The sequence below is a fragment of the Crinia signifera genome, chromosome 12 (genome assembly GCF_055691185.1).
Source record: "Crinia signifera chromosome 12, ASM5569118v1, whole genome shotgun sequence".
NCBI lineage: Eukaryota > Metazoa > Chordata > Amphibia > Anura > Myobatrachidae > Crinia > Crinia signifera.
The window spans coordinates 86,674,337-86,818,515 of record NC_139228.1 but is presented as its reverse complement, the minus strand read 5'-3'; the positions used below and the strand labels follow the sequence as shown (position 1 = coordinate 86,818,515).

Sequence of the window (144,179 nt, the reverse complement as noted above, 5' to 3'; positions counted from 1 at the left end):
AATCAGCAGCTGGCCTATCTTTTTGAATGATCAAATTCTGCCGCCATTGTCCGCAGTGTCCGATGCTTACTCACTCAGCGCTTCCCGGACACTGCAGTCTGCAGACTACTACAACCTCCCAGCCGCCGCTGGCTGGACCCTTGCTGCGGCGCTGACCGGATCGGAGTGTCCTCACTGCTGCCCGGACTGCCTGGACCCCACGCTGCAAAGGTACCACCTGCCTGCCCTTATATCCATCCCGGACTTGCGGGGGAAGGGGGGGGGGGGTTACTGAATTTTTTGCCATGGGGCCCAATGAATTTTTTGCCCAGGGGCCCAATATAATGTTAAGACGGCCCTGAGGGAAGGCAACCCTGGGGGGGTATCAGGGGTTAAAGTGAGGTGGAACTGGGGGGAACTGAGTTCCACCTCTACCGCAGTCCTAAACAGTAATTCCAACAGAAAGCCTGTCCCAGCGGTTTCTTCTTCTGACTTGGCATATGTAAAGTAAAGATAAACAATTGTGGACATTATGGGGGAAATTTACCAATATGAAAAACCTAGTTTTTCGTATTGGTATTTCCCCTACGACTGCATACGACTGTTTTAGTCGTATGCAAAGTCGTGTTCCGGAGGGGAAATTACAAAGCAGTCATATACGACTGCTTTGTAACCCTCCGATGGTGTAATGATTCGTATTAGCGGCACATATATACGGCTGCTAATACGAATTATTTCTAGCAGTCTGCACGGATCAGTCAGATCCGTGCAGGCTGCAGAGTGTAAAAAAAAATAGAAAAATTAAATAAATAATTAAAATAAAAACGGCGTGGGGTCCCCCCCCACAGCCGTAACCAGCACCAGGCTGACGGAGCCTGGAGCCGGTAATTAAAAATCAGGGAACCCGACAAATAGGGGTTCCCCGATTTTTAACAACCAGCCCCAGGCTCCTGCTCTGGGGCTGGTTCCCAAAATACGGGGGACAAAATGAGTAGGGGACCCCCGTATTTTAAGAACCAGCCCCAGGCAAAACCAACCAGCAGGGTAATGCCACAGCCGGGGGGAGACTTTTTATACAGGGCCCCTGGCCAGGCTGACCGGTCACAGGGATGAATGCTTTGGCCGGGGGGACTTGTATAAAAAGTCTCCCCCCGGCTGTGGCATTACCCTGCTGGCTGATTTTGCCTGGGGCTGGTTCTTAAAATACGGGGGACCCCTACTCATTTTGTTCCCCGTATTTTGGGAACCAGCCCCAGAGCAGGAGCCTGGGGCTGGTTGTTAAAAATCGGGGAACCCCTATTTGTCGGGTTCCCTGATTTTTAATTACCGGCTCCAGGCTCCGTCAGCCTGGTGCTGGTTACGGCTGTGGGGGGGACCCCACGCCGTTTTTTTTTTATATTTAATTTTTTTTCTATTTTTTTACACCGAAGCCTGCACGGATCTAACTGATCCGTGCAGGCTTAAAGCAAATAGAACAGGAAAATGGTGTTCTATTTTCCTGTCGTATTTGCGTGGGTGTTTCACACCACTAAGCAGCTGTATTATCAGTACGGCTGCTTAGTAAATCAGAAACCACCATTCTTTTGAATGGTGATTTCTGTCGTATCCTATCGATGGTGTAGGACATTCGTATTTGTAAATACAAATACGAATGTTCCATCTTTAGGACTACGAATTGTTGTATTTTTGGGATTGTAAATCCCGAAAATACAAATTCGTAAAAAAAAAGGTGTATTTCTGCCTACGAATACACCTTTTTTCTACGAATCCATTTTGGTAAATGTCCCCCAAAGTGTATAAGAGGCATCACTGTGTGATTTAATATGAATCAAGGGCACTACATGCGGTGTAATGTGTATACAATTGTGCTAATATGTATTGTGGGACCATTATCCCTTTATGGGTGGTAGGGCACAAACTCCCTGGCACTGGTCTAGGCTCTGCCTAATGGGGGGGGGGTGTCGGTGTTAGGGGAACGGAGTTCCACCACCTATCCAGGAGCACTTTAAGCCCTGGGGGGTATACACTGTCATGCAGTACAGCGTGTCAGACACACACACACACACACACAAGGATATGGGGTACAGGAGCTTGTAGGAGGTCAAACACAAAGGGTGAGGGGGATGGGGGGGGGGGTCCACACACATACACCCACATACATACAAATATATGCTCTTGGTTAACTTGTTCTGTGGACTGTTAATATTTTTAATAAACACTTTGAACCTCATGCAATTCAGGTGTGAAGATCACCTTAGGCGGTTTGTAAGGTGAATTCTTGTGTGACGTACAGCATTACATGTGAATGAGAACTGAGCATTAGAAAAAACGGTACTTGTGTATTATCACGGCGCCCACAAAGCAATTTGCTTAGTGGCCTATTCTGCGTATTCTTGAGATGCCATTTACTTTACTATACACTTCTATGCGGTGCAATGGGATTTAGCCCCCCCCCCCCCCCCACTATCCATGCCACCCCGAAGCATGGCGAGCAGACGCGGAATACATGTAACGTAATCCGCTTCCGCTCGCCATGCTTCGGGCTCGGTTGCTCGCTGCACTCACCACACTATATAAAATCACACCGACGTAGATAGGGGAGGTATGAAAAGGTCGGGAGGACGCGTTCCACATCCCACTCACAGGGCTCGCTACGCTCACCACGCTTCGGGGTGGCGTGGATAGTGGGGGGCTAAATCCCATTGTATCGCATAGAAGTGTATAGTAAAGTAAATGGCATCTCAAGCTAAAAAATTGCATGCGATTGCATCGCACCCACGGGGCAGAGAGCAGTGAATTAATTACATAGGAAAATCGCATCGCACGCAAAAAACGCATGCGATGTGATTTTCCTACGGTGCCGTACGTATGCAAATTGGGCACTGTGCTCCTACACATGTACCGAAAAAACATTTGTGGTCAGGGCCGGTGCTAGGGTGTTTGGCGCCCTCCTGCAAACTTTACATTTACAAATGGACGTGCACACCAGCACTGCCTATATGTAACGCCCACACCAGTTGCCGACACTAGTATTGCTGCCTATATGTAACGCCCACACCAGCTGCTGACAGTGGTATTGCTGCCTATATGTAACGCCCACACCAGTTGCCGACGCTAGTATTGCTGCCTATATGTAATGCCCACACCAGTTGCCGACACTAGTATTGCTGCCTATATGTAACGCCCACACCAGTTGCCGACACTAGTATTGCTGCCTATATGTAACGCCCTCACCAGTTGCCGACACTAGTATTGCTGCCTATATGTAATGCCCACACCAGTTGCCGACACTAGTATTGCTGCCTATATGTAACGCCCACACCAGTTGCCGACACTAGTATTGCTGCCTATATGTAATGCCCACACCAGTTGCCGACACTAGTATTGCTGCCTATATGTAACGCCCACACCAGTTGCCGACGCTAGTATTGCTGCCTATATGTAATGCCCACACCAGTTGCCGACAGTAGTATTGCTGCCTATATGTAACGCCCACACCAGTTGCCGACACTAGTATTGCTGCCTATATGTAACGCCCACACCAGTTGCCGACACTAGTATTGCTGCCTATATGTAATGCCCACACCAGTTGCCGACACTAGTATTGCTGCCTATATGTAACGCCCACACCAGTTGCCGACACTAGTATTGCTGCCTATATGTAATGCCCACACCAGTTGCCGACAGTAGTAGTGCTTGTACTTATGTAGTAGTTGGGCGCCCAAGCAATTTTCTTAGTGGGCTATTCTGCCTAAGGAAATCGCATCGCATCGCATGTCCAGTTTTAGTGTTATGCGATGCCATAATACTAAGTAATTTATTCACTGCTATTTTTACGCGGGTTATCACATCGCATCACATTCTACCTCATGAAATGTGATGTGATGCGATCTTACTAAGTAATGTATTTACTGCCTAAAATCGTATGCGATTGTATGCAATTTTGTAAGGTGTGATGGCATTAACTATAGTGCCAATTTTAGCTACACCCCCCCCCCCACTATCCACACCACCCTATAGCGTTGAAAGCACAGCGTTCCCCCACTATCCACGCCACCCCGAAGCGTGGTGAGCGGCGGCGGCGGAACGCGTCCACCCGACCTTTTCATACCCCCACTATCCCCGTCGGCGTGGAGTTGATTTTACATAGAGTGGCAAGCATAGCAAGCCCCGTGAGGGGACGCCAAAAACATATAAAGTAATCCACGTCACCTCGCGGGGCTGGCTGCGCTTGCCGCGCTTCGGGCTCAGTGGCTCGCTGCACTCGCCACACTATATAAAATCACCTCCACGCCAACGTGGATAGTGGGGGTATGAAAAGGTCAGGAAGACGCATTCCGCCGCCGATCGCCACGCTTCGGGGTGGCGTGGATAGTGGGGTGCTTTCAGGAACATATTCACAGCAACCATACAACACATCTGAGACAGTAATGTGGACACATGTTAACATCAAACTGTAAATTTAGTGAGAAATGATTAAGATAATGAATAAATAACAAAGATAATGATTAATTATAACAAGAATCACAAATACATCAATAACAGTAAAGATTCAAAATAATAACAACAATATAAGGAACAAGATATTGAAAAAGATGAAGAAAAAAGACCGGAACTAAGGGCCGTATTCAATGAGAAAAATTCTCCGTGTTTTATGGCGAGTTTGTGCTTTTCTCTTGTTGGACGGAGACTTTTGCTCTCAAAAAGCGAGCAACCCTATTCAACGTGCACTTCTCGCCGTCTTTCTAAGTGATTTTCGCCGTGTCTCTCTGTGTAGCAATTCTCCATCTTTTCATGGAGAAGTGGAATGTGAACTATTAAAATAAAAGGTTTTTTGTTTTAATTTTGTTGTAAAAAAATCAGGAATTTTATTCTGTGAAGGGGCATGTTATGTTTATTCATGTGCTTATAGCACATGAATATATATTTAATAAAAAAAAAAATTTTTTTTTACACAGAGCAGCCAGCAGGGGTCCGGGAGCCGAGTCATTAGATATTCATATTCACTGCACCCGATCATTACATATGCATGATCGGGAGCAGTGACTATACCCGGTCCCCTGCTGGCTCTGGGGGGGGGGCAGCTTGTGCCCACCTCCCCCCCACATACGTTCTGGGGCAGGCAGGGAGACTTCAATCTCCCTGCCTGCCACCGTCCCACGGCTCCCTGCCGCGGACGCTCGTCCGCTGCAGGGGTTAAGATTCGCTGCGAGGGGCAACTCGCCCCTCTGACATTGAATACGGAGAGAGCGAGTGTCAGCCAGCCCTCCGGAACACAGCGAGTGTGCAGCGAATCCTAAACAGGATTCGCTGCACATGGCGAAATTTCACATTGAATACTGCCCTAAGTGGGCACTGCAGTACCCTTTGGCAGGAGGCTCAGGGCATATAAAATGCGTTCAAAAGGGTTGTTTGCAGCCACAGTTCTCCTCCACATGAACTCCTGCAGGTATGACTTTAAGTGCTGCCTTGCAGTGCCTCTGTGCTTCTTATTCCTCCATTTGGCGGCCCCCTACATCCTTTCGATATTCTGGGTGTGTACCCCAGATTCAGGGTCCACAAAATTGTATTTGTGGTTTACCCTGCAGTGTTCATAGCCGGCCTCTGTAATTCCTCTGTCTTATAGGCCCTCCGGCAGTCACTGTAAATAATCGATCTGGGGGCAACATGCGCTGTAATGGCAGCCATAAGGGTGGTGGCGTCTCTCCTGTTGACAACTTTGATGATGCAGGCCCCTGTCCAGCGGCGTAGCTTTGTTTGGGGAGCCCCCCCCGCCGTTAATGGGGGGGGGTGCCCCCCCCTTCCCGTCCGGCCGCCCCCCCGTGCCCCCTCCCCCCCATTGCCGCATGCTTACCTGTCCGCGCGTCCCGGCTCCTCTCCTGGCTTCAATAAATTCTATGCAGACGGACCATGATAAAATGGCCGCCGGCCATTTTATCGTGGTCCGTCTCCATAGCATTGATTGAAGCCAGGAGGGGAGCCGGGACACGCGGACAGGTAAGCATGCGGGGGATGGGGGGCGGGGGGATTACTATAGCACCGCAGCCCCCCCCGGCGCCCCCATATGCACAGCGCCCCCCCTGCGACCGCGGGGGCTGCGGTGCTATAGTTACGCCACTGCCCCTGTCTCCCTGCAGATGCCACTGAACACCCACTGCTGGGGCAACATCCTCCCCACGGCATATTTCCTTTTGGAGAACAGGGTCTCATAGACCTCCACCACCAGTCCCGGTCCTCCAATTTTGGTCTGGGGCTGATAAAGAAGATCGACGGTGCAGGCTTCCCTCGTAAGTGCATTATACTGCACCGTCGTCACTGTTTTGTCTGTTAGTTGCAATGGTCTATCCACCTAGGAGAAGCAAGACTGCAGGCAAAGACGAATCTAAGGGGTGGTCTGGGGGTGCACCGGATTACCCTTTAGACCACCAGCCGCAAAACGTCTGTTTAGTCTAAGAGAATTGCTTGTTGCCAAGGGAGATATATCACACTGCTGGACGCACCTAATTGAAAGAAATGACAGCCGGGCAGAGAGCGGCTGTAGTCTAAGCAGCAGCAGCGATATTTTCAGTTCTCCCTCTGGACTACTGGCAGCCAATCAGGAGCGACATCGGTGGTATTGGTAGCCGCTCCTGATTGGCTGCCGGACCCCAGCGGGAGAACTGAAAATATCAATGCTCCTGCTTAGACTGCAGCAATCAGCTCTCTCTGCACGGCATTACGGCGTGTGGCTTTATGTGTAATGGGCATTACGGTGTGTGGCTTTATGTGTAATGGTTATTACGGTGTGTGGCATTATATGTAATGGTTATTACGGTGTGTGGCTTTATGTGTAATGGTTATTACGGTGTGTCGCTTTATATGTAATGGGTGTTACGGTGTGTGGCTTTATATGTAATGGGTATAACGGTGTGTGGCATTATATGTAATGGTTATTACGGTGTGTGGCTTTATGTGTAATGGGTATTACGGTGTGTGGCTTTATGTGTAATGGGTATTACGGTGTGTGGCTTTATGTGTAATGGGTATTACGGTGTGTGGCTTTATGTGTAATGGTTATAACGGTGTGTGGCATTATATGTAATGGTTATTACGGTGTGTGGCTTTATGTGTAATGGTTATTACGGTGTGTGGCTTTATATGTAATGGGTATTACGGTGTGTGGCTTTATATGTAATGGGTATTACGGTGTGTGGCTTTATATGTAATGGGTATTACGGTGTGTGGCTTTATATGTAATGGGTATTACGGTGTGTGGCTTTATATGTAATGGGTATTACGGTGTGTGGCTTTATGTGTAATGGGTATTACGGTGTGTGGCTTTATGTGTAATGGGTATTACGGTGTGTGGCTTTATATGTAATGGGTATTACGGTGTGTGGCTTTATATGTAATGGGTATTACGGTGTGTGGCTTTATATGTAACCTGTTTGAACCCCTTCCGTCAGGCAGACGTTTTAGGTCCATCCCAGCAAAGACGACAAGAACTACAAAAGGCTTCTTCCCAATAGCTGTCCACCAACTAAACCGTATTGAACATACCAAATACTAACTCGAACTTTTCTAGATACATGTGAAATGTATGTGATGTATGTTTATGCCTCTCTTCCCACCCCCTTTGTGTTCCCTGATTGATGCTGCACTGTTACCACAAAAAATTCCAAGCATACGCAAGTATACCTGGCCAATAAAGATGATTCTGATTCTGATTCTGATGTAATGGGTATTACGGTGTGTGGCTTTATATGTAATTGGTATTACGGTGTGTGGCTTTATATGTAATGAGTATTACGGAGTTTGCTAAAATGTGTAATGGGTATTACGGTGTGTGGTCTAAAGTGTAATACCAAGCCTGCTGCAGTGCTGCCGCAGCACAGCCTCTCTGCCCAGCTCAGCACATACTGCTCAGTGCCGTGTGCTGAGCTGGCGAGAGAGACAGCTGCAGCGGTAGGCTGTCATCTCCCTCCCTCTGCAGGTCCTGCCCCCATCCAGTGGCCACGTCCCCATTTCACCAGTGCCCGGCGGACCTTTCGGCGCCCCTGGGTACCAGGGAGGAGCACTGTTAAGACGGACAGTGTGGAAGCGCTGTCACACACTCAATAATTCATTATAAACACACCATGTTGTGAAGGAGAAAGCGACAGACTTAGGATTTCAGATGACAATGTTCTGAATCGGAATGTCTGCGTTAAATAATAAGCGGAGACTTGAAGCCGTACAGTATGTAATAAGCCAAAACACAGGTCGTAAAACCATCTGTGTTCTACACATAATCTGAATACTGTAGTAAAGCGATGCTGGGAGCGTAAGTGACAATGACACGGTAAGGGACACGAGGAGAGCAGATGGCGGCAGAATACAGGTAATGTGGATTTTCTGCTATTAGAGGTTATGCAGCCTGCACCCCATTATTCCTAAAGTAGAGTGAATATAATACAGGTGATATTGTCTCGTGTGTTCCTCTGGTAGGGTGTGAACGCCTTAGGCGAGTATCACGCTCGCTGAGGTGTCGCACAGCCAGGGGAGGGAGGGGGCAGACAGGGGTCTTGTGCAGTGGAACGCCCAGCGCTTTATGAAAACGCTGGGAGCTCCCTTGGAAACATGGTGGGTCGATGTCTGCTTGGGAGGGAAGGGGGGGGGGGGGCTGATGTCACATGACCTCAGCGCCCGCCCCCTTTTCGGTCATCTCCATCGTTAATAGAAGTCAGTTCAGACTGACTTATTTCTGGAGGGGAGAAAAATAATTCAATGGTCGTGACCATTAAATGATTTCTCTCCCCTTTGGCCACATGAAAGGGGACTGCCACTCACACGCCTTTCACACTGAGATCCCGGGTCCAGCCCTGGTTGTTGGACAATGATATCAGTGCTTGTTATGTGCGCTGATACCGCTTCTCCCCCATATACGACAGCGCTGGTGTGTGGAGTGTGCGTGATTTACCTCCCTAGTCCTATTACATTGCCTTCACAAGGCAGACTAACCCGGGTCAGTCCTGGGTTCGAACCTGGTCGCAACTCAGTGGCAGATCTGGTACGCACCACGTAGACCATTTCACACCAACCCAAGAACCGTTTTGCCCCAGCACTAACCCGGATCAGAAGCTTAGTGTTATTGTAGCAGCAGAGAGAATGACTAACATACTGTACACTCACTTGTATAGGTAGAACCAGTGTTTGTACCAAGCTGACTCTTTTCAGGAGAAGGCAGGAAACTGTGTATACCACTGAGCTTAATATCTAGGTCAGACTTAAGGCCCCCCATGCATTGAGGCGATTTGGTCCGATTTCGGCCGATTGCAACCAATCAGCCCGTTAAATCGGACCAAATCGCCTCTCCCGGACATGCCGTCGGGTCCGATGCGCGGTCCCGTGCGCATCGGACCCGAACAGGTAGTTGGACCAGCAGGCTGTCTGACCACCCGTTTCTCCAGGCGGCGAGGCGGGCGGTAAGCAGGGACGCATGCGATCCATCACAATGGATCCCGGCTGCTGCGAGACATCGCAGGCAGTGTATGAGCACCTTTAGAACATTTGGGGGTACTTGTTTAGTTGCACCTGTTCATACCCCCACTATCCACTATGCATGGAGTTGATTTTATATAGTGTAGCGCCACACTATATTAAATCAACTCCATGCGTAGTGGATACTGGGGTTATGAACAGGTACAAAATCGCAGCAAATCACATCCGATCGCATTGCATGCGATTTATCTTCCACCATGAAACTAAACAAGTACCCATTTGGGTTAGAACTAAATTCCCTATACTTCATATACTCTATCATTTATCAGTTGTATTGTGCAAGTTACTTATTATAAAGTGTTGTGAAGGTAACACAACAGTTGGATTAACATCGCTGGCAGTCGGCAACTTGAGTGACAGGTGGCTGCATTTGTAGGCGGTACACCAGGCCATTGAGAGGGAGGGTCAGAGGGCTCAATGTCCCCCATGGCCTTCGTTATACCAAGTAAGTCTAGATTTTCTAAGATGGCCAGTGATTGTGAATGGACACTGGGGATGCAGTGTTTACATGATCAGGCCTGAATTGGGCCCACTGAACCATATCGGCCACCGATATCATTCAGTGACGGTACTGGGGCTCGCAGAGCATGCGAGTCATCGGCTGTATACAGTAGCCAAACTGAACTACAAGTTCAGTAGTCATCAATCATTGTTAACGATGCGCGGGAGCGTGCATCGTTAACAATGGTCCTTATTCAGATCTGATCACAGTACCAATTTGTTATCAAAATGGGCAAACCATGTGCACTGCAGGTGGGGCAGATGTAACATGCGCAGAGAGAGTTAGATTTGGGGGAGTTATTTTGTTTCTGTGCAGGGTAAATACTGGCTGCTCTATTTTTACACTGCAATTTAGATTTCAGTTTCAACACACCCCACCCAAATGTAACTCTCTCTGCACATGTTACATCTGCCCCACCTGCAGTGCACATGGTTTTGTCTATTTTAATAACAAATTTGTACTGCAATCATATCTGAATAAGGGCCAATGATTGATGGCATTTGGTAGGCCAACGTTTTAGCGCTTGGTAAGCAGAGATCTTTGCTGCTTACGGAGCCGAGCTGAATAAGGCCCTATATCCTCTTGTGTGTATGGGGCTCTAGTGCTAAATGTATTTTGTGTAACTGAAGATGAATTTGTTTAAACAGAACCCTACAACCATTTAGTTGTCACATCTGGAATATGGGAAGAAGTTGCCTGTTTGTTGCCCATTAGTGTCTTAGGATAAAACTGAAACCACTAACAAACAATTGGATTTATTACCGTGATTGATCTGTAACTAAGCTGCTCTGAGGAACAAAGGTCTGGTCGGGGAACTTGCCTCTCTGGAAGGGGCGGCTGAGTTGGCCAGATATTTGAAGAAAACCTTTTGCAGATCCAGCACAACCCATTTAAAGAACCTGTCTAGTCAATGGAACCGTAGGAACTAATTCAGGCCTGATCACACAGTTTAGTGCCATGCAAGATACAGTAGATAGGAATGGTACTGCCTTTGGTGTAGAGTTGTATCTGCATAGCTCATCCACTGGAAAGCCATCATTCCCCCTGTGGGGTAACTGTATGGAGCTCGGAGAAGTGGTATCTATCCCCATAAAGAGTGTGCAAGGTGATAATGCACCAGCCAATCAGCAGCAGTGTGCACAAGTGCAGGTTCACAGAGCATCACCTAGCACGGACTGCTAGGCAAGATCTCCTAGGCATACAGTACATCGCCCGTTAACCGCTCCGGCCGTTTCGCCAGCTCAGGTCTAGCGTTGTCCTATCCCCACAGCCCACAGACGCCGGTGACAGCCCCGGGCTTCAGCCCTGGAGGGGTGAAGCCTGGGGGGGGGACCCCTTTATTGGAGGGGTCCCACTCCCCCAGGTACCCCGTCCAAGGATGACCAGCCACTGTGCTCATGTTTCGGCCGGGGGACCTTATATAAAAATTGTCCCCCGGCTGTGGCATGATGCCGCGGGCTGTTGGAGAACGGTGCTGGTTTCAAAATACGGGGGACCCCCAGATTTCTTGTCCCCCGTATTTTTGGAACTAGGACTGGTCCAAGAGTCCAGAGCCGGTTTCAGAAAGACGGGGGACCCCTACGGTTTTTGTCCCCCGTATTTTTGGAACCAGGTCAGGCTCAATGAGCCCGGGGCTGGTTATGCTCAAGAGGGGGGACCTCACGCCAAAAAAAAAAAAATTACTTCTACACATTTGTTTAGACAAATTCGCCTGTCAGAACCTGGTCTGCATGTGTGGCGATTTTAAGTAACATTTTCCCGTTTTTGCATCTCATTAAAAATGCGATTTGTATAAATTATAATGGGAAAACGTCTTGATGCAAATTCCGGCGTTGCTACAAATCGCACCTTCAGAATGTGCGATTTCACTGCAAAATCTGCTGTTTTTGCAGCTTTTCGCATCTCATTAGAAATGCGAATTCAGAAAAACGTGTGATTTGCCGGAAAAAAAAATCGCACAAATCAAATTTTCGCATCTCATTAAATGTCACCCTCTAACTTAAGACGAATGGAGTAATGGCTTTATTCACAAGAGCTTACAATCAAATAGGAAACAAAAGAGAGAGAGACTGAGGCGCAAGTGCATGTTCTGAGAAGTGGCAGATTCATAGGGATGTAAAGATGAATAGATTAGTAAATGCTCGGGAGGATGAACTGATCTCTGCTGGTCTAACCCCCGGCACAGAAGTAAAGTCCTCCTGGAAAACATTAGTTATCATCAGAGAGTTTTCTACTGTCGCTTCCAACAAGAAATTGGTTTTCTATTAATAAAATGTAATCTTGATGTATTTGTTTTCCATGTTGACAGTCACAGATGCTGTGCAGTTCCTACACTTATACCCCTTTCACACCGCACATGTTAAACGGTATATTGCCGTTGTTTTCCCACTTCAAAACGTTTAAGACTGCAGTGGGAAAGCGCCAGAGTTGATTTACCGGACAAAGATAACCGGTATTTCAAAACGTTCAGAAAGCAGAGTCCGACACGTTTCAGAGCCGTTTTTTTATGCAATGAGAATGATTTTGAAACGGTATTTAGTAAAAACGACAGATTACAGACCTGTGATAGGCTGTCCCCTGCATTCTGCCTTGAAACGTGTTCCGGGGATTAAACGGGTTGACTGATGTGAATGGTACTTAAACGGTATTTACAACGGTAATCTACTGCAATGTGAAGGCTCAGACCCGTTTTAAATACCGTTTAAAAATACTGGTTTTTGAAATGTTTTGGCAGTGTAAAAGCGGTATAAGACAGTTCAATGTCAGCCTAAGGTTTACCATAACAAAGTCCAATAGCAAGCAAGTAGCAACACGTTCAATGTTCAGTACACAGTAACAGGTATAAAGCAACAAGCATTAAAGTAAATGTGGTTACATAGTTACATAGTAGGTAAGGCTGAAAAAAGACTTGCGTCCATCTAGTTCAACCTGGTATAGATAACAAGTCAGTACACAGTAGTTCAGCAAGGACCAGATAGAGGAGCAGTCAAGAAGTAAACCACAATGTGAATGACTTATTCAAAGATCACTCGGTGATCACTCGGTGTGCACAAGTGCAGGGACACAGAGCATCATCTAGCACTGACTGCTAGGCAAGATCTTATAATTAATATGGACTTAAGGTGCCCACACACTGCTGCGACGTCTCGCAATAGTGTTCAGACACCCGATACCCTGCAAGCCGCCGGGACGCATGCGGTCCGTTGTGATGGATCGCATGCGTCCCTGCTTCCCGCCCATCTCACTGACAGGAGCGAGGTCCCAGATCGGGTCCGATGCGCACGGGACCGCGCATCAGACCCGACTGCATGTCAGGGAGAGACAATTTGGGACGATTTAACAGGCCGATTGGTCACAATCGGCCAAAATCGGACCAAATCGCCTCAGTGTATGGGCACATTAAGAGTTTGAGATCTAATTTCAGTTAAGGCCCATACACAGCGATTTTCAGCTGAAAGCCTCCCAGTTTGAACGGCCCGGTGATGAGCGGTGAGTGGTGATGCGCGCTTCCGCATAATCGCCGGGAAAGATGCTCATCTGCTGGTTATACCAGCAGATGAGCGGCTTTGAGGACGGCTTTGCATAGCGCTGCGCTATGCAAAGCTGTCCACCACCCGCTGACATGGCCAGGCAGGGGGAAGCAGCTCAGTGTGTATGCACTGAGCCCCCCCCCCTCCCCCAGGGATGACAGCGGCCATCGCTGTCCATACACGCTGGGCACAGTCGCCCAGTGTGTATGGATCTTTAGTCTAGTTGCTTGCATGATGGTTTCAGTCACTCTCAAACACCCACAGTAACTGGAATCCCATCTCAGCTTAAGGGTAATGGGCCTAATTCATGTTTGTACGCAAATGCATATACAGCTGCGTTTTTTCTAGGACACGACTGGTGTCATGTTTCTCTACGTTCATGACCACAGCCCATAGAATGCACATGCGTGTTGCCGCTGTCAGGGTTTGTTCCCTTCAACCCAAAACTGTGGCTTGTGCGCATGCAGGTAGGCAGAGGGGGAGGAGCTTATGGGTAGGGTAGGAGCCACCACTGCACGTATAAGCCCATATAAGTAGATGCAGGTAGGCAGAGGGGTAGGAGCTTATGGGTAGGGTAGGAGCCACCACTGCACGTATAAGCCCATATAAGTAGATGCAGGTAGGCAGAGGGGGAGGAGCTTATGGGGAGGGTAGGAGCCAGCACTGCACGTATAAGCCCATATAAGTAGATGCAGGTAGGCAGAGGGGGAGGAGCTTATGGGGAGGGTAGGAGCCAGCACTGCACGTATAAGCCACGTAAGAACATGCAGGTAGGCAGAGGGGGAGGAGCTTATGGGTAGGGTAGGAGCCACCACTGCACGTATAAGCCCATATAAGTAGATGCAGGTAGGCAGAGGGGGAGGAGCTTATGGGGAGGGTAGGCGCCACCACTGCACATATAAGCCCATATAAGTGCATGCAGGTAGGCAGAGGGGGAGGAGCTTATGGGGAGGGTAGGAGCCACCACTGCACGTATAAGCCACGTAAGTGCATACCTCCCAACTATTTTTGTCACTGCCCCACTGTCCCACCTGTTAGCAGCAGAGTCCCCACATGTACTTAGCAGAGCAGCGGTAAATAGACACTTTGCAACATCTAATCACTGGGAGACAGGGGGCATGCCAGCAGCTCAAAGAGCATTGGCCATACCCCCACAGCGGCAAAAACAGGTTTATGACCTAGCGGGAAGTGCTGTGATTGTAGCCATCAAATGACTTTCTTCTCCATTCATGGATAAAAGTAAATTATACTTGGGCCTTATTCAGATCTGATCGCAGTACAAATTTGTTCTCAAAATGGGCAAAACTATGTGCACTGCAGGTGGGGCAGATGTAACATGTAGAGAGAGACTTCGATTTGGCTGAGTTATTTTGTTTCTAATTGGATAGCACCGGGGAATCTACTATCCAGGAGAAATATTCCACTGCTAATTGAATGCCCACATTGATGTGACACCGTAGAGAGTGATAAACTATCATCCAATCATTTAAAAAATGACAGGAGCTGATTGGTTGGTAGTTCATCTCCACTTTATCTCTCTCCAAGGCTTAGAACATCTGCCCCATAGTATATCTACATACCTCCCAACTTCTGTGATGATGAAATAGGGACACTCGCGCGGCGAAGCCGTGCGAGCGCCCAAAAAGGGGCGGGGCGTATGCAAATGAGTGTGCGGCTTATGCTAATTAGCCGCAACCTCATTTTCATACGAGAATAGGCGCTGTGCGCGTGCGCACAGCGTCTATTCTATTAGATTGGGGGTCTCTCAACTGCCAACCCCCGCAGCGGGACAATGCCTGCCGCGGGTGGGACAGCGGGACAGGACCCGAAAATCGGGACTGTCCCGCTGTAATCGTGACAGTTGGGAGGTATGTATCTAGATCAGTGGTGTCAAACTCATGACCCTCCAGCTGTTGTGAAACTACACGTCCCAGCATGCCCTGCCACAATTTTGGCAATACATTATATAAAATCTATGGCAGGGCATGCTGGGATGTGTAGTTCCACAACAGCTGGAGGGTCATGAGTTTGACACCTCTCATCTAGATTATAAGCTGCTAGCAGAGAAATAAGGTGTAAATCCCCATATAAAAGGTGCAATTTTAGCAAAAACGGGTCGCTGGGAGCGCGCTCCCATGACCAGCCATGGGGTGGTTGCTGGTCGGAGGAGCATGCTCCTTTGACCATCGACTTCCCCCGGCGATCAGCTGTTTCCCCCTGCGGCTCCCCCCCCCCATCTCTGGTCACTGATGAAAACGGGACACTGAGTAATATATTGCTCCGTGTGTACGGAGCTTAAGAGGCCCGTATTCCTCTTTGTAAACGTTTTACTTAAACTGTTGCTAAGACTGGGGCTCGTGCGGACCTGCGAGAAGAGAACATGTCTTCTTAGATAACATGACTGTTTCCCTCATCATCCACCCAAACCTGACTTCTGACGTACACAGCTGCTCTCTCCAGTCTATGCTTCCCTGAGAATCCATCAGTCCCATCCCTGCTTTATATACCGATAAGGCACTGGCAGGAACTGAAGCTGTGTATTTATAATATACCCAATGCATTTCTCCAATGTGGGCATGTAACTTTGATTAAATGTAACAAACTTTTTTAAGGCCGTTCCTGTATGACCGACACATTGACTGCATGACCACCTATCTCTGCGCCCAGGCTGACAGCTGACGGTTCTAGCCAATGGGACTATTGTCTGTACAATGCAAAAGCAGCGGACAGTTTGATCCTCTGTAATCCCCTGAGACTTGGCAGAAAGTAGGGAGATTTGGTTTCTCTATACTCAGGGGAAGAAGACTAATGCGTCTCAGGGTGAGTGTGGGACAGCTCTAATTGGTATTATTATTATCCTTTATATGGCGCCACAAGGGATCCGCAGCGCCCAGTTACGTCGTAAATAAACTACCACTCTACAATCCAAGGGGCCCATTCAGACCTGTTCGCACAGGTCCGAATTCGTCCCAGTCCCCGATGGATGGGGACTGCGTATGTGGAAAGGCGCTAATGGAGCGAGCACCTTCAGCAAAATGTTCATTCACTGGGAAGCTTGCTCCCTGATTGACAGGCAGGGGGCGTTCGGGGGTGGACACCCGGCGTTTCATGGGCGTGCCCACCAGAATGGTGGGCGCACATGTAGAAACACTAGGCAGACTCCTGCAAATGCAGATGTTCCCCAGGCCAGCTCAGCGGAGGCAGTCGGGCATGACTGCAGGAGGGTGCTGTGGGCAGAATGAGTGGCCAGGGGCCCTTCCCTCTCTGCAGGGGACAGCTGTGCCCACAGTTCCCCCTTGATGGCGGTCCTGGTGCCTCACCGATTATGTCTATGATTTATGGCTTTGTCTTCTTCTTACTCTGAAGCTTTCTATATAAATCTGTGTGTGTGATGTCATACTGTTACCGGCCCATCAAAACGTCAGAGCAACGTAACAGTAATATCAGCGCTGGCGGCTGTGTGCGCCCGCTCAGTGTGCGGCCATCTGGTGGAAATCCGCGCATAGAGGTGAAGAGTGGGGTTAAGACTTTCTATTATCACAGTATATTGGAGTGTCTGTTTCCCCTCTGAACTCTGCAGTGGAATTTTATATTACCTTATGAATAAATGGTAATAATAATTATGTATCTTACAAATATATGGGATTTTAGAGTCAGCAGTGGCCAGGGGCGGATCCAGGATAAAATGACAGGGGGGGCACCATGATAAAAGGGTCTGGGTGGGGGAGGGGCAGTGTTAGTGGTGCCAGTGTACATGCTAAGAGAGCGGCAGGAGAGGGTGGGAATGGAATTAAAAATAGGCCCTTGCATTTAAAGTACGCAGGCCCACCATGGCGACAAAAGTGAAGGATGTAGTTGTGCGCGCGCCAAAGGTGCGTTTTGGAAAAGGGTGTGTGGCCACTCAACAGGGGGCGTGTCAACACCATATACAACTTCTACACATTATGCAACAAAATACTAGACCCCATTATACTTGCCCCTTACACATGATGCCAAATGGAATGAGCCAAAATTGACATAATGCCACATGGATTGAGCCAAAATTCACATAATGCCACACGGATTGGGAAAAAATTCACATAATGCCACATGGATTGAGCCAAAATTTACATAATAACACACACAGATTGAGCCAAAATTCACATAATGCCACACAGATTGGGAAAAAATTCACTTAATGCCACACGGATTGAGCCAAATGCATAAAATGCCATACGGATTGAGCCAAAATTCACATAATGCCACATGGATTGAGCCAAAATTCACATAATGCCACACGGATTGGGAAAAAATTCACATAATGCCACACGGATTGAGACAAAATTCACATAATGCCACATGGATTGAGCCAGAATTCACATAATGCCACACAGATTAAGCCAAAATTCACATAATGCCACACAGATTAAGCCAAAATTCACAATACACTTCATAAACAGGGTTATTGTCCACCAAAGGCGCGCATTAAACATTTACACCATAATGTCCATTACACGTTAAGTTACACGCCATTATGACCATTATGTGTTATGCCAAACACCATAATGCCTATTAAAAATTATGCTACATAAGTGCTGCTTCTCTACATGCTCATTGCCAAGGGTTTCATGCTCATTGCCAGAGGTTCCATGTGGGATTACATGCTCATTGCCAAGGGGGAATAAATGCTTGTGGTAAATGGGGGACAGCCACTGCCAGGCAGAAGTGATAGCCATTGACAGTGGCAGAGCCTGGCTGTGTCAGAGCACTGCAGGTCCCGCTTATTTGAAATAATACCCATTTTACACCAGAAAATGCATTCCCAGGTTGGCCCCTTTTACACCAGCCTAGTCCCTGCATTTTCTGGTGTGAGGGGGAGAGAAAACCACCCCTCCCCCCTTTAACCAGTTATCTCATTTAACCGGCTATATCTTCGGAACCAACTGACCCATTTACATGAGACAAGTATGATATTGTAGAACTTTTGAGTGGGCTTTGAATGATTTGGGTCCAGTAAAACTGGAACGTTTGGTTCCAGAGTAATCTGCCCTCAAAGAACATGAACAGCTATGAAATTACATTTCAAAAATAAAAAAATCGGTTTATACGCAATATCTCTGGAACCGATTGACCGATTTGGACCAGCCTGGTAACATATTGAAGGCCCAGCGATTTGGAATTGAATAAAATAAACCAAAAGCTTCTGTGATGCCAGGGGGGGAACTGGCAGCCGTCGGAACCGGGTGGGGGTCGGAATTGACGGGTCCCATATTATCCTATGGGGAAAAAACATTACAGGTTTGCCAGGCGATATCTCCGGTTCCCGGGGGGCTAGAGACACGGGGCTGGGCTAGTTGGAAAGCCCTGGTCCTCAGCTACAAAATAAATGACAGGGGGGCACGTGCCCGGGTGCCCCCCCCCCCCTGAAACCGCATACCAGACAAGCTGCTCTGTGCAGGACACTACTGTAGCACTGATGTGTCACAGAGGCTGTGGAGGGAATGGAAAGAGCCTAAAATGACTCGTGTGTATTCCAGTTGGATTGATCACAACGTTAGCCAATGGGAGCGGGAATTTGGTGCATGCTCGGAGATCACGATGATAGATGGTGCTGCAGCCAGGAACAGCAGGGAGAGAAGGTGAGGACGCACAGTGTTATCTGTATGTTACTGTATAGCATTTGCCGTGTTCTTTATAGTTAAGGAAACAGGAAGTGGGAATAGTCTCCATGTGTTTCTCTGTCTATGTCATTTTTTCCAAACTGCTTTGCTGGCAGTCAGAGAACACAGTTACAAGGTTAGAACTATAGGGGTGGAAGTATAAGTGCCACACTCTGGGGTAGTAGCTGTGACGGGGCGTGTGTAATCAGTGTGCCACACTCTGGGGTAGTAGCTGTGACAGGGCGTGTGTAATCAGTGTGCCACACTCTGGGGTAGTAGCTGTGACAGTGCGTGTGTAATCAGTGTGCCACACTCTGGGGTAGTAGCTGTGACAGGGCGTGTGTAATCAGTGTGCCACACTCTGGGGTAGTAGCTGTCACAGGGCGTGTGTAATCAGTGTGCCACACTCTGGGGTAGTAGCTGTCACAGGACGTGTGTAATCAGTGTGCCACACTCTGGGGTAGTAGCTGTCACAGGGCGTGTGTAATCAGTGTGCCACACTCTGGGGTAGTAGCTGTGACAGGGCGTGTGTAATCAGTGTGCCACACTCTGGGGTAGTAGCTGTGACAGGGCGTGTGTAATCAGTGTGCCACACTCTGGGGTAGTAGCTGTGACAGGGCGTGTGTAATCCGTGTGCCACACTCTGGGGTAGTAGCTGTGACAGGGCGTGTGTAATCAGTGTGCCACACTCTGGGGTAGTAGCTGTGACAGTGCGTGTGTAATCAGTGTGCCACACTCTGGGGTAGTAGCTGTGACAGGGCGTGTGTAATCAGTGTGCTACACTCTGGGGCAGTAGCTGTCACAGGACGTGTGTAATCAGTGTGCCACACTCTGGGGTAGTAGCTGTCACAGGACGTGTGTAATCAGTGTGCCACACTCTGGGGTAGTAGCTGTGACAGGACGTGTGTAATCAGTGTGCCACACTCTGGGGTAGTAGCTGTCACAGGGCGTGTGTAATCAGTGTGCCACACTCTGGGGTAGTAGCTGTCACAGGACGTGTGTAATCAGTGTGCCACACTCTGGGGTAGTAGCTGTCACAGGACGTGTGTAATCAGTGTGCCACACTCTGGGGTAGTAGCTGTCACAGGGCGTGTGTAATCAGTGTGCCACACTCTGGGGTAGTAGCTGTGACAGGGCGTGTGTAATCAGTGTGCCACACTCTGGGGTAGTAGCTGTGACAGGGCGTGTGTAATCAGTGTGCCACACTCTGGGGTAGTAGCTGTGACAGGGCGTGTGTAATCCGTGTGCCACACTCTGGGGTAGTAGCTGTGACAGGGCGTGTGTAATCCGTGTGCCACACTCTGGGGTAGTAGCTGTGACAGGGCGTGTGTAATCAGTGTGCCACACTCTGGGGTAGTAGCTGTGACAGGGCGTGTGTAATCAGTGTGCCACACTCTGGGGTAGTAGCTGTGACAGTGCGTGTGTAATCAGTGTGCCACACTCTGGGGTAGTAGCTGTGACAGGGTGTGTGTAATCAGTGTGCCACACTCTGGGGTAGTAGCTGTGACAGGGCGTGTGTAATCAGTGTGCCACACTCTGGGGTAGTAGCTGTGACAGGGCGTGTGTAATCAGTGTGCCACACTCTGGGGTAGTAGCTGTCACAGGGCGTGTGTAATCAGTGTGAAACACTCTGGGGTAGTAGCTGTCACAGGACGTGTGTAATCAGTGTGCCACACTCTGGGGTAGTAGCTGTCACAGGACGTGTGTAATCAGTGTGCCACACTCTGGGGTAGTAGCTGTCACAGGACGTGTGTAATCAGTGTGCCACACTCTGGGGTAGTAGCTGTGACAGGGCGTGTGTAATCAGTGTGCCACACTCTGGGGTAGTAGCTGTGACAGGGCGTGTGTAATCAGTGTCCCACACTCTGGGGTAGTAGCTGTGACAGGGCGTGTGTAATCAGTGTGCCACACTCTGGGGTAGTAGCTGTGACAGGGCGTGTGTAATCAGTGTGCCACACTCTGGGGTAGTAGCTGTGACAGGGCGTGTGTAATCAGTGTGCCACACTCTGGGGTAGTAGCTGTGACAGTGCGTGTGTAATCAGTGTGCCACACTCTGGGGTAGTAGCTGTGACAGGACGTGTGTAATCAGTGTGCCACACTCTGGGGTAGTAGCTGTGACAGGGCGTGTGTAATCAGTGTGCCACACTCTGGGGTAGTAGCTGTCACAGGACGTGTGTAATCAGTGTGCCACACTCTGGGGTAGTAGCTGTGACAGGGTGTGTGTAATCAGTGTGCCACACTCTGGGGTAGTAGCTGTCACAGGACGTGTGTGTAATCAGTGTGCCACACTCTGGGGTAGTAGCTGTGACAGGGCGTGTGTAATCAGTGTGCCACACTCTGGGGTAGTAACTGTGACAGTGCGTGTGTAATCAGTGTGCCACACTCTGGGGTAGTAGCTGTCACAGGACGTGTGTAATCAGTGTGCCACACTCTGGGGTAGTAGCTGTCACAGGACGTGTGTAATCAGTGTGCCACACTCTGGGGTAGTAGCTGTCACAGGACGTGTGTAATCAGTGTGCCACACTCTGGGGTAGTAGCTGTCACATGACGTGTGTAATCAGTGTGCCACACTCTGGGGTAGTAGCTGTCACAGGGCGTGTGTAATCAGTGTGCCACACTCTGGGGTAGTAGCTGTCACAGGACGTGTGTGTAATCAGTGTGCCACACTCTGGGGTAGTAGCTGTGACAGGGCGTGTGTAATCAGTGTGCCACACTCTGGGGTAGTAGCTGTGACAGGGCGTGTGTAATCAGTGTGCCACACTCTGGGGTAGTAGCTGTCACAGGACGTGTGTAATCAGTGTGCCACACTCTGGGGTAGTAGCTGTCACAGGACGTGTGTAATCAGTGTGCCACACTCTGGGGTAGTAGCTGTCACAGGACGTGTGTAATCAGTGTGCCACACTCTGGGGTAGTAGCTGTGACAGGGCGTGTGTAATCAGTGTGCCACACTCTGGGGTAGTAGCTGTGACAGGGCGTGTGTAATCAGTGTGCCACACTCTGGGGTAGTAGCTGTGACAGGACGTGTGTAATCAGTGTGCCACACTCTGGGGTAGTAGCTGTGACAGGGCGTGTGTAATCAGTTTGCCACACTCTGGGGTAGTAGCTGTGACAGGGCGTGTGTAATCAGTGTGCCACACTCTGGGGTAGTAGCTGTGACAGGGCGTGTGTAATCAGTGTGCCACACTCTGGGGTAGTAGCAGTGACAGGGCGTGTGTAATCAGTGTGCCACACTCTGGGGTAGTAGCTGTGACAGGGCGTGTGTAATCAGTGTGCCACACTCTGGGGAGTAGCTGTGACAGGGCGTGTGTAATCAGTGTGCCACACTCTGGGGAGTAGCTGTGACAGGGCGTGTGTAATCAGTGTGCCACACTCTGAGGTAGTAGTTGTGACAGGGTGTGTGTAACCAGTGTGCCATACACATGGGGTAGTAGCTGTGTCTTAATCGGCGAGAGCGATAGATTAGATTGGGGCTGGAGCTGACATCACATGACTTCCCCTCAAATACCTGGGCACGTGTAACATCACATGACTTCCCCTCAAATACCTGGGCACGTGAAAAAAGGGGCGTGTAAAACATTGGTGATCAGAAATCACGTTGAAGGTAAAAGTTTGCACTTACAGCTTGCTGTCCTGCTGTTTTGCTACATTATTTGCTATTGGGTAAAGATGAAATTCAGAGTTGCAGGCAGGGCTTAACTCCCCTTAGACTGAGGGTAACACACATTTCTCCCTCACATTTTAATGTTTGGACGAGCACGGAATGTGGTAATGTCAGAGTGATGACCTCACAGCGACAACAAGATGGACATTTCTATCTGATCAAAAATATCAAAGGTATTTTTCCCTCCACAGCTCTGACCCATAAACAGGGCGCGTGCACTGAAGGGCGGAACCCCAGGAGCACCCAGGGTAAAGCTTTGTACACACGGTGCAATATCGCTGGCAATATGGTCCCTGAGCGACCATATTGCCAGTGATTTGTTTGCCCTGCAGCGATAAATCCCCCGGCCATCTCTGGTCGCTGATGAAGAGAAGACACTGAGCAATATATTGCACCTGTGTACACAGCGGAAGTCCGGTGTAGAAATGATTTGTCCACAGGATTACATAGTTCACAAGAATGAAGTGCAAGTGAATTTTGCTGTTGGTACAGCGGGACAAGCTTAAGGTCAACAATGGTCGACAGTCAATAAGTCGACATGGGTTTTTCAAATTTTTTCGAGCTGACTTGTTTGGACAGGTGGTATTTCATACCCTACCACCTACCATTTACTAGGGCCGGAGACTATAATAGTGTGCCGAGCGCAGTGGTACACTGATACGGTGTCCATGTCGACTTAAGGGGACATGTTGACATTGTCATGTTGGCATAATGAATGTCAACATTGTAAATATAGAACTGCATTAAAATTTGGAGACTACAGAGATCAATGAGAGGAGAGTTTCAAATGGGGAAGTGTTTAATATAGTATGCTACAGAATTAAGAATAAACATTGGGGGTTAGTCTGGTTCACTCGCAAAGGTACAATCACTCTCTAAAGGACAAAACCATGTGCACTGCAGGTGGGGCAGATGTAACATGTGCAGAGAGAGTTAGATTTGGGGGGGGGGGGGGTTGTACTTCCAACTGATATCTATATTGCAGGGTAAAAATAAAGAAGCCAGTATTTACCCTGCACAGAAACAATAAAACACCCAAACCTAACTCTCTCTGTTACATCAGCCCCACCTGCAGTGCAGCATGGTTTTGTCCATTAGAGAGTGATTGTGCCTTTGCAAGGGAACCAGGATAACCCCCATAATGTGTTGGACATTTTGTACATTACGGATCCTTAGGAAGAAACCACAATGTTCTCCCACAAAGTACGGCTATAATATATAATCACGAACAAAACATTACTCAGGCCCTATGTAACAATGAGCGGCTAGCGTTATATCACTGTGTTCCTGCCTGTACACACAGTATGAACTTTGTGTTTAACAATGGGCCTGATTCAGCTTCAGGTGTAGTTTTGCAAATTTTCGCACAACTATAGCTGCTATCGGCAACATGCGAAGGGGGGGGGGGGGGGGGGGGGCAGTACGGGACAAGGCTGCCCCACATGTCTTATTCCACCTTGCAAAGTGATTGCAGGTTGTTAAAGCCCCCCCCCCCACTCATCTGTGCATGCAACCCAATTTGACATTGACGATTTTCATTTTCATTTACAGCGTGTGATAACAAGAATAGGGCCTGATTCAGACCTGACCACTAGGCCGCAACTTTTGCAGTTAGCCGCCATGCTGCCACAGTGTAATCCCACCCATGTGCACGGCTGTGAAAGCGGTTGCAGCCGCACAAAGAGGGGGAAACCCATTTGTAATTACTCACCATCGAATCAATTTTCTCAGTTTTTCTGCGGCATTCCAGAGTCGCCCACAAACACCTGCCGCCTGTCAATCATTTTGCGAACGGCTTAGCAATGGGAAGCCATTGCTAGCTTTGTTCGCTGGATACCTCACGCACGCGCACAGCGCACTGTGTGCATGCCCAGTCTTTCAATAATTAGCAGTACTGTAAATCCGCAAATCCAGCGTACAGGTGTGAATCAGCCCCATTGTCAGTAATTGCAGATCTCAGAGCACTGAGCTGTTTGTGACGTACAGATAAAGGAAGAAGAAAGAGAAACTATGATGACTAAGAGGGAAAACTACAGTCAGCTTGGAAAATCCTCCGCCTGTTGTGTTGTATGTGTTTGTATTCAATAAGTATATGTTTGCTTACCAAATGTCACATATTAATAATAAAATATTTATATATACATACTGGGTGTGGATCATTGGTTGGACAGTGTCTATATTTACCTCAAAATATTGACATGCTCTGAAGTAGGCACTGGAAAAAGGTCGACATATCCAAAAGGTTGCAAGTTTTTCAAGTTATTTGTGCACTGTCGACGCCTCAGCAAGTGTAGCCCAAATTATTGTACCACATCCCCGCTACCGCTGTGATCGGCACACTTTACTGCTCCCAATCGCAGTCCGCCGTTTTTTTTCTGACTGTCGAAAAATCATTCAAGGTCGAAAAACACGTGGATCAGCAAATTGCTTCCCTATCCTCATGTTTTGGCCAAAATTGTGGCCATTTTTTTTAGGCTTTTTTTCACCGAGGCCAATTGGGAAAAAAAATGAATTCACATTGGTGGAAAAAAAAAAAACAACAGCCCAAAAAAATGTCCACAATTGAATACCAAAGTTTGATTTTTTTTCAAGTACCCCAAAAATATACTTATTTGAATACCCCCAGTATGGGTAAAGTATGGCAAAAATTTTCAAAAAAATTTCAAAAATTAAAAAGGCATGTCGACTTTTTCACGTGTCGACCATAGCCCTGTAGTCAGAGTGTGTGTGTGTGTCAACATTTTGTGTATGTTGACCTTATGCATGTCGACTAATGACTGTCGACCTATAGTTATACTATAGGCCAGGCATAGCCAAACTGTGCCCAACCAGGTGAAACTACACATCCCAGCATGCCTTGCCATATTTTAGCCTTCCCTAATAGGAAAACTGTGGCAAGGCATGATGGGACATTGATTTTCACAACAGCTGGAGGGCCATAGTAATAAATTATGACCATGCTCACTTCGACCCCTGCTGTGTCACCCCAGTCTGTCTGCCCCTTCCCTTTAGACCAGTGGTAGCCAACCCTAGCCCTCGAGAGCTACCAACAGTTCACATTTCCAGACAACCTAGCTGCTGCACAGCTGCACTCATTAATCACTGACACATTTTAAAAGATACACAGATGGAGCTAATTAGCTCACTTGTGATTCTGTGAGGAGACCTGCAAAACATGCACTGTTGGTAGCTCTCGAGGAGTAGGGTTGGCTACCCCAGCTTTAGACTGTAAGCTCTCACGAGCAGGGCCCTCTCTCCTCATGTACTTCTCTAATAATACTGTATATCTTTGCGACTGTTAAAGTAGCATCAGTGTCCGCTGCTGCAACTGGTTTTTATTTACCATGTACTTGTCCTAATTTGCATTTATACCGTCAATCACTGTTTTCTTGATTTTTTGCTCATCTATGTATTGTCAGGCGCTGCAGAACCCTTTGACGCCATATAAATAAATTATAATAATAATGATGAAAAAAACAACACATTTTTAAATGGGGCAGAACTGTTGGTGTCTCTGCTAGTATAATACTGCATCACGGTTCAAATCCTTACCAATGTACCATCTGTGTGGAGTTTATACATTCTCACCATGTTTGCATGGCTTCCTCTGGGTGCTTCACACTCCAAAAACATACTGATTGGTTATTTGATTCCTGGCAAAAATGAACCCATAACTGTACGGGGTATGTTTCAAACCTTAGGAGTGGACCTCTCATCTCATTCCCCCTTTATCCTGGATCCTCTAATGATGCCTGGGAAACATGCATGACAGTAAGACCAGACAGAGCCGGAATTTTGACACATCATTACTCCCAACACCTGTAAGAGCTACAGGGCAGAGACCGGTGCCACTGACTGAAATATTCTCTGTACAGCGCTATGGAATAGGTGTGCATTATAAATAATGGCTTATAAATAGATAAATGTAAATAAACATAAAAAAAATGCTGCAAAAAGAGAGACTGGGTCTGGCATGAGTCAGGTTGTGTGACAGCTTCCCCAGAGAGACCAGCAGATGGCGTGTGCACTCTCCATTACACAGGGAAAAATGTCACCTATCCTGGATTTCCATGCTAGAGGGGGAGGAGGGAGGTTTGGCTGGTGGTGATGTCATGAACCTGTCGTGCAAGTGCAGGCGGAGGAGGGTGCTTCAGCAGGAGGGGAGAGGGTGTGTAGCTCCTGTGTATTCATTACCTGCTTTTATTCACCTTTAGATCTACAGCTCAGACAGGAAAAAAAGGTGAAGCCTTCCCTACTGGATCCAGGGGCTGCTGCTGCTGCTGCGGGAATCCAGGCTGAGCCGGTGCCGGAGCCCATAGCCAGGTAGGTGGGAACACAGTGCATGGTATTACCTTGGGAACAGGAAACAGCTGATCATCCATATTTTGGCCTGCAGCCGCAATACCTGGCTGTAATGCAGGAATGTGGGATAATCACATCACTGCTTTGGATGGATACAGTGTATTCGCTGCATATTCCTTTATTATTCTCCTGCAGTGTTATTATGTTGGGATTGCAGATTTATTCTGACCCCCGGGTAGCAGGTGGGGGGATGTGTGACATTAACGCTTTCCTTACTGGAATTGCTGCTGTGTCGGTAGTCAGCATCCCCCTCCCCCCTGTTCAGCAGCAGCAGCAGATATAGATTAATGAGTACAGTCTGAAGGATGGATCCTGATGGGGGAGTGGCTTTCTTTTTTAAAGGGATAAAAAATATTGCAGCTGCTGTGCACAGCTGGAGTATTCAGCTTATATATACAGTAGATCAGTGGTATATAGATTCAATACCAGGGTCCTGTCTTCCGCTACATTGTGTCTGTCGCAGTGAATAATAGATAAGGAAGCTGGGTTTGGTCACTGCGGGGCTCTGGGGCTTTTTAATTCGCACCAGTGGGACGAGCTGCTTTGATTTGTCTGTGTGGCAGCTGCTTCTGCCCAAGCTGCGTCTTGCTTCTTCCACCCACACTGGGGAAAAAACGCTGGTTGCTTGCCGGTGCCAAAGCCTGTGTTTGTGTTTAGTCACACGCTGCGCTGTCACTTTATTTCCTGAGGAATTGCGACCACAAATTGGAGATAGAGAACAGGCCCCTTAGCCCTGATTGCTTTTGGGTTCTGGTGTGCACGTGACACACTGCTGTCCTACACCCCATATCCCTCCTGAATTTAGTGAGGCGTTACGCGCTGACCTTGCGGTTGCTGTCTTGGTATATAATGATGCACCCGTAGGTTTCCAGCCTGGCAGCAGAAGGGTTATTGCCGGTTCCTGTTTGCTAATCGCCATCTCTGTCGTATTATTATGGTGTATTGCAGAAGGGCCTGTGTCTGGCGCCTGCTGTCAGGAATTTCTGCACACTCTTTGTGTATTTCGGTTGTTAGGAAGATTACGGTCTGTTTATTCCTTAAGGTCTTAGTAAAATGGTCACAGTATATATAAATGCAGTGTGAAGGCTCATACACACTGGGGGATTCTGAGCTGACAGCAGGTCACTTTGACCGTTTCAGCTGAAAAGCCGCCCAGTGTGTACGGCCTGACGGTGAGCGCCGAAGCACGCTCCTGCATCATCGCTGGCCGCCGCCATGTTGTGACCAGCAGATGAGCGACGGGTTGGATGGATTCCCATAGGGTCCTGCATGAGAATCGCTTAGACGGGTGACAATCGCTCAGTGTGTATGCACCAAACGATTTTCAGCCCAGCGATTATCCCCATAATCTCTGTCATGCTGGGCAAAAATGCACAGTGTGTATGACCCTTAAGGAATATACTGAGTTCTATGAAGGTGGTATAGCTGTGAGCTCTGTGACCTACAGTGCTGACATTCACCCCTCTGGCTGCTAAAGGAACCATAGATTCCAGTAGCCTGTGGAACTACACATCTCAGCATGCCATCCCAGTCTCTAGTTGTGTTTGTCTGTGTCGTTGTTTTAAAACTACAAGTATCAACTGACAGTTCTACAACATCTGGAGAACATCTGCTTCCTGGACTTTTAAACTCACCAGGAATGTCCACAAAACGTACAGATGTGCGTGTTGTGTCTTTAGTTATTTACATGGGTAATACAGTATGCCCGGTATGTAAATATGGTTATTTTGCATTATAAAACCAGGGTTGGCTACCCTCCTGGAATGGCCGGGAGGCTCCCGAAAATCGGGTCCCCTTCTCGGCCCCCCCAGAAAGATGGCAAACCAACCCGGATATCCCCTTAAAAATAATGTAGATGTGCAGGGCCTGATTAATGGTTCCAGGTGCCCTGGGCTAACACACATGTAGCTCCCCATGTAATACTGCCAAACACACGTGTATGGGCACTCAGGGACTCGCCAGTCATACTGCCCATGTGCATGTAATGCTGCTATACACATGTGTATGGGCGCTCAGGGACTCGCCAGTCATACTGCCCATGTGCATGTAATGCTGTTATACACACGTGTATGGGCGCTCAGGGACCCGCCAGTCATACTGCCCATGTGCATGTAATGCTGCTATACACACATGTATGGGTGCTCAGGGACTCGCCAGTCATACTGCCCATGTGCATGTAATGCTGCTATACACACGTGTATGGGCACTCAGGAACTCGCCAGTCATACTGCCCATGTGCATGTAATGCTGCTATACACAGGTGTATGGGTGCTCAGGGACTCACCAGTCATACTGCCCATGTGCATGTAACGCTGTTATACACAGGTGTATGGGCGCTCCGGGACCCGCCAGTCATACTGCCCATGTGCATGTAATGCTGCTATACACACGTGTATGGGAGCTCAGGGACTCACCAGTCATACTGCCCGTGTGCATGTAATGCTGTTACACACACGTGTATGGGCGCTCAGGGACTCACCAGTCCTACTGCCCATGTGCATGTAATGCTGCTATACACACGTGTATGGGCGCTCAGGGACTCACCAGTCATACTGCCCATGTGCATGTAATGCTGCTATACACACGTGTATGGGCACTCAGGGACTCGCCAGTCATACTGCCCATGTGCATGTAATGCTGTTATACACACGTGTATGGGCGCTCAGGGACTCGCCAGTCATACTGCCCATGTGCATGTAATGCTGTTATACACACGTGTATGGGCGCTCAGGGACTCACCAGTCATACTGCCCATGTGCATGTAATGCTGCTATACACACGTGTATGGGCGCTCAGGGACTCACCAGTCATACTGCACGTGTGCATGTAATGCTGCTATACACACGTGTATGGGCGCTCAGGGACTCACCAGTCATACTGCCCATGTGCATGTAATGCTGTTATACACACGTGTATGGGCGCTCAGGGACTCACCAGTCATACTGCCCATGTGCATGTAATGCTGTTATACACACGTGTATGGGCGCTCAGGGACTCACCAGTCATACTGCCCATGTGCATGTAATGCTGCTATACACACGTGTATGGGCGCTCAGGGACTCACCAGTCATACTGCACGTGTGCATGTAATGCTGCTATACACACGTGTATGGGCGCTCAGGGACTCACCAGTCATACTGCCCATGTGCATGTAATGCTGTTATACACATGTGTATGGGTGCTCAGGGACTCACCAGTCATACTGCCCATGTGCATGTAATGCTGCTATACACACGTGTATGGGCGCTCAGGGACTCACCAGTCATACTGCCCATGTGCATGTAATGCTGCTATACACACGTGTATGGGCGCTCAGGGACTCACCAGTCATACAGCCCACGTGCATGTAATGCTGCTATACACACGTGTATGGGCGCTCAGGGACTCACCAGTCATACTGCCCATGTGCATGTAATGCTGCTATACACACGTGTATGGGCACTCAGGGACTCGCCAGTCATACTGCCCATGTGCATGTAATACTGCTATACACACGTGTATGGGCGCTCAGGGACTCGCCAGTCATACTGCCCATGTGCATGTAATGCTGCTATACACACGTGTATGGGCGCTCAGGGACTCACCAGTCATACTGCCCATGTGCATGTAACTGAGGTTATACAGCTGGCATGTAGGAACTAATGCTTGTGGCGAGACTTTGGCGTTAGGCTGGCGCTGTAGCACAATGTACATAAAGCAATTGTTCCATTGGCACAGACATTTGGTTAATTAGGCACTGTGGGGGAAATTTACTAAGATGTGTATTCTACTTCACATGTGCTGTTGCTATGGGCAACCAATCAGATCCGGTCTACTATCTTCTAGAGCAGGCTTTCCCAACCACGGTCCTCAAGGCACACCAACAGTGCAGGTTGTAGTGATATCCAGGCTTGAAACACAGGTGACTTAATTAGTACCTGAGGGATTCTGATTAAACCATCTGTGCTGAAGCCTGAATATCACTAAAACCTGCACTGTTGGTGTGCCTTGAGGACCGTGGTTGGGAAAGCCTGCTCTAAAAGATAGTAGACCGGATCTGATTGGTTGCCCATAGCAACATCACATGTGAAGTAGAATACACATCTTAGTAAATTTCCCCGTGTGTGTGTGTTATTAGTATGGTCTTTCACTAAATATTACAACTGCTGACACGATTGCACACACGGGTCAGTAGAACATTATGTAGAACATTATGTAGAATTCAGTTAGATTAAATCATTTCTATGACTGAAGGTGGCAACTGCTGATCCGGAAACCAGAGCTCGCTGTGTAACTATAGAAGTACAAGTTCTGGCATATGAGGAATTTTTGGATAAACTTGTATTTTTGCTTCAGTGACTAATCGGCAAAGTGCAAAGTTTTTTGGGTTAATAATTAAATGTTGGGAGGGTTTTCTCCTCATTCCCAAGCACAGATTATTATCCCTGCGGCTGCACACGTGGGGAAATCCATTCGTTGGTGAGTGATTTGAATGGATCCCCCCCCACACGGCTGCGAACTTAACCCGGACTGCCGTCACGAATTGTGAGGTCGGGAGACTGACTGAATAGGCAGGGCCCCCCTTACGCTTCTTGAACCCTCGGCGTGCCTGGTAAGACCTCCGTTGTCCATGCACTGATCACACTATACTACCTTTACGTTTCTTCAAGGGTAATGTTACATTTGTTCATGACAAATTATACAAGATAGACTCCAGTCCTGGGCTCATTTCTTGCCTGGGTCTTGGGTCCTGTTAGTCCCCCCCTTGATGGTGACCCTGGCTGTCACTGCTGGTTGAGTGTAAGGATGTTAGTGCCACCAGCACTGCCCGCGTAGCTACCTCCGTGGATGATGCAACCACCTCTGCCCCACCCGGGCCCCGTTTGGCTATCATGTGCTCAGCCCGTTTAGTAGTGACAGTTGGGGATGAGTAGAATTAGGAACAGGTGGTGAGATCCTGATTTCTGATTAGTACCTGGCAGATGACACTAAACTCCCAATGACAGGTTTACACTAACCCAGAAACCCTAGGACCGGCTCACTCATCCTGTGCTATCCCTAGTAGTAGAATATGGTGGCCCTCATTTCTTTGCTTCTCACGCACCTGCAGGAGTTACTGTGTGGAGCCACAGACCAAATTACTGAGCAGCAAAAGCAGAATAGGTGCAAAGAGACATACAAAGTAGGAAGGAGACTACTGTACAGATGACATGGTCACGGAGGGTAGAAAAGCCCACAGACCTGACTCAGGAGTGGGAAAAATGGGGATTACAGCTGGCACATGGGAGAAAGGAAGGCAAAGATAGGGCACAATAGTTGTAAATTAGGAGTGCAGACCACTTGGTAGAGAGGCAGCCATGGGCGAGACACGAGTGGGGGACAATCACAGGTGAGACACCAGGAGGGGGAGACAAGCAACCACTCATGAGGGGGGCGGGAGTCAGGGAAAGACCACCACAGGTGAGACAATAGGAAGAGGGGCGGCAACCTCAGGGGAGATACAGGAGATAGAACCTATGATGAGATATAGAGGACCACAGATGACACCGAAGGGAAGGGGAAGATGGGTGTCCCAAGTGACAGAAGAAATGGGGCCACAGATGAGGCATAGGAACTTGGGAAAAAAATATGCTCAAGTGTGGTACTAAGGGGACCACAGGAGAGGGACATAGAGGGAGTTGGAGCCACAGGTGAGACACATGGGGGTTTATTTATGAAGATGGGAGTTTTATTGAAGATTGAATGTTGCTATGGGAACCAAACAGATTCTCTCTTCTAGAAGGTGTTAAATAAGTACATTATAATTGGTTGCTATGGGCCACATTCCCTCTTCCATAGAACTCACATCCTAGTAATGAATAAACCGTGGAATAAATAATAGACAAGTGAAGCAGAAAGGACATTGACACATGTTTTATATTTTGTGTCTTCATATTCTAATATTAGATTAAATGGATTTGATCAATGTAAGACTGAGATTCCCCTATCGCTGATGTTGTCAATCAAATAGCTGTAGATAGAAAGTCCTCCATTTACCCCCATTGTAATGCCAGTGGGCCCCAGACATCAGGACCCCGCCGCTCTGGTAACGCCAGCTAGTCCATGTTACTGATTAGTTATACTGATCAATATTGATTTAACCAAATTGGCATCAAATCTACAGCTATTTGTCTGGCTGCTGGCTGTGTACTGTCTCCGGTAGCGGAGGAGTAGTGTGCGGTCAGGAATCGGGCCCCTCTGTGTCTGGCTGCTGGCTGTGTACTGTCTCCGGTAGCGGAGGAGTAGTGTGCGGTCAGGAATCGGGCCCCTCTGTGTCTGGCTGCTGGCTGTGTACTGTCTCCGGTAGCGGAGGAGTAGTGTGCGGTCAGGAATCGGTCCCTCTGTGTCTGGCCGCTGGATGTGTACTGTCTCCGGTAGCGGAGGAGTAGTGTGCGGTCAGGAATCGGTCCCTCTGTGTCTGGCCGCTGGCTGTGTGCTGTCTCCGGTAGCGGAGGAGTAGTGTGCGGTCAGAAATCGGGTCCCTCTGTGTCTGGCCGCTGGCTGTGTGCTGTCTCCGGTAGCGGAGGAGTAGTGTGCGGTCAGGAATCGGGTCCCTCTGTGTCTGGCCGCTGGCTGTGTGCTGTCTCCGGTAGCGGAGGAGTAGTGTGCGGTCAGGAATCGGGTCCCTCTGTGTCTGGCCGCTGGCTGTGTGCTGTCTCTCTGGTAGCGGAGGAGTAGTGTGCGGTCAGGAATCAGGACCCTCTGTGTCTGGCCGCTGGCTGTGTACTGTCTCTGGTAGCGGAGGAGTAGTGTGCGGTCAGGAATCGGGTCCCTCTGTGTCTGGCCGCTGGCTGTGTACTGTCTCCGGTAGCGGAGGAGTAGTGTGCGGTCAGGAATCGGTCCCTCTGTGTCTGGCCGCTGGCTGTGTGCTGTCTCCGGTAGCGGAGGAGTAGTGTGCGGTCAGAAATCAGGCCCATCTGTGTCTGGCCGCTGGCTGTGTGCTGTCTCCGGTAGCGGAGGAGTAGTGTGCGGTCAGGAATCGGGTCCCTCTGTGTCTGGCCGCTGGCTGTGTGCTGTCTCCGGTAGCGGAGGAGTAGTGTGCGGTCAGGAATCGGGTCCCTCTGTGTCTGGCCGCTGGCTGTGTGCTGTCTCCGGTAGCGGAGGAGTAGTGTGCGGTCAGGAATCGGGTCCCTCTATGTCTGGCTGTGTGCTGTCTCCGGTAGCGGAGGAGTAGTGTGCGGTCAGGAATCGGGTCCCTCTGTGTCTGGACGCTGGCTGTGTGCTGTCTCTCTGGTAGCGGAGGAGTAGTGTGCGGTCAGGAATCGGATCCCTCTGTGTCTGGCCGCTGGCTGTGTGCTGTCTCCGGTAGCGGAGGAGTAGTGTGCGGTCAGGAATCGGGTCCCTCTGTGTCTGGCCGCTGGCTGTGTGCTGTCTCCTGTAGCGGAGGAGTAGTGTGCGGTCAGGAATCGGGTCCCGCTGTGTACTGTCCCCCGGATTTCCGCTCTAGGATTAATGCCGCTACTTCCTCCACCTGTGTCAGCGCGGGGCAGAAGATCGCTAATGTCTGAAGGCAGCGTGAGTGGCTCCTAGTGGATTGCTGGTCAGGCAAAAAGTGTAAGGAGTCACTGATGACGCTGCTGACAGAACCGGAAGTGATGTAACGTGGTTCGTCTCCATGGCAATGGGAGACTTTTTTTCGCCATCAGGAGACTTCTTCCGCTATTATTAATATTTTAAAGTACCCCCAACTAGTCTTCGGAGTATCCCAGGTTTGGAACCACTGCCATAGAGTATTCAGATTGCAGGCTTCAATACGAGTAAATGATTATATGTACTCTGTACAGCTCTGTGTAATATGATTGGTGCTATACAAATAAACGATAATAATAATTATAGTCCTAAATCTTGCCAACTTTTTCTCTCCTTGTGGGATATATACTGAAGTCTTTCTTTTCAAACGTTTCACCATTCTCCACCCTTGTTTGCTGGATAACAATGAAGCCTTACACACCGCTTGACACAAATTACAGGGCTTGTATTACCTTGTGTTGCTGGCTAAGTAAAGACCCATCCCACGCCATAAACTGTGCAAAGACGCTTTCCGTATAGGATGTAAATGGTGAATGTGCGACACTTTTGTACAGTACAGTATATTGGGCAGTGTTTTTGATTATTTTTTTCATTGCGTTTTCTAAAAAATGTTCTTCCGGAGTTCCAACCCTATTTCAGTTTATGTTGTTGGGTAAAGAGTCAACAACCAAAAGTAAAAAAGTAATTGGTCCTCTTGACTACCGATGTGCTCCTCTTTCACTGGATGCTTTAAAGCAGAGTTGGCTAAACCTGTCCTCCAGATTTACCAGCAGTCCATGTTTTCCAGACCACCTGTGGATCCGTAGAATATGTTGGTTAGGAATGAACACATGTTTAAAAATTTGACCATTAAGGCACCCATACACTAGTCCAACTTGTGCCTCAGACAAGTCGGACCCGATTTCCCTTTAATCTCCCCAGCTGCTTCCTGGGAGGGTTTGTCTCCAACTTGGCACTTGATGATGTGCTATTTTTGGCATGCGCTAAAAAATTAAGGGAATTCAGATGTGATACATCGCAGGTGCTAAAAAGCACCACGATGTGCTGCTGATGGGTCAGATTAGGGCTTATCTCATGTTTTGCATGGGAACGCACCTCAGATCCGATCAGATGTCAAACACCTGCGATTTGGCCACATTTCATCCAATTTCTCGGACTGAGCCATCTGAATCGGATTAAAACAGGCCAAGTGTATGGAGGCCTTTAGTAATGACACCATTTGTGCACCAGCTAGGTGGCCTGGAAAAGGTGGACGGTTGATAGATCTTAAGGGTCGATTTGTCCAATAGGACATCTCTATGCGGAGAATCCCGACAGGGGCTCCATAGGTGAGTTAACCATTTCCCCTTAACCCTCCCTGCTTGCAGCCTAACCCTAACCCTCCTGTTAGTGCCTAACCTCCCCCCAACCCCCTGCAGTCTAACCCTATATACCACCCTAGTGCCTAAACCCACACCCCTTCCTCAGCTAGACCCTAATCTTATCCGGAATACTTACATTTGGGAAGCCAATTGTCGTGACTCTGGTGTTGGCATCCTGATTCATTTTGAAAGTTCCAGCGCCTGTGTTCTGACGGCAGTTGGTATTCCGGTGTTGGTATTCCGGCAACTGCCACCCCAACCCCCGGGATTATAACTGCATCCCGAGTTGCCACGTGCACCTATCTTACAAGTTGGATCACATTTTAGATATCCACAGGTGACTTGGAAAACATGAACTGTGTGGGGTACTGAGGACCGAGTTTGAGAACCAGTGGTTTATTGGAATATCAGTAGTCACTGTTGGTGGGAAGAGTGTAATGTCAAAAGCAGGCGATGGTGACTGATATCCCTGTGCTGGTAACATTGGTGTGGTATGGTTGGAATGATGGGAGAGTGGAAGGTGAAAAACAGGAAAGATTTACTAGTTATTGTAGAAAACAAGACCGGCAGCTTATTTAATGGGCCTCCTACAGTATATGTTTTGGAGAACACCTTGTCTTCAAAGACCAGCTTCAGGCCATAGGTGTTCTCTGGCTGTGCTTGGCTTCTTGATACATCTGCCTTCACCTTTTTGTTTATCCACCAGTTTGTCTAAAGGTCATCTATTCTCTTGATGTCATATGGTTTTAAATAAGCAAATCCTTAAAATAGCGCCATCTTTCTTGTAGTGTCTCCTCATCCTCATCGCCATCAACTGCCTTCACAATTGTCAGAAGAAGGTCTTTGGGTAAGGGAGACAGAACAAATCTAATCTGCCTCTCAGATGCTTGCTGTATCTCGTGGGTTTGATTTATCGTTTCAAACTACTGTTTCCAGGGATGGGAGGTTTGTCAGCCTCCACCCAGACTCCATTTTCCAGGTTGCTTAGCTGTCTTCTGCAGATAGAATGGTAGTGGTGGGAGTCTTGTTGTAGGTCTTGAGGTGCTCAGCACTGCAAACCATGGGTTAGGCTGATTCTACTAAGGTCAGCAGCACCTTTTGGGGCAGATTTAATAAGCTTGGAGAAGAGATAAACTGGAGCTAAAGCGGAGAAAAGGTAAAAGGAGATAAAGCACCAGCCAATCAGCTGTGTTTGAAAAAGACAGTTGGGAGTTGATTGGCTGGTGCTTTATCTCCTTTTACCTTTTCTCCGCTTTAGCTCCAGTTTATCTTTTCTCCAAGCTTAATAAATCTGCCCCTCAATCGAGGTGGGTCTCGTGTTTGTTATTGGAAAGAAAGTGGGATAGCTTGAGTGATTTAGTGGTGATCTAGTACAGTGGTTCCCAACCCTGGTCCTCCAGTACCCCCAACAGTGCACATTTTCCAGGCCCACCCACAGGTGCACTCATTATTCATACACAATGTAAAAGTTCCACAGGTGGAGCTAATTATTTCACTTGTGATTCTGTGAGGTTACCTGGAAAATGTGCACTGTTGGGGGGTACTGGAGGACCAGGGTTTGGAACCACTGTTCTAGTAGCTTAGTAATGGGCTCGCAGTTAGCTCCCATCTAAGATTTGAGTTTAGTGAAGGCCTGGCAGTTGGTCCCCACCTAGGCTTTGTGTATTAGATGCAATTATCGAAGACACCACCTATATTAAATGTCGGTTTCGAATAGTAGGAGGGGATTATAAACTCAATGAAAATGTCAATTAAACAAATATTAACCCCCCCCCCAAGCAACTTCTAATAGGGATTTAGGAATGAAGACTCAACTTTTATTATGATCAATATAAAGAGTGTAGTAAATTGGTTCCAAATCTCGATTCTTGGGGTAATACCAGCAGATGGACGGCTTTGCATAGCAAAATCGCTCGGCCGTTTAGATTATAGGAGGGGTATAAGGTCATTAGGGTGACCCATATTACGTCGACATGCATTGGATTGAACACTGAAGGTCGACATGGCTCATGTCAACAGGGTTGGAAGGTCGACGGTCAAAATGTCGACATACTTTTTTTTACATTTTGTTTTTAGCCAACATGTGCCGGCAGGTGGTATTTCATACCCTACCATCCACTAGGGCGTTGAAGGGAGAATAGTGTGCCCCTTTGTCTGTCGACTTTGCCTTGTCGACCTAATGGGTATGTCGACCTTCCAACCCTGTCGACCTCAGCCATGTTGAGCTATTTCACGTGTCCACCTAATATGGGTCAAAATAATTACCATATCCCGATAGGAAAGGAGGTTAGGGTAGAGGGTTCGGATTAGTACCCGCTCCTCCTCTTCCTCTCTCAGTGCCAGTGACCGGAGCCGTTGTACCAGATAAGTCACAACTAGACCACCAAAGACCCTTTGTTAACGTATTCATATTACCATCCTCCGTGTCTCCATGAGGAATGTTGACATGGTCAATATCGACTTGTCGACGTTTTGACATATGCCATACCCCCTATTAAAGCGTTCTCTTTTATACAGTGGCCTTTATTCTGGTCGCTTGGGTCGGACCTGTGCACCGGCCGAAGCGAATGTACCAAACCCCACCTAGCGAATGTATCGCCGGCGCTGCCTATACGCACGCCGAATCCGTCCGGTCGGCTTTCGAATGGATGTTTTAGGTGAACATCCATTCGAATGCCTGTAGGAACCTCCCCCATCGTTCGATGGTCAGCCAGCATCGAATGATCTTGAAAGCGCTCGCCCACCTGGAGACCACTCCAGATGGGCCACTCTAGACCACTCGTACATATGAGCGAAGAAAAGCAGGGATATGGGCGGACAAGTGACATCCGGTTAAGTCGGCTCTCCGCCCCCCCCCCCCCCCCTCCGAGCGCACATCATGACCACATTTCCATGCGCACGCCCTGCGTTTTCATGAGAACGCCCTCGAAACGCAGGGCACGCGCATATGGTAATGACCCTGATGAGGCCGCAACGCCCCTCTCCATCCCCTGCTTGGAAGGCCTCGAGCGAGCGCTTGGTGACCGGACTTCTCGCCGAGTTCACTCGCTCCCTGCGTACAGACATGCGCAGAAACGGTTCTGCGCATGTGTATATGCACAACATCGGTACATCAGAATAAGGGCCAGTGTGTATGGCTTGTCATTTAAGTCATGTGACTCGCTCGGTATAACCTGTTGGAATGTTACTTTCTATGTACATAAACGTGCTAGGTGTGGAGCTGACGACAGTATTTCATGTCTATACGTTGGATCATGTATTGTTACCATACCGTAAGGGTGACAGTGTCCTAATTTTGGATGCGGACTTCCCATAATAGTTTTGTGTGTAGAAACACCTGGCACTCGGCTCACCTGTCTGGTTACTCCCAGTGTCTGACGACCTGTATCATTTGCATAGAATAATCTGTATAGAATGTTTGGCCTCCCAGAAAAGAAAATGTCCTCAAGTTCCCTTTTTTTTTTAAAGGCTTTGCTGTCAGTGTGCATCAACGATCAGCCCAATGGCCCCAGACAGCTGATTGTGTATACAGAATACTGCGAGATACATGTGGCGCAGCGGCTGGACTGGTTCTTGATTGATCCTGAACACAAGGTATCTTTTTTGATTACTTGTTTCTATGGTAATAAAACAAAATTGGTATTTTTATACATAGAATTGTTATATTATACAGGTCGGGTCTGCCTTGTCCTTGTATTCTAAAAACCATGGTTTTTCAGAATATTTCTGGGTTTTTGTTTATTTTTTTTCCCCCAGCCCCTTTGTTTTCATACATGCCTCATCCCCCAATGTCTACAGCGGCAGGGATCCTCTTCAGCAGCATCTCCGGTCCCAGAGATGCTGCTGAAGAGGATCCTGAAGGCCAACGGGGGCACCGTGGATGCTGGGGGATCATCGAGGCACCACCAGTATGAAAAAAAAAAAAATAGGATGAAAAAAAAAAGTTTGCTTGGCAATTTTCACACCTATTTTGATAAATTCCCTTGGCACTCCAAGGGGTAACATTGGGGCAGGCAGAGATCCATTAACACAGCGCAGGAATAACAGCTGTCATTAAGAGAATTAGCGGTTATGGAACCTCTCACTAACTCCTACGTAAGCCCCGATAGGTGTGCATTGCCGTCCTGTGTGGAAAGCCAGCCAAGAAAATGTCATTTTACTGAAGCGTTAATACTGATAAAGTTCAGTGATAAACGGTGGTTTAGACTATTGCAGTTTATATCCATAAATCTGCTGTGAACGGAACATACTAAAACCCTTTCGTGGTGATATTATAGAAGGGAAGTAGGATTCTCCTGTCCCATCTGCACATGCTACAGCTTAATTCCCATGGATCTAGAATAGAAACTACATTCTTTATTCACTTCTAGGAGAATCAAAAGTCCACTTTCTTCTGTCTGGAAACCTGCTCCGTTCTAAACTGCTCATGAGACACTAGCTCAGCCCCAGACGGTGCCAAGCATTCGATTTTTACATTAATTGTGCCTATAAGGAACCACATTAAAAAGGCAAAGACTGCCATAGCATAGTCTATATCCTTACCTGCATATTTTGCATTACATTGACAATGGGAAGAACTTGCGAATGATGGTAGAAACGTTTGAAGGAAACTAATTTGTGTTTGAAGAGATCTCAAAGGATGATGGTTAAATGACCTCCGCCATAGTTTATTGTCCAAAGTGTTGATTCATGAAACAGTGAAAGGAGTGGAGGGGATGCGGTTAATTTGCCGGCGGTCGGGATCCCGGCGGTCGGAATCCCGTCACTGGAATCCCGACCGCCGAAATCCCAAAACTTTCTCCCTCCGTGGGTGTCCACGACACCCATAGAGGGAGAATAAAATAGCGTGCCGAGCGTAGCGAGGCACCGGGCCCGCTGCGTGGCGAGCGCAGCGAGCCCGCAAGGGGGGGCGATCCATGTCCCCCCCCTTGTCGGGATTTCGGCGGTCGGGATTCCAGTGTCGGGATTCCGACCGCCGGGATCCCGACCGCCGGGAAATCGTATCGGATCCGAGTGGAGAAGTGAGCCAGTAAAGAAGTTGCCCATGGCAACTAACCAGCTACTATATATCATTTTATAGAATGCACTTGATAAATGTTAACTCAATGCTGATTGGTTGTCATGACCAACTTCTTCACCGGCTAACTTCTTCATTCCTTTTTTTTTTTTCACTGCTTCTTGAATAAACCCCCAAACCTACAATTACTACACTGGTGAGGTAGGAATAAAATACAGTAGGAGGTGGATACGGTATCCCAGCTCATCCCTAAACTGCGTACGGTATAATCGGGAAACTCTTATAAAGCTGATTAATATGTGTCGGATGCCAACCTCGGTGCCATATTGTCTTGTTCCTGCATGTGGTGGCGCTCATTTCCATCCTGCTCTCCATAGAGAGTGAAGAGTGATAGGTGTAATGGAAAGAGTTGTATGGAGGTAAGGACAGCTGACAGCTATAGGTTCCAGACGGTCAGGCTCCTGATGGGGACACACTGACAGATCTATGTTCTGTGTGAAAGAGTTTAAAGGTCCTCTAACCGATTATGGTATAGCCGGTCAGGTCGACCACCTTTAGTCGAATCCGTCTAGTTAGACGCCTAAAGATAAGTCTACCATGTCTAGTGTGTCATGTGTTAGAATGAAGGGGGCGTGGTCAACAGTCACATGGTCGACATGTTTTTTTTTCATCCCAAGTTCACGGCAGTAGGTGACAGGGGGCCCTTAGTCCTCAGGGGCTCCGGTGCACTGCCCTGCTGCACCAATGGTAGTTCCGCCTCTGCCTGCAGCCCTACATTGTGGCATTGTGTGAACTAGGGCATTCATATAGTTCAGAACAAGAACTTGGGGGGTTATTCTGGTTCACTCCTTCTGACAAATTCCTTCTTAAATGGACAAAACCATGTGCACTGCAGCGGGGCAGATGTAACATGTGCAGAGAGAATTATATTGGGGTGCATTATTTTGTTTCTGTGCAGGGTAATTACTGACTGCTTTATTTCTACACTGCAATATAGTTATCAGTTTGAAGTAAAACCCCACCCAAATCTAACTCTCTCTGCACAAGTAACTTTTTCCTAATGAAGCCATTACCTAATATTAGTTGAGACCTTTTTGTCCCTCATCTCATTGAGGTGCGACTTCACACATGTCTGGGGTCTGTCACCCTGACCTCACGCTGCCGGTGGTAATGGTGTCGCATTGGCGCTGCGCTGTACTGACTCTGCTTGTTCTCCCTGCAGGATGTCTGATTGGTAGGTGCTGAGCTGACAGACAAGATGAGCGTCACCTCGTGGTTCCTGGTGAGCAGCTCTGGCACGCGCCATAGGTTGCCCCGGGAGATGATCTTTGTTGGCCGAGATGACTGTGAGCTCATGCTTCAGGTAAGTTCACCTTTATGTTTATAGGTTTTACCTTTTGGTTGTTGCTAACATCCTGGGCTTGTCGCTGTGTACAGAGAGGAAGGAGGATGACAGTAACTTGTACACATTGTAATCCTCTGTGATTATGTAGAACGTTTTCTGATTGAAGGGTCCGTGCACTGCGGACAGACCGAAACGTTTTATCCAGGTGCACAATGAATTAGATTGACACCATACACATGTGTAGATCATATTGATGCTAACCAATGATATTATGTAGGGATTAAAAATCATGCTGGACATTACAAGCACACAAGCTTATCTGCCATTGGTTCCAACACAGTGGGCCTGATTCTGAGTCCGACGCAGCGGTGAGGCTTTTACCTATAACTTTGTTAATATGGCTACGGGCCTTTCCCTGGTGTATAGCCGTAGTTCTGACTGTGCAGGAACTGAGATGCCAACATCGAGCCTCTCAAGATGAAGCAATCACGAAGCCATCGGTTGCACCATCGGAAGTTTCACCAGCCCTGTGATAGGTGCATATTTTCAGTCGGAGTACGGCCTCCAGTGTCAGTGCTTAACATCTGTGTACGCAACCACTTCATCAACACGCCCAGGATACTCCCATAATGCACCCATAAAATGGAACATGGTGCGTCTTATAGGCCACCTCCCAGGCTTCCATTAATGGACACCTGATATATATAAAATACCATTCTGGGTCATTGGGTCGACTGCATGAAGGTCGAAGGGGTCAGAAGTTCGACAATGGGAAAGTCGAACGTCAAAAAGGTTGACATCAGTTTATGTTTTTTGTTGCGATATGGACACCGTCTAAGTATACCGCGTCCCCTCTCATGGCTCGCTGTGCTCACCATGCTTCGGGCTGCCGCCACACATTCGCAAGCGCGACTCGCTTGAAGGGCATGCGAATGGATGTTACACAGTAAGTCCGCGACCACCGAATGATGTGGAACGTGCGCGCATATGTACGGTTGCTCTGAAGGAAGTGGGCGGGCAGCTGACATGCGGTGATATCAGATTCCCACCCCCCGCTCCTGCGTCACTGCCTCATTAGCATAACACCCAGAATTCTCAGGTGCACAGCCATGAGTGTGTCGGCATTTACAGTGCTGCTAAGTGTAGTTGGATGTGTGATGTCGCCGATTCCAAGCCTACTGCTTTATAAATCATTCACTGCGCTGATAAAGTGACAATACACCAGAGGGACACATAGTACTGAGGTTGCCGGAGGGATTATCTGTGTTTGCATTCTCAGTAGCGATAGAGGACGTTTACGTCTCATCCTCGACATTCACTTGAGACCTGCCCTCGATGGCGACAGCAATGTTGTGAGCAGACGCGGTATCCTGGCTCTCATCACACTTGGAAATGAACCTCGCGCCTCAGTGATGTCCCTAATTCAGAGATTTCTTAGTGTGGTTCAGAACAGAAAACATCTGTCTCCGCTGTGAGTAGGCGGTGGGTAGGCTTTAAGGGGGAGATTCTCTAAGAATCTCCGCCCCCCTTCGCCGCCCATCGCATACTTAATTATCGCATATGTTGTAACATATGCGATAATTAAGGCAAAGGACAGCTCTTGCGTTAAGAGCTGTCCTTTGCGGTGGGAGTCGCCGGGTCCCAGCAGGTCCCGGCGGCTCTCCCCTCCCTCCCACACCCGGCGCTGCTGCTGCTGCGCCGGGCTCTCCTCCTCCCTGCACCCGGAAGAGGATCAGTACAGGGAGGAGGTCACAGGTCCGGGCAGCACAGCTCTGTGCTACCCGGACACAGGTGAGAGGGGAGGGGGCGATGCGGGGTGGCGGGGGGTCGGCGCGGGGCGGAGGAGGGATGCGGTAGAAGCCCATTGGCTTCTATGGGGCATCGCCAGATTTTTCTGGCGATGCCCCCCGCCGCGTTAACCCGGCGGGGATGCTTACAGCATCCCAAAATGCGGTAAAAACCCCGATAACGGGGTTTTTACCGCATTCCTTGTTTAGAGAATCTCCCCCTAAGTCTTTGTTATTAGGTGACTTAGGGCCTAATTCAGAGTAGTATGTGATGCAGATGTTTGCAAATAATTTCGTACTGCGCTTGCGTCACAATCACACTGTGCATGTGTGTAGGTGACTTTGCGATCACACTTGTAGTGAAGATTTAATAGCAGAGTGATTGACAGGAAGTGACCGCTTGTGAGTGGCAGCAAAAAGGCAGGCGGGTCATGGATGTTTTTGGGGCATGTATCTGATGTCAGCAGCGATCTTGTACTAGAGAAACAGGGCACCTGTGTCACTACTGCAGCTTCCAGACTGCGTCGCAAAATACTCGAGCAGCTGATGTTCCCCGTTGTTGCGTATAGGCCGTGTACGTAGTTGTGAATGAGTTGTGATTGGCCCAGTGGGTGTCTTTCTTTCGTTCCTGGGTGGCAGCCAGCAGCAGAAATTCTCTAGCCATGATCATTTTGTGCTAGGCTTTGACATCAGTAGATCTGTTTCGCAGACCTCTATGGTGTCTCTGATCTGCGAGCACCCTGTGCAGGAAGCAGGCGGGCAACTGACATAGGCTGACGTCAGCTGCCCGCCCCCGAGTCACTAGGTTATTTGCATGGGAACGCCCATGAAACGCAGTGTCGCCCCACATCCACTGCCCACTAGCTCCCTGCGTCTGCACATGCACAGAAATGCGGATGCGCAGATGCAAAACATCGGTCCCCTGTGAGAATTAGATACGATTAGAATAAGGTCCTAAGGGTAGTACAGCTGTCCTCTACTGTGCTTCCTATACACAAGGACAAGATGGCACCGCACATGCACAGTTATAGTATCAGCGGCCATCTTGGCAAGGGAATTGTAGCATCCATTGAGAAGCCATTTTGTTGGAGACTATACCCTGTGCAGTAGCAAACTCCACTATGAACCTATTTGATGGTTTTTTATTTAAAATTTGTGTCTCTTCTGTTGATGCCGCTGCTCCACCAGTGAGTTATACTGCCTGTAGGATGACCGGCTCATTGTTGTTGTGTAGTAATTGGCTAATAATGCAGCAGTTTGATGCTTAGGGCCAGATGTATCAAGCTTCAAAAAGTGATAAAATGGAGAGTGATAAACAACCAGCCAATCAGCTACTTACTTTCATGTCCCAGGCTGGGTTTGAAAATGACAGGTAGGAGCTGATTGGCTGGTTGTTTATCACTCTCCATTTTATCACTTTTTGAAGTTTGATACATCTGACCCTGAACATTGTTTCACTATTAACTTTGCAATAATAACATTTGTGTGGCCATCCCCACAATGGCCCAAAGTGGCTGATTCTATTGTGCCACCTATGCTCCAGTAACCGTCTCGAATTAATCAATATACTATGATCTTTCCCTATAGATACCCTTCCTTTTAAATAATCAATTGTACCACATTGGCCACCCAGTAGACCGTCCGTGGCTGTTTTATATGGGACAAACACTTTTATTTTACTTCATGATGGAAGAAGCGCTTGTCCGTGTTTGTTTATATATGCGAGCTTACATACTGTATACTCCAGGCTGAAGCACGCGCAGCCATTGTTTGTCCCTGCGTGTACATGTAAATGTTTATCCGATGCGGCTTAGGCGGAATGACTCCTCTTATAACTCATCACCAATGTCGTACCTGCCCGAAATGGCAAAATGCCGTCGCTTCTGCTGGCATTGGGTTCCCTTATCTGCGCAGCGAGTTCTGTTCCAGTGCAGGAGTGTCTGTGGAGACGTTAGGATTTGTCTGAATAATTGTATGTTTAAAGCAAGAGGGAGTTTTACATGACATGTCCAAACTGGAAGAGCCATACTATGTACAAACTCCCATATACTCAGGGTTCTGCCTGTATAATCTATACGCAGTGATGCTCAACGCCAGTCCTCAAGTACTCCCAACAAGTTATGTTTTCTGGATGTCTTAAGAGGCCTAAATATGGGGGCTCAGCTGCGCTCCCGCAAATTTCCGGGCATACCATTAAAATGAAGGTGTGCACCATTGGTGCATCACCTATCCGGGCACCCCCCCCCCCCCAGTGGCCGCTCTGCTGTCCCCTCCCCTCCCCTCAATCTCCCTCACCTCTCTGCTCCGGCGATTGTATGCCGGAGCTCTCCTGCCCCCGCCGCCATTAGTACTAATAATTGGCAGGCGGCAGGCCCGGGAAAAACGACCGCTTTTCAAGATTTTTTTTCTTCCACTCTTTGGACATAGAATAGGTCAATATAAAATGGTTTTATATCATTCTAATTCAATAATAGAAAAAAAATATTTCTGAGCTTTTTTTTTTTTTTTGTGAACAAAATAAATATTGCCAGTTGGGGAAATCCAGAAAACATGACCTGTTGAACGTACTTGACTGCTGTAGTTGAGATACACTTTTTTTTAATGGCACAGGAATGTCAGTCCCAAAACTACATTAATGTTAAAGTAGGAGATCCATTGTAGTTTATGTAATTGATCATCTATTATTTTATTCATTAGTTAGTGTATATATCCATACATTCTTATTGCTATGTGGTGTGTCAATCATTTACTCGGTTGCTGTGGACATTTCAGGAATATTTGTTTAACCTCCAAGGGCCTTATTCTAGTTCATTCTTAGAGGCAAATTCCTTCTCAGATGGCCAAAACCATGTGCACTGCAGGGGGGCAGATGTAACATGTGCAGAGAGAATTAGATTTGGGTGAGTTATTTTGTTTCTGTGCAGGGTAAATACTGACTGCTTTATTTTTACACTGCAATATAGATCTCACTTTGAAGAAAAACCCCACCCAAATCTAATTTTCTATGCACATGTTACATCTGCCCCCCTGCAGTGCACATGGTTTTGTCCATTTGAGAAGGATTTTGCATCTAAGAGTGAACTAGAATAAGGCCCCAAGTTACAGTCAAATTCATGAATAAATACATGTACTGTTATTGTACAAACTATAGAACTGTTTTCTTGTACAATCTGCTACTGGTTTCAGATTTATTGCTGCCCAAAATGAAATGCAGAATTCCATATAGATGTCGTTTGCCTTTAATAAGTAAGCATCAAGTAGTCCTAGCCGCATGTCAGCCCGAAATCCAGCAGCTTAATCTATGTATAGCCTGACTGTGGTGATGTCACACAGGCCTTGTGAGTGCAGCGATGCAAATGAGGGTAATTGCAGTGGCTCTATCCGCGTGTACTTAGGGTAGGGCAGAGTAGCTGGTGGTGATGTCACCTAGTATTCCCAGGATTAAAGCAATAAGTGCGGTGCCTGCGGGGGGAAGGGAAGCCGGCACTAGAGGTAGAGGTGAGAGCTCAGAAACTTCTGAACACAATGGACTAGAGACTCGAGCAATGCCGTACGCTGCAATCTAATGTTCTATTGATTTTAGCATTTTATAACTAAAACTGTACAGTGCAAAAATGGTCGACAATGCAGTGGCGTAAGTTCGACCCAGTTGCCCGGAGGCAAGATAAATATTGGGGCCCCCCAAATAGCTCAATCAGTAACACTTGTAAAAACCATGTTCGAAGTGGGAGTCAGCCACAGAAATGATATTGATGGCTTTCAATTGACTGATTCAAACTTGCAGGGGAGGAGAGGTGCCCCCTTGGGAGAAGGAGCCCGGCGGCAGATGACTCCATTGCCTCCCAGAGTTACGCCTCTGTGACGGTGACTATGTCGACACCTGAAAATGGTCAACCATAGGTTGACATTGCCAGAAGGTCGACACAAGTTTTTCACGGTTTTTGGTGTCAATGTCGACATATATGTGTCGCTGTGCGCGCCATTATATTCTCACTCTGTGTCCACTTGGATAGTAAAGTATGAACCAAGTCGGTCTACACCGAAAACAAACATGAAAAACTTGTGTCAACCTTTTTAGGTGCCGACCTAGTCACCTTCGACCCAGGGACCGCATACTCTCGCACGGTATCCGGATGGCTCACAGACAATATCTTGGTCTACATCAGTAGGTCAACACCAAATGGCCGAAATACATGTGGTTGACATGGTCTAACAGTCGACACAATCAATAGGTTGACATGGCTGTGGTTGACATATGAAAAGGATGACCGTTTTTCCCCAAAAAAAAAATCTTCCACTTTTTGGGCTTTTTGATAGGGTACCATCCACTTGGTGTCCGATTGGGAGTGGTAAAGTATGCCAAGCACACCGCTAGCAGATCGGGGCACCTAGTCCGAAGCATCGGGGAGCGAAACAATACACTAATTAGGGGTTCCTGTACCTAGATGTCGACACCAAAAAAAAAAGTGAAAAACTTATGACCTTTTCATATATCAACCTTTTTCCATAACAACCCCTTTCCATTGGTAACCTCGTTGTGCATGTTGACCTTTTGGAGTTGCCCCATTGACTGTTGACCATTATCTGTGAGCTATACCGCGCTCGTATAGCACTATGGTAAGAGGTCTCAAAGAAAGACAAATGGAGGTTGCCCATAGCAACCAATCAACTTCTGACATTTATAATAGAAGGTTGCTATGGGTAATTTAGGAGTTTTGATAACCCCTCCTCCCCCAATTTGCACCAATTGACAGCAGTGCTATTAGCCAATGCTTGGACACTTGTACATATGCAGCTGGTATTTACCATACATTACCTGTCCAGCGCCGTCTTCCTTCGGGTGTGGATCAGTTGGTCACCAGCAAGTTGTTTGACCGTCATTAGGTCGACACCATTAGGTTTACATGCAGGAAGGTCGACATGGGTTAGGTCGACAGTCAAAAGGTCAACATGGGGTTTTTCACAGGTTTTTTGACCCGAATGTCAGCATTGTCCTAATGCAGTCGGCCCCGATCTACTGACTAATGCACATGAGGATGGTCAGCTGCACATGCATGTTGTGTGTTCCAACCCATCTGCAGGGACAAAGCCAGGAAGGTGTCGCTGCAGCTGGGAAGGCTTTGTTGAGTCCTACCGCTGGCAGCGAAGAATTTACCGCTTTATGACATCTGTTAGATATGTAGCTGTCCTGCAGCGGTTTGTATGGGAGATAATAACCAATCAGAGCTTTACAATATTGCCCTGGATGGTGTAAAGCTTAGCACTACTGCATCATGGCACTGGGGTCAGTGGTTTGATTCCCACCTAACTGTGTGGAGTTTGTATATTCTCCCCGTGCTTGAATGACTTTCCTGTTTCCTCGTACAATACCAAACATATTCTCATGGTTAATTGGCTCCCTACAATGTGCACATATATGAATGGAGACTAGATGGGCCCAGTGCTTCTTATCTCTTATTCTATATTGACAGACCATCAGCCAGTGTGTAGCATCGATATATCTATGAACTGCGTCGTTCACAGATATATATCGCATCCACTGTGCAGCACAGCCGATGGCCGATCTAGCTAAAGATATACCGGCGCATCGTTCTGTGTGTACAGGGATTCACTGACCGCCCATCCTGCTGCGCTGTGATTGACAGCTCAGTGTGTGCCCACCCAGATTTGATGTCAATTACAACAGATCGGGCAATGTGTATTGAGAACACACTGCTCAATCCCTCATGTCAGCATATAATACAGGTAGACATTAGAACAGCCAACAAGTCATGCCGCACCGGTGCATGGGGGGAGGTAACAGGAGATATCGGCTATACCTGCAATATGAATGGCTGTTATACGTCCTTTCTAAAGTTGGTGAAAAAGAATCATTTCACCTACTAATGATGAATAGGGCCCATTGTGTAAGGGCCTGTGTTAATACATAATCCACCGCGTGATTTTCACAGTTCGGTGCATTAATGGGACAGCTCTCTATTGTGACAATTACTCACTAGAAGCCATCAGTTCCCACCGAATGAGCGCCAGCTCCTCCAGCTGATGCCCGTGTATGATCCTGCAATTACTAACATAATATTGTTTAAGTACAGAAGCATTTGCTGTACACAGATGCAAACAACTGTTATTGTGAATCCAGATTGTAGAACTCATGTGACCACTAATATAAGCTGGCTGCTATTAGTCTTCCAGCCCAGGGCCACAGATAGTAATGTTCCCAGTTATGCCGCCCTGAGCACCAGGCTGAGGAGCGGAGCAGTCGCTGGTCTGTGGCACCTGTTTAGAAATTCTGTAGTGTTCTAATAAAGGTCTATGGCGGCTTGTAGAGAGCATATTCAGCTTGCATCTGGTACCCAGCAATGTGCTCCCGGCCACCTCTTTCATGACGGTGTATTGTGAGCTGCCCACAGCGCAAAACTGCCCTGAAATAGTTCCGGAGTGCAATAACAGTGCTTGTGCTACATAGATACACTTGGTGGTTGTGCAGACTTGAAGAGAAGTCTTGCTGCAGTGTTAAATCGGGGATGGAGAGCTTTCGGCCCTCCAGCTGTTGTTGAACTACACATCCCAGCATGCTCTACTACAGTATTAGCATGGCCAAATAGCAAAAGTGTTGCAGGGCATGCTGGGATATGTCATTCAACAACAGCTGGATTGGCCTAAGGTTCCCTATCCCGGTGTTAAATGAACCCGGAAGTAATTTGCTTTGCAGTTATGACGATTGTACAACAAATATAATTATACAATTGTGTCAGGTATTATGCAGCATTTATGTAGCCTTTATTATTTTTAGTACAGTTTGTAAATATGAGAGTACCTCTTATGGATTTTTATTTGAACCACTTTAATAAATGCCCCGCAAGTTGTTTTATAGGCAAATAGGGTGTGGATTATTCTATAGTGTCTAGATCATACTTGCCTACCCTCCTAGAATGGCCACGGGGCTCCCGAAAATCGGGTCCCCGCTCGGCCCCCCGGGAATGTGGGCAAGTTTCCTGCATCGCCCCGCGCCCACCTTCCCGCTGCAACAAATGCCGTTTTTCGAGGGTGAAATGCTGCAAATTGCGTAATTTTGCATAATTTTATCTTCTCCCCAATCGCAGTCCCGCAAATTGCCGCATTTCACTGGCATGGGAGTGTGGCTTGGTGTCGCCTGCCACTTCCCACCCTCTTGACATGTAGCATTTGGTCTGCTCTCTGGGTTTCTCCAAAAAAAACTAGGCAAGTATGGTCAATAGGTCGATATGTCCATGTCGAGCTTTTGGTGTCGCTCTAGACCAGGGCTGGGCAATTGCGGCCCTCCAGATGTTGATGAACTACACATCCCAGCATGCCTTGCATCAGTTTCAGCATGGCCACATAGCAAAACTAATGCAAAGCATCCTGGGATGTGTAGTTCATCAACATCTGGAGGGCCGCAATTGCCCAGCCCTGCTCTAGACACTATAGATATATCAACCGGACCCAGGCAAATGTTTTCTGTTTTTTCCACAGTTTAGTCTGCTAAAAATTGGTATGGATCATTGGATAGGTCGACATGACTGAAGGTCGACATGGGGTTAGGCCGACATCATTGGATAGACAGTCAAAACATGGGGTTTCTCACTTTTTGACCCAGTCGACATGGACACTGAAACTTTTTTTATTTTCTCACCACGCTCTAGTAGATTGTAGGGCATGAAATACCGCCTGTCAGGACATGGTGGCTCAAACAGGGAAAAACCCCATGTCGACATTTTGACGGTCGACCTAATGACCCTGTCCACCTAACCCCATGTCGACCTTCATGCATGTCGACCTTGAGGCATGTTGACCTTGTGGTGTCGACCTAATGCTTGTAGACCTAGTGACCGTATACCGTAAAAATATCCCGAAATACACATTAGTAAATAAATATAGTACAGCATTGCTGTTGATTTTTTTTTTTTATTTGTACTGCAGCTGCTCGCAAACAAGTGCGAGCAGATAAAACACATGTACGTGTGTTTATTTTGTTTAATAAAGTTGTAAATTTGTGCACAATTTAGATCTTACACTTTTTTTTCCCTAAATACAAAGTTGTTGTAACTCCCATCCTGTGTGGCTTAAGCTGGGTACACACTAGACAATGTGCAAACAACGTGATAATTGTTCCAATTTCCCTTGAACTCAAGAACAAACAATTACAGTAAGTGTATACTGTCTGTCAAACAAGTCAACAAAATATATTGTGCGTCATGTGGTCGTTAACGATCTATATAGTACTGTGCAAAACTTTTAGGCAGGAGTCAGTGGCGTAGCTGGCGCCCCCCCCGCCGTTAATGGGGGGCGCCCCCCCCCCAGCTGCTCGTGCCCCCTCCCCCCATCGCCGCATGTTTACCTGTCCGCGCGTCCCGGCTCCCCTCCTGCCTAAGTTCAATTAATTCTATGCAGACGGACCACGATAAAATGGCCGCCCCCATACCGCAGACAGTTTCAGAGAACAGTCTGCTTTATGGGGCGGCCATTTTATCGTGGTCCGTCTCCATAGCATTGTTTGAAGCCAGGAGGGGAGCCGGGATGGGGGGCGGGGGGATTACTATAGCACCGCAGCCCCCTCTGGCGCCCCCCCCGCGACCGCGGGGGCTGCGGTGCTATAGCTACGCCACTGGCAGGAGTGGATAAAATGCTGCAAAGTAAGAATACTTATAAAAATAGAAGTGATAATGGTTTATTTTTGTCAATTAACAAATGCAAAGAGAAATCGAAATCAAATTAATATTTGGGTACTTATGTAATATTTGGTGTGACCGCTCTTTGCCTTCAAAACAGCATCAATTCTTATAGGTACCCGTGCACAGTCACAGAGTTTTTAGAATTCTAGTCAGGTGTATGATTAACCAATCATACCCAACAGGTGACGGTCATAAACCTTTTCATATGTAGGTTAAAACACCAGTCATTAACTGAAACAGAAACAGCTATGTAGGAAGCTTAAAACTGGGTGAGGAACAGCAAACTTTTCTACAAGGTTTATTGAGAAATTTAGAAAAATATTATTAAAAAAAAGTTTATGTGTCATCCTTAAGTTAAATTATGTGTTGAGGGAAATATTAGTTTCTGTTTGTCCACATATTATATTTGAATCCATAAGCACTGGTTTACTCTATTAGTATTTGAAATGTACTGGACCATCAATCCAAGGCACCCCTGCAAGTTCCCCTGGGTACCCCAGGGTGCCACGGCATACAGTACAGAAACTACTGGGCTAGGTTCTCCAGACTGATCAGTGTCAGATGCCATTTGTTTTACCTGTTGTCAGCACCAGTTTCTAGAATGCCATTAAATGCCTTGTTGTCTGTGTTTGTTCATTTGGAATAATGGGATTAAAGTATTCACTTCTTGTTTGAAATATTTCCCAGACACAGCGCTGGAAGGCCTGCTGCAGGTTCCCTAGATGTGGTGTTACACAAAATCTAGGCTTGCTGGTTCTCTGTACATTTTCATTGTCTTCCCAGCTGTAACAGCACCCGATGAATTATAGATCTGTGTGTTTTTCTCAGTCCCGCAGTGTGGATAAACAGCACGCCGTAATTAACTATGACAGTGAAAGGGATGAGCATCGCGTGAAGGACCTCGGAAGCTTAAACGGAGTAAGTGTGGGCGCCATATGGAATGTGACGTAACTAGTAACTATATAGCAACAAAATATGGCAGATCTAGCTAATGCATAATCTTAATGAACACCCCAAAATTATGCAAATTATTGTAGCTGTCCTTTTACTAAAGGTAAATTTGAGCACTGTTGAGTGCCTAGAGATGGAGTTGAATTATTGCACTGGGTGCCGGATGACTTCCCGACAGTCGGGATTCTCACAGTCCGTAGACTGATGTCAAAATCCAGACTGTTTAAAGCCCAACAGTTGGGATATTGACTGACAGGGGCTATTCTCCCTTATAGGGGTCCACGTCCCCCCCCCAGAGAACCTTTGACGAGTGCAGTGAGCCATCGAGCCCGCAAGGTGCTTTGATGTGCTTGCCTCCCTGTCGGAGTACCGGCAGTTGGGATTCCGATGTCTGCCTACTGACTGTCGGAATCCTGACTGTCGAGAGCACATACCGGACCCATTGCAACAAGTGGTGTTTTGTACTTTGTTCTTTCAAAGTGACTTTAATAACAAACCAATTCAAATGGGGTCAATCATATTAGTTCTGAAGCCAAAGCGAATAAGCAATGGCACCTGAATTAAGCCAATCCTGCACCCTTTGCTTAAGATTGCTTGCAACCCTATGGAGGTATGAGTGCCCGGTGCAGGGAATCATCTGCATCTAATAGGATCGACCCCCCCCCCCCCCTCCCCCCAATGTTGTGGTTTTCTTTTTTTGGTTGGAGGGGGGTGGGTTACAGAGTTGGGGGCAAATAAGGACAAAGAAGAAGCAATTTTTACCCTTGGCAAAACCATGTTGCACTCATAACTTTGAAATGCATTAGGCCCAGAATGTCTGGTGATGTCTAATAACCATATCATGTACAGTAGCAGATCAATCTTGTGTATTAATTCTCTCTTTCTCTCTTTTTCTCTCTCTCTCTCTGTAGACATTCGTGAATGATGTGAGGATCCCTGACCAGAAATATATCACTCTGAAACTAAATGACAGCATCCGGTTTGGCTATGATATCCTTTATCATAATTACGGTAGCACCAGGCTTGTACAATGGAATCGCTAGGTCAGAGGCATGCATGCTAGAGGCTGTTCATTCATGTGATTCAGGGTAAAGGTCTAAGAGATCTTTGTGATTTAAAGCAAGATCAGTGGGTGTGGTTTGATTCTCCCTATTCTCTAATTAGGGAAAATAGCCCCTGTAAGCCGGCATTCAACAGTTGGGATTCGTCGGAATTCATTGGACGTCGATTTACTGACTGTTGGGAGGCCATCCGGCACCATACCAGTAATCCAACCCTGTAATGTTTAATAAGTGTCCTTTAGTTCTCCAGGATTCAAATTAATAGCTGGTATTTCATAAAAGCCAATATCTTTTTTCAGTAGTAATGTAGGTTACCAAGCGCGGTCTTGGTGAGAAAGCCGCATACAATATACAATCAGTAGGGTAGTACTCAAGAACCGTCCATCCATTACATGAAACTCCGGTAATCCTACACGCTTTCAATGTTCTAAGACATTATCCTGAGCTGATCGGTGATCCCTCTTACTTGATGAGGTGCGATCATCCTGCAAAAGAACACACATAAACTCACCACAGAACCAACATAAAAGGTTAGTTATATATCTTAGGAGAAAGTCTATTCTTAAATCAAATGCTAATATTCAGTCATCATCATTCTGGCCAATCACAGTCTATTTAGGATGTTTTGGATTTTAATTGCAATCATTGCACAACTGGACTCTGTGCATATTTATTAACCAATCAAAATGATTGGTTGTTTTGAGGCTTACAGTGTATAATGTCGCTCTTCAATCGGATCATAAATCTAGTCCGTCTCCACCTTGAGCCTCTTACGGAGAGAAGTCTCAGCTTGCTGTGTTTTAGTCTGTACATATAATCAGTATCACTGCCAGGAATAATAAATATTGGGTGAATTATTAGACGGTGAAATAATTTGCACATTATGCAAAGACATTGATGATCGTTTGATTGCTTACCATTATGAGTATAGCAAACATCTGTTTTTTCCATAGGTTTGATGCTTGTATTTCGTTTTTTCCTTATCTATTTGTATACATGTTAATATGTACGTGTTGGAACATATCCAGCATAAGGTCCCAGAAGAGGCGTTAAAGGTTGGTTATTACACTACTAATATAAGTATGCAAGATCTGATAACTATAATGTGATAATAAGCAGCCAATCGTATTGCTATAATCGGAGCATAGAGATATACAACCTCTAGCCCGGCGGTTCCCTGCCTTTCTCTTTCCCGTACTCCTGGATTAGGCTTTTCATTTATGAGTACCCCCTCCTCTCATTTTTAAATATCTACAATACTTACGAGTGGAGTGGAAGAGAGTGGTATGTGTGTCCTTATATTAAGGAGTAGTGTGCGGTCCGGAATCTGGTCCCTCTGTCGCTGGCTGTGTTCTCTCCGGGGTTCCCGCTAATGCCAGTAGGATTAATACCGCTGCTTCCTCCACCCTTGTCAGTGCGGGGCAGATGAACACTGCTGTCTGAGGGCAACATAAGAGGCTCCCAGTGGATTGCTGGTCGGGCAAAAGCAGACGAAACCAAGTGATGCAAAGTGGTTCCTCTCCATGACAATGGGAGACTTCATCCGCCATCAGGAGACTTCTTCTCCTTCCATTACTAATATTAGTTTCAAGTACCCCCAACAGGTCTGCAGCGTACCCCAGGGGTGCACATACACCACATTGTTGGGAACCACTGATCTAGCCATTGGACAGATGCAATACTGACTCCAATGTCCTGTTGAATAATTGCCGTCCATTGAGGCCGGTTATGTTCCTCGATAACCCATTATAGGCAATTGTTATATAATCTGATGGACTACAATTTTTTTCTCGATGACTGGTTGCTTTTACGCCTTTGTAATTGTATTTGACCTGTGGTTTTAGCCTTTGTTAATGGACTACCTTGGAAACCTTGTGTTCTATTTATTCTGTAGCACAGGATTCAGGCATCTTCTTGATTTCTTGATGTGCGCTCAATAAACTGTCCCAAATGACATCCTAATTAAATGGACAGTAAAAGCCAAATATGATCCGACATACAGTCAAATGCATTACTGAATTAAAGGCACTCTGCAATCCTTTTGTCTGTGACACTTCTTTAGGAAACAATGAATGTTATTTATAAATAATAATAATAATATAGTATCGTTTTTTACCTATTCTCTTTTTTCTCTTTTTTTTTTTTTTATTGCAAAAAGTCAAAGTAAAAAATGACAGCATGTGGCGCCCCCTGGGGTTCAACAATGGGGAAGCGCAATACATAAAACCTCTTTGGGAGATGGTAGTGTAGCTTTCCTCGTCAATTAACATTTGGTCACTGCAAGTACTTTTATTTCCAGCATGAAAAATATACCAGCCAACTTCAGATGAATTTAAAGACACCAGTCCCCACAAGGGCAGAGCAGATGAGGGAACCGCCTTCTCACGCAGACACCTCGCCTGGGAAACCCGACAAGACGGACAAGAAAGGGCCTAGTGGGCCTAGTGGTAAGTGCCTTGGTTCTACATCTGTCTTGGTTCTACATCTGTCTTGGTTCTAGCCCTTTTTTTTCTGCTACAACTGGAGACAATTATTTTAGACAACTTGTGCAATTGGGAGACTTTTGCAGTATTTTGGGGTGTTTGCACTTAAATTTTGCTCTCCTAAAAAATAATGCGGTGGCGGTGTTCTCATGTGTAAGAGAGTCTTGCTCCGGGTGTGTATGAAGGTGTACTTAGGGGGTGTTAGTTCATTTTGACTGGTGTCAGAGCACTTGTTTTGTTCATGACTTGATACTGGGGTCACGCGGACAAACAGGATGTGATTTGCTTGCCGACAATCAAATTATCGATACGGTTTTGAATCCACCGACTGTGCATCTATAGAAATGATGAATGATCACGTCTACTGTTGTAAGTCCGGCACAGGAACAATGGTTCATGTAGCATTTTACATCTGCAAACACCCCAACTCCTGCCTTCTGGGGTTCCATACTTGATTGTCCACAAACGGTATGTCTTCTGCAATAACAACCTGTAGCAAAACAGAACATTTAATTGTTAATTGCAGCAGAGAATAGTAACATAGCTATATCATTAAACTATATAAGGGGTAACATCAGCACAGCGTGGGGATGTGGGGCTTCCGCAGGAACTCCTATAAAATTGTTTGAGCGTATTTTACGTTATGCAAAACCTGCCTCCCTCTTGTATAACCTGAAACGGTATTTGGTTGATAAATCTACAGTAAAAAGATAATCAGCCAGTTATCACCAAATGTTTGACATTCAAAAGGTCGTCAGGGTCAAAAAAGTCAATGTGACCATGATCAACACAAGTCCATTGACCCGTCCCCAAATTTTTTCAACTTCTTCATTTACCCTCCATGTAAACAGCAATTCGGAGTAGTAAATTTCTCTGAAACATGGCGAGTGAATCAAACTTGCAAGGGTACAGGTTTCCCCTAATTTAGCTCTGATCATTTTAATGAAACCTACAAAAAGACCCAAAAAAAAAATCGTCCACCATTTTTATGATGACGTTTTGACCCTGTCGACCCATTGGGGCTGTCTCTATTTATTCTGTAGATGTATTGAACCACACCCCCTGAAACAATGGTGTTCTATCATAGAGAATTATTGTTACTGGAATTCCGCCAGCTGGTATAGGATGATGCTATGACCTCATAGGTGATCTCACCACATCATAGTGAGTGTGTGGGCAGGTGACATGAATGCGGAACAATCTATCTCTTTGTCACATAAGCTGATGATCTGTCGGATGTTATTCTTGTAGAGCCTTCCATTTATCGCACACCCCTGTACGGCCAGCCGTCCTGGTGGGGAGAGGATGATGCAAATAATAAGCATGAGCAACACGAGGGCAGAAGGCCGGAAGATCCCTACTCAGGTGAGCAGGCCTACTGCATTGTCCGAATTTAAGCCCTACTTGGTAAAAAAAATACAATTGTAATTCTGGTTCCCGGCTCTGCCGATTCAATTAGCCGTAAGGTTCCATGGGACACATAATTTATTCAGGATGGTGCTGTCCATATTCAATATGCCGACAGGGTTATATCAACAGGATATTGCTGACGCTTTTGTAATGTAAGCAGTCTTTGAATATGATGGTATAAAGTTATATTTAAGGTTATATTGCCAACACCATTACAGTGGCTCAAAAAACTATCTAGTCAATTCTCGGGTTCCACAAAAGCCTTGATCGCAACTATGTTTCTGCAAATTGCAAAATGACTGTAATGGAATCGCCCCACACTTCACATCCCCCATGACGTGCATGCAAAACTGAGTGAAGATTACCTACATGACCTCTGTCCACATGAAGCAATTACAGTACGTGTTTACTAGGTGACGTCAGGAATAGTTGGTATTAATTGTAAACATATCGGCATCTACTTCTTATTAATTTAGCACCATCTTCAAGTCAATAAATAGAAATTGATTGATTTCTAATAGCAGCCAGGGACGAAGAACCAGGAACTTTGACCCAGCTTGAACCTTTTACACGGAAAAAAAAATACCCATGTTGATCAGCTAATTATCAGGTAGAAATGCTTGACCTGATCATTTAGTTTTCTGTGTGGAAGGGAGGACAGACTGGGACTACCAAACTCTGTTGGAAAAGGGTATTATTCAGTAGGTGGGCGTACCACGTCTTACATATGTGATTCTGCTATTTTCAGCCTATGCACACCCCTCCCCTTCTATGCCTTAAGCCAGGGGTGGTGAACCTTTTTTCTTCCAAGGGCCGATTGGAAATGGATAATATGCTTCGGGGCTATAGTAAAATTAGCAACTTAAAAATGACCCTGCTTCCCCCATCCCCCGCTCCGGCTGCCGCTGAATAACTGCTGCCGGATGCTGCTGCTTGACGCCTCTCACAAGAACTCGCTCCCGCCTGCGTCACCAACTCACAACCTGACAGGAGAACTCCCCCTTCCTTGTCTCCCGGGGTGGAGGGTGGGCATTCAAAGAGGCTACATGGACCGTTTATGGCCTGCGGGCCAGAGGTTCACCACCCCTGCCTTAAGCCAATAGCTGGGTTTATAATGGCTTGTTGTAGCCTGGTAATTGAGTATTTTTTTTTTTATAGCACAAATAATATTTTTAGCACATTTGCCCTTCACCTATAGGTAGTTCTGCTTAAGCCATACTATACTGTAATTTGCTAACATAGAGGCAGATGTATTAATCCTTAAAAAGAGATAAATGCAAGGGTGAGCGAGAGATAAACGTCCAGCCAATCACCTGCTAGCTGCCATGTTACAGGCTGTCTTTGAAAAAAGTCAGTAAGGAGCTGATTGGCTGGACGTTTATCTCTCTTTATCACCCTTGAATTTATCTCTTGTTAAGGCTTAATACATCTGCCCCACTGTCACTTATAATTGCTCCTTGCTGTGATGAGAGCTTAGTGGAAGCTGTATGAGATGACGCGGTGAATAAGGCTGCACTTGGACCACGGTTACACAGTTACAGTGGGAGTTAACTACCCAAAGGAAGCCCATTAAGTTAGCTAATTGACATTTAGCTTTATTAGAACCTAAATATAACAGTGTGTTGCTTTTTGTCTTCCATACAAACCTGACAAATAGTATAATTATTTTGTCCTGTCAATTCTACTTTACAAATATTTATCTTACACTTGTTTTATCATGAGTGACGAGGAAATAAATCCCTTATACAAAAGCTTTGTAGCCTAAAATCATGGACCCATTCATTCTTTTATTTGTTGAGGAGGATTATAGTTGTCTGTTCCTGCTGTCTACAAAAGATAATTGAGGTGCCGATAGCTTGTAATAGATCTTTATTATAGTGTAGCAAGGCATTGACGACTTCACTCTTCCAACCTACAGTATACCTGGCCACTCCATCCACATAAAAAGATCTAATATGTCCGCAAAAGGAATCACAAGATAAAAGGATGTTTGTAAAAGCAAACACAGACCTCAACCAGTGCCACAATGGAGTAAGCTGTTTACCATTGTCATTGTTCATGGAGTAAAACCCAACAAGGACAAAGTGTGATGGAAAAACACATACACTGGATGAGAACAAGTTGTTTATTTTATTCGTAGCAGGTAGACCGCATACAGGCTTAACCGTTTGGCAACTCACAAGTCACAGCATTGCAGGTTTAAAGCAGGCAATATACAGGCTTCACAATGTGGGTACAACACTCCAGGGTCCACCGTGTAATTTCCCACACTGCAAGCCTATTGCAGCCACTAACTGGCATTGGGAACCCTGACCCTCTGATCTGAACAGACTTTTAACAGGAAACCACAGGTGATGTTAATTAGCCATGATTCCAGCAGACTCTTTAGGAAAACCTGGACCATAGGCAAACGAAGGGGGAGGGGTTTGTGGTTACCCGGAAACCCCCCTCCTCTTTACAAGTTCCTTAAATTAGGACAACAATAGCACTGGTATATAATATGATCAACAGAGCTGCCACCACATCATGCAGTGTAAGGGACAGAGCAGACTTGCTGCACATGCCCAGTGTACCAGCTTCTTCTACCACATTTACTGTGTGTGTGGATCTGAGCCCTCAAGCATTGCAATGGACCAGAGAGCAGCTGCCAGGAGGAAGAGACAGGAGCCTTACCATGAAGTGGGAGTTTGTGAGCTTAGAAAGTCCAGTACTGGTTTTATTTAACGTTTTCTTGACCACTTATCTTATTTAATTATATTATTTCATTACATAAAAATACCAATTGTCAGGACTGTTTCCTCTCCCCCAGACTCCCGTACTTACTCCAATGCGCTGCAGAGTGGGAGAGTGTGGATTACATTTGAAGCCCCCCCCCTAAACATCCTGTGTTTGCCACTGTGGACAGGGCCTAATTAGTCATGCTGCTCTAGATCCTGGGTCATCCTGTTGTTCCACATTCACTTCATGTGGAACTATGCTGTCCCTGCCACAAAAGGTTTTCTCTGTGTTTTTTTTTATTTAAGGCAAAAGCAATGCTGGAAGTGACAATTGCGTTAATTAAAGTATTTTATTTTTGTATTCTATTGTAGAGCTACCAAAAGAGATGTCTCAGCATGAGGAGGAAATGAACGGCAACATTGGGTACAGGGATGCCCTTGACCAGTCACTTTACTCATTCAGGAGAGAGCCCAGCTATTTTGAAATCCCCACAAAAGACTTTCAGCAACCGGCCAAAATCGCAGAGGCTCAGGTCCATGAAATCCCTACTAAAGACACCGATTCCGCCACACCGCCTGTTGTGCAGAGCCATGCTTCCTTCACCATCGAGTTTGATGACTGCCGGCCTGGGAAAATCAAAATTAAAGACCATGTCACAAAGTTCTCAATGAGACAGAGGAGGTCAGGAGGAAAGGACTCTGGTCCAGCAGAAATGCTGAGCGTAGAAAATAAAGTGGCGGACTGGCTGGTCCAGAATGACCCAAGTTTAATAAGAAGGCCTTCTCCTGGAGAAGATGCTTACAGTACTAAAAGTGACCTCCCCATTCACAGCAGAACGCTCAAAGGTACCGTAAGCCCATATTGTCGGGAGATTCCCACATCCTGGTGCTTCTATTGATCCTTTCCTTGTCATAGGTGCCGAAACCGTGGGTGCTCCGGGGCCCGAGCACCCACAGCATGGGCCACAGCAGCGGGGTCCCAACAGCGGATATGCTGTCATCAGCGGGGGTCCCTGCGGCTGATGGGAACTAGTAGCGGTATTAATACTGCTGCTAGTTCCCATCTTCCGCAGGGACCCTGCTGCTGACGGCATATCCGCTGCGGGTACCCTGCTGGATCCAGGATCCCCGACGGGTGAGTCCCCAGGGGGGAGCGGGGGGTTGGGTTTGGTTGGGTTGGGGTGGGGTGGGGTGGGGGTGGCAGCACCCACCGTAAAAAATATACATCGGCGCCCCTGTTCCTGGTGCTTCTATTAGGGGATGGATTCAGGTTGGCTCATAAAGCACATTTGGTTTGCTACTCGACAAAACCATGTGCAATGCAGGTGGGGCAGATGAAACATGTGCAGAGAGAATTACATTTGGGTGGGGGTGTACTTTAAACTAATATCTATATTGCAGTGTAAAAATAAAGCAGCCAGTATTTACGCTGCACAGAAACAAAATAACTCCCAAATCTAACTCTCTCTGCACATCTGCCCCACCTGCAGTGCAGCATGGTTTTGTCCATTAAGAAACCAAATGTGCTTTGTGAATTAACCTGAATCAGGCCCTTGGAATCCTTCCCGACAGGAAGTGGTCATGCACGAAATGGTTGGGGCCTAAATATTTAGTCTGTGTGTTTGTGTCCTTTTTGCCCCAAATGGCATGATATGCATGGCTTAATTTGACGCTCCACCACAGGACTAAATGTGCCGCTTGGTAACGTAAGTGCACGCCTAGTGCCTGGTGGCATCAAGGTGACCGAACCTCCTGAAATCCTGCCCTGATTGGGGGTCCCTGTGCTACAGTCTGCAGGGGTAGACATGGGTCCCCAGGCTGCTAGCTGCAGGGCAGGTTGAGGAATCCCTAGACTGCTGCATTGAGGTATGTGTACCGTGACCTGCCCTCAGGGGTGTGTATTTTGTGCCCGTCTGTGTCCAGTGACTGGAAGTCGGCTGAGTGCAATAATGCCACACTGTGCAGTGGTGGGCAGGCCGTGTGCATCCTGCCTCATAACCACAGGGAAAATATATATATATATATTTCATCCTGATGACACTTTGTGTAATTAAACTGAAGCGTTGATCGATATCCGGTATCCTGCGCCATTATTTACTGCATTTCTTATGGCCCATGAGCGCTGCTTTTTGTGCTTTGGATTATGGAATTTCCCATTCCCATGCAAGTTGACGAGGGCCATCAAAAGAGGGATTGAGAGACCGTATTTGGTTATACAGGTTGAGTCTCCCTTATACGTATATCCAAAAATCGAAATATTCTGAATTCAGAATATTTCAGGGTTTTTGTTTGTTTTTAATCTCCCGCAACTTTTTTTTTTATACTTACCTCCTCCCCTTGTCTCCAATCTCGCTTAGTGTAGTGGGTGCTTATGATCACAATACTTGTCACAATCCAGTTGGTATAAAGTCAATTAAGCAAAACATGTAGTAGCTGCAGAGTTTAAGTCGCACGCTGCTGCTGCTGCACATACATAGCCAGAAATGTCCTAGGTTACTCGTGCATTGTACTTTTTTGAAATCGTGGAGTGAAGAAGATGCACAGTTGGTAACTGTGTGGCGGGATGCATGGTACGTCTTAGACTCATGGGGGGTATTCAATCACCGACAACCATCTTCTGATGGGGGAGAAGGCCGCCGGGCCCTATTCAATGCTGTCTTACTCGACAGCATTGAGCAGGGGGATCTCGCAGAGAATGACTGACTTCACAAGCAGTCGGGCTCCTTCTGCTGGGAACGGCCAGGAATTGCCGATTCCCGGCCACTTCTCGCGGCCACACCCCTTTCTCGCCCCACGGCAGGTGGTACATTGAATCCAGTTGCGATTTCTTGGTCGAGTTGACCGAGAGCAGTACAGGGTCACGGCTGTCGAGCCAGCTTGACAGCCGTGACCCCACATTAAATACCCCCCCATATCTGTGGCATGCCAAATGGGGGCTCTTTGACTTAATTTGAGAATAGATCAATGAGGACTAATCTGTACATGGTATTTTTAGCACTATAGTCTCCTTGGGTAATTATCCATAAAAATATTCAGTTATACAACTATAATAAATGAAGCCTTGAAGACCAGCTAAGCAATCCATTCAACTTACCGAACACATTTTTCCGAAGTGTTCAGTGGTTTTAACTATAGATATGGAGAGCCATAGCGGAACTATGTTTGTGCGCTACTGGCAATTTGAAATTAAGGCGGTTTCAGCCAATGTCTTTTTTTTTTATTAAGACGGATTTAATTATTTATCCTTTTCTATTAAGGTAACCGTCATGAAGATGGCACACAGAGCGATACAGAAGATCCACCGGAACCTGTTGTAGAAAAAGAGGTACCGCCTCCCGACAATGGAAAGCTTCAGCGGCAGATAAAGCGGGAGGCGGAAGAATTACTGCACAATCAACAAGCATTTGTCATCGAGTTCTTTGACGATGACACACCTCGAAAGAAGAGGTCTCAGTCCTTCACGCACAATGTAAATGCTTCTCAAAACGATTCGGAACCCAACAATAAAATCAAGCCTGAAAAACGAAAAGGACCTTTACCTGTTGAGAAGCCAAGTACTAATGGGACATCTCCGCCTGTGCCAGCTGCCAAATCATTGACCAACTCATCTACATTTCCTCAGAGGTCTAATTCTTTCAGAAGAGAAAAGACTGATGACCGAATAAACACGAACGCTCCTCCAGCCGCCAAGCCCCCAGTAAAAAACTTTGGAAGCATTGGGAAGAAGTCCAAGCTGGCTCAAGAGTTTGTTGCTGAGTATTTGCGCAAACAGGCTGAGGAAGTGAAGGAGGCGGCTGAAAAACCTATGACGTTGCCTCTGTTAACAGCGGTAACGCAACCCTCCGCCAACTATGTGCAGCCGTCCACAATAGTTCCGGCACCATCAGCACCTATGACTCAACCCTCCGATATTCGAACTGCAAGAGTGAAGAAGAATGAAGAGGAGGACAGTTTGAGCGATGCCGGAACATATACAATTGAAACAGAGAATCAAGATAAAGAAGTTGAAGAAGCCAGGAAAATGATAGACCAGGTAATCAACGTTCGATCTTTGAGGAGAACTAAACAATCATTTTGCATTTTTTTTCTCTTAAGTAAAAGGACTGTTTTGATACTAAAATAGCGGTTTGTCATTTTATCTGTATTTCCCACTAAACAGAGCAGAATTTTTTTTAGTTATTTTTGTTGGAAATAGTATTAGAGTATTAATCTCACATTAATCTCTTTTCATCTCAGTACAAGTTAAAAGCATGTAAAAAATGATGGCTTCTGCAATGTACTTTCACTTTGAGCTGTGACCATTTTTATTTCACTTTGAGCTGTGACCGTTTTTAGCCCACACACTCTCCAGCCCATCCCCAGCGCCTATCTGTTCCTACCTTTTAATCTCTGCCTTCACAGCTCCCTCTCCCCACATCCAGAAAGTTTGAATCAGATTAGTGACCCTGAACAATTGCTTTCACTTTCTGTTATGACATCTTTTGGTACACAGAGGAGTAAATTGGTCCGTTGAGTGGCCTCTAGTGGTAACTGGCAGTACTTCACCTCATTCATAGAGGTAAGGAGTAGATAGATAGATAGATAGATAGATATCTCCAAAACATTATGCCCAAAACATTCCAGGTTTGGGCACTCAAACAATAGTTTGAGCGACGTTACTGGGACTAACATCACTCAAACTCTCTAATGGGCATGCATACGGGTCATGCACGCCGGCATGGGGGACAATTGAATAGTTACGTTAAACAATTGCATTGGCCCCTATGAATCCTTTGCTGCTTTCTACAGTTTGAGAGGCTATGCCCCCAGGAGATTGAGACACTATTCTAGGGGACCCCCACGCCAACCCCTATTGCGGCATCTTCCCCCTTACCTCTGCATTTAAATGCCGCAATCCGCGGGTCTCAGAGGAGGGGGCGGAGCTAAAATATCCACAATCGCAACATTTTAGCCCCGCCCCCTCCACTGAGATGCGAGAATTAGGGTATTTTACATTATGGGGCAGGGCTTAATGACGTCACGCTCATGCCCCCCCCCCCCTTCCCCCGAACTGCAGCTGAAAGTCTCCTCTCCGGGCTTCTCCCGGAGAGGAGGCTGATAAAGTCGGCAACCCTGCTCTATACCTGGCCTGTCTGAATTCTCTGTGCCCAGTGAATTATAGAGTAGAGGGGAGACATTACTTGTGCACATTGGTTCTAGCAGGATGCTGTCAAGCGAGGAGGCAGCACTGCTGCAAATGTAGTGATACCAGTTGGTAGCTGTAACTTGAGAAGTCCATTCATGTGGTTAGTGGGGATACGATTTTAAACGGTTAGTAAATTAGTGATGCGACTAGAACAAAGACATGTTTAAACTGAATAATAGCTATCAATTATTTTACTACTATCTATTATTATTTATACTTTCATTACTACTATTATTATTATTATTATTATTGCTATATTATTATTACTATTATTATTAAGTTACTAAGATAACCTTCTCGGTAAACCGTAAAGCTTGTATTGTTCCACGCACAAAGGGATTGGGATATTTTGCATATTTTTGGCTGTTTATTTCCTGTTATTCAGCATTCTTATCTAGATGGAACTAATGGCATTATTTATGACGTCCTCATTTGATGACGTATGACACACTGGGGCAGATGTATTAAGCCTTAACAAGAGATAAATGCAAGGGTGATAAGGAGAGATAAACGTCCAGCCAATCAGCTCCTTACTAACTTTTTTCAAACACAGGCTGTAACATGGCAGTTAGCAGGTGATTGGCTGGACGTTTATCTCTCTTTATCACCCTTGCATTTATCTATTGTTAAGGCTTAATATACATCTGCCCCATTATTCCTTACAGACAGCTACGTAAGCAATTGCTTAGTTTAGGAAGGAAAATCCGAGTGTACTGAATGTAATCTCCTTTGTATGTAGGTATTTGGAGTGTTTGAACCGGAGGAGTATTCAAAGATTTCCTCTGCAGTATACAGGCCTGTTATTAAACTGGAAAAGGAGGAATCTTGCCTGACTGAGAATAGTCTCCATCACCAGGCCCTAATACTAACCACAACCCACACTGTAAAAATAAACAGCGGTCCTCAGACCGATGTACAGGTAGGTTCAGGAGCCACCCATCGCGGTTAATGTACTGAGACAGAACCTATATATTTTTTTTACTTTGCAACGGTCATTAGCACCTTACTATAGTCTTTGGGGCAGATGGGGGGGACAAATGTGGTGGAGCGATACCTCTCAACTTTATCTCTCGCCTAAACATTATCCACTAGTATTTTATTATTTTTTTTACCATCAGAATAGTGGGTTCCTAATGTATTGTGATGTCCAAATGCATATCTGTAAATTAAATATATACAACCAACTTGTTTTTTTTTTGTTTTTGTTTTTTTTGTTTCTGCGACTAATGTTTACAGGCTTCAAAATCATCCGGCTCCAATGCCAAAGGTGGCCAGAAATGGGTTTCTCGATGGGCAAGCCTTGCTGACAGCTACCCTGATGCCTCTCCGACTTCTCCGTTAGAAGGCCAGAAGTTGGGATTAAGTGGTGATGATGGTAAATAGTGTAAAAACTCTGTAGAGTAAAATCTTTTATGTTTATGGATGGGCTCAACTATTTTGAGGTTGTAGTTCCTGGAGCACAGTGGACGTGTTTTTTTTTAGAAATAATTCTATTTTTTGCTGATCTGCCACATGTTTAACTTATACTTAGACTGCTCTTGAGTCACCTGAAGTCTTTTGAATTCTTTCGAAATTAAAGTTTGAGCAGTCTAATGTTTTTTTTTATATAAATTGAGGTTTGATGATTAGGAATCAGCATAGAAATGCAGTCATTTGGTTGTAGCAGGGGTTCTCAAATCCAGTCCTCCGGTGCCACCAACAGGTCATGTTTTATGGATTTCTTTAATCATGCACAAATGGTTCAGGATTAACTCCCCTGATTCCACAGGAAGGTGGGGGTACTTAAGGGTTGATTTTGTTGGGGGTACTTGAGGGTTTTGCGAACCTCTGAGATGACGTAGAGTTTTTATGATGCTTACAAAGCATCTTTTAATCTAATTATCCTTATTTATTTTTTAAAACATCTTTTTGGAAATAACCATCCATCCATTGGCTAATTTCCTCCTGTTTAGGAGATTTTATTGAACACATGGAAATCCCTAGTGAAGGTGATCCTGGTTTCCCCTCAAGGACAAGGCGACTTCTTCCTCAGCTCCCACCCAATGACAAGTCTGAAAGCTCTACACCAACTATTTTGGTCTGTCCCGAGTCCTACGCAAATGTTCCTCAAAAAAAGGTGCCCGAAGAGAATGGGAAAACTGTGCCTACAGACCCAAACAGTTTACTGTTTATACAGGAAGATCTAGACCCAGACAGTCTTAGTGATGCCAGCAAGTCAGATGATGGTATTTTGTCTAATAGAAATTCTAAGCAACTATCTAATGTGTCTAGAAATGAGTGGAGGAGAGCGAACATTGGAAACCAGGAAGCAAGTGTTCAGAGAATAAATAAGATTGCTAATGAACCAAAACCCACTTGCTTTAATGTAGGAAATAATAGCGAGATGGGAAGTTTATCCCATGTAAACTCAATGCTGCCCAGTTTAGAGACACACAAAGAATATAAAGGTCATGATGTGCAAATGAAACCAAAAAGTAGCCCGTACTGCATACAGGAGCCACCAAGCAATGGAAAGATGGCCAACCAACTGTTGAAAAAAGAAAATGAATTAGCAAGAGATGCGGTATCATTTGTAAGGCAGGAAAGTTTTACCAAAGACAAATCCAGCAGCAACATCTCTCCCAATAAACTTCCACATATCTCAACTCATCCCCTTCTTAAAGATTTGCATGTGACGAAGTCAAACACGGACTACAGTCAGGAGACACAGCAGATCCTAAAAGAGACTGAAAATGCTTTAGCTGCTCTAGAAGCCAAGCTTTTTGCTCAAAACAATCTTGAGGAAATAGAAAGCGTTCCTTTCCCGCAAGACGACTCCTTATCGGCAGATTCTGATGTGGATACAGCAAGCACGGTCAGTTTGGTAAGTGATAAGAATGTGCCGAGTCATCCACAAAAGGGCAGGGTGGTGGGCCTACACAAGGAAAAATCTTCCTCTTCATCCTCCGTTCAGGATCAAAACAGCCAATCCAGTGCTCGTGAGAGGCTCTCTGAAAAACGCAGAACTGGCCCTGCCGATGGAGGGAGCAGGAGAGATGTGAACAAAAGGTTTGACATGAAGCGCAGCACTGGAACTCGTGGTTCACTAGATTTCACAGATGAGGAAAGAAGTTCCAGTCTTCCTTACATACCGGTTGGTGACACCGTGTCCTCCGATTATGAACATTCCTCAAGGAATCTCTCCCGAAGAAGACCTCATGCCCAGTCCACCAAAGAGGATGTGAGCAAAACGACAGCAAATTCTCAGAAAGTTCAACAAGCTCTTACCCGTTCAAATAGCCTATCAACACCCAGACCGACAAGGGCATCAAAGTTACGTCGTGCCCGCCTTGGTGAAGCATCTGACAATGAAAGCGTGGATACAGAGAGGTCAAATATTAGTCCAGAAGCTTCTTCTGCTAACTCCTCATCTGCTAAAAGTTCTAATGAATCTAAAAAGCTTTCCCGACTTGATATTCTGGCTATGCCAAGAAAACGCACTGGCTCGTTCACGGTTCCAAGTGATTCTGAAACTTCTTCACCAAGAACAGGATTTTCAGGCCGTAGCATGGACAACAGTTATGCAGGTCGCAAAGCAGTCATGGCTGAAGTTAAACAACCAATCGTGAAACCACTGGTGCCTTCAACGAAGCAACCATTAAGTAGAGCGCGTCCTGGTAGCGTCAAGTACCCCTCCACTTCTAGTGAGTTTTGTTTTTTATTCTACGGTTATTTTATATCGCTAATCTATTGAATTTTGATTTTCTTAAGGTTGAAGTGTATTCCTGGTACAGTTTATAAGTATTTATTTTGTATAGATAATATTTTTATAGTTTTTTAGTGTTGCAGTTTTGGAATCAAGCATTCCGTTCCGTTCGAGATCGTCTCAAGGCCATTGCTGATTATCTTTCCTGGTGCCCTTTTGTAAACTTGTGATTTGTTTTGCTTTTGAAATTAATCTAAAGAAACATGCCATTGTTTGTAGCTGGCCGAGTAGAAAATGTTGGCTTTTGCTGAATGCAAAAAAAACAACACAGAAATGTAAGTTCCGAGGATGCAGACATAATAGATCTTGTATCTAAATGAATTGGTTTTCACCCCCTCTTGGTAGCACACTAACCTTTTTAATTCAGTCTGTAACTCCATCACTGGGTTTTATATCTCTCCTTTCTGAGCCTGTTTTACTTTTTCATAGTTTAGATAATTCATCAATATTTTGTAGATATTCCAGGGGAGCTTATGTATTAATGTGTGTGAAGCCGCAAATCGTAACAAAACCTGTATTGTGCTAGAAAGTTCTCACTTTTAGAAATTTGTGAAATGGGGATAGATGTATCAAACAGTCATTAGAAAGAGTGAATCAGTGGAAAAATTGCCCACAGCAAACCAATCAGCATCTATCTCGCATAGGGTGGCCAATCCCGGGATCCGGATCGGCGGGGTCCTGGGATTTGGCCACAAAATTGGTGGGATTTCAATTTTGGGATTGAAGTATCCAAACCCGGGGGTTTTGGGATTAGACTGTGCATGTGCAGTCTAATGCCGGGCAGCGTCTGAGCACTCGTTCATATGCTGCACAGCTGTTCCCGATCCCTGCATGGCTGTTCCCGATCCCTGCATGCATCTCTGTGCACTGTGACGGTTAGAGGTCACGCAGCTCAGGCCTCACCGCTGCATCCCTGCTCCAGACCGCACCTCCAAGACCTGGCAGCATAGCCCCCTCTACTGCTGCTGCCCACCCACTTGCTCACTCTCGCAGGCACTGCTGCTATCTGCCTTGCTCCCAGCCATTATGTAAGTAAATGCATGGTTGACCGGTTTAGGGGAATGGGGTGTTTTTTTTGTTTTTTTTTTTTTTATTATTGAAGTCAAACCCAGAATCCTAGGGATCTGGAAATTGAGCATTTTTCAATCCCGTATCCCATAATTGAACCCCCCCCCCATATCCCCCTGGTTTTGCATCCCTAATATCGCATTTATATAGCGCACTTGATAAATGGTTCCTCAAAGCTGATTGGTTGCTATCGGAAACTTTCCATTGGTCCACTTCTCCACTTTTTTCAATGATTGATAAATCAACTCCATGGTTTAATTTAGTTTAGATGCTGCTTAGCAGTTAGTTCATTACAGGTCTCTCAAAGTTCCTGGCTAACTTAATTTGTGTTAACTTTATACTTATGTATATTATTGGGTTTTTATCTGTTTTATAATTTTTTTGGTACTTGTGTAATAGCACGGCATCCGGCTACGCAACGTTTTCAGCGTAGGCTAAGCAACGCTGTCAGCGTAGCCCAACGGATGCCTAACGTAGTTAGCGTAGTGACTCCGCGGCAGCCCGGCTCCTGTCCCAGGCGCCCACAGCTCTGTCCCCGGCGTCCATGGCAAGCCTAGTAAGCACCTCTCACACAGCGCTGCTAACTGCCAGATCCCCTGCGGTGCCGGACGCCGGCGGAGAGGGGATCATGCAGGCGCCGGCAGAGAGGCACTCCAGCTGTCTGAGACGCAGGTGATTCTCAGACGCAACCCTGCCCATGTCCGCTTCAGGGAGAGCTATCTACGTCAGCCATAAGCGTGGCGAGCACAGCGCATTACGCATCCCCCCCCCCCAACCTGTTCATACACCCACTATCCACGTTGGCGTGGAGTTGATTTTATAAATTGTGTTGAGCGCAGCGAGCTTCCGAGCCCGAAGCATGGCGAGCGGATTACTTTACATGTATTCCGCGTCCCCTCGTGGGGCGCGCTGCGCTCGCCACGCTTCGGGCTCGGTGGCTTGCCACACTTTATAAAAACTACTCCACACTGACGTGGATAGTGGGGGTATGAACAGGTCGGGGGGGGGCACGCTTCGCTCGCCACGCTTTGGGCTGGCGTGGATAGTGGGGGTGTTTCAGAAACACATATCTGACAGGGACGCTGACTACGCTTTCTATGCTAAGCAGCCGTGGAAACACTATGCTACTTCTGACTGACTACACTAGCCGCGCGAACACTACGCTGATTCTGACAGAAACACTATGCTAACTATGTAACGGGCGCCGTGCTATTACACAAGTACCCTTTTTTTAATTTGCGGTTCCATCACATTACTGCATACGCCACTCTGTTCATTTACAGTCATATTTATGTTTCTTTTGTTATAAAAACATTGATTTATAGAAACTCGGGCCATGCAGGGAACATTACAGCTGCTTTTGGGCTCGCCAAGCTACAGATTGTTATCCACGTAATAGAGCGACAATGTATTGGTCAACAAGTCGATAGATCGACACCATGTGGTCACATGCATTAAGTACACAAGGATGACAGGTTTAGAAGATTGACATCACAATGGTCTACAAATGTTTTTCACATATTCCCCCGATATTTGCTTGATTTACTATCCAAGTGGAAATCTATTAAGTATAGTAATCTATTGCAAGTGAAGTGAGCCTGCGAGGGTACACATTTGTAGTGATTGTGGTCACAAAACATGGAATATACAAGATTTGTCCCATAAATGTGTGTCTACCATTGCCATGTCAGTCTTTCATCGGTCAACCTGTTGTACCTGCCTACCTATTGTGTGTCAACCACATCTAGTCAATCTACAGACTGCTGACCTGATCATTGTCGATCTATTTTAACACTGTCCATGCTGACCTATGCCTATCTTGTATTTTACTCTACCAGACCGTTGGTGAATTGAGGCTGCACCGCTGTAAATTATTTAATGTTGAAAGACCTAAATGGCTCAATGTGATCTGTGCTTCTACAACAACAGAAACGTACATGGCTGTAAATCCTCGCAATTGAATACGTAATTAGTTTTTCTTCTAAGGGCTAGACTTACTAATGCATTCGTTGCTGTAACTGGTGCCAGTTTAACTCTGATTTCATGGTCAGAAATTTATAACCAAATTTTAAAAAACAATTCTGACCGTGTGCCTGTTACTGTTAATTGTGCATTATTATTTATCTTGCCCTGCGTTACATAATCGAGATTCTTTTCTGTTAATTGTTAAGAAAAAAAGACCTGATCTAATCTTTTCACAGACTTCTTGAGCCAAAATACAAGTTTCTGTTCCAGGAGACCATTTTTTTGTTTTGTTTTTTCTCTCCAAAGGGGAAATGTATCAAACTTTAGGAAGTGGAAATGGAGAAGCTGCTCGGATTGACCAATCAGCTTCTTCAGTTAAAAGCTAATTGGTTGCTAAGGTCAATTTCAACACAATATCTCTCTAAGAACCGCTACTGTTCATCTCTGCCCGAAACATATGTACTAGGTTTTATAGGTCAAAGGCTACAGTAGCAATTTGCCATCTGATTGTTGCTTGGTACAACTGTGACTGACTTCGTGATGATTATGTTTCATAAGAAGAGCTTTTAGAGAAGAGGACTCTAAAGACTCCGTAGGGCCCTAGGGGACGGATTCAGGTTGACTCAGTGAGCAGCTTACTGAGTGCCACCACAAACGCTCACCACCCCACCCGCTGCCTTTTCCCTTCGGTACCATGCGAGCATATGTGTAACAAAAATACTTTGCAAATAGAAGTCATTGAAACATGACTTTTATTTGTGTGCGCCTGGATGAAGATGTGACGTGTGGCTGAACTCCTGTGATGTCAGCCGCCTGCCCCGGCAGGCATTGGCCCACCCGCATACCCATGGGAATGCCTAGCCGTTTCATGGGGACACCCATAAAACACTGGGCGTCCCATGGGCGAGCCCCATTCCAACCACCATCCGCCCCAGCCTGCCCCGATGCTTGCTTATGGTTTGGCGACTATGCAAGTCGCCGAATCCATTCGCAAAGGGGGGCTGCGCATAATAGACCATGAGCATGCACAGTCCCCAAAATATAAGGACAGGTCCGAACTCACTAAATTGCAAGTCAATCAAAATCACCCCCTAGGTTCAGTAGGGCACCCTAGCATTTTCTGTCTTCTGCGCGTGGGCAGATCTTAGGGAAAATTGTGCAGTGGCCATTTTCCCAGTGATTTCCTTACTGTGCCGACCTCGGACTCCAGAGGGTCAGTATTGAAAAAAATGGATACAGGATGTGCTGTGTGGGCCCTGGAATCCTGGGGCCTGAGTGCACCTTACACACTGCACCCATTATAAATATGCCAGTGAGTTTCATACAGGATAGCAGTCATATTTGTTTGGCAAAGTTAGCCGCAGATTGGAACCAAATGTCCAAATCTTCTGTTGCGTAGCTGGCTAAGTGGAAACTCCATTTATCAAAGATAATAAATGGTGATGGTGGCATTATCTATTTATTAGTATTTTCTTATATAGATCCAGCATATTCGTTCTGATTTACAATTGGTCAAAACCATTACAGAACACTAATAAAACAAAACTCTGTAACTAACTACAGACAGACTAAAAGCTAAGAGGGTCCTTCGTGCAAGCTTACACTCTATAAGAAAATAAGCATGGTAGACAGGGATACTGTATGTGTTGCATATCAGTACAGCCGGATTGCAAAAGTTCTTGGTGGAGTGTATGTTGGCCTTAGGCCAGTCGAAGCATGAGAGTAGAAAGAGAAAATATGTAAAGTTATGAGAGGACTGTGTTGAGGGGAGGTATTTAATAGAATAGCTTAATGAGTTAACGTGGGTGGTCCTGGAATTTGCTAAGCTGTCTCAAGCGGCAAGTTCTCAGAAAAAGTTTGAAGGTTGGAGGTTAAAAGAAAATCTTTCGTTAATAGCCTTATATAAGGATTTAATTTTGAATTTGTTAAAAAAAAAATGGACTGAGAAAACAAAGCAGCAGAAGATGATATTTTGCAGGGAATATCAGGGAATTGCATTAAATAGATTGTAGGGGTGAAACTGTGTTTTGGAGAAGACCAATAAGGAGACTTTTTTTTGTTTGTTTTTGCAGGGTCTTGAGTGACATACACTAGTATTCTGGGTATGTTTATTAGGTGCATGATACAGGATTTGGAAACCCATTCAAGGGTAGATGTCCTAACCCGTGAAAATGTGGAGAGTGATAAAGCCTCTCATATACCTTGGAGGGGCATGATGGATCGATTAGATCTACAATGTCTAGATAAACAGTCAGTAGGTCTATATGGTCAAAATGTCAAGAATGAAAAGGTTGACATTCAAAAGGTCGAAGTGAGTTTTCATATATTTTAGGGTCAATGTCAACACGTCGACATGGGCCCTCAATTACCTTAACATCTATCCTTGCATGGCTTGCTTCTCTCGCCATGCTTCGGGTACGGTGCCTCGATATGCTTGGCACATTATTATATTCTCTCTCGATGCTAACATGGTGAAGTACTGTATGAAAAAAGTCCATAAAAAGGAAAAATTAGTAAAAAATAAAAATAAAAAATCATGTTGACCTTTTGACTCTGTCAAACTTTTGACCCTTTCGACCTATTGTTGTCAACTTATTGACTGTGGGAACAAAGGAAAAGGTGCCAAAGAGAGCAGGGAAGGAGTTGAGCAGGCCACTGGCTAAGGAAGAGCATACCCTTTAGTTTGGATTGATCAAACTTGTTCTTGAAATAGGAAGCAAGTTCTTGGGCACTGATAGTAGCTACTGGGTTGGGTGTAGGAGGACAAGGAATCAATTTCATTGTACAGTATTAAAAAGTTGAATGGGGTTAGAATGTTGAGCAGAGATGATAGTTTGGAAATTTGTTTAGCAGTTTCTAGAAACTTTCATTAGGACAATTGATAGGGGAGAAAGTAATTTGGTGTATAAGATTTCAGCCACTACTGATCTTCTTTGTTTAAGTTCTTGTCTTGTTACTCTAGAGTGCCATGGTTGACCTCTAAGTCTGCATGGCATGTGATGGGCAGCAGGAACCACTTCATTGAGGGCTTTTTCTAGAGTTTGGTTAAGGTGTGGTACAACGGAAGTGAATGTAGAAATTAGTGAGAGAAGGTTTTACAGAGAGGTGGAAAGTTGTTGAAAGCTAAAAATATTAATATTTCCACTCGTTTGAGGAGGCTTAGAAGAGTTCACAATCACAGTGATAGGAACGAGTATATGCCTCCTGTTTTTAAGGTGACTTACTCATTGGACAAAGTCCAGACAGGTCTAATGCTGCCCCCCTCCCCATGACATCTTCTGTTGTGTTGCCAACAGCCTTTCACTGCCACGCTACCGACTTATGTTCCTGCACAATAAATATTTGCCCTTTGTGCAGTTACCTGGTGGGGACTTGGCAAAACATTGCTGAAGTAGGGAAAATCTTCTGCTGATTCTTTAGTGCCCGCAATGGTGACCCTTCTGCCAACCCATCTACAGTATAGATGGCATAAGCAATAAAGTCATCAGTAGAGAAAAGGTAGACTTACCGCCGTTTGCTAAATACTGAATAGAGATGTCCTAACCCTTTTACTAAGTGGTACATGAGTTATGATGTGTTCTGAAATGGAGACCTAATTCTAAAATTGAGTGTTTGACAACATAACTTTTTCATTCAAAATTCCAAAAAGCAACTTGTATATTGGCTCTTAGTAATACACATTCATATCTGTCTGTCTTTCTATCTCTCCCTGGTGGTTAGGAAAGTATTGATCTTTTAACATTCTCTTTCTTTAAAACCAATTCATTTTCATAAGCTTCGAGACGGAGACAGCAGGGTTCAGATTACATTTCTACATCTGAGGAGGAGTATGGCTCTAATCACAGCACTCCTAAACACAAACGATCCCATGCTTCAACAGCCACACAGACTCCTAGGACACATAATGTGTCTCATCGCCAGCGGCACAACAGACTCCAGGATGATGAAGACGATGACGATGACCAGAAGGTGTACAATAACTTCATTGCCCAGTCTGCAGAAATTGCTGAAATAGCCAGGTGAGTGCTGACATTGTGAATATGCATATATATTAAAATCGAATGCTGATAACATTGATGTCATCACATTGGAAAGTAATAGCTGCTGGCACGAACCCCTCCCACCAGTTTTAGTGAAAATAGAAAGCGAGTGGTCAGTGATATAAATAAAATGGGATGAAGTGTAGAAGTGGAAAAGGGTGGAGAGTGATGCGGTGTAAGTGCCGGGGGTGGGAGTTGAGAGAAGGAGAACGATGGAGAAAGTGGGGTGGTAGAGGCAGAAAAAATAAATAAAAAAAACAAAAGCTGGAAAGCATCGGCCATTACAGATCGTTCCAGATACACATTTATTTTCCTCTGATTTGCTGAATCCTGTGGTTTTTATGCAATTTTAGTACAGTTACCAATTTTCAATTTCTCCTCTGCAGGAGGAGCCCAGAAATGAGCCGTAGCTGGCAAGTTAGAGTGGGTGGGACCGAGTTTTAGGCCCAACCTTATGGCGGCAAAAATGCTGTGGATCGCAGGTCCGTGTGAATACTGGGGGGGATAAATGGTTTGATTCATGTCATTTAGCCCTGCCCCACGCTAATTACAGCCAGTGTTTCCCAATCCCGAGGCATCACTGTGTGTGGTGATACCTGGTGCTGCCTCTATTTAAACACATTCACTTGCCACCATGCCGTAAGCCTGCCCACCTGAAAAGGGTCTGGGGCCTAATTTTAAGTGGGTGTGGTCTCAAAGAGAACCCCATTTTTGTTACTCCGGGGGCTTATCCTGTATACCTGGAGATGCTGGTTGCCCCATGAGACTGGGCTGTCTTTAGTGGCAGCATTTTGGTGTCGCCCCTTCTTGGGCCACCCAAAGTAATTAAAATAATGTTTAAACTTCTGTGTACATAAATGTTATTTTAATTGTTACCATAACAATTAATGATAGAAGCACCAATAAGGTTAAGTCCAGTTAAGCACCAGTTAAGTCTTTATGCACTACAAGTGTTAGCCAAGATGCACTGGTATAATTAATTAACATAAGCTTCATAATTAAAAATATTCTCTTTCATTAACATTAGTTACCCAATATATTATTTTGAGGGGCCTTCTGTATTAACTAGCAGCAAAGTAACACAGAGGTTTAATGTTGCTCAGTTACATCTGGATGTGTGTGCAGTTTGAGCAACGTGACAATTTTTACACACGTGTAAGCGCCACAAGCTGTCTTATCTGATGACTTGTATGTTTCACCTAATACAAACTGGAATGTACGTTTAGCCAGTAGAGTGGTTTTGGTAGGTTTCTGGTGCGTTTACATGAAGGGTATTACATGCGGTGATTTCACCACTAGAAAAATCAACACTTTTTTTCAAAATTGGAATTTTTTGCATCTCTCCTTAGTCCCATATCCCTGAAACCTTTTTTATTTTAACTTCAACCCTTCCCAATCATTCATTTCATATTCTTGTTAGGAGAAGATATGAAGAAGTGGAAGAAAGAAAAGGGTACGGACATTTCATTTTTCCATGACAGGCAGTAAAATTGTTAAAAACAAAAATAAAAAAAGTTGTAATAAAAAAAAAAAAGTTGAAATTTTTTTTTTCACTTGAATCCTGATATCTGCCGCAGATTGAGTCAAACCCTGGTAAAAGATGTAGCCAGTTTAGCAAAGGAAATACACGATGTAGCCGGTGATGGAGATTCCCAGAGCTCATCCGGAACCGGACACAGCAGCACTGTTAGCTCTCTACCAAACACACCGGCTTCCATCATCTCTGCAAGGGAAGAGGTGAGACTTTTTTTTTTTTAAAGTTACTTTTTATTGTTGGTTTGCCAGTTATGCATATATATTATGTAAAGTAGTTAAATCTGGTTTGGTGGATGAGGGATTTATACTCTAATTTTCATTGAATTTAATAAATGACATTCAAAAAAATGGTTCTGGTCTAACCCGTTGCAGCCATTATCCCTGTTACTGCATTGTTTAGCAGTGCTCCTTATAGTGAATGCAGGAGAACCTGGAACTGAGATGTATTTCCTTTCATGTTTGTGTCTGGTGTTTTGACTTTTTTTGGTAGTTATAAGCATTTATGGACAACATACTGTATTTTGTATCTGTTGGTAAATGTAATAGGGTTGGTGTTGCTGGACGTGAAAGAGTTTTTAAAGCGGCAACTAACCGGGTTTTGCCTTGTAAATGATTGCCGCTTTTAAAACTTGGATACTGTTATTTACCCCTTAACTGCAAAGCACAGTTAAGTTAACAATCGAATTTTGAAGTTCACAGCAGTTTTCAAGTTCGACAGAGGAAAATGTTAATCATTTGATAATTAAGGCTTTTACTAAAACTTTTCCCACCTGTATGAATCCTATGTTGTCTTCTTAATATATGGCTTTTTGCAGCAAAGGGGATCATTAATATCCCTTTCACTTCACAAATTCCAGGTCACAACCAGTATTTGGACACTGGTCCAAATACTCCCGCATCCATTATTATTGGCAGATCACTGTCGTCATTAGGAGGCAGGGTGGAATGGTGGCGTGTCATTGGGGGAGGAGGCAACACATGAAGCTGCCGCTGCCTCCTTTCTGTTGTGTGAACGGGCCCAGAGTTGCTCAATCCGGGCTACCCCTTCAAACTGCCCAGCAACCCGGGTGAACTTTAAACGGGTACCCGTTTACATGAAAGGAACTGCCTGTGATTGGAGATTATCTCATCTCCATGCGGCTGCTTGGGACCCACCGACGATGATATCCATAACCCGGCAATAAGCCGAGTCTAAAAGAAATCTCAAGCTGGATTGTTCCCGGGTTGGAGCCAGGTACAAAATCTCAAGTGTGACCCTACAATGCAGAGTAAAGGGGGTATCCGTGTACTTTATCCCCCTTTAACACTACAACCAACTGAAATATACAACATCCTGTTGGTGTATTTCATGCTGGACAACCCATTTAACTGTTTGCAATATCTTTCATGGCGTTGGATGTATTTTCTTGAGAAGACCCCTTTTACTAAATATTTTTAGTAGCGTACAGTGTTAGAACAAGAGACATCATTAACAGTAGAATAGGCACTCATTACTGACTAATAAGCACTGAATTGTTGTAAGATCAGGCAGAGAACTTTTGATTGCCCAGAAAAAATATCGGTACTCTTTACTTAGAAGGGCGCCCACGATTTTGATCGTGGGCATCGTTAGTAAAAAATCTCGGGCATCTCGGGCATTGAATGCACTAAAAAATCGGGTGCGATCAACCGACGAGATGCCCGAGATTTCCCATAGGGAACAATGTTAAATGTCTCAATTGACCCAATTTTCCTGTTCAATGCCTCAATTGACCCGATTTTTCCATAGGAAACAATGTTAAATGGGCCACAGAGGCCAAATAGGCACCCTGAAGTGTATAATGGCCACCCGAATTGTTAACGCCACCCCACGATCAACGTCAACCCGATGCGTGGCGAGCGCAGCGAGCCCGCGAGGGGCGGCGGTACGCGTCCTACGACCTTTTCATACCCCCACTATCCACGTCGGCGTGGAGTTGAGAATAGAAAGTGTGGCGAGCGCAGCGAGCCACCGAGCCCGAAGCGTGGCGAGCGCAGCGAGCCCCGCGAGGGTACGCGGACAGCTGTGAAGCCCGCGAGGGGACGCGGATACCTGTGAAGGTATCCGCGTCCCCTCGCGGGGCTCGCTGCGCTCGCCACGCTTTGGGCTCGGTGGCTCGCTGCGCTCGCCACACTTTCTATTCTCAACTCCACGCCGACGTGGATAGTGGGGGTATGAAAAGGTCGTAGGACGCGTACCGCCGCCCCTCGCGGGCTCGCTGCGCTCGCCACGCTTCGGGTTGACGTTGATCGTGGGGTGGCGTTAACAATTCGGGTGGCCATTATTCACTTCAGGGTGCCTATTTGGCCTCTGTGGCCCATTTAACATTGTTTCCTATGGAAAAATTGGGTCAATTGAGGCATTGAACAGGAAAATCGGGTCAATTGAGACATTTAACATTGTTCCCTATGGGAAATCTCGGGCATCTCGTCTGTCGCATCGCACCTGATTTTTTAGTGCATTCAATGCCCGAGATGGCCGAGATGGGCGCCCTTCTAAGTAAAGAGTACCAAAATATCTAATTACTGCATCCTGCCAACTTCTGGGCGTCCGTTAAATTAAAAAGAAAAAATGACAATCTTTTTAAAGTTTTAACTCTTACCTTTGTTTTTTGTGAGTAGATTACAAAGTTAATCTTTTTTTATTCTTTCCCACAGTGATATTGTAAGCTTGCCAGGAGGGTGGATCATGGGCACAGACAGTGCCATGCTTATTTATACATGAATTATAGCTTTCGCCACAACGGTGTCGGCAACACCCTGACTGTAAAGATTGTTTTATTTTATTGTCTTTTTTTTTTTTTTTTATCTAGTGATGTCTTCAGTGTTACACGTGGCTAATTGTAACGTGGTACGGCAATTTTCAGAACAGGAAATAAATGATGAAACTCTTTCTATTGCCCCGTACACACGGTTCAATGTGGTCTGTTTTTCTATTGGATTTTGCTTTATATAAGCAAAATCAAATCGAAATCGAACGCTTTCGATTCGGATGCACGACATCGAAACCAAATAGAAAAATAGACTTCGTAGGCAAGATTGCATAACATAGTACAGATCTGTACTATATAGTCCACATCAAATGCGTTTGCCTTGCCATGCAATTCGATCCCGATCGAGGTGGGATCGCACCGTATGGACACTTCCTTTTAAAAGGCCTTGTAAAACCAAACAAAGGAAAAACTAATTACAAAAATAATTGTAAAATAAATCCAAACAAATGTGTGTTCCATTACATAATGTTATGGGACATACACACAGGGAGATTTCAGCCCCTGACTAGATCATTTAAAGTACTGATGGCTCTGTGTGTATAGCCCCAGGCGATGGCGATGCGCTGTCCTGCGCATCACTTTCGCCTGCAGCAAAAGACAGTGCTTGCTTTGGCTTTACTGCTAGATGGTAGGGCTTTGCCTATTAACAATAAACTCAGCACATCGCAGGTATATCGCAAAGTGTGCTGAGCCAATCGCTCAGCAAGGGAGCCGGGTCGCCCGGTGTATACATCCCACTCCTGTAAACTGTATATATTTTTAAACAAAATCAAGTCACATGACAAAATAAAAAAGAGCCTATTTATCAGAGGACCAACTTTTTTACAATGAAAAGGACACAAATAAATTAAAGGAAAAAAATATCGTAAGTAAAAGAAACCAGAATCAAACCTAAATGGTTTGGACAGTGGCGAAACTAGCGACTCGTGCGCCCAGAGGCAAGCATATGCTTTGGGCCCCCAACAACCCATACCTCCCAGCTTCTAATCCACGGTAGGAGGGACATAAACAAAATTCGGAGGTGTCGCCTGGCGGCAAGGGGCCGTGGCCTACAAACCCAGTCAGTGAAAAAATAAAAGCCAACCCCATTTTTTACATCCTCATTTTATTTATTTTTTTAGACATATCAGCACTGACATATCTCCCCCCCATCTTCCCCATTCTCTGCTGCCCCATATCCAATATATTCACTGTGCCCAGAGCTGTCTCTTACCTCTTCCTCTGAGACAAGGCCTGGGCTTGCTGCACAGCTTGCTGGAGTCTGGAGGGTGGTGCTGTGGCTGCGGGCTGGTGGGTGTGCACAGCAGCATCTGCGTGGCTATTATCTTATGGCCGCATACAGTGCTGCTCTGCATGTGCAGAAGCTACTGTCTGAGCCGAGAAAGGAACAGCACTGCGCAATCAGAGAGGTCTGATCGCAGAAGCCGCTGCCGCCGCCGCAGCAATGTTGTTATGAAGGGCAATAAAGGGGGACACTTTTCGAGGGAGGACAGAACTTACAAAAGGACTGCTGATCACCTTACTATTTACTGATTGGCACTGGCATAGTGGATGATCATAATGTACAAAATAGAGGAATGATGACCTCGTGTATATACCAAATGAGCAGAGACTACAGTCATTTGGTTTTGACATGAGCAGAGCTTTCTAAAACCCTCTTCCTGGATAACCGTACCAATACAAGTATGTCGTAGTGTTATGCAATGTGTTCTGTTCTGTCCTATTCCTATTGTGCAAATTCCATGGCGCCACCTACTGGCTTTCAGACAGTACAGCACACTGGTAAATTAGTTGAAGAGTGTTAGTATGCTGCAAAACATATGTCTGTTGCCTAAAAAACATTCTCACTGGCCTTTATTATTTATTTATTTATTTATTTAATTATTATTACTATTATCATTTTACATTCATTATTTTCTTTTCTTTCTTAACACAGATACTTAAAAGGGCCCCTCAGAGAGCATTCCCATCGCAGGTGCATGTTTTCATTTTTTTATTTGATTTTATTATTTGATTTCAAAATGTTTTTTTTTTATTTTTTTTTATTCAGTGTCATTTAAAAAGGTCATTTTTGATATAGACACCAAGTCACCAGTGCTGAGTTGGATGCTATTGCGCAAATTAGCTATAGATCCAGACTGCACCTGTTGATACTGTCACAATCATAGGCACGCAGGATCCATATGGAACAGGCGGAATTACAGATTCGGTATGATTTGTTGACATTCATAAAGTCGATAATCGTTATCTAAACATCATTGTCAACAAGCGGTGCTGTCTTTACAGCATTGTGATTCCTGGTGCTCCCTACACCAGTGGTGTCATAAGCCGGATGTGGGGAATGCGGAGGGGGTTACACCAAATTGCTGGCTCTTCCGCAGTGACAGGAGTCGTGTGCTGCAGTGTAAAATTCTCCTGCAGCACACGGCTTCTGTCACAGGTGAAGAGCCAGCACTACAGAAAGCCACATCTCTGGGGACAGCCAGGATCACTAGGAATGCTGGACATGTCCTTCGGTTTGTCAAAACGGAGATCCCTGCAGGGTTACGCCCTTATAAATTAGACCAAACCCCCTTTCAGGACTGCCATACATGTGGCTGAGTTGGAGAGCGTGTGTGGTAAAGAGGTGTACAACGGGTGTCACCACACCTGCTAGCACACCTGCCCTACACTCCCATAGGCAATTACATAAAAATCCTTGCATGCCCCTCTTGTGGTCTTGTGACATCTCTCCACTTGATTCCATGAATGAATGGCTGTCAGTATGCTGATTGATAGCTATCTACCAGTCAGCGTGCTGACAACCATTTAATATCTAGCTGCAGGCAGAAAGCCGTTAAAGAATTCTGCCTCGCCGCTCTGATTGTGTGACCGCCAGCCGCAACTGCTTGAAGCCTCCTTTGTCAACAAACCATTTTCAGCCCAACCCTAATATTTATATTGTTGACATTTTCAGTCAGAGTTGGGCTTGTCAACGTAATGACTACATACCGTAACTACCCTTCATTACAACTCTTCCATCAACGCCTCCTCAGTGCATATTGCCAACTTGAGAACTGCATCATTGCCAACTTGAAAACTGCAAGTGAAAGCTTGTTTCTGTAACAGAGTTTGTTCAACTCTGTATATAGTATATACACCCTGCTTCATCATCTACCTAAATAATCAGTCACATGATGTAATGAGCAGAGAGACTTGGAAATGCCCCTCTGAGTTTTGTTTTTGCTGGGATTATCCTCCCTTCATTTTTCCTCCAATATCTTCACATAACATGCACGAGCATTTATCTATGTAACAAACGGTGTCTTTGTCAGTAGCCAGACAATGGGCATGGTGTTTTTTTTACGTTTGTTTTTAACAGTGTTCAAATGACTACGGGTGGTATTTAATTGGTGCTGATCTTTCGACACTTTTTAGGGCAAATTTCACCGGCAGAAAACACATGGATCGGCGAATCCACTTGTTTTAGAGCAAAATTTACGGAATTTTCGGCCAGTCTTTTTTTTTAAAGTAATTTTTTGCCCAAAAAACTAACAAAAAATAAATAAATTGGGAAATATGTTCGCAATTGAATTCAACAGCTGCAAAATAGTACTGTATTTTCACCTAGGCGAAAAACTTACTAATTGAATACCTCCCTTAAAGAGCTATATTATAAATATTCTGTTTGCAGTGGTGTCCCTTACCCTTTCAACAGCCGGTGCAATGGCTGGATTAAAAGGGCGTGGCTTTTCAGGCAAGGGCATGGCTTTCACTGGAGGGTGTGGCTAAGCCTCCTGACCCCAGTTGCTGTCACTCCAGAAGTTGGAAGATGCCCTTGACGAGTAACACCGGGGATAACCCCCCCCTACCCCCTTAACACCACTGCCTGTATGATAATATGGGCAATCTGAATCAACCATTATTTTGCATGATTAAATCCATTCATCGTAATCCATGCCATGTGTTCGTATCACTATATAGATAGTTAGAGTACAGGAAATGCCACATTACAGTTTATCGTTTAATAAATAATGGTGTGAAGCCAGAGCAAGGCAGAATAGTGTATTTCACCGAAATGTTTTCCTTCCTTTTTAAAGCTTGTTCACCATATCCCAGAGGCAAGCCTGAATTACCAGAAAGTCCCACCAGGCATAACGGCATTTAAAGATTTTGATCAAAACATGAATGATAACCGTGATGACGATCCCTCCAAGAGAAGAGCAAGAAATCGAGAGGAGGTGATGTACTGTGTATATATTGTGTTGTATATGGCACATAGAGGTTTATGTAATCGGGGGAAAATTGGGAGAAGCAGGGAAAATTTGCTATTTTAAAGCGGCAATAACTTAAAAGGCCAACACCAGGTTTTGCCCTTGTTAAATGATTGCCATTTTAAATCTGTAACTGAGCTTGCTCCCTATTACATGAAACCTATAGGAATATGCTAGAATATAGGCTAAACATTGTAAATATTGCATTCAACATGCAACTACAGACCTATGTCTCGGTGTAACATATTGTATAAATAAATCATTTCTGAAATTCCTGACGTAAGATAAACTCTTATGTACCTCTGCCTGTGAATGGCGGGATGCATCTAGTGGAGAGTGGCATGTCCAGTGGAATACTTCTATAGCAGTGGTGCCCAATCTCAGCCCCCAAAGCACTTTAACTGTACTGTTAAGGTTTTACGGATATCTGTGCATGAGCATAGATGGTTAAATCAAATTGACGGAGTTTGGTTACTTCTGTTCTACAGTATGTCTGTGGATGAAATGTAAACCTCAATTTGTGAATGTGGTGGTTGTTGTTGTTTTTGTGTATTTAGCATTTTATTGTACTTACATTTTGTGATAGCTTTGCTTAGGCAGAATTGGGCTTGTGATCACAGTTTTAACCCTCACTGCAAATATTAACTTGAGTGCCAACATCTTAGAGACATGTGCAAAATATCAGCTTAAAAATGCCTGCGTCGCCCACATGTGTTATATAAATTCAAATGAAAAATTTTAATAGGATTATATTTCCTCTATATACAGTAAGGTAAACATTACAGGTCATTAGGATGAATACAATTGTTTTCTTGGCAATTTTCACACCTATTTTGGCAAGTTCGCTTGGCGCTCAAAGGGTTAACCTTACAGTATGTTCTTTTACTTACTATGGTGGTTTGGTAAATGTTTGTGTAAATTCACTTAGTCACATCAACTGTGGTGGTTCTAAAACAAACAACCTCCAGATGGAGCACCTCTTGTTCAGTGCCAGCTCTGGCCAGATCCCCTCCGCTGGCGGAGAGGCACGCCATCTGTCAGGGACGCACACGCGAGTCCCCTTCTCTCGGCGGTGGATTGCGTAAACTCTGCCCATCTCCGCTTCAGGGTGACCAGGAGGGTTGGGGGGGGGGTGCAGGCACCGACGGTGGAGTGGCGGGAGGTGGTGGTGGGCTCAGACGGAAGGGGGCAAGCGAGCATCTCATGTGCGCGCCCCCTTCCATCTGATGGCGGGTCTTGGCGATAGAATCGCCAGGACCTGCCTGAATGAGAGGCGCTCCATCTGTAGTACTGAAACACTGCACTATGCAGTACCGTGATTATATGCCATGCCCACTTCCTGATAGGCCATGCCCCCGAAAAATTGCCGCGCACCCTGTCCCGGCCCGGCATGTCCAGAAGTTGGGAGGTATGCAGTGTGTATGGGCCTTTAGTAACTGTTTGAAAAGCCCCAGTTCTATAAATATTTAACGTGTATCAGGTTAAATGTTATCAAACTAAAATGCACATTTCTATATTGTTTTCTAAAACTGAATATTTGTAGTAAATAAAAGTATACCTATTCTCTTCATACTGTAGAAGTGCAAGTGCCTACTGTGCCACAAAACACAGGTTTACATATCTCTCATAACCCTTCTCTGTTTTATTCTACAGGTGATATTTGACAATCTCATGCTAAACCCTGTATCCCAATTATCCCATGCAATATGTGCAAACACGGAAGTTCTCACTGAAAAAATGAAGTAGGTTACAGTTTATATATTTTTTTACATTCATCGCTGTTGTGTAAATAAAGTTGTTGTTGTTGTTGTTGGTAATGGTTTCCAGATTGAGTTTGAAATATTCTTTCTTCTAGAATTTTATTTCTGAATAAAGAAAAAAGTTGGGAGGAAATTGAGACAAAAGTTAACTCTGAAAATGAAGTGCCAATTCTTAAAACATCTAACAAGGTATTTATACAGTTTATAATATCTAGTTTATGTATATATATGTATATGTGTGGTAGTGTGTGTGTGTGTGTGTGTGTGTGTGTGTGTGTGTGCGCGCGCAGTATAATACAATATTCTGCTTGCTTTTTAACTACATTCAAGAATACTGGGTTATCGTGTGATCATCATCCTTCCGAGCCCTAAAAGTCCATTCAATTATCTCTCCTCCAGTCCTCCAGGAGTAAGTGCTGCTCTGTGGAAATCTTACAGTAGTGTGGGCGGGATTGGGCTGCAAGGGGGGGGGGGGGGTTAGATGAGGTGCTGTGCCTTTACTATGGAAACTTGCTTATTGAATTGACCCCTTGGAGTCAGAGAGGAGTGAAAGCTTGTCATGAAGTTAAATCTGCTGTCAAGTGTTTTTGTGAATAAAACTTTCTTTCTTTGACTCTTCTTAAGGAAATCAGTTCTATATTGAAAGAGTTACGAAGAGTTCAGAAACAGCTGGAAGGTAGGTATTCCGATTCTCTCTATGGTTAGCAATATTTATTTACATGGATCAGTCCTCACATTTAATTCCATTAATATTGACTATACACTAGACCAGGGACGGCCAAACCTTTCAGCTGCATAGATTGAATTTTTTATAGAAGCAGCCTTTACCGTACAGTGTTAGTAAAAACATGTTTGATGTTTTATAATAGATGTTCTTAACATAATTCAATCATACAAAAACATTTTAATTTAATATTTTGTAAAAATATATTAGCCACGTGCTTAACAGTAAATGCTTTTTATTGGGCAATATTGGTAGATAGTAAATGCTTTTTGTCAGTGGCAAAATGCAGCTAAAACTTATTTCAGCAAGGCTAGACTGGCCCACGAGGGTACAGGGGAAGCCCTTAATGGGCCTCCCCTGCTGGGGGCCCACCTCCTTTTCTAGGTATCTGATTCCAGACTGCGCTCTTAAATTATACAAGTTACCTAATAATGTATAATAGAACTATGGTGTATTATATAGAGTGCATTGATGTTATTAATCTGGTACATTGACATACATGCACTAGTAGTATTTACTATATATAATTATACCATGCACTCTCTAATTGGCAAAGAAATGTGGTGGCTGACTACAACCTTTGTGGGAGCTGGCCACACCCCTAAACTTGGACCTCTACCACTGCGTTGCCCTGCTGGTCTCTTCATGTCCCCGTCCAAAAATCTTTGCTTTTATGATTTAAAATACAGAGTTTGCTGCAGCTGGCAAAACTTTATTTGCCATAGAGGTACAACTTAACAGAAGGAAAGACATTTTGTTGCATGTTTTGTACCAGTTTGAGTATTTTAGACTTCGTGTTTGCACTTTTTTTTTTTTTTTAAGTCACTATGGGTTAATTGCATTCTTGCTTGTTTGTTTACTTTTATTAGGATCAAAATCTCAATTTTATTTTTACCTCCTTTCCTACAGTTATAAATGCAATAATCGACCCAGCTGGACACCTAGAGGTCATTAGTAGCAACAAGAAAACCACACCATCCATTCAATCATCGACTTCTCAAGTTAGGACTAACAGCTCTATTACGAGAACGGAGTCCCATCAACCAAGCCGTGTGAGAAACTACATCCAAAAGTCTAGCTCGGGTTCTTCGAGATCACCAGAATCCAGCTTTGGTAGAGACGAGGAAGATGCTTATATCGTTTAATGTTTTTTATTTTTCCCCACCTTGAATAACTTATGTTAGTGTGGCTATTGGCAGCTTATTTCAAATGCTTGTGGTTTTCTGCTGGACGTCCTGTTTTCACCGATACACAAAGTCTGTGCCGTGCAATGAATGTTGAGTTCTCTTTTTAACTCTAGCATCATCGATGAGCTCTTGTCCGACATAGAAGCAAATTTACTTGAATGTTCTCAAACTTCTTTCCAACGTACTTACTCGTTACAATGTGCCATACCGTTAAGACCTAAATGCTGTAAATGTTTATGCCAACATGTCTGACACAGATCGTTTTCTTGTAACTAGATTGCACTTAGTGATCACTTTTCTGTAATGTAAAAATAATATATATATATGTATAAGGGATACTTAGAGATAGTACAAAGAAAATGTGATCTGTCTCTTGCCAAAAAACAGTGTTTTACCGTCTATTAACCTCAATTGGGGTTTACTGAACACCATTAGTAGAATGTTGCTTATGTCAATGCCAAAATAGCCTGTATCTATATAAAAAAAAAAACAAGTAAAGGATGGTTCTTGACATAAAATACTGTTGCTTGAGCATTTTGCCACATTTTGAAATATCATGTATAAATATTTTTCAAATTATGTATAAAAAATACATGACTCCACAAAGTCGTCTAAATTAAATGATCTAGCAGAACTCCTCGTAGTGACTGATTATAATAATAATTCAATTTATTTTTGTTATATAATTAGAATATTTTTTATGCCTAAAAGATCCCATATCTATCAATGTAGGGGTTCTGTAAACACTGGCACCGAGATGAGGTACAAATTACCCAGGCTTGTTGGAGGTAGTTTCGCCACCCCCGCAGTATACTTAACTTGAATGAGGAAGCGAGTCTTTCCTTCGCAGTGCCATCTTCCCAGTGATATGGTGGAAGATGGCGCCGCACAGTAAAATCACAGTCTTTGCTATCTAGTGCACACGAGTCATCCCCCCCCCCCCCCCCCCGATGCCACCAGCCAAGGTGGAGTGAACAGGTTCTGGAGCAACCAATTCCTGTTGCTTGAAAAAAAAACACCCCCCCCCCCCTATATCGCCTTTGGCAAGAGTGCCCCACAGTTACTTTTCGCATGTATATTTTTGGAAGCAATCACCTGCTGAGGGTGCGCTATGCTACTGGGGGTCTATGTGGTGGTGACACAGTAGATGTAATTAATCTGTCCAAACCAAACATGGGTGACGGAGTTTGGTCCCGTATTACAATGCTAATCCTATAATGAACACGGGTCATCTCTATAGGGTTCTCATAAAAAAAAAATTGCCCAGCAGTGGGTTCTTTGTGTGCCATGTTGCAATGGCAACATCTAGTAGGTTTGTACAAATAATAAAAGAAAAAACATTCTAAATAATTGTGGGACTATTTTTGGAACATATCCATGGAAACCGAGTTTCCCACATTATTTACTCCTAGAGTAAAATTTATTTTATTCTAGCAGAATAATGGCTGTTTCCTCATTCAAATGTTATTACACAAATGTATTTTTATCTAGATTGTGCCAGGGATCTCATTACATTTGAATAGGATGATTTTAGGCTTAAACCTGAAGCCATTTATACATACTAAATGCTTGCCTTATGCTTGAAGTGGCCACTGTTGCAAAGGCATATGTATAAATGTATTCTAACAGACCATTTTGTAAACTAGAACACTTTCTGTGGCGTACTGGAAAGTCTGTAACATATATCGGCATGTTTAGTGCCAGAATGTCCATTTTATCTGTCAGTTAGGCTGTGCTAGATCTAATGCCCCTTTCACACCGCATCCTCAACTTGGGTTATTGCCAATTTCATGATGTATCAACCAGTTGCGGTGTAAAAGCTCCAAAAGTTATAACTCAGGTTGAGCAACCTGGCATTTTGACCTGGGTTATAAGCAGGGTTAAAACCCAGGTTGTCCTCTGTATAATAGGCGTCTTGGGTTTAGTGCGAAAGCGCTGGACCCAGGTTGGTGCTAAAAGGGGTATAATTGGTTGCAAATCTAGAAGCATATTAGCCAATCACCTTTTACTGTCACATTGGAATCTACAGTGTTGAACCTATTTCAATCTGAAAGTGGACAGTAACCACATCTGACGGTGTATGAGCTCATCATGCATTTAAAGGTGCACTTACAGAGATAGTCTAAGCCAGGGGTAGCCCACTCCAGTCCTCGAGAGCTACCAACAGTTAACATTTTCCAGGTCTCCTCACAGAATCACAAGTGAAGTAATTATCTCTTCCTGTGGATCTTTTGTAATTTGTCAGTGAGTAAAGAGTGCACCTGCTAGGTGGTCTGGAAAACATGAACCTGTTGGTAGCTCTCGAGGACTGGAGTTGGCTACCACTGGTCTAAGCCTTGGAGAGTGATAAAAAACAACAACCTAATAGCTTCTAAATAAAATAGTACATACTGTGTTTGAAAAATGTCAGGAGTTGATTGATTGGTAGTTTGTGTCCCCATCTTATCACTCTACAAGGCTCAGTACCTCTGCCCCACTCAATCCTATCTGGAGACACTGAGTTCATCCATTGGGCAGATTTATAGCAAAACCTTCTCATCGTTTTCATATTTGTGAATGCTACAAGTTACATTTTAGGCAGGAGTACTGAAAAATCTGACCGTAGTATGAGGCAGGTTCATTATAGCTTATTACCACCAAACTCAAGTAATGTAGACCATGCTATCGGATTTTATTCAATGTATTCTATTTTTAGTTTAGTGTTTGATTTTACTGCTGCTGTTTTTAGGGGATGAGGGAGTCTCCTTCTGGTTTTAGTACAAATGTAAAGGGTATGTGTCTTCAGGTATATTTTAATTTTTTCATTTTTTTTCTGTTTCTGTTGGGCAGACCATTTAATACTGTTGATTGTTGTCCGAGAGCACATTTTCATTTGTTGTTTTGTCAAATTTTTATTGTATATGAATGTTATTTATTTGCACATAAATTAAAACCACAGTTCTGAATTCCAATACTTTTTGTTGTAGATTAAAAATCACTGTCAAGTATATCCCCCCTCTCTTATAAAGATAAACTGTTTGACCTTATGAAATGGTTTGGGTACCACAAATGACTTTGCAACACGTCAGGCATTTGGCTTCATTTGACTCCTTGATTGGTTCAGCAATATCCTCTAAAGCATGGCACCCAATCTTGTGTTAAAATCATTACGCCTAAGGGTACATTTACCAAAGGTACCCATACACTGGGGCGATTCCATGGTGATTTTGGTCACTTTCCTTCCAATTCCGGTGAGAAATCGAATGAAACTTTAAAAAATGGCATGTGTTTGACTTCAGATCCAATGCGATGCCCGGTCCCATGAGCTGTTGCAATAACAGTCTGAAGATCGCATGTGCTGCACTATAGATAAATTGCATCACCGAGCCTCTGCCATGCTTTGCTGGGTTCGCATACGATACATACTATACAAAAGGACTGCATATGGTGTATCGTATGCAGTCCTGCCGCCCGGGAGGTTCCCAGGCGGTTCAAGGGGATTGCAGCCAACTTCTCCCTTTTGGAGATGTCGCTCCCTAGTTTATGGGCACCTTCATTATTTTGATGTTTTCATCATCCTTGTGCCATGCATTGCACTCGTCCGGCCCAAATTTGTTTTGTAAGCAGGGTTAATAATATCCCCATTCATCTTCAGGTATCATGGTGACCAGTATTTACTTTTAAGTTCAAACAAGTCAGAATGAATGTTCCATCTGTGATCATGAAAACTCCACAAGGAAAGATAGAATGGTAATTTATAAACTGACTATAAAGCACAATTTTTTGTTGAACTGGTAGATTGTTTCCTAGTGTAAATTGATGGTTCTCAATCCGGAGTCTGCCCAATGTGTCCATTGTGTGAGATGTTCCATCTGTATATTAAACCATGGTTGAGTTAAGTAAATCAGATCGAACACAGTAATGTAATTGCAGTGCATTATGTTTACATAGTTAAACCGAGCCAAAGAGAATGTCCAGAAATTCTATTTTTAAGCCTCACTGATTTCAAGTTATGAACAAAGTTCTGACTTCAGAAGCCTTCGAAATAAGATTCCAAGTAACACAAGGCAGTGCACTCTTTGCCTACAGAAAATGGAGGGCTTTTCATTGTGGGCTCAACAACTTCTAATGAACTGACTATGATATGAGAAGGCACTCTCTCGACTCTTGGACCTACTGTAGTCACCTCACTGAGGTATGAGAAGGAAACCTATCAAATTACCAATGCCTAGTCACACTGCGATATGGGCCGGCTGCCTCTCAACTCACTTTGATCTTGTGATCTCATTTAAATATGAGAACGCAGCCTGATCAGATTTATTTTGGAGAGAGATACTGTGGCTACCTTAAGTTTCTCATAGGGAAAGATTTATCAAAGTTTGGGGAGAGATAATGTGGCAAGGGATAACGTACCAACAAGTCAGCTCCTGTTATTTTTCATGTGTAAAATGGGAGGATCTGATAGGACATTTATCTCTCTCCTACAGACCTAACTGGGTTATGAGACGGTGGCTTCTCAACTTATTGTGACCTTTCTGAGATATTTCTGAGATATTAAAAAAGCAGGCTATAAACTCACCAGGACCTAGGGACCTCACGAGGTATGAGAAGGTTGATTACTAACGCAACAGGACCTAAGCACCTCACTGAGGTATGAGAAGCCAGCCTAGGGACCTCACTGACTAATTGGAAGCCAGCCTACTAACCCACTAGGACCTCGCTGAGGAATCAGAAGCTAGTCTAACTCATCCGGTTGCAAGAACATCACTGAGGTGTATGAAAGGTAGCCTAGGGACTTCACTGAGGACTTGGAAGCCAACTTTCTAACCCGCTAGGACCTATGGACCTCAGTGAGGTATAAGAAGGCTGCCTACTAACTCATCAGGACCCATGGACCTCACTGAGGAATGTAAATCCTGCCTTCTACTCACGAATATATGCTCAACAAAGAAAATGTCTGCTTAGATGTGTGTAGGTCATTGATGCACTTTAATAGTACATTACATGCTAACCAACAATAAATGTATTCAGTTAAGAGAATCTCTTTTCTCCTATTGCTGCAATTTCCTGAATGTGTACTATTACCCCAGTCTCTCTTATTTATGCATATATGATGCCTTAAATAAGACAGTCTGAAAGACAGTAGGTTTTTTTTGTAATAGTTTAACTATTTATGTTTTTCCATTGTTTCTGTTATTCACACTTCCTATTGCACTAATTTTGTAAGATGTTAGTCCTTTTTCACTATATTACTAACGTTAATTTCTTCTCATCATTTTTGACACAATGGGCCAGATGTATCAAGCTTCAAAAAGTGATAACACGGAGAGTGATAAGCAGCCAGCCAATCAGCTCTTGTCTGCCATGTTATTGGCTTGGTTAGAAAATCGGCAGGTAGGAGCTGATTGTTTATCACTCTCCATGTTACCACTTTTTGAAGCTTGATACATCTGTCCAATTGGGAGGTACATTTACTAAAGCTTCTAAAATTGTTGTGTTGCCCATATCATCCAATCAGAAGCAAGCTATAATTTGTCAACTGGACCTGATTTGGTTCTTATGGGCGAAAAGCTTCAGAAAATATTTGCCTCTTACTCATTCTCATCCTGGGTACTTGAAATTGGGGTAAAGGTTTAAAAAAAATGGACTGATGTATTTAAATTCTATAAGAATGTGTTCTTTTTGTTATTGCACAACTGTGGTGTGTACAGTGTGTGTGTATATGAGAATGCAATCTGCTTATGCTTTCTGAAACTCCTGTATATTGCCTTTTGGAAAATATGGAATCTCTTGATCAACGTTTTAATTTGTTTTCTATGTGCCCTGTCCTGAGAATATTGTGCCTCCATACTGTACATAGTTAAGTGTATGAGGGCTTGCAATCCTATGTATTGCAGACTCATATGGTCTTGCTGCTTATTTAAGTTTCTGTCATTCCGAATTGCATGCCACACAGATGCCAAATGACAGTAAATGGAATTAATTATTTTAAAACTTGAATTTTCTTCCCCCGGCTAAAATATCAGATGGATAAAAGTGTTCTGACCATTCTACCATTTGTTTATTTTGAATGGTAATTTATTTTCATTTCATCTGTACAATAGGTTCAAAAGTGGTAATGTTTGTTTTTGAGACAAAATAGAATACTATTTTATCGAATTTTCCATAAAATATTGTAATAAATCATTCTTTTTTTCCATGCAACATTGTAAGGAGTGGTTTGTTCTTGCACATTGTTATCTGGACTACACTGATGGGGCCCACGCAAGGGGAGATGTGCTGATGAGCGTTCTCAGCACACAGTGATGCACAGCGATGTGACGCGGAGCGATCTGTCAGGGTCAGTGTCCTCCGGTGAGAACACTAGCCCTGACACCGGGGCTTACTAGATTTATCCAGCGTGCTTGATATTCATTACCTGGCGATAGCAAAGCACTGGGCTGCTATCGCTATGACCCCTACACATAGGGGATATTCTGGTTATTCTGGCAAATTTGCAGCCTTGCGAGTCCACCAAACCCCGCCCGGCGAATGAACGCCCACCCGCACAGGCTGCGAATGAATGTGCCCGCCCCACACACCAGGTTCACCGCCTCATTACCATAAGAACGCCCAGCATTCTCATGGGAACGCCCATGGGCATTCCCATATGGTAATAGGGCAGCCCACCGCCCTTCTCTGCACGCCGTCATGGGTGCGTGCACCCGGCGAACCGAAAGTTCACGCACCCTACATGTGCACGTGCACAGAAACGTGCCTGCGCAACACCAGTCCTCCGTGCGAATGCACAGAGGACCGAATGAATGTGAGTAACCCCCACAGAGCGATGTAGAGTCATTTTCTCAGCGATCTAGTGAGATCGCTGAGAAAATGCCCCTAAATTGCTACGAGTGTTGGACCCATTATTGTACTTATTCTTAAACATTGTTATCTGGGATACACGAGGTACAAAAACTTATTACATGAACAGGTTATCACTTCTACAGGAATCCCTTTGCATTGTTAGTTTGGGGTGGTAGAAGGTTATTAGGGATTTGAAAAACTTTCCCAAAAAGGTTTATGTGCCTGCTACTCACAAGCACACTCTAAAGCTGGCCAAACACTTGTCCAATCTGGACAGTTTTCCCCCAATTCTGATGAATTGGGTCAAGAATTCGGGCTAAAAGTGTCCAGTTGGATGCCTTTGACATCTGTACCAATCTGATACGAGGTCTTGTGCACATCGAATCGGAGTCAGAGATCAGATCTTCCTGTACATCCAACCTCCGACTCGTACAGCCTCATGGCAGCGGGGAATGTGATTGCATGTGATAAGTCGACATTGGCACCACATAAGTGTACCACGCCCCCTTGTATGGCTTGCAAGCTTTGGGCACTGTGCCAGGCTGTGCTCTGCACACTATTATATTCTCACTCTATGCCCACTTGTATTGTAAAGTTTTAAAAAAACACGTGAAAAATGTTGACCTTTTTAATGTTGTACTAATGCTTGTGTCTACCTGTTTCATGTGTCAAACTAGTGACTGTTGACCTAAATGATTGTTGACCTAAAGCTTGTAGATCTAGTGACCGCATCCCGTGTATGCGCATGCCATCTATTCACCAATTCCTATGCTAAGCAGAGCTGCGGGTGAACGGGAGCATCCCAGTTTCTCCACCATAGAACAATGCCACGTATGGAGGGATTGTGGGACAGCACCCGAAAAGCAGGACATCGTGCCAAAATGTGGATGTTGGGAGGTATGCATTTGATGTAAATCAGTCCCATTATTTCTGCATTTTGTCAATAAAGTTCTTCTAATAAGTTTGGGGAAGTACCATCTGTTCCGATGTATATTTCTCTTGTATACACTTCAGTAAATCTTACAATTTCTGCTCACACATTATGTTCACATGTCTTTTCCGCTTTGTATGTGCCGACCATGTATAAAGACCATCTAGAAAAACATATCTGAACCTCCAGTATCCGTATCTGGTTACTGCTTCTACTGCAAACTTATTATGTAAAAGATATATGCAGCCCATGCACAAGTCAAGTTGAAGTAAAATATTGTTCGTGGACAACCTCGCTCCCCCATAGTCTGATAAACACCGTAGGTCAAAGCGCTACACTTCATGGAAAATAGTGTGTATAGTATCTAGCAAATGATCCAAAGACCATTGCAAGATTAATCCAATTATATAAAACACACTTATTATTTAGTAACCACTGAACACCATGTAGGATGTAAGCTTGGTCCTCCTCTCAAAGTAATTGCTTGTGTTACCACAAACAAAAAGAATCCATCTTTGGCTCATTTTACTCACCATATTTAATGATCTATAGAGCCTTAATCCCAGGTGTAATAAATGACTGCTCCATAGATCATTACAGAGCACAATGGGGGGGGGGGGGGTATTCAATCTGGGATCCTGACTGTCGGAATGTCCCAACAGGCAGAATCCCGGATCATTTTCATCCGATCCGACAGTTATGGAATTCAATGTTACGTGTGTTGTAATGTCTGTGGATCAGGGAAAACTGCTGCGGATTGTAAAAAAACGGGCGTGAATTCAGCAATCCGTTGAGGTTTCCGTCAAAACGTATCAGACTTTCAAAAAAGACGGATACGGCTGCCTTCAATGGGGTCGGTAACGGCAGCATTCAATAGGCGAGTGCCACTATTTCTGCCGGTGGAAATAGCGACAAATTGAATTTCCAACAATTAAAATCAGATTTTTACATCTGTCTTAATACATTTGTCTGGTATACTGCAATATGTGAATCACTTTTTTGTTTAGTTTGAAGCCATCTCATATGGGAGGAACCATCAGATCCTTAAAGGGCTCTTGTATGTGATAGTGATACAAGCAATTACAGGTGGAGCCTTCATCAACTAGCCTTCTCTTGAGAGTCATGGCGAGTCATGGCTCACCAAGGCTTATCATCAATTGTTCTCAGCTGCAATACAATACAGTAGGGGATTAGCCGAGGATTAAATCCGACAGCTCTGGCTCACTTAATCCTATTAAAGGGCTAGATGAGGATGGCTCTATCTGTACTTTGTAAGACCAAGTAAACTTCCTACATGTTCAGTGATTACTACAGGAAAAGTGTGTGTGTATGTATGTGTGCTCATTTTTGTTGTTTCATCTTGACATGGTCATGATAAGCCTTTGGAATAATTTTAGAATAATATGCATCCTTTGTATCCAAGCTTAGCGCTTTCATCTACTGTATTTAATAAGATATTAGTTTTTGAGTGGAAAGATGACCGTAAATGGGTTTAGAGCCGCAACTCAGAATTACAACCTTACGTTTTTTATAAAAGAAAAACACACACCGCAAATAATATAAAAACATATTTTCTTTATTATATTTTGAGATAACATTTCATATTATTGAAATCAATTTTCAGTAAATAATACATATTGATACAAGAAAGTTGACACCTTCCCCAATGCTTATATATACAGAATAGTTTGTTTGTTGAGCTCGAATATGTTCAAAAGCAGAGTCAATAAACTTAAATTCCATTTTCCAGAAATATAATATTCTTGGTTATATTAAAGATCACTATTTAAACACCTACAGAGGATATTCATTATTTACATTTTATGGTATGAAAGAAGTAACGTACAGTAGTTGATAATATGGTTAGTAAATGTACTATATAGGCTGATATTGGTAATCATACATTTGTATTGTTTGGGCTCCCAGAGAAGCCCCTTTATTGCCTTAAACCACATACCCTGGAAATCCAAATTCCTATTCACAAATTTCCCACATTCAATATATTTACAGATAATATCACAAAAACAAACCCTTGAGTAAATGATGGATAAAGAATATTCAAAGTAAGCGGTTGTGGAACCCGGAGTTGCAGATGTTTATGCCTGAATTTTAAAAAGGCAACAATTTTACTAACCAAACATGGTGTGTAATAAAAGAATTGGTACTTCTGTAGTTTCACGGCGCCACCGCGCGCACAGTCTGTAACAGAAACTTGGCAGCCTGCCAGAGGCTCTGTTTGCGAAAAGGTCGTAGGACGCGTACCGCCGCCGCTCGCCACGCTTCGGGTGGGCGTGGATAGCGGCGCGAGCACACTCTGTCTGACCTAGAGCGGCACGCGCACGGTTAATCAGAGCCTCTGGCAGGCTGCCAAGTTTCATAGCTAGAGCGGCACGCGAGCCTCTGCACTTCCGGCGCCGTGAAACTACAGAAGTACCAAAGAATTTCCTTTTTAAATTTTGGAAATATAGAAATGATCTGAAACATCAGGATTTTCAACCGTATACTTTCTTTTCTACAGGGGCACATTTTACAAACACCATCAATTTGGGAGAAGGAAAGACCGAATCAACTCTTAATGTATGTTCATTGGTTTGACGTACACTGTAAAACCATGATCTACTGTGAAACAGTTTTCAGCAAATTTCCTTCTAGGGTAAAAGCAGGTATTCTGTCATTAACTTCATAGGGAGGGTCACACCCATGGCCTAAATTCCATTCAAGGTAAATCATTTCCGGGTTACTTAATTTTGGTAGGTACCTTATTATAATACAAGGAAATTCACATAAAGGTAACAGTAGGTCACACAATTCCAGGAGCAATTTGACCAGTTGCAGTGTAATTTTTTTAATTAATGGTATGTTGTTTACTATATGCAAATGTGTCAGACTTTCCTCTTGACAACTTACATTGTCTCATCGTCTTTCAACACTGTGGTATATATGCCTATTTGTTAACTTGAAAATATAACATTTCTGCCATAACCTGATAAGTATTGCTTTAGTTACAGTTAGGGTGGCCAATCCCGGGATCGGGATCCGCGGGATCCCGGGATTTGGCCCCCAAAACACCGGGATTTCAATCCCGGGATTGGAGTTTCCAATCCCGGGATTTCGGGATTAGACTGCGCATGCGCAGTCTAATGCCGGGCAGCGTCTGAGCGGGTGCTCAGCAGCTGCCCGGCTTCTCCCGTCCCGGGCAGTGCGGCTCTGCGCAGCGTGACGACGTCAGAGGTCACGCTGCTCAGGCCGCACAGGCTGTCTGCCTCCCTGCCTCCATCCTGTCTGTCCCCGGATCAGAAGCAGCGGACCTGCCGGGGCACCAGCGGACCAGCCCGGGCTGTCCCCGGATCAGCCTGCCCAGCCATCCTGGACCAGCCCGCCCGCCCAGCAATGGACCTGCCGGGCCACCTGCAGACCAGCCCGGGGCTCCATCACCCCATCTCGCCCACCCACCCGGCCGCACCACGCATCTGTAAGTAAATATGCGGGGCGGCCGAGGTGGGTTTTTAATAGTAGGGAAGCCAATCCCGGGATCCCGGGGATCCCGGGATTGGGCATTTTTCAATCCCGAATTCCGGGATTGAAAAAATGCCCCGGGATTGGCTTCCCTAGTTACAGTGGAAGAAAACGAGACATTTTCATTTCAAATCATGTTGTTATTCTAATTTGGTACTTTATTTAGCCCCTGCCACTTTCAATGTTATCCATTATGTCTTTGGAATCCTTATAGGGGTATTTAATTCTGTGCCGTGTTTTTTAACTGTCAAAACCTTTCACATTTCAATGGCTTATTGGTTGAATTTACATTCAACCTATTCCGTTAAAGTGATGATTTGTCAACTGTTGATTAATAGAAGGATCAGAAAAATGACTCGCCGATCCATGTATTTTCATCAAAATCGCATGTTTTCCACCGTATTTTAGTAATTTTTTGCTAATGCAGGTTTGACTTACAAAAAAAGAAACTGCATCAGCAAAACATGAGTATCTGAAAACGGGTATAATTTAATACTAAAGTAAGCTAGTAAAAAAATGGACTTAACCCCAAGACTTAGAAAGAAAATAATTTACTATAGTGGTCTCTTTATCAACATATATAATAGGGAATATGATTAAAAGGAAATTGAATATATTCTTGCCTATTAAATTGAAGTGTTGATTTAGGTAACACAATATTAGTATTTTCTTAATACACTTGCAAAATAATTGGGTTTTAATCTGCAAGAAACTTTCTGCATGATTCGTGTATTTGGTAATGTGTATATATACATGAAATTACCAATGAGAAGCCAGCTAGAATAATAACAATTATTATTTTCTATTGTGATTGTATCAATGTGATATGAATTAAGCCAATGAAAACTATGAGAATGAAAATAAGAGAAATTGATTGATAAAAGGTCTATACAACGATAACTTTATGATGAGTATAATTAAACATTTGATAGGTGATTATTAATTTAAAAGCAATGGAATCTTATTAATATTTATACATATTGAAGTTATAGTCCAGAAAACATGCTACTATAGGTAGGAAACCAGTAGTTGCAAGCACATAAAAAAAGTACATTTTTCTTTATTTAGTATGATATTAACTAACCTTGATTTTAGTTTATAGAAGACATTTTTCTATGTAATCTGTTTCCCAGATAAAACTACATTGTGGGTACACAGCAGGTTGTTAAATAAACAATATATCAAGGCACATAAAAATAGTCTGATTTAAAGTTAACCGTTTCAGGTACAAAGTCTATTCAGGCCCAACAGCCCTAGCGTTAGTGGCAGATCCAATGGTGAGCCACTTTAAAATAAGAACATTAACATCGTTCAACATTCAATGTAGACCATTTTTTAATACAAAAAATTACAATTAATTTAAACATTTAAACCAGACTGTTTGAATTGCACACAAAAAAAATTGGACTGCAAAAGGTAAAACATAACAAAGAAACTTGCAAAATGTGTCTACATACTTGTGTGTCTGAGGCTGTATTGTACAAGGCACATCTTTGATCAAAAATAAAATTAGAATTTTGTATAGTGACACCAAGCCATTTAATAGATGTGTCTTAACCTTAGATATATGCCCAGCTGCTTAAGGAATTTGCTATTATTAAAAGTGTAACAAACCACTTGTTGCATTTTTGCACTTATCACAATGTACAGTAGTAGATGTGTCTGGCTAGAGAGGTTATCTCAGAGTAGAATGTGAACCAAACAAGATGCTTCAAACCTATCCTGCTACCCTGTTAAACCTGGCCACACGGTGAAACATTTTGGTGTTGAATTTCTCAACTTGTTACAGCATAGTTATCGTAAAGATTACATTTTTATCTGCCGGTATTAAAAAAAAAAAAAAAGCATTAAATAGGCATAGTTAGTTATGTTGTGTATAGCAAATATAACTGATTTGTTTTTTCGGTACTTATGTAGTATCTGGGCTGCCGATTTCTAAATCGGGTCGAATCGGGCACATCGCATCGCATCGCATGCGACCATCGATGCGATGCGATGCGATGACCCGATTTTTCCATAGGAATCAATGTTAAAATGGACTGAGTCCATTTTAACATGGAATTCAATGGGAAAAAGGGGTCCTTTTCATACCCCTACTATCCAAGTGGGCATGGAGTTGGATATAAACCTGTGGCGAGCGTAGCGAGCCACCGAGCCCGAAGCGTGGCGAGCGTAGCGAGCCCCGCGAGGGGACACAAAATACCGGCCCCTCGCGGGGCTCGCTTCGCTCGCCACGCTTCGGGCTCGGTGGCTCGCTACGCTCGCCACAGGTTTATATCCAACTCCATGCCCACTTGGATAGTAGGGGTATGAAAAGGACCCCTTTTTCCCATTGAATTCCATGTTAAAATGGACTCAGTCCATTTTAACATTGATTCCTATGGAAAAATCGGGTCATCGCATCCGATGGTCGCATGCGATGCGATGCGATGCGATGCGATATCGCATCGCATCGCATCTGATTGTATGCCTTAACTTAAGGCATACAATCAAAAAATCGGCAGCCCAGATACTACATAAGTACCGTTTTTTCAACTGTTTTCTGGAAATCATTTTTAAGTTGAATTAGATCCATGATATCTTCATTTAATGGAGTGTAGTACTCTTTTTAGCCTGCATTGTCTTTGTGTTCTCTGTATTTTGATGACTGTTGAATTTGTACAGCAGAGTAGGTCACAGTACAAAATCTACAGAACTGGTAATAGATTCTAAATATTACAAAGGCAGTATTATTTTTTGTAACTAATTTCCATAGCTTTTTTAAAAATGGTTGTTATTATTAATAATAATAATAATAATACATATTGCACCATACATGGTACTGCGATGCAGAGATAAAGGATTATATTTAGAATAATAAAGATGATAAACTGAAATCAATGTGCGCAATCTTGGCAAAAAGTTTTAGAGGGAGAATAGAAGTGGTGGCAAGCGCTTGTCCCTCTGTCAGGCTCCCGACAGTCGGGATTCCGATGTCAGGGAAAAGACCATCGGAATCCGGAATATTAGAAACTCATACCATACCCAGATACCACACACCTAAAAAATTACAACTAGTTGAAAGTCACCAGCAACATTAACACATCCAGTAGTATTGTAATGATGATATATAGGCCCACACTCAGTACTGCAACAGAAATCCCACTCTGATATTACCTCAACTGGCACTGACTAATGTTTTCCATTTGTGAATAAACTTGCCAGCAGGCAACTTCTGGAAACATACCAAGTGGAAACACGTCATTGAATATATGGTCATATAGTCATGGAACACATGTGGTATGTGACTTTTCCCCAAGAGTGATTTCTGTTTAGGTCAACTTTTTTTCTCTGTTATATTACATTATACAGTAGACTGCCATCTTTATAAAAAAAATCTTTGTGGTATTCAAATCGTTAATATTTAATTCTGTGTTTTTCAATTAAGACTTATTAGATCCTTATTTGCTGGCTTATAAATAATTTGTATTGAACATTACAGAACAGGTTTACATTTATGTATACTTTCTAGTTTATTTGCTTGACAGTGGAGCAGTTTGCTGAAATATAATTTTTATATGATCTGTGTACACACGCCATGATTTTGTCTATGCGATTTCACTTGAGTACCATATAATCTTGACCTCACTTGACATTTTAACTACAGTATGTGCATTTTTTTTATGTTTCTCATATTTTTGCAAGATACATTTGTATTTACCACAAATTCTTAACAATAATTTATAGCATTAACGTATTGATAAAAATACGTTTTCTATTTCTTTTAAGAATTTTGAAAATTTGAGGCTCCAATATTTTTCAGTTCAACTATCCAATACAATGTAATTAAAAAAAAAAACCTGCATTACATTTATTTGCACTCAGAATAAATGTTATTGTAGTTTAAATATCATGTTTCTTAATTGACTAATATGATTTTATTATTATGAATGTTGTCAATTAAAAAGTATGTGCTTACTTTTGAATAAGTAGCTTTGTGATGTGTTTTTATCCATATAATAATAATATTTGTCTTTGGCATTTGGATTCAAAATTTTGTTTTCTTTTTAGTTATTTGGATATCTTGGAAGAACTTTCTTCGGGGTCTTCTACATCTATTGTAAAGATTTCAGATACTGCTAAAGATATACCTGCACTTCTAATTACTGAGGTTTCTGGTTTCTCTTTATTTTCTGGTTTAGGCATGGTAGGAGCTACTTCTGGTTTCTCCATATTAGCTTGGTCGACTGATTTTGGCTTATCTGTAGAAGAAAATCCTAGTTTGGGAAATTTATACCAAGGCACTTTCCCTTTAGTTGTTGTTGATCCTTTTTCAGTTTTCATATCTTCCTGTTTTTGCTCTTCTAGATCACCTTTGCCACTTTCGGTCTCATCAACTGAAGAAGAAAACCCAATGGTAGGTAACCAGAACTTAAACTTGCTTGGTGATTTTTGAGTTGCTTCTTTTTCTTTTATTTCTTCTTGCTTATGAATGATATCTTCAGTAGTCGGAAATTCTTTTGAAAGTAGAGGAAAACTAGAAACCACTGCTTGGCTGGATGACTGCACCTCAATTGTAAATGTCTTCATCTTTGGCACATGGAATTTAGATGACACAGTTTGTTCATGTTTGATAAGCTCATCTGTGGAGCTGTCCAAGCCACTTTGAATGGACTTGGAACTCTCCGTACTCCTTTCTGCACTGATCTCTGTGTGATCTTGATTTGTTTCTTGGACATTTGAACTCTGTATTTCTAAATCTTGGGTATTAACTGGAGTGCTAACTTCAGGTAACTTGACCTTCAAAAGTGAAAAACCATATGTTGGAGTTTGCAATTCAGATGAGGAAATCTCATATTCTTTCACAATTCCAGAAAATAATTTTGTTTTTTCCACTGTTGTCCTGCTTGCATCTGGGGACACATTTTCATATTCACTTTGAATTTCTGCTGAACTGCTGTCTGAGTATATATCTGTATCACTTTTTACTAATGTCTCCATAACCTCATCTGGTGAGGGGAAACTGCATCTAATGTAGTTTATATAGGAGAGTTTGACTGTCTCTACTACTTCACTACCTTCACTACCAGGAATTCTAGGTTCTTCAGGTGTTATTTCAGACTCCATTGTATCTGCTATTAAATTGCTCTGCTTTTCAGTCACGGAACTGTCTACCTGCAGATTAACATCCTCACTCATTCTATCACCAAGTTTATCAATAATGTCAGTGTGTTTGGAATCCTGGTTAGCAGCATCTATAACATTTAGTGATGTATGTTCCTCTAGTGCTTCTGCAATATCCAAGACAGACTTATTTGCAACACAACTAATATCCACAGTTTGAAGTTGTTCCTCACTGTTTAGATCATATTCTGGGAGAATTAAACTAGATTCATTGTAACTAGTAGCAATATCAAAAGACTCTTTTTCATCTTGTGGAGCAGAAAATGTTAAAACAGGCAACTTTATTTTTGGGATGGACAACCTAAATGCTTTTTTTGTTGGTTTAATTTTAGATTCACTGCTCTTGTGCCCTAGAGGAACAGAGATGTCTTTTTGTACCTCTAATAGAATTGAATCATCTTCAGTAACCGGTAAGTCACCACTCAAATTTATTGCTTTAGTTTTAACAAGAGGTGTTTTGGAAGTTTTAACGATGACCTCTTTATTTTTCTCTCCTTGTTCCTGTACATTTAAGTCAGCACCTGTGGTATTAGTATTGGGACTGTCATCTTGGGGAAGCATAGCTGAAATCACCGGTGTTTTGAAATAGGGAAACTCAATCTTGATTTCTTCAGCAGGCAAAGCATCAGGTATTTGATCACTCTTTTTCAGTCTCTGAACAGGATCCAGCAGGAGCATATCAGTATCACTCTGTACATTAATTTTGTCAGACTTGCTTCTATCATCTCGAGAGTCTTTAAGGTGAAATGATTCTGCATTAAGGTCAATTTTATTGGCTGTATTAATTAGTGATTGTTTAGAAAGTTTCTGAACATCTGAATGTTTTTGAATTTTGGTAGACAAGTCATCTTCATAGAATACTTTGCTAATATCAGAACTAATATTCTCATTGACTGTATCTTTTTTTCCTCTTAAAGTAAGGGAAGGCAGTTTAAAAGATGGCAGTTTAAATGGACTTCTAGTTTTTTCATCTACTGGTAATTGTGTTTCACTGTCTTTCTTTTTCATGCCATTATCTTTATCCTCTTTGAGTATACTGGGTTCCTGAGCATGAGAAAACTCCATAGACTCTGTGGCAAAAATATCAGGTTTCTTGTCAAACTTACTAAAAATATTCATATTCAATGTTGGCATTTGGAATTTCCATCCTGGAGATGCAGTATGTTCTTCAGTAGCTTTAACCACACCTTCACTTATTAAAACATTAGTTGTAATACTTTCTTCTATGGTAAAATCTTCCAGTTTAGTTAGTGTAGTATCATCGGTTACTTGGGCATTGATTATATCGTCTGTCTCTTTTTGTGGCAAAATGTCCTTAGAATAAGAAAAATTTAACTCTCCTTCAGACATACTGTGAATTTTCTCTGTTGAACCGAAAGTTGGAGAATCCTCATCTGCAATAGAAATACTTTCTTGAAGAACTGTAATGCCAAATCTTGGAAATGTAAGTTGAGGAAATAGGATTCTGCGCCTTCTCTCTAAAAGAGCATCATCAGCTTGCTGTATGGTACTCTGAACTAAAATGCCATCTTCTCTTTCACTGGGAGACACTTCTGTTGAATAAGATGTTTTTCTCTTTCCATCTTGCCAAACTTTTGATGTCCGATATACATCCTTCCACTCAGTACCTTCAGGACCACTACCTGATATTTCAAAAGAATGTCCTAGTTTTTTTCTATTCAAATTTTCAGAAGTCATATTAATACTCTCTTCAATGACATGGACACCAACCTTTGCCATTGAAACTTTAGGACAATCAATGCTTGTTGCTGTTGTGGTGCCTGAATTAGGACTTGATATAGATAAAACCTTATCATCATTAGGAACAATTACAGTAAGTGAAACTGTGTCAGTACTAGCAACACTTTTGTAATTTCTTGATTCATCAACCGTAAGCTTTTTAAAATCCAAATTGGAAACTTTAAAGTCTGAATGTTCACTTTTAAAAGAAGATTCATCAGGAATGCGTCCAATGTCTGAGGTTAACTTTTCTATTGAAATAATTTCAGTTAGTGGAGTTGTATCACTGGACAGATGTACAGTTGACTCTATTTCTGCCTCATTGTATACTTTCTCCACAACATCACTTGCTGCCTTAGTTTTCGATATTTCTGTGAAGGATGTTAAGGTTGTTTCTATTGGTCGAACAGGCTCAGTGGGTTCTGATAAGTCTACAGAGGTCTCTGTTTCTAACTCAAGTTTTTCAATTTCTTTAGTTACTGAAATTGTTTGTGAAACAACACTGTCACATTGGTCAGATTTACTTAAGAGTGGAACTTGAAACGAAGTTAATTGTATTTTCCAACTTGGATCTTTTTGCATAGTTTCTTCCTCGTCTTCCTGTATTACTTTCTCCACTGTAGTCGCTGTTGTTTCTACACTTTCCTCTGATTGTGTTACCTCTTCAATCAAATCACTTGATTCAATTTTAGTGGTGATAACCTCTGAATACAATGTCTTAGTTTTTACCTCACTGTCTGTTTTTGGAAATTCTCCTTTGGAATCACCTTCTGTTTTTACTTCAGATGTACTAAAAATTGGTAATTTGGGAAGTTTGAATGTGGGAAGACTCCATCCAGGTGATTCCTTTTCTGCATCTGAGGATTTCTCTTCAATTTCAGATACTGGTACCTCTACTGTTGTCTCTGCAGTGTCTTCAGGTACTTCTTTGGAAGTATCAGGCTCTTTTATTTCAGATTCAGATGTTGCAATTTCTGTTTTCAATTTCTCACTTGCTACAATTTTGGTTTGTTGAGTTGAATCTCTGGACTCATGTACAGTAGTTTCTATTTGAACTTCCTGTGCACTAAATAGTGGAATGCTGAATGTGGGAAATTTCCATCCGGCAGTTTCCTTGCCCGCCTCTGTGGTTGTAGTTGTCACTTCAACTTTAATGTTTGAACTCTCTTCAACAGTCTCTGTTACATCTGTATGCTCTTCCATTTTTATGGAAGTGTCCAATGTGGTCACTTTTGTTTCTGGTGTGATAACTTGCATTATCTCTTTATGGATTGTTACTGTTAGTTCAGATTCAGGAGAAAGTTCTTCAATTGCACATCTTTCAACTTCAGATTTTAGTTCAGAGGTGGCTAAATCATATTCCTGCGAAGGAGTAATTACATCTTCTGAAGGGCTCAGCACTGTTGTAATTGTTTTCTCTACCTTTGTTATCTTTTTCCTGTGCTTTCTAACTTTTCCCTTTGCTTTTACGCTTTCTTCTGTTGGTGACTCTTTATCAACAACAATTACCTCTGTTATTATTTTCTTTGTTTCATCTTGCAGTTCCCTGTCAATGTCGGCCTCATTAACTTCTTTTTCTTCATGAGCCACTGACTTCTCCTCCTCACTATATACTTTTTCCACAAGAACACTTGGTGTCTCAGTTTTCTCTATTTCTGTGAAGGAGGGGCTAGTCTCTGTTGGTAAAGCAAGCTCAGCAAGTTCTGGTGAGTCTACAGAGGTCCCTGTTTCTAATTCAAGTTTTTCAACTTCTTTGGTTACTGAAATTGTTTGTGAAACAACACTGTCATATTGGTCGGATTTACTTAAGAGTGGAACTTGAAACGAAGTTGCTTGTATTTTCCAACTTGGATCTTTTTGCATAGTTTCTTCCTCGTCTTCCTGTATTACTTTCTCCACTGTAGTCGCTGTTGTTTCCACAATTTCCTCTGATTTTGTTATCTCTTCAATCAAGTCACATGTTTCAAATTTAGTGGTAACAACCTCTGAATACAATTTCTTTGTTTTTACCTCACTGTCTGTTTTTGGAAATTCTCCTTTGGAATCACCTTCTGTTTTTACTTCAGATGTACTAAAAATTGGTAATTTGGGAAGTTTAAATGTGGGAAGACTCCATCCAGATGATTCCTTTTCTGCATCTGAGGATTTCTCTTCACTTCCAGATGCTGGTACCTCTACTGTTGTCTCTGCAGTGTCTACAGTGTCTTCAGGTACTTCTTTGGAAGTATCAGACTCTTTTATTTCAGATTCAGATGTTGCAATTTCTGTTTTCAATTTCTCACTTGCTACAATTTTGGTTTGTTGAGTTGAATCTCTGGACTCATGTACAGTAGTTTCTATTTGAACTTCCTGTGCACTAAATAGTGGAATGCTGAATGTGGGAAATTTCCATCCGGCAGTTTCCTTGCCCGCCTCTGTGGTTGTAGTTGTCACTTCAACTTTAATGTTTGAACTCTCTTCAACAGTCTCTGTTACATCTGTATGCTCTTCCATTTTTATGGAAGTGTCCAATGTGGTCACTTTTGTTTCTGGTGTGATAACTTGCATTATCTCTTTATGGATTGTTACTGTTAGTTCAGATTCAGGAGAAAGTTCTTCAATTGCACATCTTTCAACTTCAGATTTTAGTTCAGAGGTGGCTAAATCATATTCCTGCGAAGGAGTAATTACATCTTCTGAAGGGCTCAGCACTGTTGTAATTGTTTTCTCTACCTTTGTTATCTTTTTCCTGTGCTTTCTAACTTTTCCCTTTGCTTTTACGCTTTCTTCTGTTGGTGACTCTTTATCAACAACAATTACCTCTGTTATTATTTTCTTTGTTTCATCTTGCAGTTCCCTGTCAATGTCGGCCTCATTAACTTCTTTTTCTTCATGAGCCACTGACTTCTCCTCCTCACTATATACTTTTTCCACAAGAACACTTGGTGTCTCAGTTTTCTCTATTTCTGTGAAGGAGGGGCTAGTCTCTGTTGGTAAAGCAAGCTCAGCAAGTTCTGGTGAGTCTACAGAGGTCCCTGTTTCTAATTCAAGTTTTTCAACTTCTTTGGTTACTGAAATTGTTTGTGAAACAACACTGTCATATTGGTCGGATTTACTTAAGAGTGGAACTTGAAACGAAGTTGCTTGTATTTTCCAACTTGGATCTTTTTGCATAGTTTCTTCCTCGTCTTCCTGTATTACTTTCTCCACTGTAGTCGCTGTTGTTTCCACAATTTCCTCTGATTTTGTTATCTCTTCAATCAAGTCACATGTTTCAAATTTAGTGGTAACAACCTCTGAATACAATTTCTTTGTTTTTACCTCACTGTCTGTTTTTGGAAATTCTCCTTTGGAATCACCTTCTGTTTTTACTTCAGATGTACTAAAAATTGGTAATTTGGGAAGTTTAAATGTGGGAAGACTCCATCCAGATGATTCCTTTTCTGCATCTGAGGATTTCTCTTCACTTCCAGATGCTGGTACCTCTACTGTTGTCTCTGCAGTGTCTACAGTGTCTTCAGGTACTTCTTTGGAAGTATCAGACTCTTTTATTTCAGATTCAGATGTTGCAGTTTTGGTTTTTAATTTCTCACTTGCTACAATTTTGGTTTGTTGAGTTGTATCTCTGGACTCATGTACAGTAGTTTCTATTTGAACTTCCTGTGCACTGAATAATGGAATGCTAAATGTGGGAAATTTCCATCTGGCAGTTTCCTTGCCCTCCTCTGTGGATGTAGTTGTCACTTCACCTTTAATGTTTGAACTCTCTTCAACAGTCTCTGTTACATCTGTATGCTCTTGCATTTTAACGGAAGTGTCCAATGTGGTTACGTTTGTTTCTGGTGTGATAACTTGCATTATCTCTTTATGGATTGTTACTGTTATTTCAGATTCAGGAGAAAGTTCTTCAATTGCACCTCTTTCAACTTCACTTTTTATTTCAGAGGTGGCTAAATCAAATTCCTGTGAAGGCGTAATTACATCTTCTGAAGGGCTCAGCACAGTTGTACTTGTTTTCTCTACCTTTGTTATCTTTTTCCTGTGCTTTTTAACTTTTCCCTTTGCTTTTACGCTTTCTTCTGTTGGTGACTCTTTATCAACAATGACCTCTGTTATTATTTTCTTTGTTTCATCTTGCAGTTCCTTGTCAATATCGGCCTCATCAACTTCTTCTTTTTCTTCATGAGCCACTGACTTCTCCTCCTCACTATATACTTTTTCCAGAAGAACACTTGATGTCTCAGTTTTCTCTATTTCTGTGAAGGAGGGGCTAGTCTCTGTTGGTAAAGCAAGCTCAGCAAGTTCTGGTGAGTCTACAGAGGTCCCTGTTTCTAGCTCAAGTTTTTCAACTTCTTTGGTTACTGAAATTGTTTGTGAAACAACACTGTCATATTGGTCGGATTTACTTAAGAGTGGAACTTGAAACGAAGTTAATTGTATTTTCCAACTTGGATCTTTTTGCATAGATTCTTCCTCATCTTCCTGTATTACTTTCTCCACTGTAGTCGCTGTTGTTTCTATACTTTCCTCTGATTTTGTTATCTGTTCAATCAAATCACGTGTTTCAATTTTAGTGGTGATAACCTCTGAATACAATTTCTTTGTTTTTACCTCACTGTCTGTTTTTGGAAATTCTCCTTTGGAATCACCTTCTGTTTTTACTTCAGATGTACTAAAAATTGGTAATTTGGGAAGTTTAAATGTGGGAAGACTCCATCCAGATGATTCCTTTTCTGCATCTGAGGATTTCTCTTCACTTCCAGATGCTGGTACCTCTACTGTTGTCTCTGCAGTGTCTACAGTGTCTTCAGGTACTTCTTTGGAAGTATCAGACTCTTTTATTTCAGATTCAGATGTTGCAATTTCTGTTTTCAATTTCTCACTTGCTACAATTTTGGTTTGTTGAGTTGAATCTCTGGACTCATGTACAGTAGTTTCTATTTGAACTTCCTGTGCACTAAATAGTGGAATGCTGAATGTGGGAAATTTCCATCCGGCAGTTTCCTTGCCCGCCTCTGTGGTTGTAGTTGTCACTTCAACTTTAATGTTTGAACTCTCTTCAACAGTCTCTGTTACATCTGTATGCTCTTCCATTTTTATGGAAGTGTCCAATGTGGTCACTTTTGTTTCTGGTGTGATAACTTGCATTATCTCTTTATGGATTGTTACTGTTAGTTCAGATTCAGGAGAAAGTTCTTCAATTGCACATCTTTCAACTTCAGATTTTAGTTCAGAGGTGGTTAAATCATATTCCTGCGAAGGAGTAATTACATCTTCTGAAGGGCTCAGCACTGTTGTAATTGTTTTCTCTACCTTTGTTATCTTTTTCCTGTGCTTTCTAACTTTTCCCTTTGCTTTTACGCTTTCTTCTGTTGGTGACTCTTTATCAACAACAATTACCTCTGTTATTATTTTCTTTGTTTCATCTTGCAGTTCCCTGTCAATGTCGGCCTCATTAACTTCTTTTTCTTCATGAGCCACTGACTTCTCCTCCTCACTATATACTTTTTCCACAAGAACACTTGGTGTCTCAGTTTTCTCTATTTCTGTGAAGGAGGGGCTAGTCTCTGTTGGTAAAGCAAGCTCAGCAAGTTCTGGTGAGTCTACAGAGGTCCCTGTTTCTAATTCAAGTTTTTCAACTTCTTTGGTTACTGAAATTGTTTGTGAAACAACACTGTCATATTGGTCGGATTTACTTAAGAGTGGAACTTGAAACGAAGTTGCTTGTATTTTCCAACTTGGATCTTTTTGCATAGTTTCTTCCTCGTCTTCCTGTATTACTTTCTCCACTGTAGTCGCTGTTGTTTCCACAATTTCCTCTGATTTTGTTATCTCTTCAATCAAGTCACATGTTTCAAATTTAGTGGTAACAACCTCTGAATACAATTTCTTTGTTTTTACCTCACTGTCTGTTTTTGGAAATTCTCCTTTGGAATCACCTTCTGTTTTTACTTCAGATGTACTAAAAATTGGTAATTTGGGAAGTTTAAATGTGGGAAGACTCCATCCAGATGATTCCTTTTCTGCATCTGAGGATTTCTCTTCACTTCCAGATGCTGGTACCTCTACTGTTGTCTCTGCAGTGTCTACAGTGTCTTCAGGTACTTCTTTGGAAGTATCAGACTCTTTTATTTCAGATTCAGATGTTGCAGTTTTGGTTTTTAATTTCTCACTTGCTACAATTTTGGTTTGTTGAGTTGTATCTCTGGACTCATGTACAGTAGTTTCTATTTGAACTTCCTGTGCACTGAATAATGGAATGCTAAATGTGGGAAATTTCCATCTGGCAGTTTCCTTGCCCTCCTCTGTGGATGTAGTTGTCACTTCACCTTTAATGTTTGAACTCTCTTCAACAGTCTCTGTTACATCTGTATGCTCTTGCATTTTAACGGAAGTGTCCAATGTGGTTACGTTTGTTTCTGGTGTGATAACTTGCATTATCTCTTTATGGATTGTTACTGTTATTTCAGATTCAGGAGAAAGTTCTTCAATTGCACCTCTTTCAACTTCACTTTTTATTTCAGAGGTGGCTAAATCAAATTCCTGTGAAGGCGTAATTACATCTTCTGAAGGGCTCAGCACAGTTGTACTTGTTTTCTCTACCTTTGTTATCTTTTTCCTGTGCTTTTTAACTTTTCCCTTTGCTTTTACGCTTTCTTCTGTTGGTGACTCTTTATCAACAATGACCTCTGTTATTATTTTCTTTGTTTCATCTTGCAGTTCCTTGTCAATATCGGCCTCATCAACTTCTTCTTTTTCTTCATGAGCCACTGACTTCTCCTCCTCACTATATACTTTTTCCAGAAGAACACTTGATGTCTCAGTTTTCTCTATTTCTGTGAAGGAGGGGCTAGTCTCTGTTGGTAAAGCAAGCTCAGCAAGTTCTGGTGAGTCTACAGAGGTCCCTGTTTCTAGCTCAAGTTTTTCAACTTCTTTGGTTACTGAAATTGTTTGTGAAACAACACTGTCATATTGGTCGGATTTACTTAAGAGTGGAACTTGAAACGAAGTTAATTGTATTTTCCAACTTGGATCTTTTTGCATAGATTCTTCCTCATCTTCCTGTATTACTTTCTCCACTGTAGTCGCTGTTGTTTCTATACTTTCCTCTGATTTTGTTATCTGTTCAATCAAATCACGTGTTTCAATTTTAGTGGTGATAACCTCTGAATACAATGTCTTAGTTTTTACCTCACTGTCTGTTTTTGGAAATTCTCCTTTGGAATCCCCTTCTGTTTTTACTTCAGATGTACTAAAAATTGGTAATTTGGGAAGTTTGAATGTGGAAAGACTCCATCCAGATGATTCCTTTTCTGCATCTGAGGATTTCTCTTCAATATCAGATACTGGTACCTCTACTGTTGTCTCTACAGTGTCTTCAGGTACTTCTTTGGAAGTATCAGGCTCTTTTATTTCAGATTCAGATGTTGCAATTTCTGTTTTCAATTTCTCACTTGCTACAATTTTGGTTTGTTGAGTTGAATCTCTGGACTCATGTACAGTAGTTTCTATTTGAACTTCCTGTGCACTAAATAGTGGAATGCTGAATGTGGGAAATTTCCATCCGGCAGTTTCCTTGCCCGCCTCTGTGGTTGTAGTTGTCACTTCAACTTTAATGTTTGAACTCTCTTCAACAGTCTCTGTTACATCTGTATGCTCTTCCATTTTAACGGAAGTGTCCAATGTGGTTACGTTTGTTTCTGGTGTGATAACTTGCATTATCTCTTTATGGATTGTTACTGTTATTTCAGATTCAGGAGAAAGTTCTTCAATTGCATCTCTTTCAACTTCAGTTTTTATTTCAGAGGTGGCTAAATCAAATTCCTGTGAAGGAGTAATTACATCTTCTGAAGGGCTCAGCACTGTTGTAATTGTTTTCTCTACCTTTGTTATCTTTTTTCTGTGCTTTCTAACTTTTCCCTTTGCTTTTACGCTTTCTTCTGTTGGTGACTTTTTATCAACAACAATTACCTCTGTTATTATTTTCTTTGTTTCATCTTGCAGTTCCTTGTCAATATCGGCCTCATCAACTTCTTCTTTTTCTTCATGAGCCACTGACTTCTCCTCCTCACTATATACTTTTTCCAGAAGAACACTTGATGTCTCAGTTTTCTCTATTTCTGTGAAGGAGGGGCTAGTCTCTGTTGGTAAAGCAAGCTCAGCAAGTTCTGGTGAGTCTACAGAGGTCCCTGTTTCTAATTCAAGTTTTTCAACTTCTTTGGTTACTGAAATTGTTTGTGAAACAACACTGTCATATTGGTCGGATTTACTTAAGAGTGGAACTTGAAACGAAGTTGCTTGTATTTTCCAACTTGGATCTTTTTGCATAGTTTCTTCCTCGTCTTCCTGTATTACTTTCTCCACTGTAGTCACTGTTGTTTCTATACTTTCCTCTGATTTTGTTATCTCTTCAATCAAGTCACGTGTTTCAAATTTAGTGGTAACAACCTCTGAATACAATTTCTTTGTTTTTACCTCACTGTCTGTTTTTGGAAATTCTCCTTTGGAATCACCTTCTGTTTTTACTTCAGATGTACTAAAAATTGGTAATTTGGGAAGTTTGAATGTGGGAAGACTCCATCCAGATGATTCCTTTTCTGCATCTGAGGATTTCTCTTCAATATCAGATACTGGTACCTCTACTGTTGTCTCTACAGTGTCTTCAGGTACTTCTTTGGAAGTATCAGGCTCTTTTATTTCAGATTTAGATGTTGCAATTTCTGTTTTCAATTTCTCACTTGCTACAATTTTGGTTTGTTGAGTTGAATCTCTGGACTCATGTACAGTAGTTTCTATTTGAACTTCCTGTGCACTAAATAGTGGAATGCTGAATGTGGGAAATTTCCATCCGGCAGTTTCCTTGCCCGCCTCTGTGGTTGTAGTTGTCACTTCAACTTTAATGTTTAAACTCTCTTCAACAGTCTCTGTTACATCTGTATGCTCTTCCATTTTTATGGAAGTGTCCAATGTGGTCACTTTTGTTTCTGGTGTGATAACCTGCATTATCTCTTTATGGATTGTTACTGTTAGTTCAGATTCAGGAGAAAGTTCTTCAATTGCACCTCTTTCAACTTCAGTTTTTATTTCAGAGGTGGCTAAATCATATTCCTGCAAAGGAGTAATTACATCTTCTGAAGGGCTCAGCACAGTTGTAATTGTTTTCTCTACCTTTATCTTTTTCCTGTGCTTTTTAACTTTTCCTTTTGCTTTTACGCTTTCTTCTGTTGGTGACTCTTTATCAACAATGACCTCTGTTATTATTTCCTTTGTTTTAACTTGCAGTTCCTTGTCAATATCGGCCTCATCAACTTCTTCTATTTCTACATGAGCCACTGACTTCTCCTCCTCCTCACTATATACTTTTTCCACAAGAATACTTGATGTCTCAGTTTTCTCTATTTCTGTGAAGGAGGGGCTAGTCTCTGTTGGTAATGCAAGCTCAGCAAGTTCTGGTGAGTCTACAGAGGTCCCTGTTTCTAGCTCAAGTTTTTCAACTTCTTTGGTTACTGAAATTGTTTGTGAAACAACACTGTCATATTGGTCGGATTTACTTAAGAGTGGAACTTGAAACGAAGTTGCTTGTATTTTCCAACTTGGATCTTTTTGCATAGTTTCTTCCTCGTCTTCCTGTATTACTTTCTCCACTGTAGTCGCTGTTGTTTCCACAATTTCCTCTGATTTTGTTATCTCTTCAATCAAGTCACGTGTTTCAAATTTAGTGGTAACAACCTCTGAATACAATTTCTTTGTTTTTACCTCACTGTCTGTTTTTGGAAATTCTCCTTTGGAATCACCTTCTGTTTTTACTTCAGATGTACTAAAAATTGGTAATTTGGGAAGTTTGAATGTGGGAAGACTCCATCCAGATGATTCCTTTTCTGCATCTGAGGATTTCTCTTCACTTCCAGATGCTGGTACCTCTACTGTTGTCTCTGCAGTGTCTACAGTGTCTTCAGGTACTTCTTTGGAAGTATCAGACTCTTTTATTTCAGATTCAGATGTTGCAGTTTTGGTTTTTAATTTCTCACTTGCTACAATTTTGGTTTGTTGAGTTGTATCTCTGGACTCATGTACAGTAGTTTCTATTTTAACTTCCTGTGCACTGAATAATGGAATGCTAAATGTGGGAAATTTCCATCTGGCAGTTTCCTTGCCCTCCTCTGTGGATGTAGTTGTCACTTCACCTTTAATGTTTGAACTCTCTTCAACAGTCTCTGTTACATCTGTATGCTCTTCCATTTTTATGGAAGTGTCCAATGTGGTCACTTTTGTTTCTGGTGTGATAACTTGCATTATCTCTTTATGGATTGTTACTGTTAGTTCAGATTCAGGAGAAAGTTCTTCAATTGCACCTCTTTCAACTTCACTTTTTATTTCAGAGGTGGCTAAATCATATTCCTGCAAAGGAGTAATTACATCTTCTGAAGGGCTCAGCACAGTTGTAATTGTTTTCTCTACCTTTGTTATCTTTTTCCTGTGCTTTTTAACTTTTCCATTTGCTTTTACGCTTTCTTCTGTTGGTGACTCTTTATCAACAATGACCTCTGTTATTATTTCCTTTGTTTCAACTTGCAGTTCCTTGTCAATATCGGCCTCATCAACTTCTTCTATTTCTACATGAGCCACTGACTTCTCCTCCTCCTCACTATATACTTTTTCCACAAGAATACTTGATGTCTCAGTTTTCTCTATTTCTGTGAAGGAGGGGCTAGTCTCTGTTGGTAAAGCAAGCTCAGCAAGTTCTGGTGAGTCTACAGAGGTCCCTGTTTCTAGCTCAAGTTTTTCAACTTCTTTGGTTACTGAAATTGTTTGTGAAACAACACTGTCATATTGGTCGGATTTACTTAAGAGTGGAACTTGAAACGAAGTTGCTTGTATTTTCCAACTTGGATCTTTTTGCATAGTTTCTTCCTCGTCTTCCTGTATTACTTTCTCCACTGTAGTCGCTGTTGTTTCCACAATTTCCTCTGATTTTGTTATCTCTTCAATCAAGTCACGTGTTTCAAATTTAGTGGTAACAACCTCTGAATACAATTTCTTTGTTTTTACCTCACTGTCTGTTTTTGGAAATTCTCCTTTGGAATCACCTTCTGTTTTTACTTCAGATGTACTAAAAATTGGTAATTTGGGAAGTTTGAATGTGGGAAGACTCCATCCAGATGATTCCTTTTCTGCATCTGAGGATTTCTCTTCAATATCAGATACTGGTACCTCTACTGTTGTCTCTACAGTGTCTTCAGGTACTTCTTTGGAAGTATCAGGCTCTTTTATTTCAGATTCAGATGTTGCAATTTCTGTTTTCAATTTCTCACTTGCTACAATTTTGGTTTGTTGAGTTGAATCTCTGGACTCATGTACAGTAGTTTCTATTTGAACTTCCTGTGCACTAAATAGTGGAATGCTGAATGTGGGAAATTTCCATCCGGCAGTTTCCTTGCCCGCCTCTGTGGTTGTAGTTGTCACTTCAACTTTAATGTTTGAACTCTCTTCAACAGTCTCTGTTACATCTGTATGCTCTTCCATTTTTATGGAAGTGTCCAATGTGGTCACTTTTGTTTCTGGTGTGATAACTTGCATTATCTCTTTATGGATTGTTACTGTTAGTTCAGATTCAGGAGAAAGTTCTTCAATTGCACCTCTTTCAACTTCACTTTTTATTTCAGAGGTGGCTAAATCATATTCCTGCAAAGGAGTAATTACATCTTCTGAAGGGCTCAGCACAGTTGTAATTGTTTTCTCTACCTTTGTTATCTTTTTCCTGTGCTTTTTAACTTTTCCATTTGCTTTTACGCTTTCTTCTGTTGGTGACTCTTTATCAACAATGACCTCTGTTATTATTTCCTTTGTTTCAACTTGCAGTTCCTTGTCAATATCGGCCTCATCAACTTCTTCTATTTCTACATGAGCCACTGACTTCTCCTCCTCCTCACTATATACTTTTTCCACAAGAATACTTGATGTCTCAGTTTTCTCTATTTCTGTGAAGGAGGGGCTAGTCTCTGTTGGTAAAGCAAGCTCAGCAAGTTCTGGTGAGTCTACAGAGGTCCCTGTTTCTAATTTAAGTTTTTCAACTTCTTTGGTTACTGAAATTGTTTGTGAAACAACACTGTCATATTGGTCGGATTTACTTAAGAGTGGAACTTGAAACGAAGTTGCTTGTATTTTCCAACTTGGATCTTTTTGCATAGTTTCTTCCTCGTCTTCCTGTATTACTTTCTCCACTGTAGTCGCTGTTGTTTCCACAATTTCCTCTGATTTTGTTATCTCTTCAATCAAGTCACGTGTTTCAAAATTAGTGGTAACAACCTCTGAATACAATTTCTTTGTTTTTACCTCACTGTCTGTTTTTGGAAATTCTCCTTTGGAATCACCTTCTGTTTTTACTTCAGATGTACTAAAAATTGGTAATTTGGGAAGTTTGAATGTGGGAAGACTCCATCCAGATGATTCCTTTTCTGCATCTGAGGATTTCTCTTCACTTCCAGATGCTGGTACCTCTACTGTTGTCTCTGCAGTGTCTACAGTGTCTTCAGGTACTTCTTTGGAAGTATCAGACTCTTTTATTTCAGATTCAGATGTTGCAGTTTTGGTTTTTAATTTCTCACTTGCTACAATTTTGGTTTGTTGAGTTGTATCTCTGGACTCATGTACAGTAGTTTCTATTTGAACTTCCTGTGCACTGAATAATGGAATGCTAAATGTGGGAAATTTCCATCTGGCAGTTTCCTTGCCCTCCTCTGTGGATGTAGTTGTCACTTCACCTTTAATGTTTGAACTCTCTTCAACAGTCTCTGTTACATCTGTATGCTCTTGCATTTTAACGGAAGTGTCCAATGTGGTTACGTTTGTTTCTGGTGTGATAACTTGCATTATCTCTTTATGGATTGTTACTGTTATTTCAGATTCAGGAGAAAGTTCTTCAATTGCACCTCTTTCAACTTCACTTTTTATTTCAGAGGTGGCTAAATCAAATTCCTGTGAAGGCGTAATTACATCTTCTGAAGGGCTCAGCACAGTTGTAATTGTTTTCTCTACCTTTGTTATCTTTTTCCTGTGCTTTTTAACTTTTCCCTTTGCTTTTACGCTTTCTTCTGTTGGTGACTCTTTATCAACAACAATTACCTCTGTTATTATTTTCTTTGTTTCATCTTGCAGTTCCTTGTCAATATCGGCCTCATCAACTTCTTCTTTTTCTTCATGAGCCACTGACTTCTCCTCATCACTATATACTTTTTCCAGAAGAACACTTGATGTCTCAGTTTTCTCTATTTCTGTGAAGGAGGGGCTAGTCTCTGTTGGTAAAGCAAGCTCAGCAAGTTCTGGTGAGTCTACAGAGGTCCCTGTTTCTAATTCAAGTTTTACAACTTCTTTGGTTACTGAAATTGTTTGTGAAACAACACTGTCATATTGGTCGGATTTACTTAAGAGTGGAACTTGAAACGAAGTTGCTTGTTTTTTCCAACTTGGATCTTTTTGCATAGTTTCTTCCTCGTCTTCCTGTATTACTTTCTCCACTGTAGTCGCTGTTGTTTCCACAATTTCCTCTGATTTTGTTATCTCTTCAATCAAGTCACGTGTTTCAAATTTAGTGGTAACAACCTCTGAATACAATTTCTTTGTTTTTACCTCACTGTCTGTTTTTGGAAATTCTCCTTTGGAATCACCTTCTGTTTTTACTTCAGATGTACTAAAAATTGGTAATTTGGGAAGTTTGAATGTGGGAAGACTCCATCCAGATGATTCCTTTTCTGCATCTGAGGATTTCTCTTCAATATCAGATACTGGTACCTCTACTGTTGTCTCTACAGTGTCTTCAGGTACTTCTTTGGAAGTATCAGGCTCTTTTATTTCAGATTTAGATGTTGCAATTTCTGTTTTCAATTTCTCACTTGCTACAATTTTGGTTTGTTGAGTTGAATCTCTGGACTCATGTACAGTAGTTTCTATTTGAACTTCCTGTGCACTAAATAGTGGAATGCTGAATGTGGGAAATTTCCATCCGGCAGTTTCCTTGCCCGCCTCTGTGGTTGTAGTTGTCACTTTAACTTTAATGTTTGAACTCTCTTCAACAGTCTCTGTTACATCTGTATGCTCTTCCATTTTTATGGAAGTGTCCAATGTGGTCACTTTTGTTTCTGGTGTGATAACTTGCATTATCTCTTTATGGATTGTTACTGTTATTTCAGATTCAGGAGAAAGTTCTTCAATTGCATCTCTTTCAACTTCAGTTTTTATTTCAGAGGTGGTTAAATCAAATTCCTGTGAAGGCGTAATTACATCTTCTGAAGGGCTCAGCACAGTTGTAATTGTTTTCTCTACCTTTGTTATCTTTTTCTTGTGCTTTTTAACTTTTCCCTTTGATTTTACGCTTTCTTCTGTTGGTGACTCTTTATCAACATCATTGACCTCTGTTATTATTTCCTCTGTTTCAACTTGCAGTTCCTTGTCAATATCGGCCTCATCAACTTCTTCTTTTTCTTCATGAGCCACTGACTTCTCCTCCTCACTATATACTTTTTCCAGAAGAACACTTGATGTCTCAGTTTTCTCTATTTCTGTGAAGGAGGGGCTAGTCTCTGTTGGTAAAGCAAGCTCAGCAAGTTCTGGTGAGTCTACAGAGGTCCCTGTTTCTAGCTCAAGTTTTTCAACTTCTTTGGTTACTGAAATTGTTTGTGAAACAACACTGTCATATTGGTCGGATTTACTTAAGAGTGGAACTTGAAACGAAGTTAATTGTATTTTCCAACTTGGATCTTTTTGCATAGATTCTTCCTCATCTTCCTGTATTACTTTCTCCACTGTAGTCGCTGTTGTTTCTATACTTTCCTCTGATTTTGTTATCTGTTCAATCAAATCACGTGTTTCAATTTTAGTGGTGATAACCTCTGAATACAATGTCTTAGTTTTTACCTCACTGTCTGTTTTTGGAAATTCTCCTTTGGAATCCCCTTCTGTTTTTACTTCAGATGTACTAAAAATTGGTAATTTGGGAAGTTTGAATGTGGAAAGACTCCATCCAGACGATTCCTTTTCTGCATCTGAGGATTTCTCTTCAATATCAGATACTGGTACCTCTACTGTTGTCTCTACAGTGTCTTCAGGTACTTCTTTGGAAGTATCAGGCTCTTTTATTTCAGATTCAGATGTTGCAATTTCTGTTTTCAATTTCTCACTTGCTACAATTTTGGTTTGTTGAGTTGAATCTCTGGACTCATGTACAGTAGTTTCTATTTGAACTTCCTGTGCACTAAATAGTGGAATGCTGAATGTGGGAAATTTCCATCCGGCAGTTTCCTTGCCCGCCTCTGTGGTTGTAGTTGTCACTTCAACTTTAATGTTTGAACTCTCTTCAACAGTCTCTGTTACATCTGTATGCTCTTCCATTTTTATGGAAGTGTCCAATGTGGTTACGTTTGTTTCTGGTGTGATAACTTGCATTATCTCTTTATGGATTGTTACTGTTATTTCAGATTCAGGAGAAAGTTCTTCAATTGCATCTCTTTCAACTTCAGTTTTTATTTCAGAGGTGGTTAAATCAAATTCCTGTGAAGGCGTAATTACATCTTCTGAAGGGTTTAGCACAGTTGTAATTGTTTTCTCTACCTTTGTTATCTTTTTCCTGTGCTTTTTAACTTTTCCCTTTGCTTTTACGCTTTCTTCTGTTGGTGACTCTTTATCAACAATGACCTCTGTTATTATTTCCTTTGTTTCAACTTGCAGTTCCTTGTCAATATCGGCCTCATCAACTTCTTCTATTTCTACATGAGCCACTGACTTCTCCTCCTCCTCACTATATACTTTTTCCACAAGAATACTTGATGTCTCAGTTTTCTCTATTTCTGTGAAGGAGGGGCTAGTCTCTGTTGGTAAAGCAAGCTCAGCAAGTTCTGGTGAGTCTACAGAGGTCCCTGTTTCTAATTTAAGTTTTTCAACTTCTTTGGTTACTGAAATTGTTTGTGAAACAACACTGTCATATTGGTCGGATTTACTTAAGAGTAGAACTTGAAACGAAGTTGCTTGTATTTTCCAACTTGGATCTTTTTGCATAGTTTCTTCCTCGTCTTCCTGTATTACTTTCTCCACTGTAGTCGCTGTTGTTTCCACAATTTCCTCTGATTTTGTTATCTCTTCAATCAAGTCACGTGTTTCAAAATTAGTGGTAACAACCTCTGAATACAATTTCTTTGTTTTTACCTCACTGTCTGTTTTTGGAAATTCTCCTTTGGAATCACCTTCTGTTTTTACTTCAGATGTACTAAAAATTGGTAATTTGGGAAGTTTGAATGTGGGAAGACTCCATCCAGATGATTCCTTTTCTGCATCTGAGGATTTCTCTTCACTTCCAGATGCTGGTACCTCTACTGTTGTCTCTGCAGTGTCTACAGTGTCTTCAGGTACTTCTTTGGAAGTATCAGACTCTTTTATTTCAGATTCAGATGTTGCAGTTTTGGTTTTTAATTTCTCACTTGCTACAATTTTGGTTTGTTGAGTTGTATCTCTGGACTCATGTACAGTAGTTTCTATTTGAACTTCCTGTGCACTGAATAATGGAATGCTAAATGTGGGAAATTTCCATCTGGCAGTTTCCTTGCCCTCCTCTGTGGATGTAGTTGTCACTTCACCTTTAATGTTTGAACTCTCTTCAACAGTCTCTGTTACATCTGTATGCTCTTGCATTTTAACGGAAGTGTCCAATGTGGTTACGTTTGTTTCTGGTGTGATAACTTGCATTATCTCTTTATGGATTGTTACTGTTATTTCAGATTCAGGAGAAAGTTCTTCAATTGCACCTCTTTCAACTTCACTTTTTATTTCAGAGGTGGCTAAATCAAATTCCTGTGAAGGCGTAATTACATCTTCTGAGGGGCTCAGCACAGTTGTAATTGTTTTCTCTACCTTTGTTATCTTTTTCCTGTGCTTTTTAACTTTTCCCTTTGCTTTTACGCTTTCTTCTGTTGGTGACTCTTTATCAACAACAATTACCTCTGTTATTATTTTCTTTGTTTCATCTTGCAGTTCCTTGTCAATATCGGCCTCATCAACTTCTTCTTTTTCTTCATGAGCCACTGACTTCTCCTCCTCACTATATACTTTTTCCAGAAGAACACTTGATGTCTCAGTTTTCTCTATTTCTGTGAAGGAGGGGCTAGTCTCTGTTGGTAAAGCAAGCTCAGCAAGTTCTGGTGAGTCTACAGAGGTCCCTGTTTCTAATTTAAGTTTTTCAACTTCTTTGGTTACTGAAATTGTTTGTGAAACAACACTGTCATATTGGTCGGATTTACTTAAGAGTGGAACTTGAAACGAAGTTGCTTGTATTTTCCAACTTGGATCTTTTTGCATAGTTTCTTCCTCGTCTTCCTGTATTACTTTCTCCACTGTAGTCGCTGTTGTTTCCACAATTTCCTCTGATTTTGTTATCTCTTCAATCAAGTCACGTGTTTCAAATTTAGTGGTAACAACCTCTGAATACAATTTCTTTGTTTTTACCTCGCTGTCTATTTTTGGAAATTCTCCTTTGGAATCCCCTTCTGTTTTTACTTCAGATGTACTAAAAATTGGTAATTTGGGAAGTTTGAATGTGGGAAGACTCCATCCAGATGATTCCTTTTCTGCATCTGAGGATTTCTCTTCATTATCAGATACTGGTACCTCTACTGTTGTCTCTGCAGTGTCTTCAGGTACTTCTTTGGAAGTATCAGGCTCTTTTATTTCAGATTCAGATGTTGCAATTTCTGTTTTCAATTTCTCACTTGCTACAATTTTGGTTTGTTGAGTTGAATCTCTGGACTCATGTACAGTAGTTTCTATTTGAACTTCCTGTGCACTAAATAGTGGAATGCTGAATGTGGGAAATTTCCATCCGGCAGTTTCCTTGCCCGCCTCTGTGGTTGTAGTTGTCACTTCAACTTTAATGTTTGAACTCTCTTCAACAGTCTCTGTTACATCTGTATGCTCTTCCATTTTTATGGAAGTGTCCAATGTGGTTACGTTTGTTTCTGGTGTGATAACTTGCATTATCTCTTTATGGATTGTTACTGTTATTTCAGATTCAGGAGAAAGTTCTTCAATTGCATCTCTTTCAACTTCAGTTTTTATTTCAGAGGTGGTTAAATCAAATTCCTGTGAAGGCGTAATTACATCTTCTGAAGGGCTCAGCACAGTTGTAATTGTTTTCTCTACCTTTGTTATCTTTTTCCTGTGCTTTTTAACTTTTCCCTTTGATTTTACGCTTTCTTCTGTTGGTGACTCTTTATCAACATCATTGACCTCTGTTATTATTTCCTCTGTTTCAACTTGCAGTTCCTTGTCAATATCGGCCTCATCAACTTCTTCTTTTTCTTCATGAGCCACTGACTTCTCCTCCTCACTATATACTTTTTCCAGAAGAACACTTGATGTCTCAGTTTTCTCTATTTCTGTGAAGGAGGGGCTAGTCTCTGTTGGTAAAGCAAGCTCAGCAAGTTCTGGTGAGTCTACAGAGGTCCCTGTTTCTAGCTCAAGTTTTTCAACTTCTTTGGTTACTGAAATTGTTTGTGAAACAACACTGTCATATTGGTCGGATTTACTTAAGAGTGGAACTTGAAACGAAGTTAATTGTATTTTCCAACTTGGATCTTTTTGCATAGATTCTTCCTCATCTTCCTGTATTACTTTCTCCACTGTAGTCGTTGTTGTTTCTATACTTTCCTCTGATTTTGTTATCTGTTCAATCAAATCACGTGTTTCAATTTTAGTGGTGATAACCTCTGAATACAATGTCTTAGTTTTTACCTCACTGTCTGTTTTTGGAAATTCTCCTTTGGAATCCCCTTCTGTTTTTACTTCAGATGTACTAAAAATTGGTAATTTGGGAAGTTTGAATGTGGAAAGACTCCATCCAGATGATTCCTTTTCTGCATCTGAGGATTTCTCTTCAATATCAGATACTGTTACCTCTACTGTTGTCTCTACAGTGTCTTCAGGTACTTCTTTGGAAGTATCAGGCTCTTTTATTTCAGATTCAGATGTTGCAATTTCTGTTTTCAATTTCTCACTTGCTACAATTTTGGTTTGTTGAGTTGAATCTCTGGACTCATGTACAGTAGTTTCTATTTGAACTTCCTGTGCACTAAATAGTGGAATGCTGAATGTGGGAAATTTCCATCCGGCAGTTTCCTTGCCCGCCTCTGTGGTTGTAGTTGTCACTTCAACTTTAATGTTTGAACTCTCTTCAACAGTCTCTGTTACATCTGTATGCTCTTCCATTTTTATGGAAGTGTCCAATGTGGTTACGTTTGTTTCTGGTGTGATAACTTGCATTATCTCTTTATGGATTGTTACTGTTATTTCAGATTCAGGAGAAAGTTCTTCAATTGCATCTCTTTCAACTTCAGTTTTTATTTCAGAGGTGGTTAAATCAAATTCCTGTGAAGGCGTAATTACATCTTCTGAAGGGTTTAGCACAGTTGTAATTGTTTTCTCTACCTTTGTTATCTTTTTCCTGTGCTTTTTAACTTTTCCCTTTGATTTTACGCTTTCTTCTGTTGGTGACTCTTTATCAACATCATTGACCTCTGTTATTATTTCCTTTGTTTCAACTTGCAGTTTCTTGTCAATATCGGCCTCATCAACTTCTTCTTTTTCTTCATGAGCCACTGACTTCTCCTCCTCACTATATACTTTTTCCAGAAGAACACTTGATGTCTCAGTTTTCTCTATTTCTGTGAAGGAGGGGCTAGTCTCTGTTGGTAAAGCAAGCTCAGCAAGTTCTGGTGAGTCTACAGAGGTCCCTGTTTCTAGCTCAAGTTTTTCAACTTCTTTGGTTACTGAAATTGTTTGTGAAACAACACTGTCATATTGGTCGGATTTACTTAAGAGTGGAACTTGAAACGAAGTTAAATGTATTTTCCAACTTGGATCTTTTTGCATAGTTTCTTCCTCGTCTTCCTGTATTACTTTCTCCACTGTAGTCGCTGTTGTTTCTATACTTTCCTCTGATTTTGTTATCTCTTCAATCAAATCACGTGTTTCAATTTTAGTGGTGACAACCTCTGAATACAATTTCTTTGTTTTTACCTCGCTGTCTATTTTTGGAAATTCTCCTTTGGAATCCCCTTCTGTTTTTACTTCAGATGTACTAAAAATTGGTAATTTGGGAAGTTTGAATGTGGGAAGACTCCATCCAGATGATTTCTTTTCTGCATCTGAGGATTTCTCTTCATGTTCAGATACTGGTACCTCTACTGTTGTCTCTGCAGTGTCTTCAGGTACTTCTTTGGAAGTATCAGGCTCTTTTATTTCAGATTTAGATGTTGCAATTTCTGTTTTCAATTTCTCACTTGCTACAATTTTGGTTTGTTGAGTTGAATCTCTGGACTCATGTACAGTAGTTTCTATTTGAACTTCCTGTGCACTAAATAGTGGAATGCTGAATGTGGGAAATTTCCATCCGGCAGTTTCCTTGCCCGCCTCTGTGGTTGTAGTTGTCACTTCAACTTTAATGTTTGAACTCTCTTCAACAGTCTCTGTTACATCTGTATGCTCTTCCATTTTTATGGAAGTGTCCATTGTGGTCACTTTTGTTTCTGGTGTGATAACTTGCATTATCTCTTTATGGATTGTTACTGTTAGTTCAGATTCAGGAGAAAGTTCTTCAATTGCACCTCTTTCAACTTCAGATTTTAGTTCAGAGGTGGCTAAATCATATTCCTGCGAAGGAGTAATTACATCTTCTGAAGGGCTCAGCACTGTTGTAATTGTTTTCTCTACCTTTGTTATCTTTTTTCTGTGCTTTCTAACTTTTCCCTTTGCTTTTACGCTTTCTTCTGTTGGTGACTCTTTATCAACAACAATTACCTCTGTTATTATTTTCTTTGTTTCATCTTGCAGTTCCTTGTCAATATCGGCCTCATCAACTTCTTCTTTTTCTTCATGAGCCACTGACTTCTCCTCATCACTATATACTTTTTCCAGAAGAACACTTGATGTCTCAGTTTTCTCTATTTCTGTGAAGGAGGGGCTAGTCTCTGTTGGTAAAGCAAGCTCAGCAAGTTCTGGTGAGTCTACAGAGGTCCCTGTTTCTAATTCAAGTTTTACAACTTCTTTGGTTACTGAAATTGTTTGTGAAACAACACTGTCATATTGGTCGGATTTACTTAAGAGTGGAACTTGAAACGAAGTTGCTTGTTTTTTCCAACTTGGATCTTTTTGCATAGTTTCTTCCTCGTCTTCCTGTATTACTTTCTCCACTGTAGTCGCTGTTGTTTCCACAATTTCCTCTGATTTTGTTATCTCTTCAATCAAGTCACGTGTTTCAAATTTAGTGGTAACAACCTCTGAATACAATTTCTTTGTTTTTACCTCACTGTCTGTTTTTGGAAATTCTCCTTTGGAATCACCTTCTGTTTTTACTTCAGATGTACTAAAAATTGGTAATTTGGGAAGTTTGAATGTGGGAAGACTCCATCCAGATGATTCCTTTTCTGCATCTGAGGATTTCTCTTCAATATCAGATACTGGTACCTCTACTGTTGTCTCTACAGTGTCTTCAGGTACTTCTTTGGAAGTATCAGGCTCTTTTATTTCAGATTTAGATGTTGCAATTTCTGTTTTCAATTTCTCACTTGCTACAATTTTGGTTTGTTGAGTTGAATCTCTGGACTCATGTACAGTAGTTTCTATTTGAACTTCCTGTGCACTAAATAGTGGAATGCTGAATGTGGGAAATTTCCATCCGGCAGTTTCCTTGCCCGCCTCTGTGGTTGTAGTTGTCACTTTAACTTTAATGTTTGAACTCTCTTCAACAGTCTCTGTTACATCTGTATGCTCTTCCATTTTTATGGAAGTGTCCAATGTGGTCACTTTTGTTTCTGGTGTGATAACTTGCATTATCTCTTTATGGATTGTTACTGTTAGTTCAGATTCAGGAGAAAGTTCTTCAATTGCACCTCTTTCAACTTCAGTTTTTATTTCAGAGGTGGCTAAATCATATTCCTGCAAAGGAGTAATTACATCTTCTGAAGGGCTCAGCACAGTTGTAATTGTTTTCTCTACCTTTGTTATCTTTTTCCTGTGCTTTTTAACTTTTCCATTTGCTTTTACGCTTTCTTCTGTTGGTGACTCTTTATCAACAATGACCTCTGTTATTATTTCCTTTGTTTCAACTTGCAGTTCCTTGTTAATATCGGCCTCATCAACTTCTTCTATTTCTACATGAGCCACTGACTTCTCCTCCTCACTATATACTTTTTCCACAAGAATACTTGATGTCTCAGTTTTCTCTATTTCTGTGAAGGAGGGGCTAGTCTCTGTTGGTAATGCAAGCTCAGCAAGTTCTGGTGAGTCTACAGAGGTCCCTGTTTCTAGCTCAAGTTTTTCAACTTCTTTGGTTACTGAAATTGTTTGTGAAACAACACTGTCATATTGGTCGGATTTACTTAAGAGTGGAACTTGAAACGAAGTTAATTGTATTTTCCAACTTGGATCTTTTTGCATAGTTTCTTCCTCGTCTTCCTGTATTACTTTCTCCACTGTAGTCGCTGTTGTTTCTATACTTTCCTCTGATTTTGTTATCTCTTCAATCAAATCACGTGTTTCAATTTTAGTGGTGATAACGTCTGAATACAATGTCTTAGTTTTTACCTCGCTGTCTATTTTTGGAAATTCTCCTTTGGAATCCCCTTCTGTTTTTACTTCAGATGTACTAAAAATTGGTAATTTGGGAAGTTTGAATGTGGGAAGACTCCATCCAGATGATTCCTTTTCTGCATCTGAGGATTTCTCTTCATGTTCAGATACTGGTACCTCTACTGTTGTCTCTGCAGTGTCTTCAGGTACTTCTTTGGAAGTATCAGGCTCTTTTATTTCAGATTCAGATGTTGCAATTTCTGTTTTCAATTTCTCACTTGCTACAATTTTGGTTTGTTGAGTTGAATCTCTGGACTCATGTACAGTAGTTTCTATTTGAACTTCCTGTGCACTAAATAGTGGAATGCTGAATGTGGGAAATTTCCATCCGGCAGTTTCCTTGCCCGCCTCTGTGGTTGTAGTTGTCACTTCAACTTTAATGTTTGAACTCTCTTCAACAGTCTCTGTTACATCTGTATGCTCTTCCATTTTTATGGAAGTGTCCAATGTGGTTACGTTTGTTTCTGGTGTGATAACTTGCATTATCTCTTTATGGATTGTTACTGTTAGTTCAGATTCAGGAGAAAGTTCTTCAATTGCACCTCTTTCAACTTCAGATTTTAGTTCAGAGGTGGCTAAATCATATTCCTGCGAAGGAGTAATTACATCTTCTGAAGGGCTCAGCACTGTTGTAATTGTTTTCTCTACCTTTGTTATCTTTTTCCTGTGCTTTCTAACTTTTCCCTTTGCTTTTACGCTTTCTTCTGTTGGTGACTCTTTATCAACAACAATTACCTCTGTTATTATTTTCTTTGTTTCATCTTGCAGTTCCTTGTCAATATCGGCCTCATCAACTTCTTCTTTTTCTTCATGAGCCACTGACTTCTCCTCCTCACTATATACTTTTTCCAGAAGAACACTTGATGTCTCAGTTTTCTCTATTTCTGTGAAGGAGGGGCTAGTCTCTGTTGGTAAAGCAAGCTCAGCAAGTTCTGGTGAGTCTACAGAGGTCCCTGTTTCTAATTCAAGTTTTTCAACTTCTTTGGTTACTGAAATTGTTTGTGAAACAACACTGTCATATTGGTCGGATTTACTTAAGAGTGGAACTTGAAACGAAGTTAATTGTATTTTCCAACTTGGATCTTTTTGCATAGTTTCTTCCTCGTCTTCCTGTATTACTTTCTCCACTGTAGTCGCTGTTGTTTCTATACTTTCCTCTGATTTTGTTATCTCTTCAATCAAATCACGTGTTTTAATTTTAGTGGTGACAACCTCTGAATACAATTTCTTTGTTTTTACCTCGCTGTCTATTTTTGGAAATTCTCCTTTGGAATCCCCTTCTGTTTTTACTTCAGATGTACTAAAAATTGGTAATTTGGGAAGTTTGAATGTGGGAAGACTCCATCCAGATGATTCCTTTTCTGTATCTGAGGATTTCTCTTCAATATCAGATACTGGTACCTCTACTGTTGTCTCTACAGTGTCTTCAGGTACTTCTTTGGAAGTATCAGGCTCTTTTATTTCAGATTCAGATGTTGCAATTTCTGTTTTCAATTTCTCACTTGCTACAATTTTAGTTTGTTGAGTTGAATCTCTGGACTCATGTACAGTAGTTTCTATTTGAACTTCCTGTGCACTAAATAGTGGAATGCTGAATGTGGGAAATTTCCATCCGGCAGTTTCCTTGCCCGCCTTTGTGGTTGTAGTTGTCACTTCAACTTTAATGTTTGAACTCTCTTCAACAGTCTCTGTTACATCTGTATGCTCTTCCATTTTAACGGAAGTGTCCAATGTGGTTACGTTTGTTTCTGGTGTGATAACTTGCATTATCTCTTTATGGATTGTTACTGTTATTTCAGATTCAGGAGAAAGTTCTTCAATTGCATCTCTTTCAACTTCAGTTTTTATTTCAGAGGTGGCTAAATCAAATTCCTGTGAAGGCGTAATTACATCTTCTGAAGGGCTCAGCACAGTTGTAATTGTTTTCTCTACCTTTGTTATCTTTTTCCTGTGCTTTTTAACTTTTCCCTTTGATTTTACGCTTTCTTCTGTTGGTGACTCTTTATCAACATCATTGACCTCTGTTATTATTTCCTCTGTTTCAACTTGCAGTTCCTTGTCAATATCGGCCTCATCAACTTCTTCTTTTTCTTCATGAGCCACTGACATCTCCTCCTCACTATATACTTTTTCCACAAGAACACTTGATGTCTCAGTTTTCTCTATTTCTGTGAAGGAGGGGCTAGTCTCTGTTGGTAAAGCAAGCTTAGCAAGTTCTGGTGAGTCTACAGAGGTCCCTGTTTCTAATTCAAGTTTTTCAACTTCTTTGGTTACTGTAATTGTTTGTGAAACAACACTGTCATATTGGTCGGATTTACTTAAGAGTGGAACTTGAAACGAAGTTAATTGTATTTTCCAACTTGGATCTTTTTGCATAGCTTCTTCCTCGTCTTCCTGTATTACTTTCTCCACTGTAGTCGCTTTTGTTTCTATACTTTCCTCTGATTTTGTTATCTCTTCAATCAAATCACGTGTTTCAATTTTAGTGGTGACAACCTCTGAATACATTTTCTTTGTTTTTACCTCGCTGTCTATTTTTGGAAATTCTCCTTTGGAATCCCCTTCTGTTTTTACTTCAGATGTACTAAAAATTGGTAATTTGGGAAGTTTGAATGTGGGAAGACTCCATCCAGATGATTCCTTTTCTGCATCTGAGGATTTCTCTTCATGTTCAGATGCTGGTACCTCTACTGTTGTCTCTGCAGTGTCTTCAGTTACTTCTTTGGAAGTATCAGGCTCTTTTATTTCAGATTTAGATGTTGCAATTTCTGTTTTCAATTTCTCACTTGCTACAATTTTGGTTTGTTGAGTTGAATCTCTGGACTCATGTACAGTAGTTTCTATTTGAACTTCCTGTGCACTAAATAGTGGAATGCTGAATGTGGGAAATTTCCATCCGGCAGTTTCCTTGCCCGCCTCTGTGGTTGTAGTTGTCACTTCAACTTTAATGTTTGAACTCTCTTCAACAGTCTCTGTTACATCTGTATGCTCTTCCATTTTTATGGAAGTGTCCAATGTGGTCACTTTTGTTTCTGGTGTGATAACTTGCATTATCTCTTTATGGATTGTTACTGTTAGTTCAGATTCAGGAGAAAGTTCTTCAATTGCACCTCTTTCAACTTCAGATTTTAGTTCAGAGGTGGCTAAATCATATTCCTGCGAAGGAGTAATTACATCTTCTGAAGGGCTTAGCACTGTTGTAATTGTTTTCTCTACCTTTGTTATCTTTTTCCTGTGCTTTCTAACTTTTCCCTTTGCTTTTACGCTTTCTTCTGTTGGTGATTCTTTATCAACAACAATTACCTCTGTTATTATTTTCTTTTTTTCATCTTGCAGTTCCCTGTCAATGTCGGCCTCATTAACTTCTTTTTCTTCATGAGCCACTGACTTCTCCTCCTCACTATATACTTTTTCCACAAGAACACTTGGTGTCTCAGTTTTCTCTATTTCTGTGAAGGAGGGGCTAGTCTCTGTTGGTAAAGCAAGCTCAGCAAGTTCTGGTGAGTCTACAGAGGTCCCTGTTTCTAATTCAAGTTTTTCAACTTCTTTGGTTACTGAAATTGTTTGTGAAACAACACTGTCATATTGGTCGGATTTACTTAAGAGTGGAACTTGAAACGAAGTTACTTGTATTTTCCAACTTGGATCTTTTTGCATAGTTTCTTCCTCGTCTTCCTGTATTACTTTCTCCACTGTAGTCGCTATTGTTTCTACAATTTCCTCTGATTTTGTTATCTCTTCAATCAAGTCACGTGTTTCAAATTTAGTGGTTACAACCTCTGAATACAATTTCTTTGTTTTTACATCACTGTCTGTTTTTGGAAATTCTCCTTTGGAATCACCTTCTGTTTTTACTTCAGATGTACTAAAAATTGGTAATTTGGGAAGTTTGAATGTGGGAAGACTCCATCCAGATGATTCCTTTTCTGCATCTGAGGATTTCTCTTCAATATCAGATACTGGTACCTCTACTGTTGTCTCTACATTGTCTTCAGGTACTTCTTTGGAAGTATCAGTGTCTTTTATTTCAGATTTAGGTGTTGCAATTTCTGTTTTCAATTTCTCACTTGCTACAATTTTGGTTTGTTGAGTTGAATCTCTGGACTCATGTACAGTAGTTTCTATTTGAACTTCCTGTGCACTAAATAGTGGAATGCTGAATGTGGGAAATTTCCATCCGGCAGTTTCCTTGCCCGCCTCTGTGGTTGTAGTTGTCACTTCAACTTTAATGTTTGAACTCTCTTCAACAGTCTCTGTTACATCTGTATGCTCTTCCATTTTTATGGAAGTGTCCAATGTGGTCACTTTTGTTTCTGGTGTGATAACTTGCATTATCTCTTTATGGATTGTTACTGTTATTTCAGATTCAGGAGAAAGTTCTTCAATTGCACCTCTTTCAACTTCAGTTTTTATTTCAGAGGTGGCTAAATCATATTCCTGCAAAGGAGTAATTACATCTTCTGAAGGGCTCAGCACAGTTGTAATTGTTTTCTCTACCTTTGTTATCTTTTTCCTGTGCTTTTTAACTTTTCCATTTGCTTTTACGCTTTCTTCTGTTGGTGACTCTTTATCAACAATGACCTCTGTTATTATTTTCTTTGTTTCATCTTGCAGTTCCTTGTCAATATCGGCCTCATCAACTTCTTTTTCTTCATGAGCCACTGACTTCTCCTCCTCACTATATACTTTTTCCACAAGAACACTTGGTGTCTCAGTTTTCTCTATGTCTGTGAAGGAGTGGCTAGTCTCTGTTGGTAAAGCAAGCTCAGCACGTTCTGGTGAGTCTACAGAGGTCCCTGTTTCTAATTCAAGTTTTTCAACTTCTTTGGTTACTGAAATTGTTTGTGAAACAACACTGTCATATTGGTCGGATTTACTTAAGAGTGGAACTTGAAACGAAGTTACTTGTATTTTCCAACTTGGATCTTTTTGCATAGTTTCTTCCTCGTCTTCCTGTATTACTTTCTCCACTGTAGTCGCTGCTGTTTCCACAATTTCCTCTGATTTTGTTATCTCTTCAATCAAGTCACGTGTTTCAAATTTAGTGGTAACAACCTCTGAATACAATTTCTTTGTTTTTACCTCACTGTCTGTTTTTGGAAATTCTCCTTTGGAATCACCTTCTGTTTTTACTTCAGATGTACTAAAAATTGGTAATTTGGGAAGTTTGAATGTGGGAAGACTCCATCCAGATGATTCCTTTTCTGCATCTGAGGATTTCTCTTCACTTCCAGATGCTGGTACCTCTACTGTTGTCTCTGCAGTGTCTACAGTGTCTTCAGGTACTTCTTTGGAAGTATCAGACTCTTTTATTTCAGATTCAGATGTTGCAGTTTTGGTTTTTAATTTCTCACTTGCTACAATTTTGGTTTGTTGAGTTGTATCTCTGGACTCATGTACAGTAGTTTCTATTTGAACTTCCTGCGCACTGAATAATGGAATGCTAAATGTGGGAAATTTCCATCTGGCAGTTTCCTTGCCCTCCTCTGTGGATGTAGTTGTCACTTCACCTTTAATGTTTGAACTCTCTTCAACAGTCTCTGTTACATCTGTATGCTCTTGCATTTTAACGGAAGTGTCCAATGTGGTTACGTTTGTTTCTGGTGTGATAATTTGCATTATCTCTTTATGGATTGTTACTGTTATTTCAGATTCAGGAGAAAGTTCTTCAATTGCACCTCTTTCAACTTCACTTTTTATTTCAGAGGTGGCTAAATCAAATTCCTGTGAAGGCGTAATTACATCTTCTGAAGGGCTCAGCACAGTTGTAATTGTTTTCTCTACCTTTGTTATCTTTTTCCTGTGCTTTTTAACTTTTCCCTTTGCTTTTACGCTTTCTTCTGTTGGTGACTCTTTATCAACAATGACCTCTGTTATTATTTCCTTTGTTTCAACGTGCAGTTCCTTGTCGATATCGGCCTCATCAACTTCTTCTATTTCTACATGAGCCACTGACTTCTCCTCCTCACTATATACTTTTTCCACAAGAATACTTGATGTCTCAGTTTTCTCTATTTCTGTGAAGGAGGGGCTAGTCTCTGTTGGTAAAGCAAGCTCAACAAGTTCTGGTGAGTCTGCAGAGGTCCCTGTTTCTAACTCAAGTTTTTTAACTTCTTTGGTTACTGAAATTGTTTGTGAAACAACACTGTCATATTGGTCGGATTTACTTAAGAGTGGAACTTGAAACGAAGTTAATTGTATTTTCCAACTTGGATCTTTTTGCATAGTTTCTTCCTCGTCTTCCTGTATTACTTTCTCCACTGTAGTCGCTATTGTTTCTACAATTTCCTCTGATTTTGTTATCTCTTCAATCAAGTCACGTGTTTCAAATTTAGTGGTTACAACCTCTGAATACAATTTCTTTGTTTTTACATCACTGTCTGTTTTTGGAAATTCTCCTTTGGAATCACCTTCTGTTTTTACTTCAGATGTACTAAAAATTGGTAATTTGGGAAGTTTGAATGTGGGAAGACTCCATCCAGATGATTCCTTTTCTGCATCTGAGGATTTCTCTTCATTATCAGATACTGGTACCTCTACTGTTGTCTCTACATTGTCTTCAGGTACTTCTTTGGAAGTATCAGTGTCTTTTATTTCAGATTTAGGTGTTGCAATTTCTGTTTTCAATTTCTCACTTGCTACAATTTTGGTTTGTTGAGTTGAATCTCTGGACTCATGTACAGTAGTTTCTATTTGAACTTCCTGTGCACTAAATAGTGGAATGCTGAATGTGGGAAATTTCCATCCGGCAGTTTCCTTGCCCGCCTCTGTGGTTGTAGTTGTCACTTCAACTTTAATGTTTGAACTCTCTTCAACAGTCTCTGTTACATCTGTATGCTCTTCCATTTTTATGGAAGTGTCCAATGTGGTCACTTTTGTTTCTGGTGTGATAACTTGCATTATCTCTTTATGGATTGTTACTGTTATTTCAGATTCAGGAGAAAGTTCTTCAATTGCACCTCTTTCAACTTCAGTTTTTATTTCAGAGGTGGCTAAATCATATTCCTGCAAAGGAGTAATTACATCTTCTGAAGGGCTCAGCACAGTTGTAATTGTTTTCTCTACCTTTGTTATCTTTTTCCTGTGCTTTTTAACTTTTCCATTTGCTTTTACGCTTTCTTCTGTTGGTGACTCTTTATCAACAATGACCTCTGTTATTATTTTCTTTGTTTCATCTTGCAGTTCCTTGTCAATATCGGCCTCATCAACTTCTTTTTCTTCATGAGCCACTGACTTCTCCTCCTCACTATATACTTTTTCCACAAGAACACTTGGTGTCTCAGTTTTCTCTATGTCTGTGAAGGAGTGGCTAGTCTCTGTTGGTAAAGCAAGCTCAGCACGTTCTGGTGAGTCTACAGAGGTCCCTGTTTCTAATTCAAGTTTTTCAACTTCTTTGGTTACTGAAATTGTTTGTGAAACAACACTGTCATATTGGTCGGATTTACTTAAGAGTGGAACTTGAAACGAAGTTACTTGTATTTTCCAACTTGGATCTTTTTGCATAGTTTCTTCCTCGTCTTCCTGTATTACTTTCTCCACTGTAGTCGCTGCTGTTTCCACAATTTCCTCTGATTTTGTTATCTCTTCAATCAAGTCACGTGTTTCAAATTTAGTGGTAACAACCTCTGAATACAATTTCTTTGTTTTTACCTCACTGTCTGTTTTTGGAAATTCTCCTTTGGAATCACCTTCTGTTTTTACTTCAGATGTACTAAAAATTGGTAATTTGGGAAGTTTGAATGTGGGAAGACTCCATCCAGATGATTCCTTTTCTGCATCTGAGGATTTCTCTTCACTTCCAGATGCTGGTACCTCTACTGTTGTCTCTGCAGTGTCTACAGTGTCTTCAGGTACTTCTTTGGAAGTATCAGACTCTTTTATTTCAGATTCAGATGTTGCAGTTTTGGTTTTTAATTTCTCACTTGCTACAATTTTGGTTTGTTGAGTTGTATCTCTGGACTCATGTACAGTAGTTTCTATTTGAACTTCCTGCGCACTGAATAATGGAATGCTAAATGTGGGAAATTTCCATCTGGCAGTTTCCTTGCCCTCCTCTGTGGATGTAGTTGTCACTTCACCTTTAATGTTTGAACTCTCTTCAACAGTCTCTGTTACATCTGTATGCTCTTGCATTTTAACGGAAGTGTCCAATGTGGTTACGTTTGTTTCTGGTGTGATAATTTGCATTATCTCTTTATGGATTGTTACTGTTATTTCAGATTCAGGAGAAAGTTCTTCAATTGCACCTCTTTCAACTTCACTTTTTATTTCAGAGGTGGCTAAATCAAATTCCTGTGAAGGCGTAATTACATCTTCTGAAGGGCTCAGCACAGTTGTAATTGTTTTCTCTACCTTTGTTATCTTTTTCCTGTGCTTTTTAACTTTTCTCTTTGCTTTTACGCTTTCTTCTGTTGGTGACTCTTTATCAACAATGACCTCTGTTATTATTTCCTTTGTTTCAACGTGCAGTTCCTTGTCGATATCGGCCTCATCAACTTCTTCTATTTCTACATGAGCCACTGACTTCTCCTCCTCACTATATACTTTTTCCACAAGAATACTTGATGTCTCAGTTTTCTCTATTTCTGTGAAGGAGGGGCTAGTCTCTGTTGGTAAAGCAAGCTCAACAAGTTCTGGTGAGTCTGCAGAGGTCCCTGTTTCTAACTCAAGTTTTTTAACTTCTTTGGTTACTGAAATTGTTTGTGAAACAACACTGTCATATTGGTCGGATTTACTTAAGAGTGGAACTTGAAACGAAGTTAATTGTATTTTCCAACTTGGATCTTTTTGCATAGTTTCTTCCTCGTCTTCCTGTATTACTTTCTCCACTGTAGTCGCTGTTGTTTCCACAATTTCCTCTGATTTTGTTACCTCTTCAATCAAATCACTTGATTTAATTTTAGTGGTGATAACCTCTGAATATAATATCTTCGTTTTTACCTCACTGTCTGTTTTTGGAAATTCTCCTTTGAAATCACCTTCTGTTTTTACTTCAGATGTACTAAAAATTGGTAATTTGGGAAGTTTGAATGTGGGAAGACTCCATCCAGATGATTCCTTTTCTGCATCTGAGGATTTCTCTTCAATATCAGATACTGGTACCTCTACTGTTGTCTCTACAGTGTCTTCAGGTACTTCTTTGGAAGTATCAGGCTCTTTTATTTCAGATTCAGATGTTGCAATTTCTGTTTTCAATTTCTCATTTGCTACAATTTTGGTTTGTTGAGTTGAATCTCTGGACTCATGTACAGTAGTTTCTATTTGAACTTCCTGTGCACTAAATAGTGGAATGCTGAATGTGGGAAATTTCCATCCGGCAGTTTCCTTGCCCGCCTTTGTGGTTGTAGTTGTCACTTCAACTTTAATGTTTGAACTCTCTTCAACAGTCTCTGTTACATCTGTATGCTCTTCCATTTTAACGGAAGTGTCCAATGTGGTTACGTTTGTTTCTGGTGTGATAACTTGCATTATCTCTTTATGGATTGTTACTGTTAGTTCAGATTCAGGAGAAAGTTCTTCAATTGCACCTCTTTCAACTTCACTTTTTATTTCAGAGGTGGCTAAATCAAATTCCTGTGAAGGCGTAATTACATCTTCTGAAGGGCTCAGCACAGTTGTAATTGTTTTCTCTACCTTTGTTATCTTTTTCCTGTGCTTTTTAACTTTTCCCTTTGCTTTTACGCTTTCTTCTGTTGGTGACTCTTTATCAAGAATGACATCTGTTATTATTTCCTTTGTTTCAACTTGCAGTTCCTTGTCAATATCGGCCTCATCAACTTCTTCTTTTTCTTCATGAGCCGCTGACTTCTCCTCCTCACTATATACTTTTTCCACAGGAACACTTGGTGTCTCAGTTTTCTCTATTTCTGTGAAGGAGGGGCTAGTCTCTGTTGGTAAAGCAAGCTCAGCAAGTTCTGGTGAGTCTACAGAGGTCCCTGTTTCTAATTCAAGTTTTTTAACTTCTTTGGTTACTGAAATTGTTTGTGAAACAACACTGTCATATTGGTCGGATTTACTTAAGAGTGGAACTTGAAACGAAGTTAATTGTATTTTCCAACTTGGATCTTTTTGCATAGTTTCTTCCTCGTCTTCCTGTATTACTTTCTCCACTGTAGTTGCTGTTGTTTCTATACTTTCCTCTGATTTTGTTATCTCTTCAATCAAGTCACGTGTTTCCAATTTAGTGGTAACAACCTCTGAATACAATTTCTTTGTTTTTACCTCACTGTCTGTTTTTGGAAATTCTCCTTTGGAATCACCTTCTGTTTTTACTTCAGATGTACTAAAAATTGGTAATTTGGGAAGTTTGAATGTGGGAAGACTCCATTCAGATGATTCCTTTTCTGCATCTGAGGATTTCTCTTCACTTCCAGATGCTGGTACCTCTACTGTTGTCTCTGCAGTGTCTACAGTGTCTTCAGGTACTTCTTTGGAAGTATCAGACTCTTTTATTTCAGATTCAGATGTTGCAGTTTTGGTTTTTAATTTCTCACTTGCTACAATTTTGGTTTGTTGAGTTGTATCTCTGGACTCATGTACAGTAGTTTCTATTTCAACTTCCTGTGCACTGAATAATGGAATGCTAAATGTGGGAAATTTCCATCTGGCAGTTTCCTTGCCCTCCTCTGTGGATGTAGTTGTCACTTCACCTTTAATGTTTGAACTCTCTTCAACAGTCTCTGTTACATCTGTATGCTCTTGCATTTTAACGGAAGTGTCCAATGTGGTTACGTTTGTTTCTGGTGTGATAACTTGCATTATCTCTTTATGGATTGTTACTGTTATTTCAGATTCAGGAGAAAGTTCTTCAATTGCAACTCTTTCAACTTCACTTTTTATTTCAGAGGTGGCTAAATCAAATTCCTGTGAAGGCGTAATTACATCTTCTGAAGGGCTCAGCACAGTTGTAATAGTTTTCTCTACCTTTGTTATCTTTTTCCTGTGCTTTTTAACTTTTCCCTTTGCTTTTACGCTTTCTTCTGTTGGTGACTCTTTATCAACAATGACCTCTGTTATTATTTCCTTTGTTTCAACTTGCAGTTCCTTGTCAATATCGGCCTCATCAACTTCTTCTATTTCTACATGAGCCACTGACTTCTCCTCCTCACTATATACTTTTTCCACAAGAATACTTGATGTCTCAGTTTTCTCTATTTCTGTGAAGGGGGGGCTAGTCTCTGTTGGTAAAGCAAGCTCAACAACTTCTGGTGAGTCTGCAGAGGTCCCTGTTTCTAACTCAAGTTTATCAACTTCTTTGGTTACTGAAATTGTTTGTGAAACAACACTGTCATATTGGTCGGATTTACTTAAGAGTGGAACTTGAAACGAAGTTAATTGTATTTTCCAACTTGGATCTTTTTGCATAGTTTCTTCCTCGTCTTCCTGTATTACTTTCTCCACTGTAGTCGCTGTTGTTTCCACAATTTCCTCTGATTTTGTTACCTCTTCAATCAAATCACTTGATTCAATTTTAGTGGTGATAACCTCTGAATACAATGTCTTAGTTTTTACCTCACTGTCTGTTTTTGGAAATTCTCCTTTGGAATCACCTTCTGTTTTTACTTCAGATGTACTAAAAATTGGTAATTTGGGAAGTTTGAATGTGGGAAGACTCCATCCAGATGATTCCTTTTCTGCATCTGAGGATTTCTCTTCAATATCAGATACTGGTACCTCTACTGTTGTCTCTACAGTGTCTTCAGGTACTTCTTTGGAAGTATCAGGCTCTTTTATTTCAGATTCAGATGTTGCAATTTCTGTTTTCAATTTCTCACTTGCTACAATTTTAGTTTGTTGAGTTGAATCTCTGGACTCATGTACAGTAGTTTCTATTTGAACTTCCTGTGCACTAAATAGTGGAATGCTGAATGTGGGAAATTTCCATCCGGCAGTTTCCTTGCCCGCCTTTGTGGTTGTAGTTGTCACTTCAACTTTAATGTTTGAACTCTCTTCAACAGTCTCTGTTACATCTGTATGCTCTTCCATTTTAACGGAAGTGTCCAATGTGGTTACGTTTGTTTCTGGTGTGATAACTTGCATTATCTCTTTATTGATTGTTACTGTTATTTCAGATTCAGGAGAAAGTTCTTCAATTGCATCTCTTTCAACTTCAGTTTTTATTTCAGAGGTGGCTAAATCAAATTCCTGTGAAGGCGTAATTACATCTTCTGAAGGGCTCAGCACAGTTGTAATTGTTTTCTCTACCTTTGTTATCTTTTTCCTGTGCTTTTTAACTTTTCCCTTTGATTTTACGCTTTCTTCTGTTGGTGACTCTTTATCAACATCATTGACCTCTGTTATTATTTCCTCTGTTTCAACTTGCAGTTCCTTGTCAATATCGGCCTCATCAACTTCTTCTTTTTCTTCATGAGCCACTGACATCTCCTCACTATATACTTTTTCCACAAGAACACTTGATGTCTCAGTTTTCTCTATTTCTGTGAAGGAGGGGCTAGTCTCTGTTGGTAAAGCAAGCTCAGCAAGTTCTGGTGAGTCTACAGAGGTCCCTGTTTCTAACTCAAGTTTTTCAACTTCTTTGGTTACTGAAATTGTTTGTGAAACAACACTGTCATATTGGTCGGATTTACTTAAGAGTGGAACTTGAAACGAAGTTAATTGTATTTTCCAACTTGGATCTTTTTGCATAGTTTCTTCCTCGTCTTCCTGTATTACTTTCTCCACTGTAGTTGCTGTTGTTTCTATACTTTCCTCTGATTTTGTTATCTCTTCAATCAAGTCACGTGTTTCCAATTTAGTGGTAACAACCTCTGAATACAATTTCTTTGTTTTTACCTCACTGTCTGTTTTTGGAAATTCTCCTTTGGAATCACCTTCTGTTTTTACTTCAGATGTACTAAAAATTGGTAATTTGGGAAGTTTGAATGTGGGAAGACTCCATTCAGATGATTCCTTTTCTGCATCTGAGGATTTCTCTTCACTTCCAGATGCTGGTACCTCTACTGTTGTCTCTGCAGTGTCTACAGTGTCTTCAGGTACTTCTTTGGAAGTATCAGACTCTTTTATTTCAGATTCAGATGTTGCAGTTTTGGTTTTTAATTTCTCACTTGCTACAATTTTGGTTTGTTGAGTTGTATCTCTGGACTCATGTACAGTAGTTTCTATTTCAACTTCCTGTGCACTGAATAATGGAATGCTAAATGTGGGAAATTTCCATCTGGCAGTTTCCTTGCCCTCCTCTGTGGATGTAGTTGTCACTTCACCTTTAATGTTTGAACTCTCTTCAACAGTCTCTGTTACATCTGTATGCTCTTGCATTTTAACGGAAGTGTCCAATGTGGTTACGTTTGTTTCTGGTGTGATAACTTGCATTATCTCTTTATGGATTGTTACTGTTATTTCAGATTCAGGAGAAAGTTCTTCAATTGCAACTCTTTCAACTTCACTTTTTATTTCAGAGGTGGCTAAATCAAATTCCTGTGAAGGCGTAATTACATCTTCTGAAGGGCTCAGCACAGTTGTAATAGTTTTCTCTACCTTTGTTATCTTTTTCCTGTGCTTTTTAACTTTTCCCTTTGCTTTTACG

At 42.7% G+C, this 144,179-nt stretch overlaps 1 protein-coding gene across 8 annotated transcripts; it reads left to right on the top strand.

Annotated features, from left to right (window-relative positions):
- The first annotated feature begins 26,859 nt into the window (after positions 1–26,859).
- On the top strand, positions 26,860–96,003 carry CEP170B (centrosomal protein 170B). 8 transcript variants are annotated; one of them, XR_014466183.1, is made up of 23 exons: positions 26,861–27,153; positions 39,570–39,695; positions 42,341–42,481; positions 53,772–53,861; positions 54,806–54,886; positions 55,954–56,010; positions 57,255–57,402; positions 58,690–58,803; positions 61,938–62,411; positions 64,823–65,598; positions 67,490–67,669; positions 67,987–68,125; positions 68,703–70,433; positions 77,304–77,547; positions 78,989–79,021; positions 79,146–79,305; positions 83,833–83,871; positions 85,976–86,116; positions 87,803–87,891; positions 88,005–88,098; positions 88,534–88,585; positions 89,543–94,410; positions 94,461–96,003. XR_014466183.1 is itself a non-coding variant. In XM_083166246.1 (22 exons), exons 3-22 carry the CDS (start codon positions 42,377–42,379, stop codon positions 89,776–89,778), a joined length of 4,878 nt encoding a protein of 1,625 aa, XP_083022372.1. In that variant the 5' UTR covers positions 26,860–27,153; positions 39,570–39,695; positions 42,341–42,376; the 3' UTR covers positions 89,779–96,003. The 8 variants fall into 8 exon arrangements, 7 of the variants coding, with proteins under 7 accessions (XP_083022372.1, XP_083022368.1, XP_083022373.1 ...); XM_083166246.1 differs by having other exon boundaries at positions 26,860–27,153; positions 77,409–77,547; positions 89,543–96,003; XM_083166242.1 differs by having other exon boundaries at positions 89,543–96,003.
- The last annotated feature ends 48,176 nt before the right edge of the window (positions 96,004–144,179 follow it).

What these genes read in the sequence shown, in the direction of transcription:
- CEP170B (XM_083166242.1), top strand. Translation starts at nt 42,377, where the DNA reads ATGAGCGTCACCTCGTGGTTCCTGGTGAGCAGCTCTGGCACGCGCCAT. An exon ending in GTTCTCACTGAAAAAATGAA is followed by an intron (nt 87,892 to 88,004) that starts GTAGGTTACAGT and finishes TCTTTCTTCTAG; the next exon opens with AATTTTATTTCTGAATAAAG. An exon ending in AGTTCAGAAACAGCTGGAAG is followed by an intron (nt 88,586 to 89,542) that starts GTAGGTATTCCG and finishes CCTTTCCTACAG; the next exon opens with TTATAAATGCAATAATCGAC.